Source organism: Thalia democratica, chromosome 5 (assembly GCF_965202585.1).
Source record: "Thalia democratica chromosome 5, ktThaDemo2.hap1.1, whole genome shotgun sequence".
In the NCBI taxonomy this organism is placed as follows: Eukaryota; Metazoa; Chordata; class Thaliacea; order Salpida; family Salpidae; genus Thalia; species Thalia democratica.
Genome location: NC_139169.1, coordinates 42,180,060 through 42,324,238, shown reverse-complemented (window position 1 = coordinate 42,324,238; position 144,179 = coordinate 42,180,060). Strand labels below are relative to the sequence as shown.

At 26.2% G+C, this 144,179-nt stretch overlaps 7 protein-coding genes across 8 annotated transcripts in view; 2 read left to right on the top strand and 5 right to left on the bottom strand.

Annotated features, from left to right (window-relative positions):
* The window catches only part of LOC145835806 (uncharacterized), a 3,405-nt gene extending 1,341 nt beyond the window's left edge, over positions 1-2,064 (bottom strand). The window contains exons 1-2 of the mRNA XM_082943525.1: positions 1,227-2,064; positions 1-828 (exon numbers count right to left, since the gene is read on the bottom strand). The exon at positions 1-828 is cut by the window's left edge and continues 1,341 nt beyond it. Coding sequence (XP_082799651.1) covers positions 1-828; positions 1,227-1,991 — 1,593 coding nt within the window. The 5' untranslated portion in view covers positions 1,992-2,064. The remainder of the gene's footprint in view (positions 829-1,226) is intronic.
* A 22,027-nt stretch (positions 2,065-24,091) lies between these two features.
* Positions 24,092-28,676, top strand: LOC145835870 (U3 small nucleolar RNA-interacting protein 2-like). Its single transcript, XM_082943613.1, has 5 exons — positions 24,092-24,204; positions 24,334-24,892; positions 25,104-25,293; positions 26,750-26,852; positions 27,965-28,676. The coding sequence occupies exons 1-5, from the start codon at positions 24,135-24,137 to the stop codon at positions 28,321-28,323; spliced, it is 1,281 nt and encodes a 426-aa protein (XP_082799739.1). The 5' UTR covers positions 24,092-24,134; the 3' UTR covers positions 28,324-28,676.
* An 11,528-nt stretch (positions 28,677-40,204) lies between these two features.
* Positions 40,205-73,555, bottom strand: LOC145837038 (poly [ADP-ribose] polymerase tankyrase-like). Of its 2 annotated transcripts, none has more exons than XM_082944805.1 (55): positions 73,257-73,555; positions 72,642-72,732; positions 72,424-72,486; positions 70,110-70,218; positions 69,496-69,632; positions 69,029-69,225; positions 68,353-68,455; positions 67,201-67,364; positions 64,166-64,267; positions 63,801-63,964; positions 63,108-63,210; positions 62,837-63,027; positions 62,476-62,557; positions 61,754-61,891; positions 61,428-61,524; positions 60,921-61,024; positions 60,415-60,620; positions 59,992-60,163; positions 59,361-59,492; positions 59,034-59,136; positions 58,621-58,751; positions 58,172-58,396; positions 57,721-57,876; positions 56,927-57,130; positions 56,506-56,595; positions 56,276-56,332; positions 55,857-56,021; positions 55,254-55,474; positions 54,869-54,996; positions 54,303-54,519; positions 53,829-53,962; positions 53,405-53,513; positions 52,731-52,881; positions 52,288-52,377; positions 51,386-51,544; positions 50,588-50,705; positions 50,222-50,342; positions 48,229-48,348; positions 47,961-48,053; positions 47,605-47,803; positions 47,247-47,389; positions 46,798-46,945; positions 46,336-46,511; positions 45,770-45,875; positions 45,317-45,510; positions 44,697-44,838; positions 44,325-44,449; positions 43,748-43,826; positions 43,271-43,448; positions 42,923-43,033; positions 42,497-42,681; positions 42,101-42,187; positions 41,520-41,658; positions 41,017-41,102; positions 40,205-40,352 (listed from the first exon to the last, which is right to left on the bottom strand). In XM_082944805.1, the coding sequence occupies exons 1-55, from the start codon at positions 73,515-73,517 to the stop codon at positions 40,317-40,319; spliced, it is 7,542 nt and encodes a 2,513-aa protein (XP_082800931.1). In that variant the 5' UTR covers positions 73,518-73,555; the 3' UTR covers positions 40,205-40,316. The 2 variants fall into 2 exon arrangements, with proteins under 2 accessions (XP_082800931.1, XP_082800932.1); XM_082944806.1 differs by having other exon boundaries at positions 67,201-67,334.
* A 17,183-nt stretch (positions 73,556-90,738) lies between these two features.
* LOC145836555 (gap junction delta-2 protein-like) lies at positions 90,739-97,336 on the bottom strand. The gene is made up of 10 exons (XM_082944349.1): positions 97,304-97,336; positions 97,079-97,169; positions 96,895-97,007; positions 96,444-96,584; positions 95,128-95,232; positions 94,563-94,670; positions 94,210-94,269; positions 93,112-93,300; positions 91,445-91,557; positions 90,739-90,742 (listed from the first exon to the last, which is right to left on the bottom strand). Exons 1-10 carry the CDS (start codon positions 97,334-97,336, stop codon positions 90,739-90,741), a joined length of 957 nt encoding a protein of 318 aa, XP_082800475.1.
* An 8,783-nt stretch (positions 97,337-106,119) lies between these two features.
* LOC145835470 (trafficking protein particle complex subunit 5-like) lies at positions 106,120-110,300 on the top strand. Its single transcript, XM_082943078.1, has 5 exons — positions 106,120-106,310; positions 107,985-108,101; positions 109,039-109,170; positions 109,545-109,619; positions 109,810-110,300. Exons 1-5 carry the CDS (start codon positions 106,146-106,148, stop codon positions 109,891-109,893), a joined length of 573 nt encoding a protein of 190 aa, XP_082799204.1. The 5' UTR covers positions 106,120-106,145; the 3' UTR covers positions 109,894-110,300.
* Positions 110,301-125,218: 14,918 nt separating this feature from the next.
* Positions 125,219-127,268, bottom strand: LOC145835878 (uncharacterized). Its single transcript, XM_082943627.1, has 3 exons — positions 126,943-127,268; positions 126,058-126,316; positions 125,219-125,657 (listed from the first exon to the last, which is right to left on the bottom strand). Exons 1-3 carry the CDS (start codon positions 127,241-127,243, stop codon positions 125,354-125,356), a joined length of 864 nt encoding a protein of 287 aa, XP_082799753.1. The 5' UTR covers positions 127,244-127,268; the 3' UTR covers positions 125,219-125,353.
* An 8,997-nt stretch (positions 127,269-136,265) lies between these two features.
* On the bottom strand, positions 136,266-137,627 carry LOC145837161 (C-type lectin domain family 4 member K-like). The gene is made up of 3 exons (XM_082944929.1): positions 137,559-137,627; positions 137,244-137,370; positions 136,266-136,596 (listed from the first exon to the last, which is right to left on the bottom strand). Exons 1-3 carry the CDS (start codon positions 137,602-137,604, stop codon positions 136,308-136,310), a joined length of 462 nt encoding a protein of 153 aa, XP_082801055.1. The 5' UTR covers positions 137,605-137,627; the 3' UTR covers positions 136,266-136,307.
* Between the last annotated feature and the right edge of the window lie 6,552 nt (positions 137,628-144,179).

Genomic DNA, 144,179 nt, shown 5'->3' with positions numbered 1-144,179 from the left:
CGAGTGAACTTTCAAGTTACTCAGCAAACTAACTCCCATGTAACCATTTTTCAAGTCAACTCCTTCTTGAATTTCGTAACTCGGTAGAATGCGCTTAATGGACTTCAAGTAGTCCTTGTTTCCGTTGTTCAAGTTTATAGGGTCAGATTCCTGAAAAGCTACTATGTTCGGTTTGTAGTGATCGAGGATTCGAGAGACACATCTGCTGTTTTCCTTGGCGGTCATGGTTTGCCCCATCAACACGTTGTAAGTCACCACACTAACAGAGGAATTTCCCTTGAGTGAAACTGGCTTCAGCTTACCATCGAGTTTTGAGCAGGGCAGTAATGTCGTTGTAGTCGTTCGCTCAAAAACTAAACAAATTAGAAAAGTTGATAACACAAAAACAAATCTCGTAACTGCTTCTGATTTGTACGTTTTCGGTTGGTCTTCAACGGTTTTTTCTAAGTTGGTTTTACTTTGGAGAACCTCTCCAAATATAAGAGATATGCACAAACAACCTATTTTTATACCCAAAATAATGTCCATACGTCCTAAAAATATGCTTGTAATGGATGGTTGTGTAAAAGAGACAACTGCAACAAACAAAAGTAATACAATAAAACTTCCAAAACTTATAGTAATACCGTTTTGGAACTTATGGCTTTTCATTTTATTTTGCAACACTACGAGGTACTTAAAAAGCTTTGTAAAAAGAAAAGGCAAAAAAATACAAAGAATGCAAGATCCAACTAAAGCAGGTAATCCGGTTGAAAATATTAGAAGAAGGTAAGAAACAAGTAAAATGCTGATGACGCTTCCAACTAAGAGCAGACTTCCAGTTATTTTCTGCAAAAGTTTTATGTTACCAAATTGAATTATTGTTTTTTTTTAAGCAACAGAAAAGATAGAAAACTAAACATTAGCTTAAACAAACATTTAAAAAAATAATTTTAAAGCTTTTGTATTTAATCTACAGAAAACTGTTTTTTATTAAAATTTTTAATTTGACTAATTTATCTTTAAGTTAAATATGTTTTCTTAAAGATATTGTAAATAAACAGTTCTTTTAATATATCTTTTATAATCTATCTACACGTTTTAAGTTTTAATTAAATATGTTTCAGTTAACTTACATTTTTATATTGTTTTAAACTTTTTTTATATTCATATTAAGCAACTGTACTTTTAATTAAACTTTATGTCTAAAAAATTGAATTAATTTGTAGTTTGAAAAACACAACAACCTTTTTAAGCGTAGAACTTTGCTCACAGCTGCACTGTGGCAAGTCGTATCCGAGCGAGCAAGCCAAAACTGCCACGAAAAACAAAACCCAGACGAGATACGACATTTGGGCGTCCGTAGTGAATCCTGACCACCTTACGAGGACACCTGGCGATGACAAAAACTGGAGCGCGACCATCAGGGCTGACGCCAACCCTAGGGCTAACACGAGTCCGCTTAGAAAATTCAGGCAGCCACTTTGGTGCTCTTCGCTTTCGTCATCGTCTTCAACCGTCTCTGTTTCGTTTTCTTCTGAAATTTTGTGAGCCACGCAAAGCATCACACAGGAAGTTGTGCTTGCTATCATAAGAAGTAGCGAGGCAACCCAGTTTTCGTAAAACAAATTTAACGAGTTCGAAGTCATGCGAACTGACATGGTGAAAAAAACGCAAATAACGAAATCACTAACAGAATCTACGCGCAGTGTCGGCCAGCAGAAATAAAAAACGAAGGGAACTAGAAATCCCCCGACGTAAGAAATGATCATCCTTGTATAGGGGACTTCGTCAAAACTTGGCATTGAAGTCATTAGAAGCAAAAAAGATGGTATTAAAGGAACTAAATATCTTATTAAGTAGTTTAATTCTATTTCTTTCGAAACTATGCACCTAATTATACTTATAATTATGCCAGGAACAACTAGTAAAATTGCGAACACAATGACTGGCCACATTTTAAAACCAGTAGACATCGGGTCTATGAATGGCCAATAGCTCAGTAGAAACATTGTTTGAAGCAAACTGTAAATACTAATTCCGACAAACAAAAAATATACAGTTTCCAGAATTTTTCGAAATTTATTTTTGTTCATATTTATAACTTATACCTTTTCTGAAAATAAATGTATAGTAAATATTATTGTATCTTAGTTTTAAAAAATAGGTGTAAGTAATTTAATTCTATTAAAAGAGTTTCTTAAACTATGATTTGTAGATTGATAAATATTTACCATTTTCATTTTAAAAAGGTATAGCATTTGTTGTTTTTTAACTAGTATACAAAAAATAACAGATGTTCATAACAAACAATACATTTTTACTATAATAAAAATGCAAATACAGTACTTGTTTCTTTTATAAAGCTAATCATCAGAAGACTACAATTAGCCAGGTTTTGAGTAAAATATTAATCTAGCACTACATGTGGCTAAATTAAAACATTAAGCTACTAAGTTTATACATTCTCACATTTTATTCAATATGCTGTTTTCTCTATAAAACTAAAATTACTTTTGCAACGACTTTTTGAAAAATATATTTATTTTTAAAATTATTTTAAATAAAATGAATTCAAAACGCAAAATAATAATCGTAATACATCGAAAATAAACTAAAACTACTACAAAAAACATTTTATTTTTCATAAAACGAATTTGAAATGTTTCCAAATAGTTATATTACTCATTATACGATTTAAAAGACTTTATTACTAAGATTTGAAAAATAAATTAGTGTTTTGTTTACGTTTTAAATTGAAGTTTTAAATAAATTATAAACCTTTAATGTTGAAATTCAGAGAGAAGAAGGTGTTTTTTGTCGAGCTAAAGTATTGAACTTTCGTTTGTTTATTTAAAATAAAATCTTAAAACTTGTTTTCTTGTTTTAAATTTCTTTATAAACTTATACTTTTAAACTTAAAGACTACTCTATTTAGTTTAGCAACTCTAAAATAACTTTTAAATATTATTACTTTTATTACACGTGGTCTACTAAAAAGGTTATTGATATCATATGAAAATTACATCTATAAAATCACTTTTTAAGTTTTGTCTCCTTTTTAAATACTTTAAAAGTGAATAAACTTAATAAAAGCAAAATTTTCTAAAAAACTATAATTTCTAGAAACAATAAAACTTTATTACCTAATTTTTTCTTTTACTTTAGATTTTTGTATAGAAAATAAAAGTTGTAATTATTATTATACAACCTTCTTTTTTTTGTAAACCGAAAGCTATTTAAGTCTACAAAATGTTTTACAATTAGTTATCACAATATTAGTTTTAGTTATTATAAAACAATTAAGCCTTACTAACACGAGTAAGTTTGTTTTTAACCAGGTCACGTATTTACGACTAAAAAGAGAATACACAACATCATTACTGAGAAAATAAAAAATATTGCATGACTACTAAAAATTTACAGTTGTAAATTTTTATAAATGTTATCTTTAGTTGTAAATTATAGATAATTATAGCCATAAACAGATTTCAAGTTTCTAAAAATTAATAAATGTAAAGTTTAAACAAAACAGAAAATAAAAAGTTTGATATTAGTGACCTAATTGTAAAAAAATGTTCAAAAAGTATTTGTTTCATAAGTTATCAAGTTAAAAAAAAAATAGAAATTGTTATTTAAATTAATTAAAAATAACTTTTTAATATTATTTATTTGATTTAAAGTTCTAAAGCATCGTAAAGTTACTGATTTTAATTGGTTTTAAAGCTTTATTATTTAAATAAAATTATTTTTGACCAAAAAATACTTTATTATATAAGTATTGCAACTATAAAACTTCAAATAATATGGCTGTAAATTAAAAGTTATTGTTAGAAGAATTATATTAAAACCGTATTACAACCGAGAAATTTATATAATTAACAAAGAAGTAAAAAAAAAATTTTTAACTCATTGTATTATTGAATTATTTTCCTTAGTTTTAAAATTATAACAAACTAAAACTTAAATCTTTCCGATCAAAATATTGATTTTAAACCTAAACAAAAAATTGAAAATTTATACAATTTTTTTAGACAAGAAATATATCTAAATTTTAATGAGAGCTTAATTAAGTTTTTTATTTATTGATATTTTTTTGTCCACAAATTTAATTATGCTTAAAAGTAAAGGTTGTTAGACTTTATTATAAATTTGGACTGACTGTCTGTATGGTTACATAACTATTCTAATAACGACAATTTAAATTCTTTAAATAAATTTACGGGCCACACCTAAAAAACAAAAAAAAATATAAAAAAAAACTTGTATACTTCTTATAAATAAACTTAATTATAAGAGGAAATTCATAATTACTAAAAAAGTTTATATCTTAATAAGTCTTAAAACTTGTGTTTACTGTATCTAAAAAAAATTTCTTTCAATAACTAAAAATAAAATTATAGTTTGAATAAAAAATTGACAAAAAATAAAATTTATAAGAGTCTGAATTGTCAAGAGTTTAATTGTCGGATATTGAATAATCGTGCACTTGTCTAGATGAATAAACTTAAAAAAATTTCTATGTAGTTGTAATCTCCTTTATATAAAAACTAAAACTGTAAAATATAAGCTCTCTTTTTGGTCAAGAAATTATTATTTGTAACAACTTGAACTTCATAAATATTACAATAAATAACTCAATATTTAAAAATAGCTTAAAAGTAGAACTGGTAAAAGTTTTATCTTTGCTATCTGAGATATAGAATAAGGTATGAAAATTAAAAAACGGTAAATATTTAGTTTTTTTTTTCGCTATAATTCAAATTTACTTATACCTTCGGGGCATTAAGCAAAAATACTTATGTTTCTAAAAGTAATAATATTTTTTTTAATAGTTGCTCGTGAACTAACATATATTTTGTACTTATAAACATAAGTTAACATATGAACATCTAATAATAGATAAAATTGTGATTATATAAACTAAATAATTTTTCACAGAGCCCACTTAAAGGCTTTTAAATAATTTATTGCGAACGTTCGAATTTAAAAAGATCAGAACATGTGCTGTTTAAAAACAATAAAATTTATTTCGAACAAAAACTATTTTTGTTTCGAACGTACATACAGCTGATGATTAAAAACAGTTTACTGTTTTTATGAATTATATGTTCTGTTCTTTTTAAATTCGAATTTTGAAATAAATTATATCTAATAATATATACTTTTTATTCATATTAACAAATAACAACTATATCAAAGATGAATTTCTTTTTGTTTTCTAAAAACAAGTCATTCAACGTTCATAACATTGATATGAAATAATCAACATACAAATAAAGTTTTATGTAAGTTACAAACTAAATATCTAAGGTTAATCTTTTAAGGTTAAACTTAAAGCTTCGTAAGTAATTAAAGATTTACCTAATAAGTTTCTTAAAAAATTAAAAGATTAAACTTTCTTCTACAGACTGAAGAGTTTTAAAACTGAATCAAAGGTTTTTTATACAGATAAATTTAATGTTTTCAAAAAGTTTTAGTATGATTAAAATAGTTACTAAAAACTTCGTTCATCATTTTAAAAATCCTTAACATCAGCAATAAATATAAAAAATTATATCTGGATATACAATTTTGAATTGACTTTAGAATGTTTACAAACTTATTTCTATGTATATTTATTTATCTAGTATGCCTATAAAAAATGTATTTACAGATGTACTTTTTAACAGAGAGTTAAGTTTATAAATAAACGGTAAGCTGAGAAGACTTTCTTAAGTTAACTAATAATAAATTAGTCTAATTTTATGAGGAAACCTAAGCGTATATTTTTTTATTTCTGTTTGCAAAGACTATTCGCTTCTTTATAGTTACATTTTTGGACTAAGAAAAGTATTCAAAACAGAAAATGGTAGAATAATCTTTTGTTGATATTATTATTCATTGTTTTTTTTTTATTTTATTAGTTGCAGAAGGTGTAAATATTACAGTACTTATTTTTATATTAATATTGTCTAAAGTTAAGTTGAGTTAAGTTGAGTTCGCTTCTTTAAAAAGTTATAAAAGTTATATAATATTTGTATTTATGTTTTCAAATATAAACTTAACTTGTTTTAAGTGTTTCAATCAATTATAAAAAAAAGTTAAACTTTTTGCATAAAATACTATAACATTCAACGTAAAAGTATTTCAGCTTATTACAATTTTACCTTCTTTAAAAAAGTTCTAACCTTTATTTGAAGTATTTTCATGTCTGCTAATAGTATTTTTTATCTCGTTTTATAACTAAATTAAACTAAATTTTTTAAGTGTAAAAAATTTCGCTACTTCTGTTTTTATTCTTTCAAGTTATAGGCTTAGACTATTTTTTCATTTTTATTTCATTAGACAAGTTTTTGAGTACATTATGAATAAAACTTTTTAAGTAAGACATAATTTAGTTAAATTTCGTTCAGTTTTCCTTTCCATTCTTTCATTTTATTGGTTATTTTTTTCTTATGTTAAAAAATTCATATTAAATAATCTATTTTTTTATCTCGTAGGAAACTTTATAAGCATGTGGTGTACGACTCGATAACCGAAGGTTTTTTCGTACAACAAGTTCTTAGACAAAACTAGCGCCTTTTTTTAATCGTTCAATCGACAATATATATAACTTCAAATAAATAGCTTTTTTCAAAAAAAAAACCAAAAGAAAACTTTCAGTTTATAATATTAGTCAGGCAAATTTCGTAAAAATTTACTTAAGTATAGAACAAATAACATTTCGACACTTAGTATTATCTTGTTCTTTAAATTCAATGACATTTTGCAACAATAGCTTTTATCTTAACTCTATATTCTTCTAAGATAAGTTAAAATATAAATTTCAATTAGAAGTTATGCATTTAAAAAAAATATTTGAACAACTTTAAGTTTTTCCATCGAAATATTTCAATATCGATTTTAAAATTAAAAGCCTTTTACGGTTATCTATTAAACATAACAAACTTTAAAAGTTTATCCTAATAACGAAAAATCTAGCTTAAATCAAAACAATATTACAAACTACAAGTATAAATTTTTTCATAAGTATGACAACTAAATCATACCACTGTAGTAAAAGTTACATACTTTAACTACGTGATAAAGATTTAACAAAAACGTGCGTTTGTGTAGTATTATTAATCACTGTATGAACAATCTTACCAAAAAAGTTGTAATATATAATAACTGTTTAACTTGAAATTTATTTAAAGTTATATTTAAAAATGTTTGAATAAAAACTAACTTCTCAAATATTTATTCACTAGATTAGTTCAAAAAACGTGCAGAGTTTTTTTTAGTTCAGAAGTTACCAAAGTTTACAATATACATTTTTTTTCCACTCTAATTATATTTTTTTTATTCTTAATAATTATAACATCGATAAGATAGCTTCATTTTATTAATTATTAACAGTAAACTTTTTTTAGATATATAGATATATATACCACAGATGTTATTTTGTTAAAACTTTATTCCGACTAACGGCGTTTCACTGCTCTCAAATAAATTTAAGAACAGATCTACGGAGTCTATAAAATATTAACACACATTAGAAAAAAAGCAGAAAAAGCATGTATAATTATGTATAGTGTTTATATCGTCGGTTGTGGGGACAAATATTCGATAAATCTTGCCGCTTATTCAGAAGTAGGTCTTTATCTTCTGCTGCAATTACTGCTCTTTCTGTATTGCAAGTTGGGCAAATTCTACTTACTCCGTTGGATCTAGAAGATAAAGACCTACTTCTGAATAAGCTGCAAGATTTATCAAATATTTGTCCCCACAACCGACGATTCTACTTTGAATAACTCTGTCTACTTATGTACTAATTTATTTCACAACACTCACATTCACAATCACAAACTTTTGCAAATTTAATACTTCATGTTTTTAAGCTGCATAAATCACTCAACAATTTGTTAAATTTATTATAACGTAACATTTCTGAACAACTTAATTTAATTTTAATTTTAAAAACTTGCCTATTCTTAGACCTTTTTGAGGTTAGTGCTTACTTTTATTAAATTTGTATTTTTTGTAGACAGTTTTATAATTTTATGTTTTTATCCCCAACTTTGTTTTTAAACCATAAAGTTCGTTTATAGTTACTACCTACATAAAAACTATACATAATTATACATGCTTTTTCTGCTTTTTTTCTAATGTGTGTTAATATTTTATAGACTCCGTAGATCTGTTCTTAAATTTATGTGAGAGCAGTGAAACGCCGTTAGTCGGAATAAAGTTTTAAAACAATAACATCTGTCGTATACATTCCGATAAGCTTAGCTTATCAGGATCTCCAGGATTTAACGCCTTTTAACGTTACATCTTATATATGTATATATATATATATATATATATATATGTTATGAAAATTAATTTTGCACTTACATGAAGTTTAATCAAACATACATTAAAAACTTATTACTTCATAATGTTTATAAATATTGTATTACAGTAATTTCAAAAATTGCCTTCAAATAAGTATATACTCTATAGTTTTTGTAACTATATTTGCTTTACTCACTTAAACGATTATTAGAACTAATACAGATACCATAAAAAATCAGTATTAAAAAAGGGCTATAACTTTAAAAACAATTTTAAATTGTAAAAACTGTTTTCAAAATAGTTTAAACACATGTTTAGTTTATATTATTATGTATGTAACTATAATATAGTCTAAGTAACTTTAGTTCACTTACGAACAAAAATAAACTTTTTTAAATGAAAAAAGAACATAGCTTGTTTAAATAAATTGATTTTAACCTTATACCAACTTTATCATGGGCCATGTACAACATTGTAAAATATTGATTTGCACAGTTTCTTACTTTTTTCCATTTTACTTTTTATACTTTTATCAAAAGTAAGGGTCAGCAAACTGCGGCCCGCGGGCTACAAGAGGTCAATGAATACAGTACACGAGAATGTTTTTAATAAAAATGGGATGCGGCCTATGAAAGGTACAACCTGTGGCCCGCGAGCATACAGATGTTACCCGCAAAAGAAAAAGGTTCACTAGATATTCTAAGGTTTGAAGTGACGACCAAAAAAAAAGGGTTAAATTTCTCAGAAATTTGAAAGTTACATTAGACTCTTTTTGTATGCTTCGAAAAGTAAAAACTAAAGCTATGACTGTGGCATGCAAGTATCTTAAATTTTGACATTTAGTCCATGACCACCAAAGGCCAGCCAGTCCCTGATCTTAAACTTTTTTATTTAGTTATATTTTTAAGAAGCCTTCTATAAAAAATTCTGAGGATGTAAAATTGTTTTTTGGCTCTGTTCGTTAAAAAACAATTTTATATACTACTCGACCTCTGATTTGAATTTACAAAGATGTTTCTCCCAACCAATAAAAAAGTAACAGTATCTACAAATTTAGTTGTCACTGTGGTAATGCCTACGTGGGAATAATATCACAAATGTTTAACGTCTAAATTTATTAGTATATTTAAAAATTTTTGAAAAGCTTGTTTGATGGAGATTCCGAGTGTGCTAGTAATTATAAGAAAGGGATTTGTTAGTTTTTATGAAAGCAGAAGACTCTTTTCTGCTACATATGTTAAAGACTTATGCATCTAATCATTAAGTCCCAGTTTATGTACGAATAAAAAGTTTTTATATCAGACTAGACTTTTTAATTCTTTACATTAAATTGATTTATAGTAATTTTTACTTTAACTTTTTTTAAAATTTAGCTTTATCATTTTAAGTTTTTATCGTTTGTTTATTTTAGATTGATTTAAATCGTTTTTAAAAGTAAACAGTAATTTGCTTCTTAACTGCGACATTTAGTTAATTTTTTTATTTAATCTACACTCGATTATTAGGTCATTTTAAATTTCATAATTTTTTACGTTCTGACTACAATATAATTTAATTTCAGTTTAATTCACTAAAATACATATTTCAAAAAGTCTTGGTCGAAAGTACTTAAAAATAATAAAAGTTGGCTTTTGTAGTTGTTTTTTTAATAAGTTATGCACCGTTAAAAAGTTCTTCAAAATTCTTTACATTCTAAAATCTATTCCATATTCAAAAAAAAATTATATCTAACTTTCAATTTTTTATCAAAGGGTTTTAAACTAACTTTAAGAAACATGTGTTAAAATATCTTACTTTCTTGTAAAACTATATTAGTTTGCCAAAGTTTTTACTAAACTTATTTGTCGTAACTAAAACTATTTGACTTTTATGTACAGCTTATTATTTAAGCACTTTATGTCCGGGTTGCCAGAAATCCAAAAAAAAAGTGTTCTAACGACAAAATATACGTTTGCTTGTTTTAACTTTAAATTTAATTCTTGAATAGTTGTACTGCGGTTTGCTCATACAAATCTGGAATATATGCTTTACGTATATTTTAGTAAAAGCATGATCCGACAACTAATATATTGATTCAAAATTATCAAATAGCGTAGTTTTCAAAACGATATTATAATGACAATCAATCTAAAATAAGCAGCGAAAATTTACTTAATTTAACGATTTCAACACATAACAATTTCTTTATGATTTAAAATGTATTTTATACAAAATTTAATAGCTTTGTATTATATTTGAAATAAATTGTGTATTTTTTTGAGTTAGGGTTTGTTGGGTCAGTGCTAAAGCTCATAGAAACTTGAGGTGTTTTGGCTTTTTTGTTTTTAGTCACATATCTTAAAAAGTACAAATAAATGTTACTATTTTTTTTTAATGTTCTTAATTTAATAAGCTTAAACGGTTATATTATTTTTAATTATATTATAATTTTTTGGATAAATGCTATTTTTAGTTTTAATCTTTATATAGGGTGTTTATTGGGCACAAAATATCTAGAACAATAAATACTTTAAAACAATTTTTGGTTTCTCAGTTTTAGTAGAATACTTTTTTCAAAAAATTAATAATGGAAATTTTCAATTTCAAAATGTTTAACTAAAAAATCCTAGTATTAGTAAATCTAGAATTCCAAAGACTTTTTTTTTACCAAACGAAATGAAAAAAAAAAAAAATTTTAAGAACTGAAAAAGTTATTAAAAGGGCCAAAAACCAGGGTTGCCAAAAAAACCTGGAATGCTAGAAAAACTTGGAGTTTGAGAAATTTTGAAAAAATAAACTTTGAATTACGAACAAAAACCACTAAAAAACCTCGAAAATATTTAATTTTAAACTATTTTTAGATGTAAAGTAACAAAATTTATACTAAGTAAAATAAATCTTTCTTAAAATTAAATATTCTTCTGTATCATTTAATATTTTCTTATTAAGAAACACATCCAAAGTAGCTTTACAGTATCTTTTCAATGTTGTTATACTATTTAGAACATTTTTTAACGTAAAACTAATTTTATATTAGATCAGGAGTCGGCAGGCAGTTGGTGTTCGCGGGCTAAATTTCAAGTTTTCAAAATCTTGGCGGGCCACAGTTTTAGTTTTAGTGACATTTGAATAATTTTTTGGTTTTAGCTTTGGTCACAACAAAGATAGTTTTACTTTTATTCACTTTAAATGACTTTTATAAATGAATTTTAGCTACACATAGAATTCCTATTTAATGCATATATAAATATCTATTAGAATAGAATTTACCTTGTTTAATATACTTAAGTCTTAATAAAATATGTACTTTCTTGAAACTTAATGAGTTAATTATAATAATTTGTTTTTATTATTTTACTTACAACCTAACTCTCTATAAAAACCGAGCTTGACAAACATTTATGGGTCACTTTTATACATTTTAAGTATTATGAACTACCTTTTCATATTTAAAAAATGTAAACCTTTGAAAATAGTTTTTGCCTCTTAAATAGTTTGCACTCTTTTGAAATTTCAATAAATAAAATTAATACTTATTTATACTGTAGATAAGCTAAATCAAACTTTTTAGCATAATTAATACTCGAGTACTGTAATAAATTACTTTATTAGTAATTTATTAGTCTTTTACACGGTTGCCACTTTAAAAGGAAAAATGTCTGAATTATATTAAAAGTTTTTAAAAGTTAAAATAGCTAAAAACTTTCTGTTAATCAAGCTTAAATACATAACTAAAACATCATTATTGTAAAAAAGCACAATATGTAAATAGACAAAAAAAATTACAATTAGTAAACTACACTACAGTCATAAAACCTATACTGATAATTCGAAGATTTATTCAAAGTGTTTAAATTAAAGGTTTCAGATACACCAGAATTTTGTAAAAATTTCTTAAACAGCTTTAACCAAGTCTGAGTTTTTAAAATTTTCAAACTAGTCTGTTTGCTTGACAACCCTGTTTAAAATAAAGTTCACAAAATAAAGAAATATCGAAGTCATAACAGTGAATTTATTATATAACTAAAGAAATTATTATAATTCAGCTTGAATGGACAATTAAGTTTTTAAACATTTTTAACCAGTGTTTAAGAATTTATCAAGCTATAAATCAATTAGAAAAACCTATTTTTTATTGAGCATTATAGCAATTCTTTATCTGCAATAAAAATATTGCATTTAAAAAGAGCAAATGTGAATTATAAGACAAGCTATAAGAACTATAATACGTTAGTTGGAAGTTATTGCGAAAAACAAAAAAAAAAAAACTAATCGCTTAAGTCAGTTTCAACAACGCATATGATTATTTTCAGTAACTACAGACTGATCAGAAAAAAACTGTTAAGGCAAGTTATAAAGTAGCAAAAGTAATTACTTAAAAAAAAAAACGTTTAGAATTGAAAACTTTTGTTTTTGTGTTGGCGTTAATAAAATATTTCTGTTTGTTTCCTGAGTATGAACAAGAATTCGTGTTAGGAAATGTCTGAAGATTATCAAGCCGTATAAACCACATTAGTACTTAAATCAAAATATTAAGATGAGAAAACTGATACAACAAACATTGCTCATTTGATTTTTTACTAGAGGTGGTTTTACTAATTTTGACATTTTAGAAGAATTTCTAGGTTTAGTTCCAATACAAAGCACAACAATAGGTAAAGACATTTGAAAAGCAAAGGTACAATGCACCAAAATAAAGTTTTTAAAAGTACATCTTTTTGCTTCTATATTGAGTATGAAATTAAGTTAAAGGTAAAAAAAGCTGTCTTAAATAATATAAAAAAATTAAAAAGATTTTTTAAAGCTACTTTAAATGTATTTTTTTAATAAAAAATATTTATACAGTAGATTATTTGTGTCTAATCGAAATTTAATTACTTTACATGTAAAAATTGTTTAAAATTCCAGGTTTTTTTTGATAATTCTCAAATTCAAGGCTTTTTCAGATTTTCTAGTATAAATTGTCAAATTCCAAGCTATTCTGGATTTAACTGGATTCTACTAGTTGTTCACTCTTATATGTAAACAATTAATGTAATTAATAATTCAAATTATATTAGCTGCAATACTTAAAATTCAAAATATATTTTAATTTAAACCAACACTGTGCATTGAACAAAACATACATCATAAATTTTGTTTACCACTCTTTAAGCAAAAAAGTTAGTCCGAGTGACTAAAACTAGCCTTTTATTTTAGCATACAAAAAGCAATTCAAGCCAAAAACTGAAAACAGAATAAATTGGCCTGAGATTTGAAATATTCAAATAGTCGTAGTATGAGTGTGTGGCAATTTTCATTTGTTTATTTGATTGAATTTGAACTATTATGATTTAAAATGTACAACCTTAATAAAATACCATTTCTCAATCTAGTTTGTATTAAATAGGTAGTTCCAAAAAACAGCAACCTTTTATATTAGTATGAAACGCATAAAAATTAACTTATTTTGTCAAAAAACATTGTCTTAAAAATCAAGAAGTATACCTAACAAAAACTTTTTCAATCAATGTCAAATATTTGGTTTTAAACGTGTCTGTACACACTTAGATATTACATGTAGAAACAATGTTAGTAAATTATGCATAAACTAATTTTTATCTCGTTAACTATTAAACAAAAAGTGGTTTAAAATATGAGCATTTTTGTTCATTGGTGTACTAAGGAATTAAATTAAAATGCAAAGAAAACTTATAAAAAAATCAAAGGTGTCAAAACCAAAATAAAATTAACTTTATTTTTTATTATTATGTTATTTTTAATGTTTTTGTGTACATAAAATATAACATTTAGTAATAAAACATCTGTAATAGAAACTTAGGCATAAAAAACGCGTAAAAAATCAAAACTGTAAAGAAATGACAGTTTAGTTAATTACTGTGCATTACTTTTGTACAAAACGAAAAACATTTGCATTTAGTTTATTGACTAAATAGGTATTATATAACAATCTTACAAATTCAAAGCACTTTTTAGACTCTTTTTTGACTAAATAATTTTCTATTGTAAGAATAAAGTTATTATGAAATTGAGATAAAAAAAACTTAATGGAATGCTAACCTGTCTTTTTCACATTTTTAAGCTAAATCAGCAAAATCTTCTAATTCTTTTAAAATATTATACTGGGACTTAAAACTAAATTAAGCATACAAATTTAACTTAAAATATATTTTTGCTCAGCGGGCAAATTTACATGCTCGCGGGCCGCATTTGGCCCGCGGGCAGCAGTTTACCGATCCCTGTATTAGATATACCAAAAAAACTTGCTTTTTAAAAAACTCAGAAAACCTAGATGAAATTTACAAAAACATTTGGCAACCCTAAATAACACAAAAAACTGTTAAATACAATATCACTGACTGGTCAAGTGTTCATAAAAAGTTGTAAACCTAAATTGACCTTCAGAAAACGTTTATCGTTGCAGAGGGGAGAGTGAGTATTTCTGATGTTTTTCAACCTTCAAGAAAAAAAAATCTTGTATTTTTCGAGATATTTTACTAAAAAAAAAAGGCCAAAGTGTCCTATTTTTTTGGGAGTAATGTTGAATCGTCGAGGTGTTTCCCCTAATATTTGATGATTCGGCAAAATAAAAAATCTTTTGTTGATGATTTTTTTAATTTAAGTAAAAAAAATTGAGTAAAATTCAATATGTTTGGGTCAGGTGGGTTAGAGATAAGGGTATAAATAAAAATAATAAAACAAAAGCTTTTAAATAATTTGCTAACCCAGCAAGTATAAGGGGAAGCTCATTAACGTTTCAATCGTTGTAATACAGAAGTGAATACTTTATTATAGTTAGTAAATTTAAACTATCATATCAGGAACAAAAATTGAAATGTACATAACTAATAAATTAAACCATATTTTCCGGTAAAAAAACTTGAATTGTAGACGTTATAAAAATATGATATAGATAATACCAAAGCTTAAAATATTTTACGTATTTTATCAAATTTGCCATATACTCTATTTTTTTTTTTTTTACTACAACTGCAATATATTTACTATAACTGCCATGTTTTTTAATATTTAGTAAAATATTTTGGCAAAATTTTATCATACTTGCCATAACTTAGCAAAATGTCACCATATTTAATATATTTATTATGATTTTACCATTTTTTACTGCTATTGCAACATATTTGCCATTTTTGCAATATTTTTTCAATTTTACCATGTTTTGCTATGTTTTCAATATTTGCTAAATTCTCCTTTTTCTACGATCTTGTACTAGTTAGCCTAAAGATACCTAACTAATACAAAATATTATACATTTTGACTCGGTTGTTTAGCTAATAAAACCTTTATAAAATATACTTTAAGGACAGATGTAAAGAAATTAATATTTGTTGAAATCGTTAAGTTAATAAAAATTTCGAATGTTACACGTTATTTTAGAATGATTGTCGTATTATTACACTCAAAGCTTACAATATTGTAGTATTACATTGTTAAAGATACAATTTTGATTTTTAGTTAAAAAGTAGTAAAAATTTGTGCAAAGCAGAAAGCTAAAAGTAGATCTTGAATGTTGAATTTTAGAATCTTAAAAAACTTGAACTTAAAATAAAGAAATGAATGAGTACAAAAAAGTAATAATCAAATGTAGAAAAGAATTATTGTTTGTTCAGTTTATGTTTTATGTCATAATTTACATAAGTTCTAATTTCAAAAACCTGGTTGCCAAAAAACCTTGATTTTGACAGTTTAGTATAAAAAACCTGGAATTTAAAAATTTTTGAAAAAAAAACAGGAATTTTGAACAATGAGAATCTGTAATTTTAAACAACAACTACATGTTAAGTAGTAAAATTTTTTTTGACAAAAAAAATTATTGTATAATTTTTTTTTTCTTAAAAAATAATTTTAATTAAGAATCATATTCAAAGTAGCTTTAAAGTATCTTTTCAATGTTTTTATACTATTTAAAACAGTTTTTACCTTAGTTTAATTTTAAACTAAAAGTTAATGTAAAAGTAAAATGTGTACTTTTAAAAACCTGGAAGAAATTTTGTAAACCTGGAGGAAATTGGCCTAAAACATTTGCAGCCCTGTAACTGTAGACTACAAGTAGTAAAATGACTGGCTATTTGAAAACATGTTCTAAGATGTTTAAAAGTTTCATTTTTTAACTTATATAACCATTTTTATACTTTTTGTTTATTTTTTTTTTTTAAAGATTAAAACTTGAACGGTAGATTGGAGTTTTATATCTAAGATCTTAAATGTTCAAATTACTAGAGTGATATTTTAATTAATGATGTTAAAAAGTTAATTATTTTATTTGTAATTTAACAATAAAATTAACATTATTGTATTATTAAGATGTTTTCTATCACTACCAAGATGAAGATATTTATTTGACATAATATACAATATTTATAATATATAAAATTTATTATAAAGTGTTAAATATAAGTTTATTTTCTTTTTCTCTTTTTGTGTGTCCTTTTTAAGTGGCTCAGGTTTTGATGCCTGAGTCCAACATTGCACAATAAACAATATAATAATAATAATAATAATAATAAAAGTCAATTAGAAATAAGTTTTTCTCTAGTCACTATAATAAAAAAAATTCATTGTTATTTCTTAAAAGTTCTATAATATTGCCTATTGAACAACAAAGAAAGTGCTTGAAATATTTAGCCCTAGGACCTGGTGCACAAAAAAACCTTTCAGTTATCAAGTTGTACATCATGGATACCTTTTAAAATCTTGTCAAGGACAGAAAACCAAAAACTTGTTTCCAACTTTCTTAAATAGTTATAATTTTACAAAGAATCATTGGAGTTCTTTTATAAAATTGAAAAAAATATTTTGCTTACTTTTTTATAACATGTACAATTTGCTGCTGTCTTTTTATATACAATATTTTTGAGTGTCCAGAATTAAAGTTCAGCCTTTTTTGTTTATGCAGGATTGGAATCTGGAAAAACCTAGAGTTTGACAATTTAGGTTATAAAAACCTGAAAAAACATAGAATTTAAGAAATTTTGAAACAAAAACTTTTTATTTTGAACTCCAATAGCTAAAAAACATTGAATTATAAACAATGTTTACATTTTAAGTAAGAACATTGTGATTAGATGAAAAAAAATCTTTCATAAAAGTAAAAAAAAAATGTATCATTCAACTTATTTTAAAACACAGTTAAAGTAGCTTTACAGTGTCTTCTAAATGTTATTATACTATTTAAGAAAGTTTCTTGTAACTTAAGTTTAATTTAAACTAAAATGGACCAAACAAATGTGTTGACAACTGGCTTTTGATCTTACAAAGTTAACTCAGAGATTTTTCAAATCCTTTATTTATTAGAACCCCTACACAACCAGGTTCTGTTTTAACAATACTGTCCTCTGAAAAAGCGTATTTTATTACTCCAAGACCATTTTAGTAAAAAATACACTTTATAGTAACTTATAAACTTTTTATTTGATTTTAAGCAAAATATGGTTATGTTATTTAAGGTTTTTATTAACATTTTTATTTTATAATAGCTGTACATCTATTTCATTCTTTCAATGGACCACACTTTTGAAATATATATTAATAATTTTTTTTCTATTTTTTTGATCTATGTTATGCTCCTCCTGCATTTCCTTAAAAGTGTTGAAAGCAATTGCTTTTCATTTTGTTATCATAGATAATGAATAAAATGACAAAAACTTTTGCTTAAAAGTTGAACTTATAATTTAAGATGACAAAAGTACAATGATATCACTAAAAAATTACTATTAAAAGTAAGTGAAAGATGTATATGACCAGTAGATCAATTCAGGAGTTCTCTAGCTCTTAAAAATCTGTAATTAAAAGAAAATATGTGTGTGCACACCAGATTATTAAGTAAAAATATCTCTTTAAAAAAATATTATTTCAAATGGTAACTTTAGTGAGTTAAATGATAATACATAATCTATCAACAAAAATGAGTTATAAAAAATATTTTCTTAAAAACTCAGGTCCTTGGAGATAAAATTTTATAATTAATTTTAAAAGTTGACCAAGTATATTTGCTATGTAAATATCACTATTGTAATACTGTTGTAAATATAATTAAAGTTAATATTAAAAATGTCATGATCAGTTTTTATTAGACAGTTAGAGTTGTTATGTTTATAAAATTCATTCTTTTGGTTTAAAGTTTAACAATAAGAGTTCATAACTTAGGTTAAGGGCATAGGGGGGGGTAAACACCTTTTTTTGGTTTTTAATCTTATTTTATATAGTTTTTACTAAGCTACAAGATGCTTTTTACAGATTTTAAAAATTCAAAATAATTTTTGAGATATAGCCAGTCAAAGTGGGAGCCAACAATAGGTTCTTTATGGGAGGCGCAAACTAAAACGGCAAAAATAGACTATTTTACTAAAAATCTATCTTCTCCTACGTTTTTTGAGATAACTACCTCAAACTTTCAGGAAATGTTCCTTGATATATTTAGAAGATTCTGTCGGAAGGAATTTTGATTAAAAAAAAAAAAAAATTTTATATAAAAAAAAAACAAAAAAAAAAACAGTTTTTTTTTTGTTTTTTTGTTATGAAATTTTTATTTTTTTATTTTTCAAAATTCTGTTCCGACAGAATTTTCTAAATATATCAAGGAACATTTCCTGAAAGTTTGAGGTAGTTATCTCAAAAAACGTAGGAGGAGATAGATTTTTAGTGATTTCTAGTTATTTGCCGTTTTAGTTTGCGCCTCCCATAAGGATCCTATTGTTGCCTCTGACTTTGACCGGCTATATCTCAAAAAATATTTTGAATTTTTTAAATCTGTAAAAAGCATCTTGTAGCTTAGTAAAAACTATATAAAATAAGATCAAAAACCAAAAAAGGGTGTTTATCCCCCCCCCCCCCTATGCCCTTAAAGGAGATAAGTACAAATATTTTACTATATAGAGTCTGTCATAAAACTATTCCCTTATACTACTTGGTTAAAATTTAGTTGTAATTGAAGATATCTAACACAGTATAACATTGTTTTACAACGGAATTTTTTTTAAATAAATGTATGTTAAGATTATTAAAAGTTTAATATATTAACATTGTTGCCACTTACTCACTCTACTCAGGATAGCTCAGGCTAGTTAAAAATTTTTGAAAAACTTCAGCTAATTTTAAAACTTCTTGTAAATATCAGGCTTGTTTTTTTGAAAACAGTTTTCAATCAATCTTTGTGGTTATTAGTTTAGTGTTCTATGAAAGCTTTTATTTTCAAAAGCCTAAAATCATCAAAAAACCTTCAGAAAGTTAAAAAAAAAAAACAACCTGTTTAAACAAAAACTACAAGACAAAACTAAATATCATCTTTAAACAAAAATTTTTATCTATTTGAATATATTTGTTTTCCCTCTACTAAGTATAGATCATATTGTTTTCTAACAAGCAAAACTGTTGTATACTTTGAATATAATGATTTCTGAGATGTTTTTTTTGACAATTAACTTGGTTTCCAGACACTTAGAATGACTCAAGATGATACCTTGAGTTTTATTCTTAAACTCAGGCTGGCTCATGATAGTTTTACTTTTCAAAAAAACTCAGGATAGTTTCATGTTTTTTAATAATCTCATCACAAGTTTTTTCTAGATTTTGAATGAGATTAAGTTGTTTTAGAATCAATATTTTCTAATTTTAAAACCAATTTTTTGAATAGCTAATTTTCTATTAACTTTGAAAAGTTAAATTTTTTTGAAAGATTTGAAAAAGCTCAGGACAGTTTAAGGTCACTTGACAGTTTTTTTGACTAAATAGTTGCAACCCTGAAATAATTTTTAATCATTAAAAGGGGGGTTATAAGGCATGATATAAAATTTTTTAACATCACATAACTTTTTTAAGCGGAGGAGTAAGTACTGGTGTTTTAGACTAAAAAATATTTATTTGAAATTGACTTTGTTTGCAATACTTAAAATTAGAGGTTTACTCTAAAATTGACCAAACAAGATTGCTTAAAATAACTTGTTATAGCTTTTTTTTTAGATTTTTTTTGTAGGAGTTACTAAATAAAAAATACTAAAAAAAAGTATATATCATATGTGGAGTTGTAATGAGTTTATTGAAACAAAGTTTTAGTGTTGCCTGCAATTTACCAATTTCTTTAACTTAAGTTTTGATATATTTAAAATATGTGTTATATTTCTTACAATAACTTTAAGCTTGATTTATATCTCAGACTATATCAAAAGCCTTTAAAAATTGATAGAATTAAATTAAGAAAAATCATTTACACATCAGATTACTGATATAGTTTAGATTTTTTAAATTTTGTGATTAGCACTACAAGGGATTGAAACTGCTTAATAAAATAAAACTTTGAATTTTTTTAATAATCTGATGTCTCAAGCTTATTTAATAAAAAAGTATATATTAGTGTGTTTTAATGTTTGACAGCAATAAAAGTCCATAAATTTGTATCAGAAACTTTTTACAAAAAATGACTATAACTCAAAAGTTATTTGAAATTTCACTATTCTATAAAAACTGACTTAAGCTCAAACAAAAGTTTATTTAATAGCTTATGTTAATTTTCCCAAAAAAAGTGAAATTTCTTTGTGCCTTTAATATTATTTTTTTATTGATTTTGTTATAAACTTGGACTAATTTAATGTAACTCAGGCTGTCTTTTTCAAACAATTGCAATCTTGATATGTGTTGACCAGGGAGTTTAGTTTGCTATAACATTATTTTACTTCCTGTTTTGATATACTATAATATTAAATAAAACTTAACTATCATCAATATATATAATACTTATGCTCTATTTATGCCTATTTTAAATTTTTGTACTTAAGTTTTGTGGTTTATATATTTTAAATTTAGCTAGACCCACCAATATTTTAAGTTATACTTTTTTATGATTTTTGAATTAAATGATTTTGGTTTAGGAGTAGCATAGTAGATATAGTGGTGAAATAAATAAATAAACTTTAGTAACACTTTACTAAAAAAGTAGTGAATCATTATATTTGTATTACCACTTATATTGCTTACTTTTTAAATGAGTACATAAATAAAAACACAAATTGACAGATGCATAATAAACAAAAAATATTTTGAGTAAGTTAAATTTATTTAAACCCTTCTTTACTGGTTTGTTATTAAGTGTATAGGGGGGGGGGGGCTTTTTTTTTTACTAAAAGTAACATTTGATCTTAAATAAAAGCTTTAAGTACAAACTACAAGCCAGTTTTTATAAAATTAAAAAATCTTATTTAACTTTTGAGATATTGTAACTTCTGTAAAAAAATTCCGATACAAACGTATTGAATGCAAATTTATGGGGGTCAATTTTCTCGGAAATTTAAAAAATCACTAAAAATTTATCTTCTCCTTCATTTTTTGAGCTAGAGACCTCAAACTTTCAGAAAATGTTCCTTTTATAATTTAAAAGACTTTGAATGTTGGAATTTTGAAAACATTAAAAAATAAAAATTTTAGATAAAAAAACAAAAAAAAAACAAGTGGTTTTTTTTAATAAAAATTTTATTTTTTTAAAATTAAAAAAATTCCTGCATTCAATCTTTTTGAAATTTAATGATACACTTTCTGTGAAAATTTGAAGAAGACTGCTTAACATTGAAGGAGGAGATAGATTTTTAGTAAAATGGTCTTTATTTGCGTTTTTAGTTTGCAAACCTATTAAGGTCACCGACTTTGATCGCTCATATCTTAAAAAATACTTTGAATTTTTTTAAGCGGATAAAAATGTCTGATAGCTCAGTAAAACTCTATAAAATAAAATCAACTTGTAAAAATTAAGGTGGACCCCCCTATGCCCTTAAGTATGCACAAGGTAATATCAGCAAAGTTTTTATAAATTAATGTTTAATGAATTATAATAATAACTCCTGTTATTCTCCTAGGTCACCCAAACTTTTTGTAGAAACTGTACAAACTTAAACACTAAAATAACATTAAAACTAAAATAACGTTAAAACTAAATCATATTTTCTTTTAGTTTATATATTATTTATAATTGTTTTATTATAGTATATTCATCTTTTCTTTAATGTTTTTCAACCTGCTGTGTTCAAAAAATTATCATACATTTGAATTCTTAAACCTGTGAATTGTAAACATGAATTAAGGTGGGTAAACCACCTTTTTCACAATTTGATCTTATTTTAAAGATTTTTAACTAAGCTACCAGATGCTTTTTACAGATTTTAAAATTTCAAAATAATTTTCTTAGATATAGCCGGTCGAAGTCGGAGCCAACAATAGGATGTTTATGGGATGCACAAACTAAAACAGCAATTAACTAGAAATCACTAAAAATCTATCTTCTCCTACGTTTTTTGAGATAAATATCTCAAACTTTAAGGGAATGTTCCTTGGAATATTTAGAAGTTTCTTTCGGAACAAAATTAAAAAAATTTAAAATATAAAGTTTAAAACCAAAAAACTTAAAAAAAACTGTTGACAGAATTGTTTAAATATTGCAAGAAACATTTCCTGAAAGTTTGAGATATTTATTTCAAAAAAAGTAGAAGATAGAATTTTAGTGAAATAGTTTTTTTTTTACGGTTTTAATTTTTGTTTCCCATAAGGAACCTATTGTTGCCTCCAACTTTGAACTGCTTTATCTAAAAAATATTTTGAATTTTCAAAATCTGTAAAAAGTATCTCGTAGCTTAGTTAAAACTCTATAAAATAAAACTAAACTGTTAAAAAGTGATTAACCGCCCTATGCCCTTATGTTCTTTAATTTGTATATTTTACTAAGCATGTAAATAAACTTAAAGTGAACAAATGTTATATGTAAGTATTATAAACGCAGTGCTTTTACTAAGTTGAAGTTAACTTAAATTAATTATTCATTATTTGTTATAACTTGTAGTAAAATATCTTACTAAGATGAGTCAATCACCAAATGAACAACTTGCTAGAATCATGGAAGCATTATCCATTGCATATAAAAATATATTGGAAGTCAGTCAACTTCATGAGCAAGGCTTAGTAGATGAGAAGTCCACCCATGTGGTCAGGCAATCTTTAACCAAGTTCAGTAGTGATATTTATGGTTTGACAAAGAAGGTTACCCAGAGGTCGTATGCTGTGAAAAAAGCTGAAATTAAAAGACAGCTGTATAAGATGAATGGAGTTCAATTAGAAAGTGAAGCAGTAAATACTAAGAAAAGGCGCGCAAGAAAACGAAAAGCTGCATAATTTTTAGACATTAATTAATTCAATGGAGGAGTTGTTGTTTGTAGGATTTGATAAAAAAATAATATTTAAGTTCGTCAGTTAGTGCTGATTGTTATTTGAAGTATTTTTTTCTATAAACAAACAGACATTCTACTAAAATGTTGTTAGCCTTTTTGATTCATTTTTAATAGCATAGTTTTTATATATAACTTAAATGCTTAATATTTAGTTATAAAGTTGTGTTTAGTTATTATTAAGTTACTTGAAAATAAAAAGCTATATAAGGTTCAAGTTTTTTTTTTCATAAGTTTAATTTTTTTTCATGTACATGAATGTTTAATTAATTGAAAATACTGTTCTATATTTACTGAATAATATTAATAATATTTTTTTAACCGAAGCGAAGTAAATTAAAATACCTACATTTTCGTTAAATTTTAGTTGTTATAATACTTATTGAATTCATTAAGCATATTGAATAAATTGTTGTATAATTTTAAACAATTATGAAAAAAGTTTTATTAATAACTTCATTATAAAACATAGGTTTTTTTTTAATTTATCTGACTTGATATTTTACCAAACCTTTTTAGAAGTTATGTGTGTTTTTTAATTACTTGGTGTAGTTGTTAGTAGTTTAAACATAAAATGGTGGTTATGGTTTTTTAAATGTTTTTCCAGCTCATATTTTTGTAAATTTTAAAAGTTTTATATTTTTATCACTTAATATGCCAACTAAAAGGAAAATTGAGAGTGACGAAGAAATATCATCAAGTGATGACGACATGAGCATTGCAGGTAATTTTAAAAGATTTTGCACTTGTATATCTAGACTAAAAGTTTAACTTTTTCTTACAATAACTAGATTTACTTCAAAAACTAATATTTGTATCTAGTAGCACCAACTTATGTTATATCTAATTGCAGGATCTGTAGATGACAATGCTCGTCCTGATCTTGACGGCTTTGTTTCGAGTGATGAAGATGAAACGCCCCAAGAGAAGAGGCGCAGGCTGACAAAAGCTTATTTGGACACGTTGACCAATGCACATGATGTGGAAGATGTCACCCAGAAATTGAACGAAGATTTGATGGAGGAAAACGGCAAGCTTCAGAAGCAGTTTGCTGACAAGTGCTCTAAACCTGAAGAAGTCAAGTTTTTCAGAGGTCATAACAACTGCGTCACTGCCGTTGAAATGTCATCCGATGGAAGTTTTGTTTATTCAGCTTCTAAAGACTGTTCAATTATAAAATGGCGGGTGTCAGACAAAAAGAAAATATTTGTTAAAAAAATGGGACCAAGCTGTTCAATTATAACCAATCATACAAAAGAAATTTTAGCTCTTGCACTTTCTTATGATGACAAATTCTTAGCTACTGGAGGTTTAGATAATGTTGTGCATATTTGGGATGCTACAACTGACAAGTTGAAGCACTTGAAAATGTTCAAGGGTCACAAGGACAGAATTTCCGGCTTGGCTTTCAGGTTGGGCTTTTTATTTTATTAATTTGAATCCAGTTGTAGTTTAAAACTATTAGATAAAAAAAGCAGTCAAAAATATAAACCTTGTTAGGATTTTTTTAAAGTGCCCGTGAAAATAATTTTTCAGATTTAAAAGTATAAGTGAATAGATTTTAAAACTAGCAGTTAAATTTTTCAAAATGTTTATTTGCGGTCAATTTTAATCATTTTTCAGGTCGAAAACTCACCAGCTCTTTTCAACATCATATGATGGCTCGCTGAAAATTTGGGACGTGGAAAATTTCAATTACATTGACACTATGTTCAGTGACAGTTCAAAGATACTGACGTGCGACAGTTATGTAAGAGACAGGTGTGTCACTGCTTGTGGCAATGAGAGAAGAGCGAACAAAATCACTGCTACTGTTAGTCTGTAGTCTGTCATTTATGATGCAATTAGTAATATTCATTAAGATTTTTTTTAACATATTGAAATGGTTGTTTGTTTTGTATGTTGTAGAATTCTTATATAAAAAGTTACATAGGTACACTTTTTATAAATCATTAAGTTTGTTTAATGGTTTTAAAATAATTATAATAAATTTCTTGGGTGAGAATACGATTTTAGTTGTTTATACTGCTTATAAATTCTTAACAACAACAATTAAAATAGGTTATTTATTTTCGGTAGAATTAAAAACGTCATATTTATCTTTAGTACAAATTTTAAGTTTAGCTGAAAAAAGATTTAAGTTTAAACTTAAATGGTGTTAGAAATAATCATGTCTTCATATGTAATACACTTACAGATGCATATTTTTATAGAAGTCAAATTTTTGAGTTTATCAAGATTGTTGATTTTTGAAAACTTAAGTTTTATACTTGTTATACTAATGTAGTCTTAGTTTTGCTAGTTTTGCGGTTAGTAATTGTACAATGTTAATTTAATTAAGGGCATAGGGGGTGTCTAAGTTTTTTTTTTTACATAAATTAAGATTGACTTTTATTTCAAAGCTTAGAATATACACTATAAGAAACTTTATACAGAACATAAAATTTCAATTAATTTTCGAGATTTTAAATAAAGTTTTAAATAAAAATTTAAATTTAAAAAATTTTCATAAATTTTTAAAGAGAAATTTTGATACCACTGTACAGAATCAAAAATTTTCAAGGCCAATCTTGGAATTCTGAAAAGTTTAATAAAAATCTATCTCCTCCTTCATTTAAAAAATAATTTAATTCAAATTTTCAGGAAATGTACTTTTTAATATTACAAACAATTTGTATAATCTTAACTTTAAAAAAAAAAACAAAAAAAAAATTATGGCCATAATTAAAATATTTTTTTTTTTAGATTATTTTTTATAAAATTTTTTGTTTTACAAATTAAAAAATCAGTTTTTTACAAGTTTTTTAAAATTTGTCAAAGATTACTCTGAAAAAGTATTAAAACAATTGCTCAAAAACTGAAAAAGGAGATATATTTTTATCGAAATAGTCTGTTTTTGCCCTTTTAGTTTGCGCCTCCCATAAATAACCTATTGATAGCCTTAACTTTGATCGCTTATATCTCAAAAGTTATTTGTAATTACAAGCAGTAAAATGTAGCAATTTGTTTTTCTAATTATGTAAAAAATAGACTAAATTTGAAAAAAATTTTTTTTATCTCCCCTATGCCCTTAAAGTTAAGCTAGTTGAGATGAAAGCAAACACTTATATTAACTAACTCATAAAATCAGATTAGTTTTTAATGAATCAGGTTAGTTTTTTTTTCTGATATTGCTAGTATTAACTTCTGTTAAGTTTCTCTTTAGTATAAAAATATATGAAATTGAAAAGAATGAATTAAGCAGTTTCATAAATTTTCTACAAATACAGTTCAGATTATGGAAGGTGCAAGAGGAGAGCCACATGAGATATGCGGGAGGGGAAAGGTCTATTGAATGTGTCAAGTACATGAATGAAGAGTATTTTGTTTCAGGTACCATTTGTTTGACATAATAGTTACGTGTGTAGTTTATTTTTTCACAAGTTTTCTGTAAATGTTTGTTTGCCTCGGACTGTTTTCTTAATATAATTTCTTATATTAATAAGTTATTTCTTACCTACACCAAAATCTGCAAAAATATATTGTAGTTCTTTAACTAAAATGTTTTTTTTAGTTAATTTTTTATATACTTTTGTCGCCTATTTAAAGTAGCATGGACACAATAATTTACACTTTTAACTGTAATCTACTATTGTGCTGTGTGGAATCTTTAATAATTTTATATTTAAAAAGATTTTTAATGATATGAGTTGTACTATTGTTAGTTCGTGAATTTAGGTTATAGCAATTTATTATTAGAATTTATTATAGAAATTTAATAACTGAGTTAATGATATTTGCTCAACTTCATTTAATTGTTTTTTTTTTTACTTTTGTCTAATGTAGTGTTATAACTGATATATCAAGTATTACAAGAAAAACAAATAATCAATTATCAAAAGTAAACTTTTCTGAATATTATAAAGAGTTTTATAGTAAAAAGAATTGTAGCTAAAATGTTTTTAAAGTTGATACTGTTTAATATTTGTTGTCATAAATAATAAAAACTGTAATATATAAAACAGTGTTTAGTTATTTTTTTAGAAAACAGTTTTAATATTATTTTCTTTTTGTATTTTTAATTGGTTGCCTTGTTTATTAAAAATACTGCTAATAAAACTATTATGTAAATATATTTTTTCAATTAAAATTTAAAGATTAGTATCTATAATTAGGTATGTTTTAAAACTGATAAGAATTTTAATCCTGTTTATTTTAAATATCACACTTTTAAAAGTAATTTTGTGATTTTTTTTACAAACATATCAAGTATGTTGCACAACTATTTTCAAATAAATGTAACTACCAAATAAGTTTGAGATAAATGAATATCAAGAGTAAACTGTTATCAAATTGTTTCATTATCTCGTTATTTATATTGAGCGGATGGTTATTCAAGTTTAATCTTGATAATCTTATACCCTTAATTTGTCAGTGGTTAAAATTTTCCCTTATAACCTTTATAAATTGACAACTTAAATCAAATTTCGAATATTCTTACAAAGGTGATGACCAGGCAACGCTGAATGTGTGGACCATCAGCAAGAAGAACCCAGTTGTGACGGTGAAGGACGCCCACGAAGACCGAAACAACCAGAAAGCGTGGATCAGCGCTGTTGGAACGCTGAAGAACACCGACCTCTTCGCTTCCGGCTCCTCCGATGGCAAGATCAGGGTCTGGAAGATCGCCCAGAAGTTCCAAGGGGTCGAACCCCTATTTGAGATCGATGCGCCCGGCGTCGTCAACGACATTCGCATCCACAGCAACGGTTACCTGGTGGCAGCGATTGGCAGGGAGCACCGAATGGGCCGGTGGTTCACAGTGAAGGGCCGCGACCGGGTCTTGGTTGCCAAGTTGTTCTAATCTTAGTGAAAATTTTTAGGTGAAATTTTTAAACATAGTAAATTTATAAAGGTTTTTAAAAATGCACTTGTTTAATTCGTGAAATATTTATATTTTTTATAGCTTTTAGCTTAAATAAAATCCTGATGTTTAATGTATGATTCACTGAAGTTTTACTTGTAGATGCACTACTTTTTTTACTTTTAAAACCCTAAGGTAGCGCAGTTTTTCTTTTAATTGAACGGAGTGAAAACAGTAATTGTTTAAAATTTAAACGTCAAAGATTATTTGTAGTTGTTAGTAAATTGTTTGATATTTTTAGATTTAAAATGAATTTTATATAAGCTTGTTGTTTATTAAAGTTTGTTTAATTGACTATCACCAATTATTTTTTGAGTATTAAATAAATTATTTTTTTACACATGTTATTTTGAAAAAAATTGTGTGTATCTATTTATCTTAAACCTTGAGAACCATATGTTATTTAATATAATTTAAGACTTGTTTTTTATATAACATTTACTTGTTTTTAAATTTCAAAATTGCTTTTTTTTTTTGTATCGTAACTTAACATTATATAAGCTTATGTTTTAGGCAATTTGACAAACTTTCTGGGTTTTTTTTGTAAGCTCTATAGTTTTTGCACGAGTCATAACTCGCACTTTATCTAAGCAGTTTGAGATATACATAAAATTACACGGTAAGAAACTATAGACTATGGATATTTGGATTGTAAATATTAAAATTTGCAGAATTAAAACAAGCGGTATCGAGTTATATATATGAGATGTAAGGTAAAAAGGCGTTAAATCCTGGAGATCCTGATAAGCTAAGCTTATCGAAATATATACCGCAAATGTTTTTGTGTCAAAACTTTATTCCGACTAACGGCGTTTCACATTAATAATCATATTAATTAATAATCACAATAATTAATCACATTAATAACATAGTCGGCCTATTCTTAGAGCTTTTTTGAGACTCAGTAGATGTGTTCTTAAATTTATTTGAAAGCAGTGAAACGCCGTTAGTCGGAAAAAGTTTTGAAACAAAAACATCTTAGGTGTAACTATATAAGATGTAACGTTATAAGGCGTTAAATCCTGGAGATCCTGATAAGCTAAGCTTATCGGAATGTATATCACAGATGTTCTTGAGCTAAAACTTTATTTCAACTAACGGCGTTTCACTGTTCTCAAATAAATTTAAGAACAGATCTACGGAGTCTATAAAATGTTAACACACATTAGAAAAAAAGCAGAAAAAAGCATGTATAATTATGTATAGTGTTTATCTAGGTAGTTACTATAAATGGACTTTATGGTTTAAAAACAAAGTTTGGGATAAAAGCATAAAATTATAAAATTATCTACAAAAAAAACAAATTTAATAAAAGTAGGCACTAACCTCAAAAAGCTCTAAGAATAGGCAGGTTTTAAAAATGAAAATTAAATTGAGTTGTGCAGAAATGTTACGTCATAATAATTTTAACAAATTGTTCAATAATTTATACAGCTTGAAAACATGAAGTATTAAACTTGCAAGTATATGTAAGTTTTGTGAAATAAATTAGTACATAAGTAGACAGAGTTATTTAAAGTAGAATCGTCGGTTATGGGGACAGATATTCGATAAATCTTGCCGCTTATTCAGAAGTAGGTCTTTATCTTCTGCTGCAATTACTGCTCTTTCTGTATTGCAAGTTGGGCAAATTCTACTTACTCCGTTGGATGCATGTTTTATCTTTGAAACAATACTCCACTCCATGTTTGGCCTTTTACCGTACCTGTGAAAAAAACTCCAGACATAGTCCGATAAACGCGTGCTTTGTTTTTTATTTATATTTTTAAAAGTATGTTTATGATTAGCATATCTATCCTTGAAACTACCTGCTGTACTTCCGATATACATTTTATCTGGGCCCTTACTTTCAACTTTATAAATCACATTTTTAATTAAACAATTACCTTTTAATGGGCAGTTATCTTTGTTTAATTTACGGCAATTACATGTTTTAGGCATATTACTTAACTTATTACTATTAGGGTTAGTTGGTTTTGAATATTTATTTATAGTTTTATTGTTATGCATTTTGCTTATACTTTGTTTTTAAACCATAAAGTCCATTTATAGTAACTACCTAGATAAACACTATACATAATTATACATGCTTTTTTCTGCTTTTTTTCTAATGTGTGTTAACATTTTATAGAATTAAAAAAATTGGCTGTGCTAGTTAGTTTGTGCATTTTAGAAAGTTTAGATAAGGTTGGGTAGATGTCAGAAAAGCACAGCATTACTTTAGCACGGAATGACGTTTTTGCACGTAATAATTTTAGATCTTTAAAAATATTCACTTAAGTTATGTTTAATAATCTAAAATAATTAACAAACAAACAATTGTGAAAATTAGTTCTAAAGTTTTTAAAAATATTGTCTTAAAAAAAAATATAAATAAAGTTTTTACTATGGGCATAAAGTGAAGTACAAAAGTTTTTAATCTTTATATATCTCACTTTTTATTTAAAACTTATGCTTAAGTTTAGCCTTATCAAAATTAATTAAAGCATATAAAAAAGTTTTAATAATCCAGAAGATGTTATCTGGGTTCTGTAAAATGTATTAAAAATAATTGTGTTTTAAAAAAGACCCTATCTTAATACGTGATTATATTTATCAATATAGAATGTATCATAATTATAATAATGCAAGATCTAATTTTTTCAAAATTTAAATCAAAAAAGTACAAAGTATTTCAAGAGAATAAGAGGAATACTGATTTATTGCCTTATAAATTTTAATTTTTTGTTTTATAACAAAAAGTAATCATGTATAATGTTTTACTGATAATTTACCTTTTAAAAAATTATAAAAAGTTTGAAAAACTTTTTTAAATAAATATTTTTAGTAATAAAGATATTCTATAAAGTCACATGTAATTAATTATTTTGTTTAATTTTAAGCCTTATTATGTTAGTATTTCTCTTTCGCAGCTAATAAGATATTTTCAAAACTATTAAGATGACAAAGGATATTAATATATCGTAATTTATTATGTTAAATTTAGAAGAGTTGAATTTAAATATATTTATAACTCATCATCAGGTAAGCAGCTATTAAAAAATATTTATTTTTCCTAACGTTTACAAGAACATTTTCAAGTATCTAAATTTTTTTTGTATTAGTATTAAAATTAATTTTTTATACAAAATTAAAATAGTAAAACTGTATATACTTAAAAAAACTAGGTACTACACCTAGTATACAAAGCCATCTTACAAAAAAAGTGTTGGCAACTAACAAGCTAAATATATTTTCTAAGTTTATTTTTTTTCAATGTTTTTTTTGTTTGTTGCTTATTTGTCGCTTTTTGATTTAAATTTTTTCAAGTAATTTTCAGATTTCATGTGTTTGGCTTACAAAAACTAGCATTTAAATCCAACAGTTACTAAAAACATCTTTAAGCTCATAAAAGTAAATTGTAGAAGCCAGGTGGACAAACTACATATTCATTACACAATGGCTTTGTTTTTTGGATAAAAAGTTAAAAAACTGTCTGTACGGTTTAAATTACATTTTTAATCCAGAAAATATGTATTAAATTTCCGCTCAAAAACTTTGTTTTACTGCCCATGTTGTAGGAATAGCTCTAAGTGATAGACAAACGTATTTGAATTGTTTATAGATTTCGGAAGGTTTAATGACAGTTGAAATTCTTATGACATTAAGGGACAACATCTCAAAGATTTAATTGGTATAAAAAAAAATAATGATCGTGTAGGTCTAACTAATGAAATTAAAGCCGTAGAAGGGTTAACGCTGATTTTTACACGTTGATTTTATTTAGTAGTTTTATTTGAGTTTTTAATCAAGTTTTTAATCTTAAGAAAATAATGTTGTTTATTGAACGAAAAAAAAAGCGCTCAAATATTTGGTCAAAGGACCTAGTGTACGAAAAAACCTTTCGGTTATCGATAATAACTTAAGAGATATAAGCGATCGAAAATTGTGAGCTCACTTAGTTTCTTAAAAAAAGAAGCTAACCAAAAACATGAAAAAAAGACTGTTTTAATAAAAATATGTTCTCTACAAAATTTTTTAGATTTAAAAAGTACTTCTACTATTGATATATAAATCTTTTCAATGCAGAAATTTTTTTAATTAAAAAAAAAAGCACCTGTTTTTTAAAACTTCCAGCATTCAAAGTCTTTCAAGCTATAAAAGAATATCACCTGAAAACTTGAGGTCTCTATTTCAAAAAGTTAAGCAGAATATAGGTTTTCAGTAAATTCTAAGTTAAAAATTTGAAGTCCAAATGTAAATGATAATTTTTATAAAAAATACATTATCTCAAAAGTTAAATAAAATTCTTAAATACTATAAAAACTGGTAAGTAGTTTGTACTTAAAGTTTTTATATAAAAATCAATGTTAAATTTTAGAAAAAAATATGTTGGCCTCCCTATTGCCCTAAGATATTAACCTTTTTTTTATCTATTGCTTATTAGTTGAAAGTTCTAGGTTACTATATTTTTACATCAATAAGTTATTATAAAAACATTATTTTTGTTTCAGTATAGTTAATTGAACTACAAAAAAGAACGCTCAATATGTTTGGTTCCAGGTCCTGGTACACGAAGAACCTTTCGGTTATCGAGTCGCACCTCACAGATGCCTTTTAACGTCTAATCGTTTAATCCTACCTTCTAAAGTTAAAAATTAAAGTAGAAAAGTTGTTTTTCAACTTTAATATATTAAATTGTATTAAACAACGTAAGGTTAATTTATATGATAGTCGGTGGAGGAGTTGATTTCTCTGCATGAATTTTATCTCTGGGAATGAGCACATTTACCCAGGCAGCAGTACTGGCTGCGGACTCTTGAATCCCTAACGACGTAAATGCTCCCACCGTCATCCGTCCACCATTTCAAGCTAAATTAAATTTATCAGTTTCATCTGCTTGGAAAAATCGTTTTTTTATCATCAAACTAGCTTTTTATAATATTTTCATTAGTTTGAGCTGTAAGGTCAGTCATTACCTCAATAGTACTAACATTTAAAAATATACAACAAAATACAAACGTTATATTTTTCTTGTAAATATAAAACTTTTAGATGTAATATAAGTAACTGAAAAGTTTTAAAGAAGACGTTATCTTTATAGTAGGTAACGAAATAGCAGCACTTCCAAGTTATAAGTTTTTTTTTTAACTAACTTTAAGCTGAATTTTTTTCCTAGTTAAATTAATAATTAAAACCCTTTAAAATAATTAACATTAAGATAATGTACCGACTACATAATAAATAAGAACTGAAAATATAATTTTACAAAACTAAATGATAACATAAATGTTTCAGTTATCTTACAATCGCAAAAACTCAGCATCTTTAATATTCAATAACTATTAGCATTAGTAAAAATTTTGTTCAATGCTGTATATTTTTGAAAGCTTTGGAAGTATATTGAATTTATTTTGTTACTTACTATCTACAGACTTTTACAACCTTTAGCTTTATTCAAACAACTTATTTTTTTCGATAAAATCTCAAGAGTAAACAGAAAAAATAGTAAGATCCTTAAAAATCTATACTTAATAGTTTATTAGTTTCAATTAAGTTCATGCTATTAACTTCAACCGGTTTACCTGTTTTTTTTTTACTTTTTTAATTCTAATTTAATTATTACACGTATTTCAAATTTCACTGGTTTGAGAATATTATAAAAAACTGTTAAAAACTTGATAACGAAATAAAAATAATTTAAAAAAACTTAATTATAACGTAAGTTGTTTCCATTTTCTTTCAATAGCAACATTTAATATCTTTAATAATAATTACTTATTAGTATTGGTAAAGCTTTTACTTTGGTTTATTTAAAGTAGAATACTTTTTAAGCTTTGTAAGCATACTAAATATATTCTGTTAATTTTTATCAACAAACTTTCAATATCTTAAGCTTTATTTAAACAGTTCTTTTATTGGACAAATTTTAAGAATATATAAAAACACTAATAAAACCCTTTTAAATCTTTACCTAAAAAATTTATGCGTTTTATTTGAGTTAAAAATAAATTGAATGGACTGTGACCGGTCTAACGGTTTTTTTTTATGTAATTTCACATTTATTGTTAAACGATTTTAAGAACGCATTGCTTTTAAAAATATTATGTGAAAACTTTTTTAATAAATAGACCACTTTTGATTGTTAGATTTACACTTTTTTTCCTAATAATTTTCGAAAACACTTTACTGTTGTTTGTTAAATGAGTTCGTTATTAAAGTCAAATAAAACCATTTAAACTGACTTTGATTCAAAAAACAAATTCAAGCAAATACATAAACCAGATTGAATTTAGAAACAAATTTCTGAATTTTCAACAAAAGTATATTTCAATTCAGAAAACAATTATTTTATTAAATGTTCTTTATCTATATACACTTTTAAACTATAAAATGTTTAAAAGTACATTTCTAACCTATTTAAAACAAAAACTCGTTTACTTCCACATAAGTTTTCTTTTTAATTTTATCAAAATTGAGTTTTTATCATAAAGTGTGTACTTTTATTTGTATTTTTTCTGAAAACAAAGTTTTAATTTTATTTTAATAAAATAATTTATGCAATAACAAACAACATATCATTTGTAACAATATAATTAAATTATTTTAACTAGTAAAACCAACCGGAAAAATAATTAAAATTCATATACAGTTACCAACTAAAACAACTTGTTAATTAAAAAAAATCAGAAATACTTTTTAATCTTTTTAAAGCACTAACATTCTGAAAAATTTAAAGATTAAAAAAAAATTTTATATTTTTGATTTTAAAGCATGTTTTAAACAGAATATATGGCCAAGCAACTAAGATGTTAGATTAATTTGATTTCGCACGTAGAAATAGAAAAAAAGTTTCTACTTAATAAACAAAAAAAGAGCTTCTATAAGTTTGACGTGTGAGTAAAAAATACATAAATGACCAGATTCGACAATTACAAATATTCACAAATAAAATAATGTGGAGTATCTTGAAAGTTAACAATCTTGTTATTAGACGCACTGTTGACTTTGTAGAAACACAACAAATAATTGTTCAAAACATCAGATTATCCTGAGTTTTGGAACCAGTTTTTTAAGTGCAAATTCTACTTGTTGATCATCAGCTGATCTCCGCCAAATTGAAATGTCTTATCGATCACAGATTATACCAGTGTGGTAAAACTGGTTATCTATCAAGTTTAGACTACCTGCTAATCTCTGTGAATTAGTTTACAATAGAATAAACAGTGTTTTATAAAAAGTACGTACGAATAAAAGTTAAAATGAGGATTTTTGTTATTTTTAGTTTAAAAATAGTACATGACTCATAATTTTTACTCAGAAGACTTGTTTTTAGGAATAATCTCTAGGTTTTAAGAGATAAAAGCTTTAAATCAAAAATTACTAAACACAGATAAAAAAATAAAAACAGCAAGTCTAACTATGTAAATTTTTAGAAAACATTTTTAAAATAAAAATTATCGTTCTAAAGTAACAAACCTTCTTCCGTAAACAGTCAAATCTCTTGTGTCGTATTAAACCAAATCGCCCTTGAAATTATTCTTGCAATAAAGCTGAGCAGCAAATTAAGTTAAACTTTGTGGCACGAATTCGTGCTTGTACTCAAATAAATAATAATAACTTTTGATAAATCGCTTTCATACGTGGTTTATAATGTCTTTGAAAAAAAGTGCTTAAATGTTGTTACAAAAATTTAGTCATTTTGTTCCATTTAATTAAAAGTAAATGAGCAACATTTGATTTTTATGTTAACGAACAGTTTTAAATAAGTTTTACAAAATCTCGCGTAAAGTAATTAAGCAGAATTCGCCAGGAAAAAACTTTGTAACTAAAATATCATTTGAGTTGTTTTTAAATTGAATATTACTATAAAGTATAAGTTTAAAAAGTAAATTTTGTTTAATATTAGAACTAATAACATCAATAAAAACAGATCAATTTGACTTGAAAGTTAATTTAAATACTTTAAGCTCAACAAAGTTTTCATTGTTGATAAAATTAAGAAATTTGCAACATTTTTATTTATAAAATTAACAAAAATTCTAAACGTAAGGTTTCTATGCTATGGACTTTATTGAGGTTTTTATAAATATTTTTCATAAATTTAAGATTTACGGTCCATACCTTTGTAAATTGCATTATTTATTTAAAAACCCTACTTAAATAAAATTTATAGTATAACTTTAGTATAAGTAGTTTACAGTTTTGTTTGAAATTAAAAATTAAGATAAAATGTACTTGCGTATAAGGGCTGACTTTATTTTAATTTAGAATACTAACAAAAAAATTTTTATACTACACTTTTATATATACCCACAAAGTTTTAAACAAGTTAAGAAAAGTTAAAGTATAAAGTTGTTTTACTGCTAATTAAAGACACTTATGTTGATGAAAAAATATTGTATACCTAACAAAATTAAACTAAATAATAAAGATAAAGTCGTCAGAATTTTGGTAGAAGTAAAAAATCTAAAAACTTAAAACTGTTGTTAAGTTTTTGCTACAGTTATATTTTTATCATACATAGATACTATTTTTTTTTACTAATAACAGTTTACATTATAAATGTAAAATTTTAAAAGAAAAAAAACAGTTAGACCGGTCACAGTTCATACAAATTTTTATTAACTAAATTGAAACGCGTAAATTTTTTAAGTAAAGATTTAAAAAGATCTTATTTGTGTTTTTATCTATTCTTAAGACTTTGTCCAATAAAAGAGTTGTTTAAATAAAGCATAAGATATTCGTACACCAAGTCCAACGACCAAAAATTTTGAGCGCTCTTTTTATACATACCTAACTTATAACACCTTAAACTATTGCAAGGTCAATACTTACTAAAATATATCTTATATCTAAAGTAGACTTTAATTAATTTTTTGCTGTTTTAATCAACTATGCCTAAACATTTAATAACTATTTTTCGTATGGCCTTTTCTATATGTTTAAACAACTTTTGATAAAAATACCGACAGTAAAAAACTGTTTCCTGAAAAAGAAGTAATTTTAAGTAAACTTAGTAGATTATTTTGACAAAAATTTTTTTATGTATAGATAAGTTGAACTTTTTTTGTGAACTTAGTGATTAAACAAACTAGATGTGTATATGTAAATATGTTCTTTACCTTTTATTATTATTTTTTAACAGATTTATGCCATAGATAAAAATTTATAACTTAAACTGAAACTAGAAGACCAAATAACTATTATTTTAAATAAGTTCTGCCTATTATGAATTCTAATTCCAAAAAACAATATTCAATTGAGTTTCCACCATTTTTAAATGATTAAATATTCACGATCCATTTAAAAATATCAAACAACTGATGTAAACTAAAACTCAAAAATAGAAAGCATTTAAGAAAACTAACTTGTTTGGTATTAACCTTACCATATTACTCAGCTTGATAACATTAGTTCTTCATATAGATACAAACGAGACCATACTTGAAATCACTTTTCGTGTCCTTTCCACATTTAAACTAATGACGTTTTAGGTCAAAATGGTGAAATTTGTGCAAGTGCTTATAGTGATTTTTTATGTTTTAATGAATAATATTTAACGAAGAATATTAAAGTTTTTTTAGGATTGAAAAGTTTTTACAATTACAATATGGAATGCCAGACTTGAACTTTTTTTAGGTTTCTAGTAATATTAAATAAACTTTTAATTGTAAAAACGATTTGCAGGCAAAAACTAATTCTTTAAGCAGTTGTCACTAAAAAATTAGGATAGGTGTCAAAAAAGCACAGCGTCACTTTAGCACGGAGTGACATTTTAGAACAAAAAAAAATTCTGCATGTAGCTTCACTTAAGAACGGTTGATACTTTTTATTAATATATAAAACTACAGTTAAGATTACAATTTTTTTTTTAATTTAGTTTTACAGTAGGCATCCTGTTGAGTACGAATTTTAGACTTTTCAAATTTTGAACTCAAGGGAAAGAATGCTTACCAAAGTTGCTTTCACTTAATATTGTAATTAGGTAATGAGGAAACTAAGACAAAGCTCGGCAGTCTATTTAACTGAATTACAACTTGTATTAAAATAAATCACTCGCAGGTAGCAATAAATAACCTTCTTTTGTAGGTTCAACTTTTAAAGAAGAAATATACTTATATAATTGAAATAAGTACTATATAGTGAGAAGTTGGTTAACTAAACTATTAAAAACTTAGCAAAATACTGTCTAAAAAATCTTTATTAAACAAAAAATTTATCATCATTACATAAAGCCTAAAATTCTAATTTAACAATTTCAAGTGATTTTTTACAAATTAGTGTATGTTAAAAGATTTAAAGCACAACATGTTTCAAACTTAAAAAGTTGAAAACCAGAAGACTTACCAAAATAAGTGACACAAACATTAAGTTTCTGTTTACATCAATTCTAAGTTTGATAAAGTATTTATAAAACTTTATTTCAGTAATTCTGGCATATTACGGTCAGAAAAACTAATATGACCTGAGGAGTAATTTCAGCTTGAAAACAATTTGTAGAAAAAAAAGATGCTTACAAAAAAATTTAAATGATTTTTGTTTTCAATTTACAGTTTGATATTTTTAAGTTTCCTTATTCTAGCATTGTCTTAAGATATTTTTTAATTTGTAAAAAGTATAATGTTTTATAAACAATGATTTTATTATTAGGACTATAAATTAAGCTGTTTCTAAAAGTTCAGAATAATAAAAATATTAAAACGGTTCAACAGATATAAATATTGTTGAATTTAGTTTATTTACTATAAGTAGTTGCGTAAATATTAATCTTGTAACCCATAGATAAATATTAGAATAAAGTTAGACGGGTGATTGTAGAAATGAACTTAACATTTTTTTGAATTACAATATTAAAGCTGTATGTATAAAGTATTTTTTTTACATTTTTTTATAAAACAAATATAAACTATTTATCAATATTTATTGTTTTTTGGATTACACTATTTTTTCAATTTCACCTTATTAAAAAAGTTTTAAGAAACCCAGAACTAGTATATATTGCTAGATTTGTAAAAACTTTGATGTTGAAAACAAAAAAGTGTCTTCAAAATTTAGTAATAAAATAGATTAATAGAGCTTTTAAATTTAATTATAACTTATCAGTTCAAATATAAGGTTTGTTTTGAAATGATTAGATAGATGTACAATTCAAATACAAGTTTTAGTTGAAGCTTTAACTTGTAAACCATATACAGCTTGTGAACTTTTAGTTTACATGTTCCGTAGTTCCTTTTTAGATTACTAAACATAATGGTACATATTTTTTAAAAGCATTTAAAAAAAACGTGCAAAAATTTTTTTAAGCATTTTTAAAAAATCGTGTAAAACAATTTTCGTGCTAAAGTCTTGGTGCTTAAGTGTCACTGCGTGCTAAATTGTCACTTCGTGCTAAAGTGTCACTCTGTGCTAAACTGACGCCTTGCTTTTCTAACCCGTTCCCAAAAAATTTTTGTTCTCTACGTTAAGAATATTAATAACAGAATATTGTTATGACATTCGTAGAAAAATAAAAAATGGATTTTAACCAGTTTAATAAATACAGTTAACTTTAATTTTTTATTAACTATGTCTTAGTATGTTACAAAGGTTTGAAAAACTCTATCACGAATTTTTTTAAGAATTTTCTAATTTAAAACATCATTTATAATGGAAACAATTGTGGACAAGTTTAATTTACAATGAATGATAAAAAACACATAAAAACCAATGCGTAGTACTTTTGTTTGATATTTCCTAATTTACATAGATTTAAAAAAAATAAAATCGAAAAAACAAAACTTAAACATTTAGACAAAAATAAAAATAATTATTTTTATAAAATTCTGATTCAAGTACTGCATACTTTTAAAACAGAGGATTAAAGAAGTCAAAACAAATATTCAAAATCAGACATTAATTTAATAAAATCATAATTAAAAGACAAGCAAGCATTAAAAAAAATCTTTGTTGAATTAAGGTTCCAGCTGCACAAGATATCTCAGACAAACCTATAAAAAAGTTAGTTTCAATACTAATTTAACATTGAAAACACATATAACAAAAGCGGTTTTTGCTGTATGTTTTTTTGATTCTGATTTACTTTTATATTTGATTTATAGTGCTCTATAGGCAAAGTAGAATAAAATAAATATCATATATAGTAGTGATCTACCGAGTCCACAAAATTTAAATCCGGCTGAATCCGATTTTTTTCAATTTGAGATCCGGCCAGTTTCAGACCGATTAGTTATAAATTAAGGACATCTAGTGTGAATTTCAAATTTTGTTTTTTAATATACCAGATACCTTTTTTGCCTTTAATTTAAAACCCCAAAATCTAGTTTAAGTTTTACAGTGTATTTCTCGCACCCAAAAAATAACTTCGTGCATACTATGGAGACCACTGCCTTCAGTAAAGGCTATTTAAAAAAAAGACTATTGCTTATTTTCTTTAATTGGATTCAGATCTATTTTTGGATAACATATAATAAAATAAGAGATTTAACGGATCCTCAAAATTAGTATCCGGCCAGAACCGGATCCTGTAGATTACTTATTATAATGAAGTGTTAATGTTACATATAATTAAAGTTTTTTTTAATATACTCTTTTTATATAACTAACAGATAAAACTGAAATTTAAGTTGCGTTAAATAAAGAAATTCAACAAACTTGTTCAGTAGCTGTAACAATATAATCATTATATTTAGAAGCTCTGTCGTTTTCAACTACTTTTTCTCCTAACGACAACTCTCCACCTACAATCAGTAATTATGTCACTAAAACTTGAACTACATGGTTTTTTTGTAAACATAAAATTTATTTATTTTGATAAATAAAACAACTTTTGATATTGTAATAAACTTTTAAGCTGGTTGGCAAAATTTCTACTTTTAAGTTAATTGATTTTCAACCATAAGTTTCGTTAAAATATAAACCAATAGCTTAGAATCATTTTTTTAATATTATAGATATAATAATACTTTTCATATACTATCAATTAAAAGAAAAGGTAGTAATTAAACATATTTTTTAAGTATCCATAGAACTAATTTACAACACTAAAAAATAAATTAGTTTGAGATAATTTTGAGCTTTAAAGAAAACATTAAAGAGACTTTGGAAATTTTTAGTTAAAATAAAACACCAATTTTACAAGAATCAAACAAAAATACCTTCAGGAAGTATAAGACCACTGTTAGGTTTTGGATGAATATTTCCCTTGACAAAGAAAGATTGGAATTCTTGAATATCATGACTTTCTAGCTGCATTTCTTCGTAACTAGAAACTTCTTTGCATTTACCAAGTGCTACCTGCATATATAATCATCACAATGTTTAAAAAGAAATAATAATGACTACGTAAATCCTTGAGTTAGAGTAGTTATAGTAAATTTTTAGTAAACTTACTATTTTTTTTCACAAAATGAATCTTACAAAAATTTCCTTTTTTTTTAAGTCAGATGTTTATAAGATTATAAAAAATTTCAATAACAACTAACTTTTTAAAAAGCAACTCATTTGAATTGAATGACTATAAATACAAGTTGAAAATATATTGAACATAATATAAAACTTTGAATTTATTGTATCATTCTAAAGTTTGTTTTGCTAGTTACTAGATTAAAAACACTCTATTATCATTTCAAATTGATAGTTGAGTTACTTAATAAGTTAAGTAGAGATAAAGCTTTAAATTTTTTATTTTTTTATTTTTGAAGTATCAATCTATTTCACAACAGTTTAGAATACGGACCTGACAAAGTAAGACATATTTCTTTTCATTTCCCCAAACATTGCATTTACTCAGAGCGTCTTCTATCATATCACAAAAGTGGATTTTCTGTTTTTATTTGTAATAATAAAATGTTCAGTTCAGATCTTTAACTAAATATAATGTTCTAAAGTATCATAGTACAATTTATACATAGATTTAAATTTAGGAGAATAAATTTTTACGATATTGTAGAATCACTAAAAAACAGACTTACAATTAGTTATATAAGGCATACACAAAAAATATGAATTTGAAAATTTATATATATTAAGGTCACTTAAAAAACTCTGTATAAACAAAACTAGCCATATTTTGACAAATGTAACTACAACTGACCGTAGATGACAATAACAACAAAATCAACTACTAGCAAACCTTGACGAGTTTCGGGTTGTTGACGAAATCTTCACCTTCCATGGGCTGCACGCCGACGTGGAGTATTTTCAGCAGTTCGACGATGTCGGTGGGGTACCACAGCATCTTGTAGCTTCCCACCTGGATCACGTTCTCCTCTGCGCGCTTCAACTTGTACATGCAGTTGACGCGAGCCTTCATCGTTCCTGCGTGGTTCACGCATAAAGCATGTTTTACTTGTACGCACATTTTTATTTGAAAGGGTTTTTAGTAAATAAGTGGCTTAATTGCAAAATAATGACGGAGATAAGAAATAAAAATATGACAGTATACCATAATATGAAATGGTACACTTAAAGTTTAGTTGCATTGAAACTTTTAACTACAAATATTTTTTCACTTTAAAGACAAAATAAATATAAAAAACTACACAAAATAACAAAGTACCAGCAGTGTTGTTGATAGCTTGCAAGATGTACTGAGACTCAACATCGGTCGGGTACATTGGTGTTACATTGCAGTCTATCGATCTGTACACGTAATCCAACGCATTCATGTCTGTATACCGGAGGCATTTTTTACTTTATAATAAAGGAATACTTTTTTAAATATAGAACTATATTTGATTCCTTTTTATTCATACCGCAGACAAATGAAAACATTGTTAAAAGAAATTTTTTGTATGTAACTTTAATTAACACAGTTGTTGTCACATTTATAATGATTTTGTTTGTTATTAAGCAATACAAAAAACAAAAACTTTGATTACACATCATTTTAGTAGCTTTAAACAACCATTAATTCTGTACTGTGCGCCCAACAGAACTTGATTCGCAAGTTCCAACTCAATAAGCCGATGCGTCTGTTTCAGCAGCTTGCACAGAGTTTGCATGTCTTTGATTGGCTGAATTCTGTCAAACAGGCTTCCCACTGGTGGAATTACTCGGTAGTACTCCACGCTTTGAACGCTTATCTGAGATAAGATATTTACTAACTTTTTTGTTAATATCTGTTTTTAGTAAGTTTATAAAAAATTTAATGAATTAATGTTATAATATACTATTTAAACTATTTATAATATAATTAAGAAAGAAAAACTTCATACGTTATAAAATAGTAACTATATACAAGCCATTAAAAAAAAACCAAAATATTAAGCCCTATCTTTTGATGTTAGATAAAAGAGAATTTGTTTATTGTCTTTTATAAAACTAATATTTTGAAAAACAGACAAAACAAAATTGCAATACATAAACGTTAATTAATACAAACCTTCTCAAGAACTTTCTGCAGTCTGATTAAATCAGGTTTATTTGAACTTTGAATTTCAACTGCTTCCAAAAGTAAAGTTCTGTTGAAATTTAAATGCTTAATGAACACTTGTCATAAGTCAAAATCAAAACAGTTTACATAAGAAGTAATAAAAATCTTTAAAAAAAGTACATACAGATAAAAACTTAAATAGTTTTTCATGTCAAAATTGCTTAAAAACTTACAATAAATGAAACTGTTAGTACAAAGCAGTAGTTTGTTCCATATAATATCGAACTATCATTGTTTTAATTTTTATATAGTATTTGTTAACTTATCAATGCTGTAAATGGTTTACTTTAAATTATAATATGTTTTTAATAAAAATAAGTTTAATTTTACAAAAATGTTTTTGGAAAAAAAAACTAGTTTTGAGTAAACTTCAAGCTTATTAAAAACCTATTTTTTTTAATAAACTTACAACGTTTAAAATACACTAGTTTAGTTTAATATCAACAAATAAACTTTGAACTTAGGCACGTTTAAGAAATCGGTAATTAAAATTAACACGAAAAATTGTTTATAAAGTGAAACCAACTTGATTTGTTCTAGCGAGCTGACAGCATTGGTAAGACTTTCTCTTTCTAATCTTCCGAATGGAACTACCTCTGTATCCACAAATGTTGTTGATTTCATACATTTCTTTATACTATTGATGTTTATCTGAAATTAAAGTATCTATAACAACAAATTGAAAAAAGCTAATAACTTATTTTTTGGGTTTAGTTAGTTGTTGGAAACTAAACTTTAACTGTTTTATATGCATTTATACAAGTCTTAACAAGTTATTAAGTTTTTATTAACATAAATATTATAAAAATTCCAACATTTAAAAAAATGCTTAACTAAATATACCAAGCATTATTATTACAGATAAAGAAACAAGGACTGCAGCGTTCAACAGACAAACCATGTCAGAATACAGAAGTTGAACTTGTGGTAGTAGAAGCGAACTCATTTCAGCTTCCAGATCGAAATCAAGTTCGGATACTTGTTCATGATAAAGAGCGTATATCGGGATCATGTGGAACTTCCTTGTCTGCGCTTTGTAACTGAAATATTTGATAAACAAATTAATGATGAACCAATCAAACGTTTACACAAAACGATTATTAATTGAAACCATTGATACTTTAATAAATGGACACAAGAGTTACTAAGAGAGTTAAATTTGAATCCACTTGTGGTACATCTGCTATTTAAACCTAAATCATTTAATGGCTGATGATTAAACTTTTATTTCAAAAACTAAAAGTATTATAAACAGAATAAAAAAATTTAGGTCAGTGATTTAAAAAGTGAATCTTCTACATTTAGAAGTTTAATTTTTTTATTACAAAAACTAAAAAACGTGTATCGTTTGATGAAAAATGGTCAAATAAGTTATTAAAACAAAAACTTGTTTTTAGCAAAGTAACTGTACTAGGAACTATATTCTTATTTTAGTATGCTTATAACCTGAAAAGGCAAAAAGTTTCAAAAGTAACAAATTGTATCAAAAATACTAATTACAATACAAAATTTACAAACTTCGCAACGCTTCTCCACTCATTGGCAGTCTTCAACTTGAAATATTTGGAGAATTCCCTGACGGCGCCTTGCGCGCTGTCGAAAGGTGAAGTTTGATACTGCCCCCTGCCGGTCGTACCCGCACTTTCTCCTAACACCCCGTACCTCGTGAAAAACATGTACATGTCCCTACCCCTCATTCGTTGTCGGATTATCTGGATTAACATTAAGAAATTTAGTTTAATACATAGTATTTATAAAAATACTTGTGAATACTCCTATTAATATACTAGCCTCTTATTATAAAGTTCACTTGATAATAAAAAGTAACTAGTGCGCATTCTAATTATTTTCAAAGGTAGTTTTTCTTAAACTTTGCAACAGTAGGTGTACTATAAATGCTAACATTTACTTGTTTAGATTTTGAATACATACAAGGTGTTTAAAAAGTTATCAATTTATCAAAATGCAAACCTGCATTCTGAAGAAAGTGTAGACGACTTTCTTAACATTCTGCGTGTCGACGTTCACAAGAAGCACGTCACATGGTGTCTGCGTGAACGGATCCAATACAATGTCTCTGCGACGTGATTAAATTTTTACGTCAACTAAAACCTTATATGGTATGCATAAAATATTTTGAAAACTAGCCTCAACATTAATTGCAGTTATTGAGTAAACTAAGAAGAATTTGGAGGGGAGAGACTTTTTTTTAGATATAAGTAGGTTACATCAAAACAGAAAAGTCAAATATTTAATACAATATAGGGTAGGCTTAAACCAAAAAAAAATATAAAAATTGAAAACATTCTAGTTCAAAAAGCTTCACTTAATGAAATATGAAATAAAACATACCAAAAAAGCTCACATTTTATAACTTTTACTGTAGTACGTAATAGAGTACTTATGGCAACAACAACGTTTGTCTCATATTTCAAGTTTGAATAAAGAAGCTGAATTACATTAATAAACTTAATAAATAAGTATCTAAACTTGTTTTCAATAACTTAAACAACTGGTGCGTTGTCGTAGCAACTAACCCGCTTTCCTTCAACCCGCTGTATTCATCGGGTTGGTGGGTGGGAAACTTCTTCTTCGACGTGATCTCATCTTCCTTGATCTTCTTCAGGATCTGTTCTGCGTCTTCCTTGCATCTCGGTTGCTCCGTCGGCCACACAATATCCAATGACTCGCCCCGAATCACCGATGGACGTTGCTAATTGGTTGATATGTTTTGTTTTAATGCAAGTTTAAAGAAAAATAACTGAAAAATATAGATATTCTATGATTGCATGAAAAAGTAGAAATGTCTAAAAAAATTTACTTTTCAAATTTTTTTCCGACCTTTTACTAACTGATATAAAAATATACAATGCTTATGCCATTTAACTTTTTTTTAAACATTAAAATTTAAGAGATCAATTTTCTTATAAATATTTAAATTAAAGCAGGCAATATGACATTGCTTTTGAAACTGGATGGCTACAAGATGTCAAACTAACCCATTCATCTTGGGGTATCTGGAGAGCTTGTTGAAGTGTCTCGGCCATCCGACCACATCCTCCTTCTAGCGAATAATCGAGTGCAGATTTGTTGTGGTTGTCCACTGCCCCCAGTGATATTCCGCTACCTCCTTTCCATAACAACTCCCTGCGTTTGTAGATATTTAAAAAATTAGTCTTAAACTGTTGTGATATCTTTGTAATTGAGAACAAACTTTATTTTTAAATATTTCGTTAAACCAAAAACAATTAATATACTTTACTAGTAACAATAACGTGATAATAATTTCTAAATATTAGTTGATATTTCTTATGTCTGTTTATGATAACTAGACATTACTTTACAAACTAAAATTTCAGCCCACGAATCGACTTATAATGCGAAATTAACTTGTTACAATTTAAAAAGTAATGTACTTCATTAACAGCTCAAAAAACAACCAACAAACCTGATAATTTCAGTGTTTTCCCAGTACCCGTAACTCAGTGGTTTAGCAGCATGATGAAGTACAGTTCTCTTGTCATCGTCCAACGAAGACAAGAGTGCTGGTATTTTGTGTGACAACAACCTCTTCACCATGTACTCGTCATTCTATTACATATCAAATTTAAACATTGCTGATAACAACTAAGCATTTTATCAACAAACTTATATGTAAACTAAAACTCTTAAACACAAAGAATTCTACACAGTTTTTTTCAATAAGATACTATCAAAAAAAATTATCACAGCAATTTAATAATAAACATACAAACACAATTATGCTTTTTAAAAGTTGAAAAATTAAAAACAAAACTTGAACAAACTAGTTGAACAGCAATCATGAGCGGGGTTTTATTCCTGATTCCTTCAACTTGCATGTTAATATCAGCGTCGTTGTCAAGCAACAGGTCAACCACCTGGTAACTACGCACCTGCATGGCTCTCACCAACGCGGTTACCTTGCCAACCGTCATGGTGGCGGCTTCCTGCTGGCTGTGGTAGTAATCTCTCACTATCACCCACCTGCGGATTTTTATATTTATAAATTAAATCTCCAAAAAAAAATTGAATTAAAAAAGTCTATAAACTGGTTGTTTCATATTTAAACAAGTTCTTAGTAAAATAATAGTTAATAAAAACAGTAAAACTTTTTTTAAATTATATTATTATAAAAAATAACCATTCAGAATCGCTGTCATAGAAGTAAGAAGGCGAAGTTATTGCGTTGCTAGTAACAACTGAGTTGCAATCTACTAAGGGGAATGACATGCTCCTGTATTAATTAATTATAAATTACATTATTATGTTTTTGATGCTTTTTAATTGTTCTTCATTTTTTCAAGTCCAACTGAATAAAACATATGCTTCCAGATAAATGATACCACATTACATTCTCTAAACTTTTTAGTTTTATCGATTTGTAACATAACAAATTATTTGAAACAAACCTGTTCATTGGTGAGTTGCCTTTCTCATTAGCAGAATAATTCGTTGTTACATCACCATTCTCCGAGACATCATCGTTATTCTTCTCGAAATTAACATTTTCACCATATTTCAAAAACAACCTGTTAATTAAACAAGTTCATAAAAGTCTGTTTGCAATTTCAATTTATTATTATTATCAAAGTTTATTGTCAAACGAAGGACCTAGGCATTAAAACCTAAGCCACTTAAACTGAAAGACACTAACATAAAAAGAAAAAAATAACAAATTACAGTGATTAAATAAACATAAACATAAAACTTATACAAGGCACAAACTGAATAAATTAAAACTTTCACAACCAAAATATTCAACAATTCCAAAGTCACCAATCTCCAATTATACATTCCAGAGCAACAAATCCCTCTAACAAGCATCTCCAACTTTAGACAGAATTCTTCATCTTGCAGAACATTGATCTTAGCAACTATTATCCATTCGTCATGTTTTCAAAGTTTCACCACGGCAAATTCAGTCAAAAATCACTTCAAAAATGTGGCAGCAATAATTCACAAATCTAGCTTAGTTATCAACTGAGTATCCAATAATTTCAAAATCTAAAGCCCAAATAGACCGTCCAAAAAATAAAAATTGAAAAGTAACTAAAATCTATAAGAGGGAGGTGTAGCTTACAGACTAAACTACCAATAATCTACATACCACACACCAAATCAATGGCTAAAGAGATGAACAAAACTAATTACTTATAAATTTTACTGGTATATATTTTATTTAAATCAAATCTTTTTAAGTTTAATCGAAAATGTTTAAGAATTTTGCACGATACTAATTCATTTGGAAGTTTGTTTTTTACCGAACGATAGAAAAAAGATTTGTGCCAACCAATATAGTTGAAATGATATTTGCATGTATATTTTTTATGATTACCTCTGAGTGAGTAACTATTTTTATAAGGTTTAAAGAAAGTTTGAGAATCAATAGTAGTTTCATTGTTAATCAGTTTAAAAAAAGTAATAAGATCAAATTCAAGTCTTCTGTACTTTTATTTAAGTTTTTTTTTTTGTTAGTCTGTCTATGTAAGACGTATATGAAATGTTGCACCAATTAAAGATTAATCTCGTAAATTTTCTTTGAATAGATTCTAGTTGGTTGATGTCTTTTATAGAATATGGAGACCATAAAGGTGTGTTGTATTCCATCTTAGGACGGATGTAAACTAAGTACGGTTTTTAAGAATTACCAAATCCGTAGATATAAAGCTTTTTAGAATTTGAAAAGATAAAATTGATGCAGTACGGTAAATATAGTTAATGTGATGGTTCCATTTTAAATTATCTGAAATAAAAATTCCAAGGTCTTTAAATACCTCAGTTTTAGGTAAGATTGCATTGTTTATTTTAAAATCAAACGTTGGAATAGGTGTACTTTTGTGAATATTCAAAACATGACATTTGCTGGGATTTAGGTTTAATCTCCTTTCTTTTAACCAATGGTAGATTTTATCTAAAGATTTTTGTAAAACTAAGTTAGATTGGCTAAATATTTTTGTGTCGTCTGCAAAAAGCTAAATGTTGCTATTAGAATCAACTTCTAAGGCTATATCATTTATATAAATTATAAATAACAGTGGGCCTATAACCCCTCCTTGCGGAACTCCACTAAAAATTGGTAAGGATTCTGAGAGCGTGTTACCGATAACTACTCTTTGTGTTCTTTCCTGAAAAAACTCTTAAAACCATTCAACTAGATTTCTATTAAATTTGTATTGAGATAAAGTTTTAATTTACTTAAAATGAGAGACAGAGTCAAACGCTTTCTGAATGTCTGGATTATTTTTGTTTCCTTTTTTGAATATTGGTATAATATAAGATATTTTCCATTGCCTTGGTATGAAAGATATAGCTAAAGAGCAATGAAAAATTAACGAGATTAAAAAAATTAAAATTGAAAGTTATTTTTTTGGTTATACTTTAATATTTGAATTAAATATTTACTTGAGAATTTTAACGGTTTCGTCATCATGAATGTTTTTGTTCCAAAGTAATGAAGCAATCGCGTTTCTTCCCATCCAATCAAGATCACGTATCATTCTGCTGAATTCCATCTCGTTGCAGTCTGTTACAACAATTTGATTAAACTATAAACGAAATTGATAATTAAGTTTTAAATAAACATTGTAGTAAACTCTATATTCCTTACTATTTCTTTAAATTATGTATCTAGAAAATTTATTGACAAATTTACTTTTTTAGGCGTAATAGTAAGCAAAGCAAATTTTTTCTAATACCTTTAAATATAGAAACAACTTGCTTTTTTATTTAAGATTATAACCAGTCAAAAAGTAAAAATATTCAAAAAACCTCTGAAAAATGTGATAAGTGGATAGTTTTTAGTGAAGGCAGCGTAATGAAGTGGTGTGCAGTTGAACTCATCTGTGGTGATTATTGAAACTCCTGCGTTCACTAGCATCTTCGCTACCTTTGGTAATTACATGCATAACAACTATCGTTTATAACCGTTTTTTTTTACACCATTGGAATTGGTTTCAGAATAATTACATTTAGTTATAATTCTTTTTAAATTTAGTGCAGTTACCAAAAAAACAGCAAATAATATAAAGTTAAAATCTTATTAAAAAACTTTTAATAATCTAACATTTTAACTTCACAGATGATTTTTAATATTATTTTCACAAAACTAGTTACTTTAATGTATATAATCAGTTTTGTTTTGATTAAACATACACGACATTAAGAATAACTAGTCATACTAAACTAAAGTAATACTGATCATTACTGTTACATCACTAATAAAACAATTATATTATAGTTATATATTTCTATATTTAATAATAAAAAGTTTTCAACTTATAAAAGTAAAAGGACACAAATTATCAAGATTTTATTTAACAGACTATCAAAATAAAACAACTTTTTACTCTAGGTTGGCTAAGAATCGTAAGTTGTTAATTGAACATAAAAAATTTTTTTTTCACTCTTTTTAGCTTTAGTTAAATTTGACTATCTTTAGAGAAACTAGAGTCAAACATTGTTTTGATATTGTGTTAAATATAATCTTAATAAAATGATTATGTACAATGTTTTTAACTATCATAGATCAACTTAAGAAAAATCAACAACATCAATTTTTAAACACACTTTTATTTGCACATCAATTTCCTTGTTTTTGGGCTTGTTGATGCTGAGAACATGCAGCATGTTTTGTTTGTTCGAATTGAGTTCCTGCAACTTGTCTTTGTTCTCCTGTTTCCTTAGCAACGCCAACACTTGCTGGTATTTACCTGCTCTCATGGCCGCCTAGTTGTATAAAATATTTTGTTTAGAAAACGTACAATAAAACTATTTAAAATGACTATAATCTTATAACGTATTCTTGTCGAAAAGATAACTTATTTACGCAATTAAAGTTCCTTTGATGTTTGTCTGTGATGTATTTTAATTATTTTAAAGGTTTCGGTTATAAACACAACAACTATGGTCAACTTTGACAGATGAATGCTAATTGATTTTTTTTAAGTTAGCTTTAAAAATTTTTTATTGATTTATGCAGGTTTGTTTTTTGGGTCTATTTTTAGTTTAAAACTAAGTTGAAGGTAAAAAACTTAGTTAAATAGCATAACAACACTGTAAATTTTCATTAATTTTCGTTCAAAATTACAGATTTTTCCAAATTTTATTTCAAAATTTCTCAAGTTCCAGGTTTTTTTAGCCTAAATTATCAAAATCCAGATTTTTCCAGGATTCCAGGATTTTTCTAAAATTTATATCAGCAGTCATAAAGAAGATAAATTTTAAACATATATTTTAAATTTTTCATAGTTTAAGTTTGTAGCTTAAAATTAAGAGTATACAATTAGGATAACAATTGAATACTGACTAAAAAACAAAATAACTGATTGATTCGTTAACACACAGAAACATATGTTGGTACAATAAAGGAAGATTACTGTATAATTTGTTTTTATTTAAATAACAAAACATATTTTTTAAGTTTTGACAAATCCATAAATTACAGAATATGGCGGATACAAACTAATAACCTCGACAGCTTCCACGTATTTCACATTAAATTTTTCAAGTTTGTCCATCATTACATAGGTAACACCATTCCAACCGTTTTGCACGACAACCTGAAAAAAATGCAAACAGTTTTAATAACATATTTTTTATTTTATTTTATTTCACAAACTAATAGTGAAATCATCTTATTTGCTCAACTTTATATGCAAATATTTAATTTGAAATAAATTTACTATTTGTTACAAAAATACTTACCTAATAATAAAAATAGTATTCATATTAGTTTATTTTAAAGTAATATTTTGATAGTTTACAAAGTACTGCTTTAAAATATTTTTCAAACTTGAGTATAAAACAAAAAACAGTACTTGTATTCAAATTGAAGTATATTTTAAAACAAAAAAATTTAAAGATACAACTGTGAAATAAACAAAAAAGCAAAAAAAAATCAATCTCCACCAACTTTAAACACTGGATTGACAGTGGTGCAGGGTTTCACAGAAACTTCAGATTTCAATACCCACTGATTTTCTTCGTTCTCACTGGTTGAACTAATAGCATTTATGACGTCACACTTGACATTGGCTCCTTGCTGCATCAACATGATTGCACAACTGTTTATAAATGACTATGCATAACTAAAAATTAAAAAGCTTGAACTTTAGGCAAATAGTTTAGTAAATATTTATCTAGAGGCGAACAAGATCTATAAAGCATTGTTCTGGCTATTTTTAAACATCTTTACGTCAAAAAATACTCTTTCTTCATCTTTTGTGCTTAAAAACTTTAAAGTTTAAGATACTTAAGCCAAGTAGGCATAAATAAACCAGTAAAAATACATATGGAGTTCAATTATAAAAGTAGTGTAGCGTGAGTTTGATAAATAGACATTACTAAAATCATATTAATCAGTAATGCTTTGTAAAAACAATGAAATGAAGACTTATTTATACTAAACTAAATTATTTATTTCAATAAAAACAGATGCAAAAAATTCTACTATGTTACTTTCAAACTGTTGCATGTTTTAAATTACGTTTTAACTTATAAGAAGTTTTTTGTTAGTATATACCTGTGTAGGTGTTAACCAACATAGTGTTAAAAACATGAGATAAAAGCTAATACTACAAACAAAACCTGTCGTGGCCACTTTTTACGGCAAGACTGAGTGGAGTGTTTCCGTCGAAATCAGTGCTGTCGATATTTGCACCTCTTTTCACCATATCGAGTGCTGATATCATACTACCTAGAAAAATTCAATTTTAAATAGATTATTTATTCAGATTGTGTACTACATTATTTATATATTATCATTCATACTTTGAAATAAATAATTTAATTTTGATGGCTGTAAAGTTTAAGAAATATTTTCAATGCAGTACCTACAAATGTTTTAAATTTCAAAGGTATTGTAAATAAATTCACGTACTATTTAAAATACTAGAGTGGTAGCAATTTTAACACAAAAATGATTTACTAAAATACAATCATTAGTGATAAAACTCACGTTTTTTACACTGTTAGCTAAAATACTATCATGTTATATTGAACAACCAAATACCTGTGATACTGGCGTAATGAAGCGGCGTTCTACCTCTTTCGTCAGCGGTATCAAATTTATCAGATCTGCTTGTGAGCAGAGTAGTTAGTTCTATCGGGTCGTATCTCTCATCTGAATCCATTTCCTTATTATCACTGTTAATCAAGTTTACAAAAACTATTTAATTATTCTGCCAAGTAAACGTTTTCTCTGAATTTTCTATATGGTTTTAATAGTAATGGTATTCAACTAAGCATACTTTTTCTTCTTACAATGGTTACAGAGTATACAAACTATAAAAAAAAGTTTTTTTTAAGTATTTAAAAAACTTAACAAATTTAAAGATAAGTCATACATTTTGATAGTGTCTGGTATTTATGATTAGTGTTTGCTTGCATTATCCTTTATTTCAATAGATGCAAAAATATGTTTAAAAACTTGAGAAAATTGAGCTATTCTAAAAACAAAGTACTCAATTGAAGTTCTAACACAAACCTGTCAACTTTAAGGAATGCATAATGTAAAGGAATCCTGCCGTATTTATCAACAGCGCTGAGGTCGGCCTTGTTTTCAATCAAATAATGTGGAATGTCGAACAATATCGAGTCGGGTTGACTTGCGTTCACTGCTAAATGCAACGGTGTTCTTCCGTGAACGTCAACGCATGTGAGTGATGCATTGGCGCTCAGCAACAGCTGCACAAGCTCCAATTCTGTTGAAAATTGCATTTTAATAACTATTTACTTAATCAAATTTTAAAACATACAATTAGATAGATTTTTAAAGCCAACTTAATTACTAACAATTTTACTTATCAAGGTAGTGATAATTTAAACTTTTTTTCAAATCGTTTAAAATCATTTAAAACGAAATAAACTTTTTACAAATGCTTAAACACAAAAAAACAAAACAGTAAAACTATTCAAAAAGCCAAAACAATAAATAAAATTCAACTTATAACCTACCTAACGAATACATTTAAAATCGTCAAAAACTAAAATGTAGTATCATGTATAAAAACTACAACATCATATACACACTGATTTCATAAAAATTTTTACCTTCTTCTTTTTCAACGGCATACATCATCGGTGTTCTTCCATTTGTTGGATCAACAGGAACCTGATTTATATCAGGAATTTTCTGCAACAAGCTCCTGATACCATTCATCATGCTCTCTTCGCGTGAACTGAATAGTATGAAGTTAGTTCAAATGCATATACATTGATTTAATTTTTCTATGAAGAAATGATAAATATTTACCTTGCATAAGGGTCTAACAATTATGTTATCATAAGAATTCAAAATTAACCTTTGTATATAGCTAATAAGATAGATCAATAATTAAATAACTGTATTTACAATTTAAGCAAATGGATAGTTTTCATTATTATAACACAAAAATAAATCATTCATTTTCATTAGCAGAATAGTTTAAAATTTTACCCGTGCAGTTGAACAGCGAGTGTGAGCGGCGGGCAGTGAAATTGCTGGTTAACATTCATTGAGCTCAAATTAGCCTGAATATCATCGCTGCCTTCCAGCAAAACTTTCACCGCTTGCTGGTTTCTGGAGTAAACTGCTCTCACGAGCGGGGAAGCACCCGAAGCGTCCAAATCGTTCAAATTTGGTTTAAATGAGAGAAGAAGTTTGAGCAGGATGCAGTCCTGTGACATATTGTTGCATTCAAATAATAGTACTTGTTTTTGATTCAAGTGTTCGTTTTCAAATCAAAAAAACAATTTTGAAATAAAAAAATTTAGAAATTTGGTAAAAAAGCTTAAACTCACTGAAAATAAAGACTAACTGTCAATTTGATAGAAAATAAAATAAAGTTTATTGACTACAAAGTTGTTAGTTATAACTCTTATAATAATTTTATTTTTGATCGAAAACTTAACAAAACCCTAGTAAACAGAACAAATTATATCAAATTAAATTCAAACTATCAATCTTTAAAAAAAATATATAATATATATAGAATAAATATGATTACTTTTAAATCTCTAAACTAGTTTCGATAAAAAGTTAAAGATATATGAAATTAACCTTATCGAAAGTGACCATAGATAGGAAATGAGCGCAAGTTTTTCCTTCTGCCTCTGAATCTTTGTGATTTCTCTTTGATTTACCAACAGAAATACTCACATCACATTTGCAATTATTCACCAGAGATTCCAACAAAGGCTTGCCAAATTCTACTATCAACTTTACCTGGAGAAATTAGGTTTAATTTTAAAGAAATAACAGTACGTTTTGTTATACTTTATCTACAGGATATTTTGAAAAAGTATGGTTTTAAACAAGTTTTCATTAAAAATAAACTTCAGCTACTATTTATTCTTATTAAAAACAGTTAAAATTTTATATATCTGCAATGTAGTCAAACAAATCAATCAATAAATTCGATACCAATTAGTTACTGTTTTTATTTTATTTTTACTTTAAACTGAGGAAACAAAACTCACAAAATTGTTAACTGCAGTTTCGTCCAATTCTTTTTTGTTTTCCATCAGTTTTTGTTGCTGTTAGAATTAATAATATAACTATTCATAGTAATTTTTTAAATTCAGTTAAAAAGATTGAGATTAAGAGATTACTATAAACTATAATATATACCATTAATAGTTAAAGAATTTTTTTAAATAATATCAACTACTTTTATATGAGTAAAAAACATAAATAATGATGAGCTTACATGATCATATATACATCTGCAGAGTAGTAACAAAGGAGTATATCCAGCTTTATTTCTTCTGCTACTCAGTTTATCCATCACTAATTTGCACTGTTTAAACATGTAAATTTGACTATTTTGTTTTTGTCAATTAGTAATACAACTGAACCTTACATAAAACAAATCTTGCTTATGTAAAATACTTGTAGCTGATGCTTATGTACTATACTTTAAGTATAAAAAATTTGTTATAAAATTGTAATATGAAATAGTATTTTAACATTTTAAATTATGTTTAATTATTAAAAAACATTTAGATTTCAACTGTTAACTAATTAGGTAAAAACACTATGTAATGCAACAATATATATATATATATATATATAGATTAAGGAGATTTTAAAATACTCTAAGTATATAAATTAAGCACTGATCGGCTCACGTTAGTCGCCAGTTTTTCCACGATGGGGCTCATGTCGCACAGGTGCCAATTTCTCACCACTAGATGGAGAAACGTGTCGGCCACGTTCGAAGTGAGCGAGCGCGGGCACAAGCTCGACGCTGATTGGTCCGTTGACGAGTTGGAAGCTTCTGATTGGTCGGGTTGAGGCGGGAAAACGAGCAAGTTCATCAGTTTTGTGTTACCCTGAATAATAACATTGTAACGTATCAAAATATTTTTTACTCTAATTTCCCAAACTATATTATTAGTACCAAACTCTAATGTGTTTTGCAAAAACATTTAATTCTTTAAGTTACTAAATCAATAGCTAATTAATTTATAAAAAACAAATTATACAGCAATCTTCCTTTATTGTACCAACATATGTTTCTGTTTGTTAACGAATCAACACACTTCAACTGTGTTCTGTAAAAAAAATAATTACTGTAATGTAAGAATATAAGCATAAAATAAAGTGGGTGTATACATGTTTTCATTAAATTATTATTTTACAGAACCCAGTTGAAGTGTGTTGATTCGTTAACACACAGAAACATGTGTTGGTACAATAAAGGAAGATAGCTATATAATTTGTTTTTATTTATATTCCAGTGAACTTGTTTCACTAGGATCTTTTGTAAGCAAACGATTGAATCTATATTTTGAACAGCTAATTAATTTATGTTTTTTAGTTTTTTTATGTTTAGTTATCATATAAACTAAAACGAAGACACCTACGTTGCATTGTACAATTTTTTTTCATACTGGTTACATTTATATAATAGTATACTCACATCCAATGCTGCGAGGAAAAGGGGAATTCTGTTTCGATGATCGATCAAATTGACGTCGCATCCCAGTTTGACCAGCATTTCTCCTATCACCCTGCTTGTCACGTGATCATCTTCTTCGTCCACTCTTGATACTTTGTTGAGTGCTAACAAGTGCATCTGTATTTGATATAAAATAATAACTTGTTTTAATTCTCTTGTTTTTACGTTCCAAGTACCATCTTATTAATATTTTTATTAAAGCTAGTGAATTGACGCACAATGGCATAAAGTAACAACTTTAAAAGCAATAAAAAAAATTTGGTGTCTACGGATTTAAAAAACATCTTGTAGTTAAATGTATTGTAATCTAGCTTAAATACAAAAAAACTGACATTTTTCAAAAGCAGCTATTAAACTCTAATTCAGATTTTAATTTTCTAGATACGAAACTTATCAAAATCTATAAACATACAGCAGTGCTATTGTTAATATCCTGCACATTCGGATCAGGAATGTGATTGACGATGAGATATTGAACTGCGTTTGTTAAATGCTCGTTCAGTTTTTCCTCAGCCAGAAGTTGCATCAGCAGAGTACGACCTCTGTCGCACTTAAAATCAAAATTTCCGCTGTTGACGCTCAAGAGTTGTACCAGTTTTAAATTGTCTTTGAGAAAGGCAACTGCTATGGCTGGAAGCTGTTTTTATTTTGTTTATTTCAAATAACTAATAATATAAAAAGCTTTTTTGATTCTTAAAGCAAATTATCGATGTACTTTATAGTTTCACTACAGTTTAGCTTTTTTGATAGAGAAAAAATTTGATCACAAAGCAGCCATATGGAAAAACTATAAATAAATACCAGAAAAGCTCTAAATAATGTCTTTATTTAAACTTATACTTAAAATTTAACTAGTACAACCTTCTTTTCGTTGCAGTTGTGTAAGTTAGCTTTTGCTTGTAACAGCAAATAAACGCAATGATACCATCCATAAGCAGATGCATAATGGAGTGGAGTGTTCATTGAAGAGTCGGAATTATTAGGATTGGCACCTGATAAGATACAAAATTTAATAATTAGGTAAAGAGTTTACAAAATTAATTAATTAATTATATATATTAATTTTCTATAATGTTTTATCTAAATTTTAATCATAACGGTCAAGTTTTAAAATATAAGGCTTATTACAATTAAAGTTATGCGGAAATGTTTTACAACATAATTGTTACTGGAAATATTTTATTGAACGCAAAGTTAATTTTGTTTTACACGACAAATTAAGTAGCTGTACCAAAACATTTGAAAAACATTACATCATCAAAATTGACACTCACCTTTATTAAGCAGGAAAGCAACAATGGGATAATGACCATTCATAGCAGCGTGAATCAGTGCAGTTCTTCCTAATTTATCACGCATCTCAACCACACCACCTAGCTGTTATATTTGTTTCGTCGTTATTAAACGTTGTAAAACAATAAAAACAGTTGCAACTTCTAAAAAAAATTAACCGATAGTTTCTTGCACAGCCTTTTTAAAATTTAAGTAACTTATTAGTTTATTGATAAAAAACGCTCAAGACAATACTATTTTATTTTAATTATAAAACTTCATTGTTTTTATTTCAAATAAAATTTATTTACACAAAATAATGCATAAACCTCAACAATTTTCATGCAGCATTCGAGGTATCCTTGTGATGCAGCTAACATGAGTGGAGTCACTCTTGCCTTGCTAACTGAAAGTGCCTTGTTTATATCGGCACCCGCCATTACAAGCGCTTCTATTGACCTCTGAAGTATTTGTTGCAGTTGACGTCTTTTATTCAAAAATACTGAATACTACTTTAATATAGGTATTACTTCATATTAGTGAATTAATACCAGTAGATTACAAACTAGGGGGTGATGTTGGTAGCGATATCATACGTTTATGAAAAACGTATAAAAAATAAAAAGATTAAACATCGTTAATCTTACTCACGTATGGACATTACATTACTCACGTATGGATGATATTGCTTCTTCTGGAAAACTCTGGTTTAAACTGGTAGTTTACAAGGTAAAACAAAGTTGAGAGATAATTTTAGAATCAACAAAAAGTGACATGTTACATCAAATACGCATAAAAACAAATTAAATCCTTGCTTATTTTATTATATGCGTTTTAATATTAAGGTAAATAAAAAATAATCCCTTTTAGACAAATATAAGTAAAAATATCGTTATTACAAATGTTAAAAATACAACTTCTACTAAGATAGTTTACTATAAATTACAAATTAAAACTAACAGTGTGCCCCCTCTTAGCAGCCAGATGAATGCCGCAGTAGTTGCTTCTGTCGGGTCTTTCAATGATGACTTCCTTCATGTGCACTAGTATCTGCACTTGCTCGTGTCTACCCGCCTCACACGCCACCATCAACGGTGTTCTTCCGATTGTATCTTGCTCTTCGACGTTCACTCTACGCAAAAAAAAAATCAATTTTTTTCATGGTTGGAGAAGTGCTACTAATTTCTTTGTTAAATTCACAGACCATTCTATACTTATCATTACAAAACTATTGCTGTTTAGTTAGTATAATCATTGTGAAATGTTTGTTGGGTGTAAAACAAAAGATATTCAAAATTTATCACAACTTTCTAGAATGTATAACATTCATGTTGAAACCTCGTAGTTTCAACTCATAAAATCTATTTTAAACAAAAATCTTACACGTTTTTGAGGAATGCGAGCGAGTGGGACGTTTTGCAGGCAGCGGCGTAGTGCACCGGCCTTCTGCTCCTCCCGTCCAGCGTGACGGCGCACTCTTTCGCCTGCCTGATCATGAACTCCATGCAAGCGCGCGACGGGTTGCACGCAGCGAAGTGGACCGGCTGGAACTTGTGGCCCCCCAACGTCTTGCGCTTCAATTCTTTCACCTGCGGTTCAGCAAAATATTTTGTATGGGAGATCGTGTTGCATTACTTACTAAACCTGATACAAACACAAGAGTTTTGATAATTCTTAAAAGTGAAAATTTTCGAAAAAAATCGGGTGCGTTGAAAGAAAGTACAATTTTTTGGTAAAAGAAAAAAATTGAGTTCTGCAAAACTAAGTTTGGGAAGGCCCCAAAAATTATTTTAAATTTTTCTAGACCAGATGCTCTATGTACATTGTTTGAGTTTTGCATATAAGTTTATATAGTAATTGAGTACTATTTTAATAACATTAAAACTAACATTGTAGCTGAGAAGTCGACTAGCATCTTTGTCCGAAATTACCACTAAGTGATTATCAGTTAATGAAGTAACTGCTAGCACGTTATTCTTGCTTATCGATTTACCTGAAATACGATTTTTTTGGTTTAAAACATAATAACAAAAAACAACTATAGATAATAGTATAGTTTTTGTACTTTTAGTTGGATAAAGTAGTTTACATACTTATCACCTACAAAAACCTAAAATTTTACAACTATTTATTGACAACTATTGCTGTTTAAAAATTAAGGGACATGTTCAACAAATGCTGTTAATTTTAGAAAGTAGAGTATAGTATGTTTGTTTTCATGTTTTGTAGTTTAAACATAATCAATATCAATATTAAAGTTATTTTTAAACACTCAAGCCAGAGACTTATCTTTAATAAATCACAACATATAGTTTAATAAAATTTAACTTTAATTTAAGTTAAAGTTTTAGTTTAGTTAAAGTTTAACTTTTATTTTAAATAAACAACTACTAAACCATTGTTGTACTCATTTTTGGCAAATTTCAGTAAATATTGAAGAGTTTCACAGTGACCCATATCAAGTGCTAGGTGGTAGTTTTCAAACAACAAGTCCTACAACATTAAAAATTTTATTTAAAAAATCTAATTTTACAAATCTGTATACTGTGGTATCGAAATATATTTAACTTACTTTAATCTAAAAATGTAAAACTCTAAGCTGATATTTTTTTCCAACTAATTAAATAACAACAAGAAAATAAAATGATTATATTTTACAAGCTAGACGCTAAATATTTTAATGTACATACTTTGAACATTTTCTCAAACTTAAACAGAATACCTTCATATTGTAGTCGTTTGTGGAAGGATAATATTGAACTAGAAGGTTTAAATTATCAGGTGATACTCCTTCTTTGCAACAAAATCTGGCAATTTCTTGAGCAAACTCTCGATCATTTGACCATCTCGATGTTACGTCCTGTATGTTATCCAGTTATAATTATCATTGTACTATATAAAGAAGCTAAAAATTTAATTAAAATATTATTTCACTTTGTACACTTATAAAAAATTACAAACCCTCTAATTTTTATTTTAATAAAAACTGACATTTGCGAATAATAATAAAAGGTTTGATCAATTAAACTATGATTTAAGCTCGACTTTTATTAAATTAAAATTTTCTAAAATACGTTATTGTTTTACTTAAATATTTATTTAATAAACAGAGTAAACAAAAATATATATTTTAAAGAGTATATAAGCCGAATAGCATAAATTAAGATCACATTTGAAAAAAGGGTAAATTTTTAGTGTTAAATAAGCTGAAAAACTTAACTTTATTAATTAAACAACGTTTTTAGAAATTTTTAATATAAAATTACTACTTATTTCTTTTTTCTCACTTCAAAGAAAAAACAAAGAGTTGTCTGATTTAAAACATAACTGATCCTGTATAACTATAATCTTATTCTTTGTACATATCAATTTGTTTATTTTAACCAGCTTTAGTTTATTGAGGATTGAAAACAACAGTAAGCTTTTTTTTCAATGTTAACAAACTTTTATAAAAGCGTGGTTGCCCTCTTTCGATCCCTTGCTGATTTCCACTGATGACAACCAACCGGTTACTTTGTTCCCATCACTGTAAAAACTGTATATAGAACAAAAACAAAAAGTTTACACAAAAAATTTATCTAAAATTTCAAAGTTAATAAAAACTGGTTTTTTAGACAACGTTACAGTTATTTACAATTTCCGCAAAGTTTAAGTTACAGTTTTGCACCAATTCGGAAAAAAAAAATACATTACTTAATTAAGCATTAAGAAATAAATTTGTGTTAAAAAAGTTCAGCTCGAATTTTTAATATGTGTGAAAATATAGACGCAAATGAAAAACCTTATCTTATTACAACAAACTAACGTTTGATTATCAGGATTTACGAGGATGTTGGAAAGATGAAGGAGATTTTCTTCGCATTTGAAAGGAACAACTTCAGATAACTTCTGCAGCAGGAACATCAGGACATCCCCACTGCTCAACTCATCCTTGTCCATCAAAGCGTAGTGAAGGCAGGTTAGATGAACATCGACTGACCTCGTTGTATTTAAAACCTGTTTTTGATATAGCATGAGTTGTTAACACGTAGTAGCGAAATTTTGAATATCAAACTTCACCATGTTATCGAACCAACCTTAACGGGATCACAGTTTTCAAAGGCTTGAGCGAGACTGGAAAAGTCTTTATTTATAACAGCATGAATGGCACTTAACTGCTTCGGTAAGTATTCCAAGTTACTGTGAAAATTATTTACCTGGTTGTATTGTTGTGTTTTTTTTTAATTTTTTTTTTGAGATTTTATGATTTTTTAAATTTTTATTTTAATAAATAAAGATAGTACTTAATGTTATGAAAAAACCAAAAACAATAAAACATCAATCTAAAATAGTTCAAGTCTAAAACTCTTTAATATGTAATAATTTTAAATTTTTTACATAGAACGCTTTGAATAAATACTACAAAAATATGTTTATATTAATTTTCTTAAAAAAAAACATTAAATATCATTACTTTATTTCTATTAATAATATCTACAAGTATAAAAGTTGGGAATAATAAGTAAAGATTTACAATATTTTTTACAGATAAACAAACAATCTCTATTTTGATTCTAAAGTTAGACACCACTGGTTTAAGTAACTTGAAAATAAAATGGCATTTTATATTATTTTACTTTTAATTTCTCTTTAAGTCTAAAACTCAATGAAAACTTCATTTGACATCAATAAGAGTTATGATGTCTTAATTTAGAAGAAAGTATTTAATTAAACCACTTTTAAACAACTGACCAAAAAATAATATCAAATAAATATTTGTTACTACAAACCTTGGTTCGAAAGCAGGATCTACCTGAACAACTTCGATGTCGTTGTTAGGGACGAGTTTGTCGTTGCTACGGGTGTTGGCCCCGCTGAAAATTTCAGGGTTAATCAGGTAGTTGACGTTTCCTGTTTTAGCATTTGCACTGCTCTGAATGTGATCCCCTTCGTTCTATTTGTTAAATTACTCATGTAGCCCAAATTGTCATAAGTAGTTTATAATAATTTGCCTACAAATTATAAGTTACATAGAAATTAATTTCAATTTTATATTGAAGTGTACAACTTAATCTAAAGTTTAAACCTTTCTAAGACTTGGAATAAATAAATACTATTTTAGAATATGTTGAATGAAGAACAGTTTAAAACATACGAGAGTATGCTGGTTCCTTGGTGGTCTTCCCCTGTGAGATGGTCTCCTGTAAGGATCAGGTCCCGGAAGATGAGTCACTGTAGGTTGTCTCGGTTGCTGGATCTAATATATTTAAGATTTGAAATTAAGTTAAGAAATCAGTAAGATCTTTCATGATACTGCCTTAAAAAAACTTTTACTTTCAAAAGTACTATAGGTTTGACTGTTGAAAATTATATTTGGATTAAAAAAGTTTAATTACTGATGAGCTCTTTGAGCGAACCTCAGTTTGCCAAATAAACTTTTGAAAAAAAAATTGCAATGGCTAAAAATAAGTTCATCTTTCAAAAGTATATAAAATATATATTGAAAATAACACAGAAAGAGTTTAATTTTTTGAAATTAAGTATTTAATTAAGCCTTTTTAAATAATTTATTAAATTTTACAACTACTTGACCCTTTAATAAAAATCTTACTTTAAAATATAATTTTAAACAATTAAATTCCAATTAGTAGAAAATTTAAAGCTGATTTCGTGACAAAAGCTGACAAATCAATTTTCTAATTTTATTTAAAGTTTAGTGATATTAGTAAGTTAGTTAAATTTAATTGCAATCATAAAACTGAATACTTTAATATAATTGCTCAATTAGACTTTTTGTAAATGTTATATATAGCAATTATTCGGCAGAAGTTTACAATTAAGAAAGTTCTATAACAAGTGTAAACTATTTTTATTTAGAAATGAATATAAATGAAAGTAGTTTATCAACTAGTCCGTATACATATATTATACCAAATGGTCAAAACAAAGATATTGTAGAAAAGCTGTTGCAAAACCTCGACAGTTTAAAAAAATTCAACAACACAACCCATAGTTCTGACAAAAAAGGCTTATCGGACCTGAAATATGCTGAGAAGCAGTTAAATAAAAAAGATTTGGACTCGATGTATACCAAAAATCAGTATTTAAACTGCTTAAAAAACGTCAAGGAGCAGTGGGTAAGAGATAGAATAAATAAAAACGAAGAAAATATCTCAGTTGAAAGTTACAAAAGTGATAGAGACGGAAGTGTGCACAGAACTGATATAACTGTCAAAGTAGGCTCAGTTGAAAAAGAACTAAAGAAGCACTTTAATCTCAAATCAGATAAGAGAAAGGCAAGTACCAATGCTTTACTGAGAGATGTTCTTGAGAAGCCTGATAAACACAATTTGAAGAAAATAGAAATGAACGTCAACCTTGAATCAGTTCCACTAAAGGCTAGAATTATATTTACAGATGGTGATAATCGTTTAAAAAATTTTAAACGTCTGGATAAAATAGTGAATTCTGAAGAAAACAGAAAAATATGTTACGCTCTTACTAACCAAGAAGAATTGGGTTATTTAATTGATAATAATTTAACAGAAGAACATAGAAACAAAATGAAAGAATCTAAAGAAGACACATACAAATCATATCCCAAAGAAGTTATCAGAAAATATTTAGATACCTTAGTTGAACACCAAGTAGAACTCTTACAAACATTCAATGTTGAAAGTTGATTACAATTTAATCTAGTTTTCGTATTCTGTACAGTTTTCTTAAAAGTAACTCATAAATTTTATATTCTACTTACCATCTAAATGGTTCCAAATCAACTTGTTTAGACTTTTTTTATTTTAACATATTTGAAAATAAACAAACATAAATGAATGCAGAAAAACAAAAGATGTTTAATGTAGAGTTACTGTTATATTTACACTTAAGATTATTTAGCTTATAAATACAAAACTTAATATACTATAAGTTTTAAAAAGTATTAAAATTATTACCTTACGTTAAAGTATATATGAACCTTAAATTATTATGACTTGATATTGCTTATAAGATTAAAATATCTTTAAAATACTACATTGGTACTTCTTTTTTTACAAACTGTAATTAGCATTATCAGTTTTAGCAATGCTCTTAAAATATAAACATTTTGAAAAGAACAAAATTTTTGATGAATGTATTTACTTTTTATGAAGCTTAAAAAAAATATGTATGTGCCAATAGATTAAGAAATGCAATATCAAAACCTTAAAGAGAGTTTTGAAGGTAAATATATATTTTTTTCTATTGTTTATTACAGTCGGTCACCCATTGCTAGACAAAAATATAAGCCATAACTTTAATTTATAATCTTAATTAGCTAAAAATATGCGTTGAAAAATTTCAGAGAATGATTTGCCATATATGGTTTATTTTAATAGAAATTGTTTTAAGGCTATACAAAATAGCTTAAATAATTTATAAAAGTTAATTTAACAATGGTAGCACTCTTTTTAGTCATTTTAAAATATCAAAGATTAAAATTTGTACATAAAAATATACATAATGTTTTAAAATGCGTGTTAAATTTTCTAGTTTTGATAAACATGTACTTAATTTAAGTTGAAGTAGTTTAGCAAAAGATTTACAACTCGAAAATATACATATTTAGTTTGAGTACGTTAAACATTGAAAATTTACATCATTTCAATTATATTTTTTAGTTTTTTTTTACACGGTTTTAATCAAAATAAAAATTAGTATAGTAAATACTTGAGTATTTAACTACATTTTTTTTAATTTTAAGAAGTTAATAGCTAAATAAAACTAAATAATCAAAAACTAAACCTCAACCAACAAAAATTAGCCTAAAATGTCCGTTAGTTCTGATAATGTTATTTTTTATATCTTTAACTTTAGTTTACTTTGCTTAATTACTAAAAAGATTAGGCACTATTTGCTAGCTAAGCTTGCTATTAAACAAAGTATATATATATAGACACACAAAATAGTTTTCTTCAACTATCAATTTTATTTACATTACTTAAAAAGTTTATTTTTGTTAAAATGCTATACTTTGTAGGCCGTCTATTTATGTATTGAAACTACTTTGTTACGTGGTTCTCAAAAATTGCTGGAAAAAATTGCACATGGTCAAAATTAAGACTTTTAAGAATGACATAGACCTAAATATAAATTGACTATTATACCATTAAATAGTTTATTTAAAAACCTTAAGTTTTGAAAATATCAAACCTGCTCTAAATTAGCCTTCTTTTGCGACTTTATAAGGTTCATTTCATTAGCGTTGATCGTTTTGTTGTATTTAGGCTGCCTGCCTGGCTTTCTGGGTGGCGGCTTGTTCGTTTGTATTTCAACGGTGGTCTGCTCTGTTGTGTTGAGTAAATGGCGGTGAAGTCCTGAATGTCAAGTGAATACAAAACATGCATGTTAGTTTGTGCGGCAAAAATCGTGCTCTATGAACAATTTACACTACCATTGCAATATGTTTAAACGATGGTTACACCAAACTATGGAGTTAGTACACAACTAATCTACTTTTTAGTAGTTTTGTTGTATTTTTCAATTAAAAGTTAACAAAACGTATTTGTTCTTTATTTATTATCGTTATTCAAAATTGTTTTTATCTTTTAACCATGCTAGCTTAACCAATTTTCAAAACTGATTATGATGAATAGGTATAACAAAGAATGAAAATACAAAATGTAATACTATAAAAACAAAGTTTTAAATAAATTGTTCTACATCCATGAAGCGCACTATCTTGAAAATAATCATACTAAAATGTAAAATATAAATGCTATTTTGTGCAAGAATGGTCAAAAAAAATACAGCTTTTGGTGAAAACAAAGAGTAGACTTATCAAAATTTTGATTTTTAGGAAACACGATTATAAAAAAACTTTTAGTTATATCGAAGTTCAACTTCTTATACGATCAGAGATATTCTCGTTTAAGTAAAGATGTTACATCCCATTACAAATTACTACAACTCTTTTTTGATTTTTAGTTTATTTTATTTTTGTTTACGACGTTTTTAAAATGAATACTTTCTCAACATATTTTCTACAAAGCTTTATTAAAACAAGTTTTTTAAAAAATAACAAAATAATCAAAACTGTATATATATTTTTTTAATTTGCTTATCACAAAAACATGCTAGACAACTGAAAAAACATAAGACTTATTAGAAAAACCAGTAAAACTAAAAAAAAATTTAATATTTAAATTCTATTTTCAAACAAGTTTAAGAAAAAATAAAAACTGGATTTTTTTAACTAAATTTTTAATTATCAAACCAAAAACTTCTTTTAAATATTTCTATCTACGTTACAACTAAAAGTCATACTTATAAAGAACATTAGGTAAAAATGATCAAACAACCAACGTTGAGATGTTATAGTTGCTTTTAATGGAAGGTCGTCTTCTGAGGAGAAATGATCTTCCTCATTTGAATCTCTTAAACGCTTCAAAATTCTCTCTTTTTGTTGCTATAATTTATAAAGTTGATTTAATTTTTTTTTTTTTACAAAAACTACTCCAAGTTTTGAAAACAAACTATAAGAATTACGTTGTTAAAAGTAGCTTTATAATATTTTAAAAAGTCTAGAGTAATTTTTGATTACCTAATAATAATCATTATATAACTTGGTAACAAAACATATTACAATATATACTTCAATATAAACTATACATTAGGTTTATAAGTTCTTACTTAATAAAAACATTATATGAAAAGTATTATTTTTATTGGAAATAATAAGTTATTGTAGTAACTAAAGACAGCTTAAAATTTTATACTTGACATCAACATTAAAATATAATAATACTTTTATTATATTTCAAAATGCATGTCTAGTTTAAACACAAACTTTAAAATGTTATCAAAATACAGAACGTTTTAACTCAAAGACCTTATCTACATCGATCATATCATGTTTTCTGTATTATTTGTATTACTTTATTCCTTAATAATTAACCTAACGAATGCTTATCAGATATACAACTTTTATAAAACTGAGTTGTAAATACATGTGTTGTACTATAAAAACCACAGAACCAACTTGGGGCAGCTTGAAAGTTTTGGGTCCTTGCTTGACGAGGGTCACCTTGTCGCAAAGTACCGACCAAGACCTGATCTTGTTGGAGTATGATTTCGTGTAGAGATCGGGCGAGGAGGGTTTGTTGTCGAACCAGATGATGGTGAAATCGATGTCGGATGTCAGAACGTCGTTTTTCACCGCTCCCAAGTAGAAAGAACCTGCATGATCATACGCTATAAAACAAGAAAAACACGAAACTTTAAGTTTAAAACATTTCAATATAAATATGTTTATACAGTTTAAATTATAAATTCTTAAATCAGATACAAATCTATTTAGTTCTTATTCATTTCAGTCTTGTTGAGAGAAAGCATTTTTAAAAGTTGTTACGTACAAAAATATTAACTTTAAAAACTATAATACCTAGGTAGACTTGTATTTCAAGTTTTAAAAGGTTTTTACTTAAACTACTTATATAATATACAAACCGCTTTCGTTTTTGACTGCAACAACAGATCCTTTCTCATACAAAACATTCGATGGGTTTGTTGATTTCTTTCCTGAAGGCCCTGGTGCTCGTTTTATCTTGATCATTGGCGTCAACTCTCCTTCATATTTGTCATACCTGAGGTAAAGTTGGATTATTAAAAAGTAAAAATGTAAAATTGCACTTATTATTGGTTTCAGTCAAAACAAATAGTGACTTTCAAGCTTTCTACTTGCAGATTTTAAATTGTGGTAAAAATAACTCCTAAGTTTATTTAAACTGTAATTATTAAGCAGTTGACATAACTACAAGCATGAAAACAACATACTTTTAAAAATAAAACACTTAACAAAAGTTCATAAAGTATGGGTAAATTTATAAGAAAATACAGTGTTAAAAAATTTAAAAAATAAGTACTTAACTTAATTTTTTTTAATATTATTTCAAACAGGATTTTTGAATGATTTCTTATTTTGTTGTATCCAGCAATTATTTATAATCAAAATAATCAATAAGAAACAATAAAACTTAAAACTGGTTAAAAATTTATAAAGTTTGTTTAAATTTAAATTATACAGTATGTACCATAAAAATTATCAACACAAATCAACTAACGGGGAGGCAGCATTTCTTTTTGGTCGCTTTCTAACAGTACCAGCATTTGATGGCGATGTTTGGGGTCCCAGTTTGCTTGACGACGTGCTTCTCTTGCGTTTCCCAGCAACTGCAAATAATTTACAAGTTTGACCAAAAAAATTTAGTCAAATAGAACAAATAAGTTAGTATTAGGTGATTTACTTTTATTGACAATAATTGTTGAGTATTTGGATTACGTAAGTATTATTATTAAAACGTTTAAATATTGAAAATCATACATCAAAATCATATATCATCATCAATATAAATCATAAGTACAAGCTTATTTGTTCATTTTTAGTATAAAATTTAATTTAAGGTAAAAACTGGTTTAAATAATATAAAAACATTGAAAAGATACTGTAGTGCTACTTTATTACCTTTTACAATAGGTAAAATTAAATTTATGCGAACTTTTTTTTTTTATTTTAGATTTTTTGTACCTATGCTTAATTTGATCAATTTAAATGTAAAAAGTGTCTATAATTCAAGGTTTTACCAGATTTTTTAGTGATTTTTGTTTTAAGTTAAAGGTTTTTCCAGGTTTTTCTCTAAACTTCAAAAATTCCAGGTTTTACAGTTTTTTTCTTTGCCTTAATTGACAAGTTCCAGGTTTTTCCAGGATTACAGGATTTTTAGCAATCCTGTAGTAACTAATTCAAAAGGTATATAACATAGTAAACATACAGAACAGTTTTTAAAATACAAACATAGGATTATTGATTGACAGGTTTGCTACGGGTTTTTGAAAAAAATAATTCCAGGTTATTTTTAAATGCAAGTTTTTGGGTCTATTTTAGTTTAAAATTAAGTTTAATGAAAAAACTGTGTTAAATAGTATAAAAACATTCAAAAATACTGTGAAGCTGCAATAAATGTGTTTTTTATTATAAAAAATTTTTGATGATGACCAAAAAATTTATCTATATGATAGGTTGTTCGATTAAAATCAAAATTTTACTACTTAACATGTAAAAATTGGTAAAATTCCAGGTTTTTTAGTGATTTTTGTTCAAAAATCCAGGTTTTTTTTGAAAACTTCTCAAATTCCAGGTTTTTCCAGGATTTCAGGTTTTGTGGTAAGCCTAGATAGAGTAGTTTACAAGAATTTCTTGAAATAACATTGCATAATTTATTATTTGAAACTAATTTTTATACTTTAATTGAAATTGTACTTTTATCAAAAAATTTTAGATCAGAAAAAATCTAAATAGCTAAATTTTTTAAATCAAAAAAAATAAATCTTTAATATTTTTATTTTAAATTTTTATGTATTTTATTATAAAGTTCGAGAAGGCATTAATTAAAAAATATTTTTATTTATAAGTTTATTTATAGGTACAAAACACTTTTTCTAAATGTTAATGGTTAATATATATTAACTACACAAAACTACAACAAGTAAAAAAAAGAGAATATAAACATTAACTAAAAACTTTATAACTACTGAACATAAAATACATTTTTTAACTTTGGAAAACTTTACTTTATTTATTATAATTTAAAGATTATACATTGTTATTTCAATTAATTTTTTTTTTAACTTTTGAAAATAACGAAAAATAAAACTGTTCATTAATATTTTTAAATAATTCAAATAGTAACTACTACAAATTTATGACATACTAAGCAAAAGATAATTTAAGAGTCAAATGGTTAAGAACTTACATTCATAAGTAATCAATATCATAATTAATAACAAAATTATAAACAGTAAACTTTCATCTGTCAAAATTGAAAATAGTATATGCTAATTTTATTTTTCTCAAGGTTTTCTGAATTTCTTCCAGGTTTTACAAAAACAAGTTTTTAGTATATTTTTAGTTTAAAATTAAATTTAAAGTAAAAAAATATCTTAAATAGAATGACAAAATTAAAAATATACTGTAAAATAATTTTAAATGTTTGTATTTAAAAGAATTTTAATGGTATATAAACATTTTTTATATATGATAGATTTTTTATACTTGATCAAAATTCCATTACTTCACTCGTTAAAAATGTTCAAAATTCCAAGTTTTTTCAAGGTAATTAGAAATTATTTTATTCAAAAACCTTTTTTTTTTTGCCTAAAATGTCAAATTCCAGGTTTTTTCCAGGATTCCAGGTCTGTTTTCAACCCTGGTTTATTTAATATTTTTTAATCATTTAAAGTTAAAAATAGTCATATAAAGATCATTGTATACATTTTTATGAAATATTAAAAAAAATAAAAGTTTTAAGTATAGTGCTAGATAATGATTAAAAAACTAAGTAAAACAAAAATATCATCAAATATAAAATATCAATATACCAGCAGGTACAGAGGCAGAAGATGAAGAGATTAATACATTTGTTTCATCTGTTTCATTAATAGCTGTAAAAATTATATCAAAAAGTTTAGACTTTTAAATTAAACAGAAATTCCTGGTAAATAATTTTTTCTAAATATATAAACTAAAGTTTAAGAAAATAAAGTTAATCTAACAATAGCTTTATTAAAACAATTTAGTTACAAGTTTAAAGTTATACCTCCCTTAGCAGAGTTTTTCTCAGTCTTATCACTTTCTTCAACATCCATTGTTTCAACACTTTGCTCCATATTGTTGACATCTAAAACAATCTGTAAAAAGAAAACGTTATAAAATATTTACAAAACAAAATAACTTTTCTGGTGGTCAATGTTGCCACTCATTGCGTCAAAAAAATACACCAAGTGACTTTAAACTATCCTAAGTCATCCTGAGTTTTTTTAATCTTTTGAAAAAGTTCTCAAACAATTTTTTCATAATTTAGTCACCACTTTTCAAAATCATCAAAAATAAAATTTGAACAAAATTGGTTACAAAATATCAAAATGTTTAAACTGGAACAACTAAATCTCAATTAGAGCTACAAACATAACTTGCCTGAAATTGTCAAAAAAGTTTAAAACTATCCTGAGTTTTTTTTTATTTCAAACTAGCCTGAGTTATCCTCAGTGTACTGAGTGGGTGGCAACCTTAGGTGACACTCTTGAATGCATAAAGATTTGTACCATTTTTTAATTTTTCTTTTTTAAAAAACTTACATATAGGTATGCACACAATGAGCTTACATATAAATATACACATTGATACAAAACACTTTTATCAATAAAGCTTTTACCTCAACTTGTTTTGCTTCTGATGAAGAATCTGTTTTAGGGAGAATCTCTGTTTTATCAACTTCATCAGAAGTTTTGTTATGATTTTCAGTTTTTTCAGGATTTGATGTTTCTTCTATTTCTACTGACTTCGATTTTTCTTCAATTTCTTTAGAAATTAATGGTTCTTCACTTTTTAATGGCTTTGATTTATCTTCAACTTCTTTAGAATTCGATGTTTTTTCAGTTTCTGCAGGCTTTAAAGAGTCTACATTTTGATCCATTTTAATAAATTTATTCTAGTTAAGCAGGAAAGTTTTAATGTTCTGCAGTTTGAAGTTTCTAATTTATTTTGAACTATATATTTGATTTAATTTTATTGAAATTAAATGTAATTGCTAAATTGTAAGGTACAGTTTTTTATAAAGTATTAAATTAAGAGTATATTATTGTAATTTTTTTTTTAATATTAATATACAGTAGGGACATCGAGGAGGACACACTTGAAGAGGTATGCACTAAATCTCAAACATTAGTGAGATCAAAAAAAATTGGAAAACAAAACTTTAACAAACGGAGTTAAATAGAAAAAACATGATTTTAATATTTTATTTAATATAATTCTACTTCAATTACTTAAACTTGAAAAAAGATTAAGCTTTGTCTAAAAATTGGTTATGTACTAATTTCTTATAAGATTGTTTTTCCCCAGTTCAAAAGCATATCTTATTGATTTCCCTACTGTATCATCAGTTTTAGTGATTTTGTTTTTATTGTCTATTTTGCTGTTGTTGTATTTTAAGGTTTGATGTACAGTCGTAATAATTTGATAGTTAATGGAAAAAAAGTAACTATTTTAACTATAAAAGCACATAGTGTTAAGTTTCTAGAAGTGTTTCTTTTGAAAATTAAAAAATATATAATGCATGATTTTTTATTTTTAGACTAATCACAAACTCTTTTTTCCTGTAAACTATTGTTGGTTTTAGCTAAGTAATTTTTCTAATAATCTAACATTTTTGTGGTATTATAATATATATACATAATTTATTAGAAAAACACTATTTAAAAAATTCCAAAACATATGTTTCATAAAGACAACAAAAAAACAAATTCAATTTAAAATATGGCTGCACTCTTTGCAATATGGAAAAAAAAAACAAGATCTCAAAATTAAACTAAAATCTAGCTTTAAATTTAGGGCATAAGGGGGAGTCTAACTTTTTTTACTAAAAATAACACTGGTTCTTATACGAAAGCTTGAAGTATAAACTACAAGCCAGTTTTTATAGAATAAAAAAAAAATATTCTTTTTGTGATATTGTAATTTTTATGAAAAGTTTTTGATACAAAAATGTTGACACAAATTTTTTGAGTTCAATTTTTGCGGAAATTTTAAAAATCAATTTCAATTAAATCAATCCAAAAAAGTTTCACTAAAAATCTATCTTATCCTTAATATTTTGAGCAAAAGACCTCAAACTTTCAGGAAACATTTGTTTTATAGTTTAAAAAACTTTAGATGTTTCAATTTTAAAAATATTAATAATAAAAATTTCAGATCAAAAAACATAAAAAATAGGTGGTTTTTTTTTAATAAAAATCTTAATTCTTTAAATTGAAAAAACTCTTGCATTCAAACTTTTTAAAATTTTATAATAGACTTTCTAGGAAAATTTGAAGAAGATTGCTTAAAATATGAAGGAGGAAATAGATTTTTAGTGAAATGGCCTTTTTTCACGTTTTTAGTTGCATCTTCCATTAAGAACCTGTTGAGGTCACCAACATTGATTGATCATATCTCAAAAATTACTTTTAATTTTTTCAAGCGGTTAAAAACGTCTGATAGCTTAGATAAAACTCTATTAAATAAGATCAACTTGTAAAAATCAAGGTGGACCCCCTATGCTCTTAACAAATGAACTTTTTAGTAACTGTAAAAACTTTTCAAGCTTTTATTTTAACTAATTTTTAACTGTTATGCAAACTGTTGTGTGTCTTATACTTTTTAATGATTTATTTAGTGACGTAATAATCTCTAATGTTTTTTGCTTTACTTTGTGTACATTTTGATTTATGTTTTATGATATCATTATAATAAACAAATGAAGAGCTGTTCTGTCTAACAGAACTGTGAAACAATTTTATTTCTAAAATGTGGTGTTTTATTAATATATACATATATAAATAAATCTAGGAGTAATGTTTAGCTCAATGACTGAAAAGTCTTTTGCCATTACTATGCTTTTACTAAGAAAGATTACTATTTTTAATCTTAATATTATTTTTTAATTAATTACTATTTGAAAGTAATTGAACTTAAGTGTTAAATATTTTCCAAATTTTTGACCAGTTAAGACAATTATTAATCATTAGCAGCTTTTGATGTGGAGATATATTATCTCAAATGTAGTTTTCTCTTATACTGAAATTTAGAGTTGAAAAAACTAAAAAATAAAGATTTTGAAGTACAGTAAAAATTGTTGTTTGCTTTACTTTAAATGTCTTGCTTAAGTAGTTGTGTGAAAACTTGCTTATATAATTTAGAAACTATTCTTACATGTTACTTTTTTAACTGCTTTTGTAATTTCAGTTGGAAATGCATTGATAAATATAAAAAATGTTGCACTTAAGTTAGTTTTAGTTTCTGTGCACATCCTTTTGAAAACAATTTTATCCGATTTTTCTACCCTAACACATTTAATTGTTCTGTTTTATAATAACATTCAAAGTTTAAGGATAAAATTAAAAATACACCTTATACAGTAGGGTTTCCAAAGTATACAGTAGGGTTTCCAAGGTATACAATATTATCCTCTTCTGGCTTTTCTTAGTTAGTGGGAAGTTGTGTTTATTTTTCTAAAATTTTGTTTATGAAATGCTATCTTCACTATAAGATACTTGTCTCCTTTTGAGTACATATTTACTTGAGTTAAAAATTGAACACATTTTTATTGATTTCAAGTATATTTGAGAAGTTTATGCAAATTCTTAACCTATTTTTTGCTTAAAAGTTAAAAGTGAAAGTAGTAAGTTTGTTTTATATTTTTGTTATTGCATGGTATAATCAAATCAAAGTAAATCATTTATTTATATGAATATATGTAGCACATTAAATTTTTAAATTTATAGAAGTCGTTTATACAAGTTTTTTAAAATAATTATATTAATTATATTCTATTAAATTAGTTGATTTTTTTTAATTTTTTATAATCAGTTGCAGCATTAACTAATGAATTGCAGCAAGTATAACAATTAAGCAATTAATATACTACTTTTAATTCGGATAACTGACTAATCAGACAGAATAAATAGACTAAATCCTTTTTATAAAAAAAAATATTAGCTCTTATCTTTTCATTCATAAATTAGCTATTTCGAAAAATTAAATAACGTATATTATTATATTAGAAATTTTAAACGCTTATAGGCCTTCCAAGGCGGGAGATCAAGCTAAACAAGTCACTTCCTAGCGGATAAACTGTGAACTTTAGTTACGCGTCAATAGTTTTTGTTCTAGAAATCGAAAAGAAAATTATACCGCTTGGGGTAAAAATGTAGTAGTCAGGGAAAAGTTAAATAATTTTTCAGTACTCACTAAATTTATTAAAGGATTGCTGCTGTTAACTTATTTAGAAATAAACAACAAATAAAGTAGCTAAAAAAGAAAGTTCTAAATAATGTTTTTCTTTCTATTATTTAAAAGATATAAAGTTATACTAAAAATAAAAGTAAAATGTGTTTTACTGAATTTATTTATCTTCTACTCAATTAAAAAAATGGTTGACTGATAACAAAAATATAACTCGACATACTTTAGAAAACTTTATAAGAAAAAATAATATGCAACAAAAATCAATTAAGATTAAATTGAGTCGTAAGGTACATTTCTTTTGTCCTACAAAAAATTTTTCTTGTTAGACTGTTAAAAAACAGTTTACGAAAAATTTATTGTTTTTTAAACCATTTTGTTGAACCCCCATTAAGGGGTCCGATTGAAACGTTAAGGTGTTTCCCCTAACATTTGCCGAGACAACAATATTTTCAAAAGCTTTTTTAATTTCTATTTATTTATATCCTTATCCCTAACTAACCTTACCCAAACACATTAAACATTATTAAAAAATAAAATAATATACAAAGTTTAAAATAACATGAAAAAAAGCTTTTTTCTACAGACTCAGCAAATGTTTGGGAAAACACCGAAGTTCTTCAATAAGACCCCCTTAATAGTTATTAATAAGTTTTTTTTTTACTGTACTTTTTTACATGGCCTTTATAGGCTTTTTTTAATGGGGTAGCTCTTTTTTGGCAAGAGAATAGATTATTTTAATAACACCTATTAGTATTTTTTAAATAATGTAAGTATCTACTAAACAATTAAAACATTTTTTATATTAATGTAAGTTAGTATTCATAAAAGTAATTTTGAGCTGTTTATAACTCTTTTAAATCAACTATTTATAACTACGTTTTTTAATCTGTTTTATATACAGTGTCTTACTTTTTAGCTTATTTGTATAAATAAGTTTGAAGAAACCTTCAACTTATTTAGATTTTAAAATATTGTGAGTATTCATAAACATTACTCATTGTCTAAACTTAATAAACTCAAGTTCATATTAACAAATGAATAATATTGTTTATTGAACAATAAAAAAAGCGCTCAAAAAGTTTGTTCTAAGGATCTGGTGTACGAAAAAACATTTCGGTTATCGAGTCGTGGGAGCCGATCATTTTTAACCCGCTATCATTTCCAACCCGATCACTTCTAACCCGTCACTTCTAACCCGATCGTTTCTAACCCGATCACTTCTAACCCGATCATTTCTAACCCGACCATTTCTAACCCGGTCATTTCTAAACCGATCACTTCTAACCCGATCACTTCTAACCCGAACACTTCTAACCTGATCATTTCTAACCCATTTTAATAGTTTAAATTATTTTTTTTTATCTGGCTTTCTTGCAAAAACAAACTAATCTACATAAAGTTAGTAAATAATTAAACAATGTTTTATTTTTAGTTACTATAAAACATAGAAATTTTAATGTGTTACGTAAAAAATACTTTTAGTACAAATTTTGATTTTACTGTTAATGTAACATAATTTTAATTTATTTATTTTACATCATTTTATGATTTTTTATCCTACACATAATTTCAAGATGTTTTCATTATTTATATTTTTTTTAGTTTTTTTAGACTACATTAACATACGTTTTTCGTTAATCATATACAATTTAAAAAACCATCTACTATACAATATTTGGACTCTTTATTGTAGGATTTTAAGGTAAGCAGTTTTAACTATATAAAAGATAGATCTTAATGTAATTCACGTAATTATAATAATTTTAACATAATCAAATTTTCAAAAACAAACCTTTACAACTATAATATTCAGATACAATTTTTTTTTATTACGGTCTAAAAATTACATTGTAAGTCTGACGTAAATGTTGTATCATTTCTGACTAATGTATTAATGTCTTATAGAAGGTTAGATTTAAGTTTCATCGCAATAACTTATACAAATTGTTCTACAACCTGTATAGGTCTATCAAGATAATAAAATTCAAGCAAACATTAATAGATATTAAATACAGTAACCTCTCGCTTATTTACGCACATTGTGTCCACAGAAAAAGTGCGTAAAGATATGAGAGATCGTAAAGAAACGAGAGGTACCAAATATACTCACTATAAGGTTTTTTTAATATTGCTTCTAGTTAAAAGCAGACTGGGCACTTTCCCACTTTAAACTATTTGTTTACTTCATTTATAAACATGAAAACAACAGATAAAACTATACATATATTGAAAAAAAAGGATTTGAATGTTTATAAAATAATAATAATACGAGTAGAAATAATTTTACTATTTTAATATTAAGTAGAAATTATTTTTATCTATATTTATAAGTGTCATTTATATTCTATTCTACTTAGCAAATTCAATTTATAATTAAGCATTTCTTTACAATTATAAAATGGTGTTTATTAATATATATGGCAAGACTGCTATATTATTTCTTTGTGTTTTAAACTCTCATTATTTCATTATACTTTCATTATTAAACACAGTCATGTTTATTTCAGAATTTTGATTTAATCTCTTATTGTTAACAAAATTTCTGATATACTGAGGTATAACTAAATGTTTATTAATTTGTCAAGGTACATAAATTTACAACGTCTAAAAATAAAGAGAAGTGTGTTAGCATTCAAAAACATATTTTAATTTAGAAATATACATTAAACCTAATTTGTGCAATATAAAAAAAAATAAAATTTTTATTTTCTGAATTTTATAGAATTCTGAAATGCGTAACTAAACGAGAGTGCGTAACGTCACGAGTGCGTAAAGATCCGAGAGGTTACTGTACTTTAGTTTTATTAAGTGGAAAAATATGATTTTTAGATATAACCTAGGTATTAAAACAGTCATATCGTATAACAAACTGCAAAAGTATGTTACGTCGATTGACCGTCTTTGTTTCACATTGTTAATAAGTTCCTATTTAGTCCTAGAGCAAAAAAAAATCACTAATAATTAAACAGACATGTTTGTTTTTATAACAAGTCGGAGGGTAATTAAATCTCGCCTAGGTAATCTTCTACAAAACTTTCACTTTAACTTATATATTATACGAAATTCTTCAATTACGACTTAAATTAGTACTTAAGTTGACAAATATTTCTTTAAAATTTACTTTATTTAGAACAGTTGAAATAACGTAAGTAAAAACTAAATAAGAACTAAAAAAACATTTTGAAACAGAATAACTAATTAAATATAGTTAAATTAAGTATACATAGGAGCAAAGCTTATAAGTTAAGTTCTCCTTTTCGTTTTCCTTCAAATTTACTGTTTACTTTAATAAACTATTTATTTAGACGACTATTACACGCAACATGTTTACTTTTTCTTCATTACAGTAAAGCCAGCTTGAACTTGACTTTATTCTCGGTGTTTTTTTTCACCTCTAAATTTCTATAAATGTCTTGAGTTTTATAATGATATTTATAATTTAGATAAAGAAGCATAAAAGTTAGTTTTGTATACTGTAGAGTAGGGTTTCCAAAAAATAAAATTTTGTCCTCTTATGGCTTCACTTTGTCAGTGGGTAACTCTGTATTTTTCTAAGAATTTGTTTATAAAATGCTAGGCTTACTATACTACTAAACACATATTCCCTTAGAAATACGTACTTAAATTTACTAAAATTTACTAAAACATTTTAGTAACCAAAAAAGCAACTGCAATTAACGGGCATACTAATATTAAGCTGTTTCAGTATTAAAATCTGCATTATAGATGGACAATGTAAATTTAGTAAGCTTTACGGGAACGGGTCTAAATTGCACGAAGACAAAATTTCACTAGGTTACCAAATTGCACGAGGGGACAAAATTGCACGAAAAAACAAAAATTCACGAGTGCACAATATTGCACGAAGTCAAACTTACACAAAGCCAAATGTGCACGAGGGCACAAAATTGTAGGAGGGAACAAAATTGCAAGAAGACGATTTTGCACGAAGACAATCTTGCACGAGTTATATTTTTGCACGAGAGTAAAAAAATACAAAAAAAAAGTTCCTGACCGAGGATAAGGGTTAGGGGTAACAGTGATAACAAAAAAAAATTACAAATAAACAAATTTAAAAGAGATATACAAAAAATATATAAAAACAACTAAAAAAAAACAATTTACCGACCGACGGTAAGAGTTAAGGGTAACAGTGATAGAAAAAAAAATAATCAAAAACTTAAAAAAAAAAAAATTCAATCCGTGCAAAAAAGTCTCCGTGCAAAATTGTCTGCTCATGCAAAAGTATCTTTCTGCAATTGTATGCACTCGTACAATTTTGTCCCCTCGTGCTCAGAAAACTTTTACAGCTACCCATTTTTTACATTACAAAAATATTTTCTAGTCGTCATATGTCATTTCATGTTATAACATTCTAACGTTACAAAATTGTTTAATGTATGTTTCATTGTTGCATATACTTTTGAAATTAGTAAAAAGTTTTGTTATTGCATATACTTTTAATATTAGTAAAAAGCGGTTTAACCTTTTTTTTTGCTACACAATAACAAGAACCTTTTTTAACCTATCATACCTAATAAGCTGCATAAAAATAAATTTTATCAAAATTTACCTTTTTTGTGCTTAACTTCAGCTTCATTTAACTTTAAATTTGAAAATACTTAAATTATTTAATTGACATGCTGATATCGAAAAGGTATCACCAAAATAGTTTTTTTTCTAATTGTTGTTAATATGTTTCGTAAATTTTACTTAAGTTTCTGGTATAATATATAAAATACTAAACATTTCAAAGACAGAAAACTAGGGAAAAATTGCTCCATTAGGTTTTAATGAGAGTTTATTAAACGGTATTTGTCTTTTAATGTTTTAACTTGTATCTAACTAATAAATGGAGAAAGTTTGGGTGTTGTAACATAACTGACCATTATTTATTTATACAGCAAGATATAGAAAACACTTACTTACAGTATAATCAACGTAAAGTAAAACCATACTTAAATATAATGACAATAACACGCCTTATAAAGTCAAACGAAAATAAAGAAATAGTACAATCAAAATCGTTTTGCTTACACAAAACAGGTTTTCATATTAAAATACAAATAGCTTCTAATTTAGTAAATCGAAAACATAATACACACTCTAATTAATTTTTTAACTTTTAGATTATAACTTTTTGCTTACGTTGAGTTATTTACCAAATGTTCTGCAATAACCAAATGTTTTGAAGCATTTAGAACTTTAAGTAGTATATCACCCTTCATTTCTGAAAAGCAAAAGTTCTCTACACCTTTTGGGACATGCTCTTTTCTCCTTTTTCTTATTTGTCTTGTTGTCAATCCGATATAGCTTGCTTTACTACAGCAGCTGATTTGGTACTTTTTTTTAGTTGGATATTTAATCTTTACCACCTGGTGTTTTTAGTCAATCAATCCTTGGCTTTGCTGCATAATAAGTATTTCTTTAGAATTGTTTAATTTACTTTTCTAACACTTCTGAACTTTTATTAATAAATAGGAATTTTAATTTATTTACACAATTTTTCAGGTCCTTACGTTTTTCTTTTATCAAATTTTTTGAAGTGTATATTAGTTGTTATGAAAAATAACTTCTATAGGTACCCATTTTTGTCTAATAGTAACTTAAACTGTTTAATTTTACTAAGTAGCAACTCTGGGTAATAAATTTTCGATTCGCTGTTCTCTTTAATTTAAACTACACTTGGATTGAAAATTCAAATAACAACCTGTAAAAGTATTCTTTCTATACACCGATATTAAAAATCTATTATCTTCTCGTTTAAATTGTACTTATAAAAAAGCAAGTTCATTATAATTTTCTTTCTCCATTGTGAAACTAATAGAGTTATGAGCATTATTAACAATATTGAAAAATTCATCCATAATTTTCTCACTTCTGACCAACACAAAACAATCTTCTTCATACCTGAGGTACAATAACTTATTTTTGCAAGCAGGAATATTTTTTAACTCTACATAATCCTTAAATATGTTAGCCAATGTTGGTCCCAAGGGTAACCCCATGGCTATCCCGTCTTTTTAGGAACAAATTAAAGAATTAAAACTCAACTTAACGCCAGAAGTTGGAAATTTCAATAATTCTTAAAATTAATTTTGTTTATTGTAGATTTACATATCTTATATAATGTATCTATAAAACTTTTAATGACTTCTTCCAGAGGTATATAAGTAAAAGTTAATGTTTAGGTATTTTGTATAATAAAATAAAAAAGCAAGAGCATTGCAATGTAATCAGTTATAACAACTAATAACAAATTAAATACAACAAGATTTTTATAAATAAGTTGATATGTTGCTAGAATTATTAGTTTTTCCTACTTTAAAAAAGTATTTTATAAAATTAAGGTATACTATTGCTTTATCTTGAAAAATGTTTGACAAATGACAAAAATAAAAGTAAGTTTAACTAAATACATATCTTCATATATAAAATCAAATAAAATGAGTATTAATATTCCTCAATAAAAACAATTAAAATTTGTTTATAGTTTATAATATCTAGACCTCTTTTTGATACTATGAAATATTTAAAGTAATTTTAATATTTTTAAACGTACATAAATAAAATAGATAAGAGTTTAGAAAATAATCAAGCAATTGTCATTAATAGTTTGTTTAGGATTATTGAAACTTTAATATTTAGAAATAGTTATGACGAAAAACCACAAACTATATATATAAACTTTATTTTCGTGTTATGTAGTACTAAGTTAAATTTTTATTTTCCCAAATTTTTATCAGCAGACTTAATTTTCGATCGAGGAGGTTATAAAGGCATTAGATAAATAATTCTGAAAAAGCGTAAAAGCCATGGAAACTTTTTAAACATGTTGTACTTTTATATTTTATTTTTTTGAAAACTTATTTGTTATTTGTCTTATAAATTACTATTACAGTATTAACTTTTTTCCACTTTAAAATTCGTTAATAAACTTAATAGTCTACTAATTGCTACAACTAATTTCAACAGTTTTAATTTGTTTTATTTCTTTTTAAATATTTTTTTTTGTTTAAGTTTACTATTTTTATCAGTTGATATCTGTGGTTTTTGGTTTTATAGCAACTTTTTACACATTAAAAGGCAGGTAGGACCAAAACTTATTTGTGTATAAATTTTAACAAACCTTGTTTAAAAAAAGATTTTATTGATACAACTTGTTTATACGTATTATTCTACACAGTATAAACAATATTTTTATTATATCAAAGAAAATGATGAGAGTTTTGGCACAAATACCTATATCCAGTTTCTTGGGACTTGGATAACTGAATTTTTGTTTCTATACGCGCTAGGTTTAGATTTAATGAATTATATACAAAGAATAAGTTCTAAAAAATAAAAAATAACTAGAAGAAACAAAATAAATGTGAAAAACTGTTGTTGATAAAAACATAGTAAAAATTTGGTCTTTAAATTTCAGTAATAATATTTTAAGCTATTTCCAGTTAAATTTCATATTCTGTTTTGTATCCATTAATGTATAACTTTTTTTTTACCTTAACTTCATTATTTTAAAAGAAAAATTTCTTAAAATAAAAAAAAAAAATTTTAAATTCAACGCAAAAAAAAGAAAACAAAAATCCTATGTAGCCCGATGACTGAAAGGTTTTTCTATACCTCAGGTGTTTTGATCAAACTTTTGTACTTAATTATCTTTATCTTGTTTAATAAACTATAATATTTTAAAAACATTGCTTTAGGAGAACTTAAGTAAGGAGAGTTTAGAAATACATATTTGTTATATAAATATAGTATTAACGGTAGCAACTTACGAAATTAAAAAAGTGTATATATAAATTTAATCAGTCAACTTTTATTGGCCATATTGAGAGACCGAACATTTAAACTCTCTAAACTAAAGACTAAAAAATATAACCTTAACTTAGGCTAAGAGTAAGGAATTACTGAAAAATTTTGTGTGAAGTGTCCGACTTAATAGAAAATGATAAAAGATTACACTTGTACACAGTGGGCTGAAAACGGGGATCAAGCGGCCATTGACATAAAGCTGTCATAAAAAGCACTATAAAACAATTTAAAGTTACACTTAGTGTTACAATTAAAAATAATGTTTGTTTTATTTAAAAAATAATTAAAATTTTAATTTCTAATGAAACTTTAAAGAAAGAAACTTAAAAAAAATAAAATAATAATTGGCTACCTCAAGAGAGTCACATTTACTTCCATTTTAGTTTAAATATGAATGAATTTTCAATATCAAGCCGGGTGAAGCTATACACTAAATACAGTTTATTTTAAACTTAAGGCTGATCTTTGTATACCAAAGTTTGTATTATTAATAACGTTACATTTGTACAAGTTTATCAAAAGAAAAAAAACCGTAAATATTTTGAACAATAAAAACATTTATTCGTTGCAAAACAGTGCAAAAAACAAAATAATTTAGCTTGTGATTAAAAAAAAGTACTTTAAATTTACTAGAAAATATAAGTCAAACAGTAAGTTCTTGGAACTTCTTTGAAATTAAGTTTCTAAAATAAATAAAACACTCTATTCAGTAGCACAAAGCATATGTAACAACGTTTCCTATTCTGAACTACATGATGAAATTTTTCATTTAGCTCCAAACAACTTCGCGCAGTATGTTCAACTTCTTTACAATAAGTGCAATTCAGTCTGTCTAAAGTGTTGTTAACATCGTAGTCACTCTTGTCCCATAATCGATTTAAACAGTCTGTTAAATTTTCATACTGAGAAGTTTTCCTTGAAAAGTTCATTCTGTTCTGTCTTAGAAACTTGTTATTAGCTTCCATTCCACTTTCGGTGTAATTTAGCAAACCTCTACCGTTGTTTTGCTCAATTAGTTCAGCACTATGTGCAAGAACAGTATGCGCAGTTGGTGTAAAGCGAATCCATTTAACCGGCATGACCAGCATCATTGTTTTTTGATATAAAACTGAGTGTTTCTCTACATTAAACTTTCTCTTAGAATTTATGAGGTATAAAATAATGGAAACATACAAAATAATTTTGTCAATGTTTTCTTTTAAACTAACATCAGAAATATGCTTCGTCAGCAGAGTCCTATTATTGGTGTTTAACAAAGTTTAGACTACGTTACCTGTTGTAGAAGTTCCACCATGTCCTGTGGGATACGGTTTTTCACGAGCAACACTAATTTCTTCTTCTACACATTTCTGAATTTTTCTTTTTGACTCAATTTATCTGTGCTATATAATTTTTTATTGTTTTTGGATAGTTTTGTATTCTTTAAATAGCTTATCAAGATCTTCTTTAACTTTAGATTTGCTAGATTTTGAAAGTTCAAGCTTGTCTATCACTTCACCAGCAACAACGTCAAAGTTAGGCTTAGTTTGAAATGGTGGTTTGTGGTTTTAGAACAGTTCGTATATTTCGAAGTTAGTTAAACTATCCATATTACTGCTAGGTTTAAATAAGTTATGGTGTGAATCTACAAAAAATATATAAGTTTTAATGAGATGCAATACTCTGGCTATCTTGTATCAAAAATAAAAACACTACTTTTACAAAAAATACTATAATAACTTCAATAAAAGTATTACAAAACCTTAATTTTGCTAAAATAGTAAAAAAAAAACTATTTCAATAACTAAAACATATGCTAAGCTACCATGTTTTGACCAATACTAACTGTTCTCATCATTCTTGGAGCTTAAATGATCAGTAAACAAAAGTAAGTGAATCTATACACATTAAGAACCTTCTAGAACATACACAATAGTCTTCTTTGTCATAGTGAAAAACTAGGGATAGGATATTATATTAATTTTTTTAACAGAAATATCGCTTGTAAAAACCTAAAAAAATAGTTATATATCACATGATAGATTTGTCTGTAAATTTGTATATAGATTCCTTGTCATTTTCACTAAATTACTTAAAAAATAATTATGTTGGTTCTAAGGTGGTAAATTGAAAAAACTAACACTGAAGAATACCCTAAATTGCCAGAAAATCATCAATGAATTTTCGGCGAGAATAGAAGATTTTTTAAATGAGAAATAATATACTTTTACATTTAAATATTCAAAGAATTTTGACTTTTTTCAATTAACACTAAACCAAAGAAATGAAAAAACTTTAAAAAAAGTATTTGTATAAAAGCTTTTAAGGTGGTTTTTAATAGTAGATGTAGACCTTAATTTTGACAAAAATTTAAGCATTTTTCGAGGCTTTTTTAAACTTTAAAAAGCAAACTTTGGCTACATTTAAGCTTACGTAACTTTTAGTATACTTTAAGCAGAACAGAAAAAAACCCAGTTTTTAAAAGACGAAACCCCGCTCTAAACAATTAAATAACAATCTTGCTTTAACTGTTTAGTCGCGAAAACAGTCAATGGCCATTTGCCAGCCCTCTGTGTTGTACCAATCAAAACTTGATATTAGATAACGCAATAAAAAGGTGAAATATAAGGTTAAATTAAAAATTGGACTTTGTAAACAAAACTTTTAAACATCTTTAAATACATTTAAAAAATATATATAGTGTAAGAATAATTTTAGATTGTTCAATTTTTTAAGCTGGTTTACTATTTTTAATATAATTTAAGTTCATTTGATATGGTATTTTTAATATGACCTCAAGTTAAATAGTATAATTTTAATACCTATTGAACTAAGTTTTTATTTTAGTATAAAATTTTAAGCTCCTAAGATCCAAGACTTTCTTTGAAATTTCATTTTTAAACGTGATGTCTAAAAAAAGTTAAACTTTTGAATTATGGACTAAAAGCTAGCGTGTAAAATATATTAGTAACCCCTAAAAAGCAGTTTTGTTTAAAAATTGAACATGTACAGAAAAACTTTAATTATTAGTTACATTTAAACGAAACAATCTTTTTTAGTTAACCAAAAATAAATTAGGTTCTAAATAGTGATGTACCGGACCCACAATTTCGGGTCCGGCCGGAACCGGATCCGGACTTTTTTTTCATATTAGAATCCGGCCGGATCCGGATATCGGACAAAAATGGCAATATCCGGCCGGACCCGGATAGTGAGTCCGGTACATCACTAGTATAAACTAGCCTGAGTCAGAATGAGGTTTTTAAATACTGAAAAAAAAGAACTTTAATCTAATAATAAGTAGAACAGCTAGCCACAAGGTTTACAAATTTAAGTGTTATTTACAATTAAAAATCTGAAATCAAGTTCTTGAACAAAATACACTAGAAAATTACAAAATATTGAAAACTGGATCAGCTCAAACTCATTCAAAATCTAAAAGAAAACTAGCCTGAGTTTTTATAAAAAATAAACTAGCCTGAGGCACTCCAAGATTTTCTAAAATTCCCAAAAATTTTCAAACTAGCAGGATTGCCACTGTTTAAGTCAATAAAACTAGCTAGAGTGAGTATAAACAAGCCTGAGTCAGAACGAGGTTTTTAAAAAAAGTTACTTTAATCAAATAATCAGTAGAACAACTAGCAAAGGTTGACATTTTGGTAGTAAAGTTGTGGACTGATTGTGGTACACTTAACTTATCAGTACTACCCATCATAATTAAATCCTACGCTATTTAATTAATATCTAACAAATACTAAATTCTAACTGAGACTACTTTCTATAATCAGACACGACAGTTTTGAGTGATAAATCTTTTATATAAAACACAACAAGAAGTACTAGCATTTACAAAATTATTAATTATTTTGGTAACACTTTAAAAACTGGAAGCTATTTAAATCTATATAAAAAGACTTAAAACAATAAACTAAAAATTAAATAAAACTTTTAGTAAACAAGAAACTGTAAATTTTTTAATAAACTATTAAACTATAAACCTGGCAAAAATAGTTAATTAATTAAACACCAGTTGAAATATTCACTTTTAAAACAAAACACTACTTACAATAAGCATTCACAAAAAAGTTCAAGATATTTTGTTGCTTCAAGCTGCACACCAAACTAACTAACTGCTTACATATAAACTGCCTGTCATGTTCTGATGTTTTGTTGCATCAGTATTTAGTTTGAAACATTTCGTCATATGATTCTCATTGGCTCGTACATTCAAGCGCATTAACTCTAAATATTCTCTGTGCTTAACTTTAAACAATAAATAATGCAAGTATTCATTACAAAGTTTTCAATTTTACAACATATGTAAAGAGTTGCATTTCTGAAATGTTTGTTTCAGAGTTTAAATGTAAACAAATGTAAATTAGTCACGTATACAAAATGAGCCAATCACGGTAGGTGTTTAATTTTAACTAACGAAAATGACTCTTAGTAATTTACACAGGGTTTGTTTATGAAAAAATACTTTTCAGTATGCTCTTTTTTACTAACTAGATCCGGGTCCGGCCGGATCTCTGTTAGGATCCGGCCGGACCCGGACTTTTTTTTCATATTAGAATCCGGCCGGAACCGGACTTTTTTCTCAAATTAGAATCCGGCCGGATCCGGATATCAGACAAAAATGGCAATATCCGGCCGGACCCGGACAGTGAGTCCGGTACATCACTAGTTCTAAACAACTTATTTTATATTAAAGAAAAAAAGACTAATATTAGTGGTACTTATGAAAAAGTGCTTTTACTATTCTACCTTGTGTGTACAAGTTATCTAACTGACATAATGTTCACAGCGTTGTTTTTTTTATAATTGATCACAGCATCATCAAAAACTATTGTATACAATTAGTTTATTGCTTTATCAAGTTTATGTAAACTAAATATTAAATCAAATTAAAATTGTAGCAAATGCGAGTATATTTCTTATTAGTTTTTAAACTAATTCGATAAACTATTTAAAAATTTTTACTATAAAGCGCCTTGATTGTAAAATTTGCCACTTTATAATACACCTAAAAAAGAAATTGTATATACGCAGCCTCTTTATATAAAAATGGACCTCTAATAATTAAATAATTAAAAAATTTAGTATTTAAAAACTAGTAGTTTTTTATACCATTTTTAGATTTAATATTATTTAAAGAAACTTGAAACTTTTTCAGAATTTAAAGATGTAGCTTATGTATTAATTATAAACTTTAAAAAGACTTCAAAACTAAATAAAAATAGTAGCACTGTATAAATCTTGGTAAAACTTGTGTGAACGTTACCACAAACAGGACTTTTAAGAAAGTAAAGAATTTAAAAAAAGTTTAATATCGTAGCTGTTCTTATTTTCTTAATATTATCATTATTTTTAACCTAAAAAAGTCATTAAAACAGTTTTGTGTTTAATTATTAATAAAAACCATTTGACGACAACTACCAGCTAACTAAATCTATTTATTACTTAGAGCAACTCACAGAAAATTATTTCCTAAATGCTATATATACACAAATAAAGCTTACACTTTTTTGTACGTTAAGTTTATTGATTAAAAAAAAGAACAATTATAAACAAAAAGAGTTATAATTTTAATTTTTTACAAATACTTACCGCTACAGATACATTTAAACGCTTAAATAATCTATAACTAATCATAACAATTTCAGTTTGATTATAGAAAAATAAAACTTAATAATACACTTTTTTGTACGTTAAGTTTATTGATTAAAAAAAAGAACAATTATAAACAAAAAGAGTTATAATTTCAATTTTTTTACAAATATTTACCGCTACAGATACATTTAAACGCTTAAATAATCTATAACTAATCATAACAGTTTCAGTTTGATTATAGAAAAATAAAACTTAATAATACTGAGAGGAAACGATGAAATAACTTATAAACTTAACTTTAAATTTAAAGTACAGCTCAAGTCATGAACACTTACAAGTATGAATCTACACCAATGCCTCGTATTATACAAAAAGTGTTCTGCCACTTAAACGCGCAATTAATTTAGCCGTTAGCACCTTAGATGTAAGTTTTTTGACGAGAAGGAACGCTACTTCTCTTCGTCAGATTACTTCTTGACGCAAAGTTTTCATCACGGTCTAGGAGCCTATCTGCGAGACAAATTTCTATTTTATTAACAAAATTGGAAACATAGACTACCAAATTTAATTGTGTTTTAATTTTTTTACAATCTTAAAACAAATTAGGTATAACGATGTTACTAAATAGTAAGCATAAACAAAAGCTTTATTTTTAGTTACTAAAACAAAGTAGAAAAAGCTAACTACCCAAAGAAATAGTTTTAAACGGCAAAGGTACATATTCATTCTCCATCCGTGGCAATACTTTGTTAACTCTACATGACCTTAAATAATAGTATTAAAATTATATAAAATAAATCAATACTTTATTTTAAAATTATCTTACAAAGCTTACAAATATATTGATAATATTACTTTTAGTTCATAAGCTAGTAATTAGAAAACTTGTTTTCATAGATTAATGCAAAATTATATGTCTATAGCGTTTATTAAAAAAACGACTGAACAAAAACTTATATGATATTAATAAATAAATTGGTCAGTTAGTAAAAATTATAAAAACTGAAAATTATTGAGCTTTATAAACAACTTTTTAATTTTTTTGATGAATTTTATTTATTTTTTTGTTAGAAGTTAATAAGTACAATAATTAAATAAAAATGAAGTACTTGATGTTCTTATCAACAAACAGTACAATAGTCTTTAAGGCACACTAATTAAAAAAAAAATGTTTAAAGAGAATGAAAGAAATAAATGCAATTAAAAACTAACTTCTTAAGTTTGTTGGTATACTGTCTCCAAGTAAAACTGAATATTTCCACTAAAGTAAGCAACATGCAAACGAAGCTTAAAATGTTCATGTAGCGAAGAAATACAGTTTTCTCCTATTAATAAATTTAAGTTATTGGAAAACTTTCAAAATATTTTTTTTACCGACTTAGGAGAGCTTAAATTTAGCATTAGAGATTCTTACTTTTAGATATGTTTTTCTGTGTGACAGACTTGAATATTATTGTGTTTTATAAGCATATTTAGTGTTAAAGAATAAAAAAATAAACTAAATAAACTAAGTCTGACAATTTTATTTTCAAATCAGATCCTTCAAAAAGCTTATAAGTTTATTTGCAAGTAACCAGTGAAAAATCTTTAGAAAGTTTGTAAACAGATTGGTATAAAAATTTACACTTTAATTAAACACTACTTGTTGAAAACTCAATTTGTAATTAGTTAAAAAATAGAATATTAGCCTTTAAATTTTATTATATAAAACAATAAGAAACAACTAGAATTTACTTTTAAACGCTAGAAAATAATGTTTTAGGTGAACCATTATAATAAGAAAAATGTTTAATAAATTTGACATAAATGATAAAAATTAAGCTTTTAGTATTTTTAGTTGATAAGGTTTAAACGCGACAATAGGTATAAGTTGAATTCAATTATTTTGTTAATTTTAATCAAAATAGTTTCCACGAATTTCGTTATGTATTAAACTAATAATCTAATGCTATTGGAAAGAACATTAACATAAAACTAGGTAAAAATGTGTTACTAATTGAATGCAGAAAAAAGTCAGTGGTTAAGTATATTTTAGTATATAAATTATTTTTCATTTAATAATATATTTATAAAATTTAAATTTTTAGCCGACTTATATATTTATTTTCTTTGTGCAGTTTGTTATAAATTCTTAAAGCCTAAAAAAGTTAGTCAAAAAGTAATCGAAAAATTTAATATTTTAAGTAACATATTTAAACTTAATTGGATAATTTCTGTCAAAAGTTAAATATTTTATAACATTTTACAATTTATTTGAAGAATGTTAAAATGTTTTAACTTATTTGCTGTTAAAAACTTCAAGTTAATCAAAATCACAGCTTCATTTTTGATAAAACTTGTTTGATTTAAGGATAAAATGGTTTTAAAAAAACTAAGTTTGGAATGTTAAGTCTTTTCCTTTTTTAGGAACATACATAAGTTTTTTTTGTAAACTCATGAAAATTAAATAAAACTAACTTATCGTAAATTTATAATGATTTTGGAAATTTTAGTTGAGTTATTTGATCAAAAAATATTAAGATATAGGTATTAAGAAATAAATGGCACCGCTCTAATTGTTTTTTTAAACCATGAAACTTTATTTCTTACTTTTTTTTTCGAATGCCTTATAATAAAGAAAAAACGAATAATTTTATATTATATTACTATAAATGATTATTTCTACAAAATTGTATCATATTTAAAACAATGAAAATTTGTGAAAATGCATATTATTATTGTACTGCTTGTAACACATACAATATTTAAAAAAGGTATCACTTTTCTTAAAAACTTAAAATTGGTTATTTCAGATGTTTAAAAAATAGATATGTTCTGTTATAATACTTCTATTTTAAAACTTCAATAAAATATGCCAAACATATCTTTTGAAAACTAACATAAGGTCTAGATACCCAGCACGGCACGTTTCCTTTTGAATGCAGTTGCTGATAACAAGCTTTTGTCAGGGCAGTTTTAAAACCTGGCACATCTTCCTTGCACTTGTACTCCCCTGGCACTTCCATCCAAAGGTACAAAAACATGCTGCTGTTTTTACTTGTCTTGCCATCAGCGTTAGACATTGCCATCTGAAGTTCAAAGAAAATGTAAAAAATACCGGAAAGAAAATACAAGACGTGTACTTATTATAAAACAAGTTTTTTTCGTGGTAGAAAATATAATTACACATTAAACTACTTTTTTGTACTAAAATGTACACTTTAGTAGATTTACCACTCTAAAAACTGATAATACTACATTATCTGCTGAATAAACAAATATTAAGCAAATAAATGTAAAATAAGTCTTAAAGAAATTATATAAATATTAATACTTTTTGCACTTTTGTTCAGTCAACTGCGGTACGTTTGTATAAAAAATTTCAACAAAAATGTAACAAACTAAGCATAAAATTAGCACCAATGGCAATTGTAAATTACTTTATAAGTGTTCTTGTAAGATTTGATTTAAGAAATTAAAATTTTACCTTGTTATGAACACCCTTTTTAAATAAAAGATATCTAGCTCGAGTTCTACTGGCCACATTCGGATCGCGAGCACAATAATTTACTAAACGGCAACTTAAAATTTAGATTGTCAACACATTATTTGTTTTTATTTATGCTTGCTAAAGTTCCTAAGACATTTATTTCTTTACCAATACAAACTTATCAAGTAGTTAATCGATCATTTGTTTACAAATTATAAACTAGTAAATTTTTTATAAAGCTAGTATAAATTTACAGAAATAATGATTATATGTTTTACGTTTTTTGTATCCCGAAAAGTATTTTAGCTTTAAGCGACACTCTTGCATGTATTTTTTATTTAAATAACTAATATTTATATACAATTCAAATTATTAAATTTGATTGTTCTTAAACTTTTAAATTAAAAACACGTAATGAAATTCCTCCGGTTGCTGGTTTAAATCTATATGAACTTCTTATGCAACTGTGCTTTTGTGTGATATAGTTTCCATAGAACCATGTTTTTACGCAAACTCCCACTAATTGCGCTTTACGCATCATCGCACAATCACCTCCCAAAATTCTCACCTGCGCGAGGTGATGCGAAGCTTGAAACAATAGAATTCATCAGTTATCGCAGCAGTTATAAAAGAGTAAAGTGAAAAAATCACATACATTAAGAGTAAGGTTTTGTTGTACAAAAAGCATTTGGCTGCATTAAAAGTACTTTTTCTTACAAAATTTTTTCAACAAAGTAATAACGTATTTTCACAGCAAATAAAAAATAAACACCAAGTAAAGTTTGATCACACTTTCAAAGCTCATGAGCTACTGTTTTGGACCAGGTTAGTGTTATACACTTAAATGTATCAAAACTCAACCTGAATGTTGAAAAGAGTATATCCATAATAAGTGAACAAAATTTCAACGGCCAATCGTACGATAAGGCTTAGGAGAAAGGCAAATTTGATTTTTCTAGTTTCAACAATCTGTAATAGTGTATTTGATTTAATTTACGTAGAAAACAGTTTATAAGTGTTTTAATAGTAATTAGAAAAAAAAAACAATGATTAAGTAACAAGAGTAAAACTAAAATAAATTTAACGATAAATAATTAAAATAAATTGACTAAAATCAAACAAAAAAAATCGTTGAAAAATATTTGCTTTAAATTTCAAATAACGTCATTAAGTTATACTTTTTTTTAAGTTGTTTTACTTTATTGATATAAATTTCAAAAAACATAGAAAAAAATTATTATATTGTTATAATAATAAATAACTATATTGTTCGAACACAATACTTTCTAATTTACTTAAAGATTTTAAACTAATACAAATTACGAAGAAAAGTTAAATTACTGACTTTAAAATGTCGTATAAACAAAAACGTTTGCTTAAATATAATTTTAAATAAGAATTTTGCATTTATTAAAAACAGACAAACTTCTTTCTTTTGACCTTCCCTGTAAACTTGTTTCACTTTATACCTTCCGAGTGCACTTTTGCGTGGGTGCAATTTTTTAATGTCTTTTTCCATGTTGTAGTCACCCTAGTAAATAATAAATAATATTACAAGCCATAAAAGTGTAATTTCATAGCTTTCATTTACAAATATTTTGACTACTATTAAAAAAATAGTTATTGTATGGCGATATAAATTATATGAAAAAAAAAACTTTTTTAGAAGTTATGACCATATATTTTTCAACGCTGTATAATTATTAGCTTTGAATACGTAGTATGTTTTAAACTATCGATCTGCAATATATATTTAAATTTAAAAAACTAAAATTGGATCAAACCTCAGAATTAGGATCTTAGTTAAACATATACCAGTCACTAGTGATTTATTAGAATTGTTAATCACTTTTTTATTTATAGTTATTTTATATATTTGCGCCCTGCGGAATAATCTTTTTTATACAGTGCAACCTAAGAAGAAATAACTCAAAAAATTGTCCCGCCGACCCCTTGTGTAACTAATTATGAAAATTAATAACACCTATAACTTTTTTAAATTTTCAAGCTCAACTTAATGAAATCAACAATAAGTAAAATTATATTAAACAATAAGTTTGAAGTGTGTTTTTTTATTAAACAGCAAATACGATAAACGACATGAGTGTTTATTTTAACTTTTATAAACAATCTTATTATATATTTTTTGTTGCAATTATTTTTTTTCAACTTTCTTTAACAGACAACAGTTTATTCAAATAGTTTGAATGGAATCTGTTTCAAAAATATGCTTCCTAAAAAAGTATATTCAGTTATTAAGCTTGACCTTAATTAACATTCTACTGAGAGAAACGTACCGTGATTTTTTAAACTTCTTTAGACAAGATTTATATCTCTCTATGCGAAGGTATTTCAAATACTTATGTTTAAGTATGTTTTTGTTCAAAGTACGTTAACTTAACAATCAATAGGTGTATTTCAATGATGCTAAAAATAGTAATAAAATTTAATTATGGCCTCAGGTTATATTTTATGACTTTACAATATTATACATAGGTATGTTCGATTCAAACTTAAGCAGTACCGCTTGTTGGTAAATATTTTACTCTTTTTCATGCATTTACTCGTATAAAAACTAATCAAAATTAATTTTTAACCAAAAAATTCTATATCAACTAAATAAACATTTCAATTGATCTTTTTTTAAACTTTTTTTTTTTGAATTTGTTCTTTATAAAATAATAAAACTAAAGTACTAAATATGAAGCTCGATTTTTAAAATAAAATAAACTTTAAACTGACAGATTGAATGTTGTTGTTTGAATTCCCGACACCGTCCAAAGTATTCATCGCTTCTTCAGTTCTTTTGATTTTTTCAACCTGGGATTTTACGTGCATAGTGTAAAAATGAAACATCAGTGTTGGTGTAATAATTGCCATGAGCTGTTTTTAAATAAAATATATGATTTTTATTCCTAAAACCGTTCGAATTTCATCGCATGGAAAAACATTCATTTGTAAGTCATTTTTAGTTTAGCCATTAAAATAAAACAAAAACTTTGTTTCTATGAAGATTGCGCTTTGTTAGTTTAAATTAAGTTTACGACAAACTTATTTTTTACAATTATTGGTTGTTTTAAAGTTGTCGAATACCTTTTTAACTAAAATAATAAAACTTAGCCTACTTAAAATTATTTCTTTTTAGTTTTAGTCCTATATAAACAATTAAGTTAAAACAGTAGAAATTTGACACCTGAAACGCCCAAAATCTCAAATGAGATATTTTAGCAAAATTGTTGTAACACATTTTTGTACAACCAGATTCCTTAACACTGCATTCAAACGACCTTTGTTCATCGTCATATACTGCAAACAGTAAAATTTATAGAATTAAAAAACATAAGTTTTATTATATAATTTTTTAACTAGTAAAATACCTGATTTTCCTAGTGTAGTGATAACAACAAGTCTGTAGCCAAAAACGAGGATGTACCAAACCTTACCTAAAAGGCTGGAGTAGTCAGTGACCTGTTTGTACAAGTGTTTTTAGAACAAACTATGTTTTAAGCTATAGTTTATAGAAAATAGTTAAATAAAATAACTAAACAATATTATATATGTACATAAAATTCGAAAAGAGGTAAAAATTAAGTATATATCACCTGAGTAACAATTTTATCCCATACAGCCCACATATTGATAGATATGCTTCACAATTACTAAGTAGTTTAGTTGATATTTAACTACTACACTAATCAGTTTTACTTTTTAATACTCTGTGAAAAGTTTTTTCAAGCTTTAAATATATTTTAAAACACAATGACTAAACAGTTATAAAAAGTAAACTTAAACTTTAGTTTAAACAAATTCAATAGATATACTATAAAATATTACATATTTTGTAATATTATTTAACAAGTTAAAAATAAAAACTAATAAACAAAACTAGTTTATTGTATACATCACTATTTAAATTTAGTTAAAACAACTTGTACAAGTACATGTATAAGTTTAAAAGAGTTCTTTTAAATTATTCCAAGTAAAAATTTTGTCAGGTCATATTTTTAGCAATTGTAAAAAAATAAATCATTTAAATAAATTTTTAAATAAAAAACTATTAAGCTTTACCAACAGCTGTTTAAATTAAAATTTAAAAAGTATGAACTAAGTACTAATAAGCAATATATTGACATGAGCATTACACCAATAGCATTTTGGAACTTGAAATTTTATATAAAAATTGAAACTTTTTTGTCTTTTTACAATCACGAAACATAACTTGACTGTATTGCAAAGCTAGGTTGTATTTTCACCACAGCAGGTAATATGTGATACAAAGTTGAAAGTAAATTATTCAAATATTTACAAAATTTCAATTCTTTTGTTTTATAACCATCAAAAAAACCATTACAACAAAAAATATTTAAATAAGTCGAAAGAAGAGTAAAAAGAACAAAAATAATTATTTTTAAACAATGTAACCTATTCTTAAATTTATTGACTTATCCTATGTTGATTTTGACTTTAGTAGTCTAATTGTAGAATCGATGAATATCATAATACACATACTAGCTTTTAACTCGTATTTAGTTTGATTATTGTGAATTACATTCTCTAGTTAATAAATTTGGTATAAGTTGTTTGCATTCATGTTCGGTTTAGTTAGAGTATGCAAATTTCCATACAATTTTATAATACTTGCAAAATAAATAATTAAGTGAAAAATATAAAAATAAGTAAACTCTATCAAATTAAGCTGTTTCCGAACACCAGCATATAAAAGTTTTTATGATTTAAAAGCAATTACAACATCATATTTTGCTTTTATCTATATTTCTGAAGCAGGTTTATTGATAAAATTTCAGTTATTGTTAATTTTTCTTTAATTATTTTTATACAGTTTACTCGTCTGTTTTGGAAGTAGTTGTAATTTAGTTTTTAATTTCTTTTTGGTATACTATAAAATCAGTACCTTTTTGTTATTGTAAAGTTGATTTAAAAATATTAGAGATTATTTCTTGCATTGCGAGCCTTATAAAATATGTTCATATACGAAGATAGTAGCACTACCACTGAAAGGGGTTATTTTTAGTCTTTTTAAGCCTTTTTTTTAATAAAAGCGACCTTGATTCTATGTAACTTTTTTCAAAAACAAAACTTTGGAAAATTGCTATTGAATATCTTTAACTTATATTTTAATAAGCACTCTAATACGAATTTTATTTTTACCGGTGAAAAAGACAAATTAAACAAGATTTGAAATCGACTAAAACTAAAACCAGGCTGCAACCTGCTTATAGGAATCAATTGAGTTGAAAAACTTTTGTACTAGGGGACTTTATATTTAGTTTTTAATAAAATTAACTAAATTTTAAGTTTAATTTAAAATAAAAAGAACCTCATGATGGTTAGTAACAGTATTGAAACAACCTAGAACCTGTTTCGTCCAATGTTTATGATGGCGAAATTAAAGACTGGTTCAGACTAGTTTATTTTATACATTTGTGTTGAAGAAATTTTTTGGGCTTAACTTTTACAATTTTACAGTTTTTTACATCATTAATACCCATACTACAGATATGCTTTAAAAAAATATAGAGATCAACTTGGTAGTTTTTTAGAATTATAATTCGCTGTAATTTGCTAATACCAAGTGTTTGAATTTGTTCAATATGAATTTCTATGAAACTTCAGCTTTGTCTAAAAATCAATGTTTTAAACCTCATATGTTTAATCTCAAAAGATAATTTGTTGCAAACAAGCTATATAAATACATAGTAAGATTAAGTTAAGTTATTAGAAACTAAAATATTTAATCAATTTTATTTTACATTATTGTAATCAATATGAATTATATTTATGATATAATTACATTATATTGTTAAATAAAAGCAATTAAATCTTTAATATTTTTTTTTAAATTATGATAAATAAATATAATTTTTTTTATGTGTATATAAATTATAAATATCTAGCCTAAAATTATGGTTAAAAAAGACATCATCCTAGGTAATTACCTAATTTATGTATGTACATAAGAATTTAGTTCTATATATTTGCAGTATCTTATAGGTATTGTACTAAAATTTTTTTTAGTTTTTTAGTACTAAAATATGTTTCTTATTAGACACTCAATTAAACATGTATAAGAATTGTTATGATTTTATTATAAATAAAATTTAGAATAGAGAAAATACCAATCTGTATTAAGGTACTCATTTGTCTGGATTTTTCCTTACAACTTTTTTTTTTTAATTGTGTTGACCATGGGTTTTGATATTGCATGATTCAACTCAGAGAGTTGTCAAAACCGTTATTAAGACCCCTATGCCATTAGGCCTCATTTAATAGATTAAAAAGATGTTATATACAGGGTTGCCACTTTACCTGGAAACCTGGAAAAACCTTGAAAAACCTGGAATTCGACAATTTGGGCAAAAATAACTTGGAAAAACCTGGAATTTGAGAAATTTTGAAAAAAACCTGGGAAAACCTGGAATTTTTAATAGTTTTAACATTTTAGTTCTAAAATTTCAGTTTGACACAAAAAATCTATCGTATAAGTAAGATTTTTTTGTCATCATCAAAAAAATTTTTATTAAAAAACACATTTAAAGTAACTTTATAGCATCTTTTAAATGTTTTTGTACTATTTAACACATTTTCTTTTATAGAAATTAACTTAAAACAAAAAATATACCCAAAAATGTTTACTTTTAAAAACCTGGAAGAATTTTGGAAAATCTGGAAAAAGTTTGGAAAAAACAAGTGGCAACCCAGTATATATACTTGTTCTTCTTTAGTTGAAATAATTTAAACTATTTATCATTACAAAGGGTAGAGTTAAACTGTTTATTTTTTACAATGAAAAAAGTCTAGTTCAAGTAAACAGCTAAGTATTTTTATATAGTCTTTTGTACTGTTTTTTACTAACTGTATTATTTTAAGCAACTCTCAATTTTAATTCAAAAAAGCTTTATATTGCTTTAGTACTGCTGAAAGATTGTTGAAGCTGTTTTGTATAAGTCTAGTTAAGGTGAAGCTGTTTGAGCTGTAGGGTATTTAAAAAAAATCAGTCTTTGAGTTTTCTGCTCATGTCACAAAAACATCCTGTGTAAAGTTTTAGATGACTGAAAGCAGGATTTCCCAACATTTTTTCAAAAGGTTCATTTTAAGGAAATTAAAAAAGCTATGACCCCTCCAACAAGATTTCTTAAAAAACTACCATTAAAAAGAATTAAGACCTTTTTTTATGCTCTTCATAATCATTTTAAGAATATCTAGTGTAAGTTTTAAATTATGACCTCATGCCCCCCCCCCCCCTTTAGTCCCCTAAATTTTTGTAATGGCCCCCAAGGGACTTCAACATGATTTAAAGGAACTTTCATCCTGGCAAATTTTGATTTTCTGAAAACAACCCTAATGCAAACTGATTGGAACAAAAACAAATTGCTAGCATTAAAGTTTCTTTAAATCATCAAAAGTTTTACACAGGGTGTTTTTGTGATACTTACTTATTGTAAGACTTTTTTGAGCTGAATACTCAAAGGTTGCGTTTTATATAAGTACCCCAGATCAGGGATCAGCAGGATTTAAGGGGTCATGGGACACATTTCAAAACATTTTTTAATGCAAATCACAGTCTTGGTTTTTAGTTTTCTCAACAATCACTGAGATTTGTAAATAAACTTAAAATTCACTATAAATTGTTATTAAAACCTTTTTTTTTTAATTTTAAATTTCAACTCCAAAAAATCTGCCATAAGTTTTAACATTTTAATAAGCTGCATTGACTGAGTGATCTTCTGGAAAAGTTAGGATAAATAATATAAAGCTGGAAGAAAAATGATTGTGAATCTTCAAAGATTTAAAAATGTAAAATTTAAAAATGTCTGCTTAAGGATCTAAATACAGGGTCATACAAATACAAAGTACAATTTAGGATCCAAAATTTGTATTGTCACAATTTGAGTTTATATCAGACAAAAACAGTTTAAGAGATATAAAAGTTTAACTATGCATTAACAAGTTTTAATATACTTTAAAAAGTTAGTTACTTATACAGTTGAGTAAAATTATATTGTTTTATCCGTCCTTAATTCATACATAAAGTTGTTTGTTATAACTTTAGATACTTATTTTTAGTAAAAAAGAAGTATGAATAAAGACTAAAGTATAATCTTTGAAAACAATATTTCTGATAAGTTGAGTGAATAACTAATGCAGAAGCATACACGTACAAACTTACTTTCAATTATTAAGAAGAAAAAGGAATATGAGGTATAAGTAATTTGCTCCAGAGGCAAATATTGTTTTTTATGGATTAGAAAAAAACTCAGGGTGACTCATGGCAGTTTTTTCACTCAAAGAGTGGGAACCCTGTGATTATGACTCAATAATTGTTTGTTTGATTAGAAACTATGTAACCATGTTGAGACACATATTGAAATTGAAATTTAAAGTATTAAAACAATATAACATTAACTAAAGGTTTTGCGCATAAAATAAAACAATATGACTTTAAGAATGCATATTCAGCTAACTATAAAAAATTTGGTCTTTGGACTATAACTATTTTACTAATATACATAACGAGCATACAAGAGTCTACCTTTTTTACAAGTTTATCTTATCTTCTAGCTAGAGTTTTATTTTAGCTGATAGATACTTTTCACTGATTTACAAAATTCAAAGTAACTTTTATAACTTTGTTTTTAGTCTTTTCTTTTGTTCTTTTCAAGTTCTGAGTAAGTTTTTAAAGTTAGGTAATTTTTTTTAAATGAAACTATCATGTTTAAAAACTAATAATTTTTTTTGTGTAATCTTTATTATATTATATTTATATTATATCACTTTCACTCCATTTTTTAAGGTTAAAAAGTCATTAGAGTATATCTAATCTTTATAATCATAGACCTCTTCATCTAAGTTACTGAAGCACCTATGAGTATAAGTAAGGGAAGGTAGTTTTTAGAGATAAAAACAAAAATAAGTAAAAACAAAATTCAGAAAATGTTTTAGTAATTTTTCATTTTGCAAAGACTCACAAGGCCCAAAATCTAAAAATATACAGTACACTACTCAACTTATAATTTATAACTCTTTTCTTGTGTATATGCTTGTTTAAATAGTTATAGGTTTTGTGACCATATGTTTTTCCAAAAACTATTTAAAAAAATACTCTATAGCTCCTTTTTTATGGTATTTACTTTAGTCAGTTTCCATAAAAATCTTTCTTATTATTAAGTATTGGAGTTTTACTTTAGCTAAATATAAGTTCTATAATTAAGGGTGCATTGTTTCTTATAACTAGCAGGGTTGCCACACATTCAAAACACTTGAAATAACTCTGGCTAGTTTGTATTAAAAAAAACCAGGCTACTTTAAACTAAAAAGCTCAGGCTTGTTTGAAGTAAAAAAAAAACTTTGGCTTGATTGAAGTTTTGTTTGTTAAATACATTTGTCATTTAAAGTTCAGTATAAATAAAGTAAAATTATATATATATATATTTAAATATGTATATAAAATAAGGTTATTATTCAAACTTGAACACCTTCTACTGAGCCCACTGGAAGGGCTTTTAAATAATTTATTGAAATGTACGATTTTGAAAATACTGGAACATATGTTTCATAAAGACAAAAAAGATTGTCTTTAATCTTCAGTCAGTTCAAATTTAAAATAAAAAGCACTTTGGTAAACAAAGATGCAAAAGTTTACAAAAAAACAAAAACAATATGACGTAAGAATTGAACATTGTGCATTACAAAAATTCAGTTCAAAAATCAATCTACCATCTAACTTTCAAACAACTAAAATTAACAAAAACAACAGTTAAGTGACTATAAAATACTTCAAAATTTATTGTATTAAAGAGGAGCTTTTTCATATGTCGACAAGATGATATCAATTCACTCCTCTTATTTAAACAACCTTCGTTTTTTAACGCATACATAATGGCTGTTGATTCTTTTAAGCACATCCTACAAACAGGGTTATTACCATCTGCTATTGGCTGCACTCTTTTTATCACCTCCCAAGTTAATTTAAAATCAATGTTATTGCGCTACATATATATAATTAAGTTATTTAACTTGATAAATCAAATCTTTCACACTTAGCCCACCTTAAGGGCTTAAATTGAGTTATTTAAGGTGTCTAGTCTTATGAAACATATGTATCAGTGTTTTTTAACATTTTAGTTTACAATAAATTATTTAAAAGCCCTTCAAGTGGGCTCAATAGACGGTGTTTAAGTTTAAATAATGACCTTATTTTGTATATATGTATTGAGTGCATAGGCACGAAACTTGAGTCCTTTGAGTTTTACATCTTTAAATAAACCTTTTTATTTATATATATATATATATATATATGTATATACATATGAAATTAAAATAAACAAAATAAACTATTGCTTGGGACAGATGTTTCTGCGTTAATAGGCGTCTTCAGCCAAGTGTTTTATTCAATGAAAAGCAAACTTGTAAATATAGCAATGAAATTATACAAAATTAGGTGTTATGTAGTAATAGAATAATTAGTTGACTTTAGACAAAATTATTAACATAATTTTAAATAAATTGTTTTCTGTAATGTATACTGCCAGTTTGTAATTCATAAAACCAATATATATATATTTAATTTTTTGATTATATAAAAAACAATAGTTTATAAAACTGTTTTAGATAGATATATAACCTCATATACTCATCATCAGTAAGCTAAAGTTTATTTACAATGTTAAACAGAAATGTAGAATTTGAAAATTTTATAATTTTTATGACTTAGCAATAATGGAGTTTATTGTAAAGTAAGCTGAGTTTGAAAAAATGCACTGATCTTGTTAATTTAGAATTTGTGCATTATGAAAAGTTTGGAAAATGTTGTATTAGAAAAACGTTTCAAACCGTATTAGAAAAATGTTTTAAACTTTATCAGAAAATGTTTTAAACAGTTCGTGTTTGTGGCTTAATTTTACTTTGTTTTAATATTTAGTTAATTTTAATTTTGCTAAAAATGTATTTTTGGTAATGAATACATATATCTCTTCTTTGCTTTTCTTGTTTAGTGTTATGTTCCTGTCTGGTTTATCAATTTATATTTTTTCCAAATTACAAAGTTTGCAGCAGAATTTATTATTGAATTTTGATTTTGTCCAGTTTAATATTTCTTATTTAATTATGTAGTCTGTATTCTTATCTTTCAAATTCTAAATGTAGTTTGCCAGTTCTGTTGTATGTCTTTTGTTAATATTGTTGAATGATGATTTTTGATTTCTATATCTTTGTTTCAAAGTATTTCCTGTTGATCCTAAGTTCTGTTTTGTTGTTTTATTTGATGTTATAGTTGCTCTTTATATTATGTTTGAGACTAGACATTGATTGTTTAAAGAGCAAGGTTCTTTGTGGTAATTGCAAAACAATCAATGTCTATATAGAGCAACAATAACATCAAATAAAACAACAAAACAGTACTTAGGATATATGTATATATATATATATATATATATATATATATTATAGATACTTGTATTTAACAACTCTTTAGTTGCCTGCTTAAGGTTAAATGTTGTGTTTAGTTACTATTTTTTAGCTACGTGTTTTCTATGAAAAATTTGTCTTTATTGTTTATCTTTGAACTTAAGATTCCTCTGCGTTTAAACAACAATCCCCAATACTTAAAAAAGTTATTGAAAAATAGAAATAGTTGTATTCTTCCTAGAAAAAATATCTAAAAGTAAGTAACATACTTGAGTTTTAAAACAGCAAAAAGTAGAAAAAAACAGCTTTTATATAAAAAGGTATTTTAGTGAGCAAAAAAATATTTTCAACAGAATTTAAAAAAGACAAATATGGTGTCCACAACAATCAACCGTCCCAAGCAAAAGGTGCACAAGAACCACCAGAGGTTGGCGAGACTAAAGAAGCAAAGGTCCAAGGCCAACAAGGCACCAAAGGAGTACATCATACCAGATGCTGACATCATGCCCAGGTCTCACATCAGAAAGCACCTGAAAAACCCGCAGAACAATGCTGAGTTGTCAGGAAAAAAGAAGAGGAAGGTTCTGAAGAAGCTGAGAAGACATCAGGCAAGTTCGAGCAAAATGGAAACTGAGGCAGAAGAAAAATCAGTGAGTAAGATAAAGGTTGAAGAAAAATCTGGGGATGTTGAAATGGCAGAAACAGAGTAGAACAAAAAGATTTATAAAAATCTAGGACAATTATTTAATTATTAAATTGTAAGATAATTTTCAATATTAAAAAAAGTAAACAATTTATTTAATGTAAAATTTTAGTAAATAATGTTTATATCTGTGCTTGTAAAAGTGTAAAAATTAGCTTTAAAAAAAATCTTAAAAGATAATTGTAAACAGCATTTACATGATTTGAAACTTTACATATTGTTGTCTATGAATTAAAAAAGTTCTAATTAAAAGTTAGATTGATTTTTGAATTTACTTTTTATAAAAGGATAAGTTAGTAATAAAATATACTTAAAAAATGGATTTAAACAACAGCAACAATTCTAAGAGGCCTAAAACATCCATACTGGATTGTCCTCTTTCAAAAGGAAAGCAAGAAATTTCATTAAATGCATTTTCACTTCTGTTTAGTGAAATTATTCAGTACTCTCAAAACAAGGTGGCAAACGTCAATGAATTACAGGTAATAATACAAAGTTCTATTTGAAAAATAAGTAAATTCTATGTTTAATTAATTTGTTAAAACTTCTTTTAGTTTATTTAGTTTAGTATTTTTCTAGTCTATGTCATGAGTACTAACGTAAAAGAATAGCCTCAACATGGTATATTAAAGTAACAATGATGTTTATTTTATTTTAACATTTATTTTTCATATTAAAAAAATAATTGATGACAACAAAAAGAGAATGAACTGTCTGTTATATATTTATCATGAAATTCTAAACACAATAAATGTACATTTTTAGTCTCTTTAGCTTAATTGAATCAGTACACTTTTAAACTTTTTAAAACTTGTTACTCATGATAAAGTACTTCAATGTACGCTTAAGTACATGCAAGTTATAGTTTATCAGGGTTGCCACTCGGTCAGGAAAAGTCAGGAAATCAGGAAAAGTCAAGAAAAACTTGAAAAAATGACAAAAGTCAGGAAAAGTCAGGAAAAAATGGGGGGTTTTGAAAAAAAAGTCAAAGAAGTCAGGAAATTTGATAAAATTAAAAAAAAGTCAGATTTTGTCAGTTTAAATTTACAAAATTCCTTTTTTTCCAAAGCCTTTAAATTGTTAAAATTAATTAAAAGTCCTTTAAAGTCAGAAAAGTTTTCTAAAATTTTCCTAGAAGTTTACAAATATATTTAATTTTATTTCCAATGTCTTCATCTGGTATAAATTAGTAAAATATCCTTTATAAAACTGCAAAAATTTTCTATTAATATATTGAACAAGTACCCTACTTGAACAAGCAGATTTTGTAAGCTTTTTAGTATTGATGATCTGTAGCAAGGACACTTCCATAGTGAAACTGTGATATTTACACAAAAGTTTATCTAGCATAATTTTAGAATCAAAGTGTTTTTTGTTTAAGTAAACATATGAGTTCTTTATAACTAAGCTGTTAGTTTAGTATTTTATGTAACAAGTTAATGTGTATACTTAACCTCTTTATAATTTTTTCAAGTAATTATAAGGTAATAATACAAGTATTTTGCTGATATAGCTGTTTATTACAAACATCAATCATACTCAGATGGTTTAAGTGATGTACTGGAAGTTTGATGATATAATTCAGCAAAAAACTGTTGTTTTTAACCTGTATTAAAATTAGATTGAAAGCTTTATATAGTTTTTTCAGGAAATTTTTCTCAGCTTGATCAGTGGTAACCATGAGTTTATAATTACATTATTAAACAAAACAAATACATTAATTTTAACTCATAGTTTTAATGTGTCTAGGATTTATTAAAGTCTATGTGAAATGTTAAAAACAACTATTTCAAAAGACTAAGGTTATAGGAGGGCCAACCTTAGTTTCTATAAGTTAATTATATTTTGTAAAGGTTAATGTCATCACTCAAAAACTTTTACTGCTGAAAAAAAAAGAACCTTTTAGATATTAGGGATCAAAATGATTAGTTCAATAAGTTCATCATGGAAGGGACAAGCAGGAAAGACAAAAAAAGAATCACCTGTTTTATCTATGTATATTTTTTAGCATATTTTGTTTGCTTTTTGTTTTGTAAGCATAAATGTACAAGTTAGAATAGTAGTTAGTTTTAAAATTTTTGTACACAAGTTACTTAGTTATTTATTTCAATAGATCTAAGTTTTGTATGACTAAATCCTTACTATTTGTTTTTCAGAACAAACTATCAAATCTAGGTTACTCTGTTGGTTCAAGACTTGTCGATGTACTGGTGTTGAGAGAGAAGGGGTTTAAAAGAGAAACTAAAGTTTTGCATATACTCATGTTTGTAAAAGTAAGTTAAAGTTTCTAAAGTTTAATATTATTCAAAACTGGTTTTACAACATTATTTATAATGATTTTTTATTGTAAAACTTAACTAGTTATTTAGAATATTAAATCTTATCAGGCTTTTGTTCCTTAGGTTCGTTATTTTTTTTAGAAACTTTAGGCCGGCACAAGACTAGAATGTTTTAACTCTATTTATGTTCAGTAACCCAATTTTAAATTATTTTTTTATTTTTAATTTTTTAGATAAATTGTATTCTTTAAGTTATATCGCTTTGTTTTCAAATAATAAATTCAAACTTATAGTACGTTTATATTTTAGACATATTAAATTATGTATTAAGACTGAATTTTATGTAATCTTTTTATACACTTTTAAAACATAGTTATTTTTGCTGTAAAAGGTTGTTGTTATTGGAACATTTTACTGTTTGTCTTTTAATAGTATAAAAGTATTTCTTGATTTTGACTTTTTGAATAGCATAAAAAACGTCTATTTATATACTAATTAACTAATTAAATAATCTTAATTTTAAGAGTTTAGTTGTTTTATTAGATAAAAATAGAGAAAACATGAAATTAAATCATGAAAAAATTAATTTTCCTTGAAAATTATTTCAAAGTAAACTTATCAATATAGTTTATAATATTTTAAATACTTTTATATAAAGACAGGTGAAATAAAGTTTTGCTACTAAAGATCTTTTACGCTTTAACTTTTTAGAAATTTTATAACTATATAATAATATAAAACAATTAAAAATTCAAAATTAAAGTTTAGTGCATACATATCACACAGGAAACCCAAAGTGCTGATCAAAGTTGATTTACAAAAACTAATGTAGTGATTCTTTTAAAAACTGCTCTAAAGTGTATAAGTACATGTTATAAGTATATATTCGTTTCTATTGCTTGTTTATCACTAAAATTAATTCAAATCAAAGGTGAATCTTTGGAAGGCGTTGTTTGGAAAAGAAGCAGACAAATTAGAACAGGCAAATGATGATGATGGAACATACTACATTATTGAAAAAGATCCCATAATAACTTCATTTATCAGCATTCCCAAAGATAAGGTCAGCTTACTAGTATAATGCCTTTTATGAACATTATCAAAATACTTAAGAATAAGCAGAATCTTAATTTTATAAAGCACCAATAGTTAAATCTCTGGCTTTGTAAAACTTGATGTTTATAAACCAATTAATTTAAAGCTGATTATATTTTAATTGAAGTCACTAAGTTTTCTTTTCCCGAAGTTCCTTAAAAGCGTTGTTTCAGCTTTCTTAGATTGTACACATATATATAGCTATGTTTTAAACTTAAACGAGCCAGGTTTAGTTTTTAATAATATCTTTAAATATTAGTTTATTTATTCTTTTAGTTAATAAATTTAACAATAAAGGAGGTTGTAAAATATTTATTTAGTTTTTAAATGTACTATTCACAGGGATCACTAAATTTGATGTCATTTGCCGGAGGGATAGTTGAAGCTTTTCTCAACATGTCAAATTTTCCTGCAAAGGTCGGTTTAACATGTGTTACACAGTGAATTTATAAAAAATATTGTTGTGTTAGTTACAGTTTATGCAAGCTTGATACTAAAAGCAGCTACGTTTTTATTATTTACGTATGTACCAATTTTGTATTAGACTACTAGTTTTTTTTTTTTAATTAATAATAATTTATCGTTGATTATTGTATACAAACAACAGTGCACAGTAGCTTGGTACAAGGGAACAACATTGATAATCAAATTTGACGAGTCTGTTATTAAAAGGGACAAAGCTGTTCGTTGATTTTTTTATTTTTATTTCCATCTGCAATATGTTTAAACTTTATTTGATTGCTTTAAACTATTTTAGCAACAAGCATTTTTATAGTATTATTTGTGCAAAATTTTCATAGAGTTCATATTTTATCTTAAAAAATATAAATTTAATGTTTTTCTTATATAATAAGAATAAAATTAAGATTATTTTTGTAGTTAAAAGTATAAACATTAAGCTATGAGCTATATTAAATTTATTCTTCTAATTGTGTCACTTAAACAGTGTTTGTATTATTTACTTGTGTATATCAAAACATACTCTTAAATTTTGTATAATCTTTTTATTTTATCTAAAAGTTTATATAAATAATAGTCTTAAAATTTTTAAATTGTTATAAAAAAAAGTTAAAATGTTATTTTTTGTAAATAAACTTACTTAATTTTCGTTTAAATTAGTATCTTAAGTAATTTATAAAAACACAAGTTTTGTTGAGTTATTTTGAGTTAGTTTAAAACATTTCAATAATTAACAAATTACTTCTTATTCCATGGAAGGGGTCGGCAGAATATTATAAGTCGCAGGCCAGTTTTTCTAGAAAAAATTACTCGTTGGCCACACTGTATAAAAATACTCTTCCGCTGGCCGCAGTTTAAAAAAAAATGTAGTAATCAGTGTAAAAATGGTATTTTAGACTTAAATTAGATAAAATAAGAAATAAAAAGTACTGATGAGAATTATTTATTAATTTAAGTGCCTTGTTGTAAGTTTTAAATAATGTTTTTTAAAGTATGTTAATACCTGAAAAGTAACTCGCGTGCCGCAGTTTACCGACCCCTATTCTATGGGGAGCGGGTCAGAATGACACAGCGACAAAATGACACGGTCGTCAAATAGACACGGTGCGTTACTTTGGCACAGCGACAAAATGACACGGTGCGTCACCTTGGCACAGTGCGTCAGTTTGGCACGGAGGGTCACTTTGGCACGGCGACAAAATGACACGGTGCGTCACTTTGGCCCAGAGGGTCACTTTGGCACAGCGACAAAATGACACGGTGCGTCACTTTGGCACAGCGACAAAATGACACGGTGCGTCACTTTGGCACAGAGGGTCACTTTGGCACAGCGACAAAACGACACGGTGCGTCACTTTGGCACGGAGGGTCACTTTGGCACAGCGACAAAATGACACGGTGCGTCACTTTGGCGCAGCGACAAAATGACACGGTGGTTAATAAGGGAGGGAACGATTTGTTGTGAAACTTCAATCTTTATTGGTATGGACAACGATCTTATTTTTCTAGGAAACTTTTCGGTTTCCTGTCTTCTAACCGGTTTTGTAGAATCAGCAACAATCACATTGATTAACTTTAAAAACAAAGACCGCAGGAATTTTTGATCGTGACTTCATAAAATAAAGTGAAACACGTAATGTTTATACCTTCTATTCTCATCGTCGTACTTATAAAAAACATGCTCGTTTTTAAGCAATAGCAAGGTGTTAGGTGTGCTTAAAAGCTGTGCTTAATAAACAACAACTAGTTGTTTATACCAAACAACGTTCACAAAGATACAAAAGCAGCAATTTTTTTAACAAAATACGACTGCCAAAATTAACGAAAATTTATTTTTGATTACTTTCGAATGGAAAATCTTAAACACAGTTTAGTACTAGAACTTGAAACGAGTATTAAAAATTAGAAAATGACTTGCCATTTTACGACTAAAAAGGTAAAAACTCATATAAACATATTTTTTAAACTTCAGCAACATTCTGATTTAAAAAATACAATCTTCATTTTAGATCAATCATTCAGTACATCAAAACAATAAACTAGTAGATGTAAATACAGAGGAAAATTTGTTTTATAAACTAAAACTCAGACGTTATCGAAAGCAACTTTTCTGCTGTTGTAATTCTAAATTCTAATGCGGTTCTTATTTTACGTTTTTATGCTTAAAAAAATTAATACTTGCGCTATTATGGCTACTTAATAGGTTGCAAGATTAAAAATAGAAAATTAAATATTATTTCCATAACAGAGTTAAGACAAAACCGAGTTTTTCAAAACTTTGTAATAAAACTCAAGAATATAAAGTAGAAGAAATGTTTTACACGCAAATTAAAATCTGCTTTTACTGTATCATTATGAAATTTATTTACTGATTTTGTATTAAATATAATTGCAATTAAATCCTTATATGCAATAAAATACTATAATATATGTCATACTCTAAGTTTAATTTTTTATATTTTAGACTAGAAAGTTTTGTAAAAATAAAAAAGACTTAAAGTATTAACTTTAATAGAATGGCTGCAGCTTTAATTAGAAGGCTGCAGCAGCAATGTTGTATGTATAACCTCTTCTAGTGATTTTTTTTTAAAGTGATAAATATATAAATGCGCATGAATGGTTGCATCAGACTCTTAATTTTCTCCCATCTTTTCATTATACTATTTTTAACTTTTTCTTAAATTTAGGCTCCAGGTCCGTTTATTTTAATTATTTGCTTTCAGACAAGTTTATTATATATTTTCAATACAGAGTTTTAAGTAAACAACCTAACTTAATAACTTTTGTTAAATATAAATATATATACATATTTAATATAAATGGCTAGTTACTACAAAAGCAGCTTAACTCTGTATTTTTAAAAACTACAGTTAAAACACGCATGACTTATTCTTACTACGAAATAACTCTGTATTAATTTAAATCTTAGTTATTTTTTTAAACAATTCCTGATAATAATTAATTAAACTTAACAACAAAAAATACTAAATTTTATTCGTTACATAAATATGAAAAGTCGTGAAACGTAAAAAACAAACTTAAGAAATTTATGTTTTTATACTATGACTTAAATTTTAAAGCAATGTAACATATATAGTTTCAAATGTATCAAGCTACTATAGTTTGGAAAAAGTATAATAAATCTTTTGTTTAACTAATTACTATCAAAATTTTACAAATAAAAGTTATATTACTGAAGAAGTTTAGTTTTGCATATAAGTTTGTTAATCCATGCTATCGTGACGCACCGTGTCATTTAGTCGCTGTGTCAAAGTGACGTATCGTGTCATTTTGACGCTGTGCCAAAGTGACGGACCGTGTCATTTTGTCGCTGAGCCAAAGTGACCCTCCGTGCCAAAGTGACGCACCGTGTCGTTTTGTCGCTGTGCCAAAGTGACGCACCGTGCCTAAGTGACGCACCGTGCCATTTTGTCGCTGTGCCAAAATGACGCACCGTGCCTAAGTGACGCACCATGTCATTTTGTCGCTGTGCCAAAGTGACCCTCCGTGCCAAAGTGACGCACCGTGTCGCTGTGCCAAAGTGACCCTCTGTGCCAAAGTGACGCACCGTGTCATTTTGTCGCTGTGCCAAAGTGACGCACCATGTCATTTAGTCACCGTGCCAAAGTGACACACCGTGCCAAGGTGACGCACCGTGTCATTTTGTCGCTGTGCCAAAGTGACGCACCGTGCCAGAGTGACGCACCGTGTCATTTTGTCGCTGTGCCAAAGTGACGCACCGTGTCATTTTGTCGCCGTGCCAAAGTGACCCTCCGTGTCGAAGTGACGCACCGTGCCAAAGTGACGCACCGTGTCATTTTGTCGCTGTGTCATTCTGACACCCACCCTATTCTATGGTGCAAACATAAAAAAAGAATTGTTAGCTTTATTTTAAATAAAATATTATATAAGTACAGTATTACAACTAATTATTTGGTATTATATTTTTGATTAAACTTAAATTTTAAACGAAGTGTTTTTCGTAAAAAACAATTTCAATTAAGTGTATAATGTGAAAAATGTATACCTTTAATTTATATTTGATGAAAAAAACAGTGGAGAAGACATTAAGTAAATACTAGTTTATGTTTTTAAAGGCTTCAAGTTGTTTTAAGTAAATAATTCTTAAAACTTATTGCGTTTTGATGTTTCGTGAATATCATATCATAGTATGAATATGTTTCAGTCACTTAAAATTTATTTTAGTTGCTAAAAGAATAAGCATAGGAAAAAGAAAATGAGTTTTTAATAACATAAACTTGAATAAAAAACCTTGTAAACTAAGACAAAAAGACAGTTATTGCTATACATGTAAACTACAAAGTTGTAGGCATATATTTGATAGATAAATACAAGATTTTTAACATTAATTAATTTCAGTATTCTACATAACTATTTGAAAAAAATTCAAAACTAAAAAAACAGCTTATTTTAAGAAAATTTTAATCACCAACTCCATTATTTAATTAGAAATTAGCACCAATCGCTAAAATATGTGACCAAAATAAAAGTTTATAAATTATTTGTTTAGATAACAAAAATCATTGTTTAAATCAAAGTCAGTTTAAAATATATAATTCTTAACTTTCCCCTTAAGAATAGTGCTCCAAAAAATAAAGACTTGTGATAAGTGAAGCTAAATGTACATACGTAAAAAATAAGTGTTATATAAAGACATTTTTACTTTAATCTCAAAACTTATTGTGTTTGAATTACAGCGAGTCCCAGTTTTTTAAAGAGTAAAATAAATCTGTTTGAAAACTATAATTTTTGAAGCACTTATAATAAAAAAAAAAAGTTTAACTATAACTGTTTTAATAAGAAGTAAAATGAATCAAGTAGAGTAGGTCAAGAATAGTTTTCTTTTTTAATTTTACTTATATTTTGAATGAAAAATAAGATAAATGAACTTATCAGCATTGATTAGCATGATAAAGACGAAAATAAACTAGGAGATAAATTATTTGAAATTTAACAAAATGTATTATGAACTTGAGCTAAAAGCTGCTTTGTTAATTAAAACAAAAAACAAGTTCGTTCTCTTTTAAATCAGACATTTTAAAATAACTATACTATAACAGTAGTCTAAATTTAGTTGTCAAGTTTAAGTAATTTAAATCGATAAAATAGATTTTAAAGTCTTACATAAGTTAACTAAAAACTAAAAAATAGAAAGAAAAATTGTGGTTAAATTCATCCTGATAAGTTTTATGTACAGGTTAGTTTGAATTATGAAGCTAAAAAGTATACGTGAAACTTATTTTTAGAATCCTGGAGAATATTTTTGTATGTTTAGATAAAAACAGTTAGCCATTTAATTACTTTACAGTTTAGTTTCATTAGTATTGTAAGAGAAATAACTGGACTCAGATTTGAAGCTAGCCTCCGGATCTAATCTTCTTCTTATATTTCTACACATTTCTTTTATTCCCCACGATGAATGATGTTTCTCCTTTTCACGTTTTTCATCACTTTTTGCCATTTCTTGCATAGCCGTCTGTTTCATAATTATAAAGAATATTTTTTGAAACAAAAGAAGATCTAGGTACTAAGCTAAATGTTTAACTAATTTTTGACTTACTTAAGTTCTTACTAATACTTGACTTGCTTATTTGTAGAAAATTCAAAAAACAGCTTTTGGATTGTTCAAAAAATTACCTTTACAAAGTTTTTAATGTTTATTGAACGATAAAAAAAGTGCTCAAAAAGTTTGGTTTAAGGACCTGGTTTACAAAGGAACCTTTTGGTTATCGAGTCATACATCACACACTTATAAAGTTTCTTACGAGCTATTAGATTAATTTTTTTATCATTTAAATAATTAAATCTTTAGTAATAAAACAATAATGAGGACTGTATAAGACAGTTTAATAAAGCTAAATGAAATATTTTGTTATAAAAGTTTAAATGTTATTTCTACACATAGAATACCTGCAATATTTTAGGAGATATATAAGGTAAGTCCCGACCATTATTTGTGTCCTTGTCCACACAATGACACATCATTAACGTATCCATGGTTACTGACTGGACACTGAGAACCGTTTTTGCTACGGACCACGTCACTATGGTCAAAATAACCAACGGAAGGGCTTGATGCTCGTTGTCGTACCAACGAGTGCCCCAGACCATCAGCAGAAGAACCAAGGTGGTCATGACAACGGAAACCCGCGCCAACGTGATGTAACAGTTCATGGCGCGGTTGGTTTTAGCGGCATGCGGTGCGTGAGTGATTGTCAAGTCGCTGGTTCTCTTGCACGCAGTGAAGTAGTCGTCGTCGAAAATAACAACCGAGATGTAAGCTTTCCGATTGTACATCTGGATCACCTGTTTCCACGACAGCGCCCTGTTGTTGTCACAACGGAGGCTCAACGATTCGCAGAGACGGAAGACCATGCGTAAGGGCATCGAAAGACGAACAAAACAGCTGCCGACGGCGATCTGTCCCAGGTTTTTGGCGATGATCTTGTAAAGTTGGTTTCTAACAGGCAAGTACGTCCACTTGAGACTGCTACGACGCTTGTGGAAAAACCAATTGCAAACGCAGCCAGCAATCATGTGAACTTCGACGGCGTGAAAAACTTCAGACAGCCATAAAATAGAAACGAAAAGCAACGCTCTGAAAAAGTAGATGTGCGCGGATTGCGAGTACTCTCTTGCGACCAGACCTTCGCTTGTGATTACCACTTGGTCGGGTAGAAAAAGGTGCCGAGCCATGGTGCGCCAGTACAAATAAACTACCAAGTTGGACCACACCGTGAAAAAGGGCACGAGAAATATTAGTGGAATGCGGGAGTGACACGAGTGGACGGCGTTGTACATCAGGTGCGCTGACTCGAATTTGGCCCTTTTTCGCAGTGAGTTCAAAGCGGGCAGGATGACGAACAAGCCGTTTAACACGCTGATGACCGTTCCTATCCAGTAAGAAATCAACACGTCGAAGGACTCCAAGTTGACTTCTCTCGCAACGTCTTTCACGAGGGCGATGTTCCAGTTCAGGGTTTCGTTGTTAGCCCACGATTCGTTACCTTCCAGGTAGCGGTTTGAAGCCATGGTGACCGACCTGTGGTAGTCCGGGTCCACCAAGTGAGCGATCGTTGTCATGCCGTCGGCGGCAGCAATCGAGCTCAGTGTCATGAGATTTCTGATTTTGTGCACCCTGATTGCGATTGAAATCAAGCACAGGTGAACAGAAAGTAATGAAAAGTACAAGGGGCTGAATTTGGTGAAGAAAAAAAGCACACTGGCGTAGAAGACAGATAGGGAGAAGGCAAAAACCATGAATAAAAGAATGAGCGACATGTGAGAGTCAATGAAGTCCAGAGAGTCTACTACTTTGAAATTCAACCATTCCAAAAAATCTTTCTTGTGAAGCAATCTCGACCAAAACTTGTAAATGATAGGCTTGTTAGTGCTCTGTTAAAAAAAAACACCTTTTGTACTAGAAAATTGTTATGAGAACTAATCTAAGTTGGTGTACTTTTCAGCTAAACTAATATTACAAAAAAAATGTTAAAATAAAATTTTTGGTTTTTATCATGAGCAATAGATAAAATTTTAACTAAACATTACTATAGTAGACAAAAAGTCCTGAAATTTAACAGTGGTATTGTCTTAGAATCTTATTTTTAGATAAATTTATTACTTTTAATAGATTTATTTATTTTTTTGCGTTTTACAAAGCAGCTTATTAATAAAGTAATTTTGTTTTAAAAGTTCAACTATATAAAATTTTAACTAAACTCAAGTATTGTTATTCGATTTATAAATATTTTCACAAAAATCTTCATAAAAATACGTTTGCAAAACTTTTTAATATAAACTACTAACCAGTGAAATAATCTTTGGTTTACACGTTTCTTTTATTTCGTACTGTGGCAAGATGAGTTGGTAAGGTTGAACGCAGGCTTTGTTTCTAACTAAGTTTTCTGTCAAATTAGAATAACCGTTTTCTAATAAAACTTGCCGACAAGTTCTTATCTTGCTTACACATTTTTTTACGCACAGCCTAACATGATTCTGAGGTTTAGCGTTGTTTTGGTCAACTACATCGTTCAGCTCGGTATTTTCGAACAGAAACAGAAATGGCTGTGACGTCATATTCTTTCCTGAAAACTGGATTTTTGGGTTTTTGTTTCTTTCATTGTCAAAGCCACAGATGTTACCCCAAGAGTCTGTCTCAGTTTCTCTTGGGTTCTGATTGTGATGCGCAAGTAGAGTTAAAGTGATCATGAAAAACAAAATAGTCCAAGCAAAAGTAATCAAGAAAAGATTGCAACTGATAGCGTCACAAAAGCGTGATATCTGTGTATTTTTTGAATTAAATTTTACAACTACGGACTAAAAAAGTCTACGTCCATGAAAACATTCGCTATACATTAAAAAAAATTCTTTAAGATAGAAGCTATATTATCAAGCAGTACTAAGATTATACAAAGATTTGTAAACTAAACACTTTCCACAACCTTAAATGATTGTTTACCGTTCTCTTTATCGCTTATTGTTCCAACACTAATTTCTGATTTTCTCCTTATTATTCGATCTTCTCTGTCTAACCTACCATTATGACGTAATATCCGAAAAACTTCCGCATCATGTTCCGATTCACTAATAATTTTCACGCGTTTAGTAGGGTTTTCTTGATGGCTTTTAAGATCTTTTTGTTGATTCTCCATTATTTTCTAAGTTTGTTTAAAGCTGTGATATAATTAACAAAAAATATTTTCTTGATAATTTTTAAGAAGCTGCTATAAATCATAATTAAGCAGTTATTATCTTTTAGAACACATGAGAAGAAAATTCGGGCTCATAAAAAGTTAACAATTGAAATACTTTAAATATTAATTTCATTTGAAAACTAAATCAAAAAGTGAAATCGAAATTAACTAATATTGGAGTTATTAGTTTTAACAAAAATAATTTTATTTAGCAGAATTACTGTTTGTTTATACAAATTATATACAGACAAGCTAAATTTAACCTTTTAAATTGCAAAAAAAGTATTTTTTCGTTTAGTTTGTGTAACGGCTTTAGATATTAAATTACTTTATAAGTAAAAAGTAAACAACTTTATTATATAATACAGCGTTCTTTTTTGCAATTTAATCATCACCTTTTAACCTTCTTAATCTTCTTCTTAGATTTGATAAATGCAAAAAGTTTAGTTTATATTTTAGTTAATATTCAATTTATAAAGTTTTACTATGTATTTCAAAACCAAACTTTAGTTCTAACCGTTGATACCACTTTAAAGTTACGTCACATTATATCTTGCAAATAAAATAACTTTCACCAGTTTGCAGAATATGCTGACTATTAAAGATCTATTAAGATAATTTAAGACATTAACAGTTTTTATGCTATTTTAGAAACTTTGACTATTTTCTATTCTGCCAAACTACTTTGCTTTTGTATCTTACTTGAACAATATAACAACAAAATAAAATTTATCACCTCAATAAAATGCATTTAAATAGTCAATTATTACATTACTAGATATAAAATTAAAATGATGAAATTAAAATAATCCGGGGAGTATGACTCGATAACCAAAAGGTTTTTTCTAGGTCCTTAGATCAAACTTTTAATTGTTTTTTTGTAGTTCAATAAAGTAAAAAAATTAATGCAATACCGAGTTTCATCCAAAGGGCTCATCAATTTGAACAATTTCATGTTTATTAGAAGACAAAATACCACAGTTAATCAAAAGTCGTTAACACGGAAAATTTCTGTAAATCTTGAATTAAAATAATGATCTAAAAATAAGTTTGAAAATAAACAAAACTCAGTCGTGCAGCTTCTAATAGAACAGTATTCGATTAATATATCAGAATGTTTCGAGAGTTATGACTTGAGTAAATTTTCAATACTTAGTAGTAAAGATTAATGATAAAGAAAATCGATTACACAACCATTTAGTTTTCAACCTTGATTATAGTTGATTGTTTTTACGCCTTTTTCGTTAATTTTTGTAATATATTTGTTTAAATTAACACCAATTTGTTTAAGTTACTAAATTACTTGGTTTAAGTTTAAATTGATTTAGTATTACTTATAGGATCGAGTATTTATTTTGATTGTTCACTACATTTTTGTACTATTTTAGTTATCAGTCATTTATTTCAACATATACAAAAATTTATCTTATGAGCTGCAGTGAAAATCGTTTCTGTTGTTTGTACTTTTTGCTTTAATGATAATTTTAATTGTAATATGTTAATTATGAGTAAAAATCAGCTTTAGTGTACAAAAATCATTAACAAAGTAAATCCTGAACGTTAGCTCGTTATATTTATCATTAAATTTATATGATTAAAGAAGACATCGGCAAAAGTCTACAGAGCCTAAGCCTGGACATTCGTATGCCGTGAGACAAGCTCAAGTTGACATAAAAGTTTGATTGACTGCAAGTTTTCGGTTGCGACTGACTGACGAGTTTCAATAAGAAGGAAACCCAGGTCTATCGAAAGCTTGTTGTCTGATGATCGAAGTGGTTTGATCAAACTTTTATGTTAACTTAAATTTATAAGCTGTAAATGTTTGCTTTTGAACTATTAGCTTGATTTAGTTTATAAGTAAAATCTAAAACTCTCTCTTAATAAACTTCTAAAATATTTAGTAGATCTATTTGTAAAACGCTAAAGACTTTTCTCCAATATACAAGTTATGAAACAAAAATAGCAAGCTATACTTTTAAAGGTATCGACTTTAACCCAGTTAGATAAAGTAAAAAAATATAATTTAGGTCGTTTTTACATTAGTTAACTACAAGGTTTATCAAAACACTATTTCCACAATACTGTAAAAATCTAAACAAATTCAGCTTTACGAAAAAACAATGAACTAAATTTATAAAATTTAAAAACACCTTGTTTTGTTTGTTTTTTGCTTAATGCTGTACCATGTAGGATTGCATTGTAAACTTTATAGAAAATTGTTTTTAATAAAATGTATATTCAGTTTGATAAAAATACCAATATCAAATTTATTTGTTTAAAATAAAAACAACTTTAGTTGTAAAACATAATTAGTTTTAGGATTTGTTAAACTAGGGTGGTATTAAAAAAATTAGTATATTTTAAGTTTATCTCATCAGTTATAAAAAATCATTAGCGGAAACAACTACAAAATTTTAACATAAACAAACAGTCGTTTCAAACTTTTTCTGTTTTTTTTTTGTAGGCTTTAGACTTCTTACTTGAGAAAAATAAAGTAATTTAGATGTTAAAATAAATAAAATTTTATTTTGTTAGCTTAGACTTAGAGTAAGACTTAAACATTGGTTTTTTAGATTTAAGCATGACCTAAGTAAGACTTTACTTAATTGCAGTTGTAGAAGTTTTAAAGAAGAAAATATTTACTACCAGCAAAAAAAGTGTCTGACTACTTCAGCAATTTAAGCAAATGCTCGGAAGTATTTGACGCCATTGTCATTTATAGGTAGACTTAATCTGCTGATAAGAGCATCTCCTTCGTATTAGAGACATTGAGAACACTGTTGAACAGAAAATACTTAATCGCCTGTTTAAAAATGCTATTATTCCTAAAACTCTGAAGTCATACAAAGCTTTAGAGTTTTAATACGATGAAAGAAGAGTAAAATTTACTGCCTTGAATAATAATCGAAGGACAAAAGCATAAGTTAAATGCCCAGATAACATCCAAATGGTAAAGCAACATTATTAAAAACTTAATTATGAGCACATTTTTATTTCACTTTGTTTCCTATCATCAAGTTAAAATTTTGCATTTGTTTACTTATTTGTATATGTAATCATACCTTTTTCCTCTTCTTCAAACTCTTTTTTCACTTAGTAATTCTAAATTAATCTGATTTATTGATAACGACATATGCTGAAAAAGTTTGTATCATAAATATCTAATGATAATAACAATTAAACTCATACATTTATGCAGCAAATGGTGTTTAATATATCAAACAGTTTTTTTTTAAAATCAGTGAAAACTTTGTTAAAAAGGCAGGTTACCTCACCGAAAGAGGTAGTTTAAAACAAAAAAATTGTTCTATACTTCGTTTGCATAATTTTATAACAAATTAAAATTAACTATGCATAAACCACATAAAAATATGAATTTGTAAGTTTATATTTGATAGTTTTATTTTTTGCTAAGAAGTTGTTAGCTAATCTTTAAAGTTACAACAAAATATATATTTTAAACAACTAATAAAATACTAGTTATAAAACTTATGTCGTGCAGAGTAAAACTCATATGCATAAGTTGTTTTTTAAGTTTTGGTTTACATATTCCATACGAAAGCATAATATGGGTAGATAAAATTTTGAATAACAAAAGTAAAGAAAAATACATATAGAACAATTTACTTTTCAGCAAGTAAATTATCAAAAACTTTAAAACATATCTTTACCGAGAGAACAATAATTTTTGAAAAAGAAAACAAACTACACAATATTTTTTATAAGAGTAACAGAAAACTTAGTAATATTTGTTATGTTAAAAATTGAGATGTTTACAAAAAGCAGTAAAAAAAAAACTGATGATGATAACCAACAACAGAAAAATATAAGAAGAAAAAAAAAGAAAGAAAATGATCTCTAAATTGAGGCAAATACAGAAAAGAAATTGTTTTATACAAAGTTTAGTTTAATAATTAAAACAAACCCAAGTCCACATAGGATTGAATGAAAAAAAGAGATTAAAATATTTAAAAGAATACACAAAAAAAAAATTAAGCCTGAAAAATTGAATTCTTTACTATACGTGCAAGCCACAAAATTATCTATGTTAACCCATAACCTTGTTATTAACATATTACAAATTAAGCCAATATTGGTAACCAAGATTAAAAAAGTCAAAAATAATTACACCTTACTTGATATAAAAGCACAAAAACTAAAATAAAAAAGTAATTACATTAAAGAATATTTTGAGGCATATGCAGGCACCAAACATCAGTAAACCAGTAGAGGTGGTAGACTATTAATGTTAATTACATTGTTCTTATGACCATCTTAACATTAATGTGTTTTACATTGAATAAAAAGTATCAAAAAAAAAGGTTCCTTTTATAAAAGATATAGTTGTGTTTTGTAAATTTTTAAAATAGATAAATATAGAAGGTTAATTTTCTTGACATTTAAGTGCTGTTGGATAAGCATAAGATTCAACGGAAAAATTAATATTTTTTCTTATAGTCTAGTTAAATTCATAAGTTATATTTATTATAAAGTTTTCATAAATTAACTAATGTGTGCAAGTTAAAAAGGTAAGCTTGCCTCACCGAATTTTATAATTTAAAAAGAACAAAATTTGCAATTTTTTCTATAACTCGACCGACTCTTTCTTAAAACTTAAGTCATTAAAAATAAATACTCTCTTTGTAAGTCAGTATAGCTTACATTTAAAAATAGTCGTGCAAATTAAAATAAAATTAGTGATCTACCCGATCAGGATCTTTTTTTTCAAATTGAGTTCCGGCTGGATCCAGACAGTTTACATTTTTAAAGACAAATTTTGGTGAATTTCAGTCAAAATGTAAAATTTTAGTAGTTTATTACCTTTAGTTATGTTATAGCTAATGAATTAAACCATACTTCTTATAATTAAGGTATGGTCCGCGACTATTTGTTTTATTACCTGTTAGAAAGTTGTTTTACTTAAACTTATGATATAAACTAAACTGAGAATGGTGGGGCCGAATTCATGTTTATATTATTATAATTTCATGCTAATTAAATCAAAAGATCTTTTTATTATAAATTTGCAAAAGTATAGCGGCCCGAAGAAGTCTATCTGGCCCAATACGTACAAAGTCTGTCACATCTACCCCGACGAGTAGACAAGATTTTTAACTTTTTTATATTACACAAAGCTTGATTGACTTAGAAAAAAGGTAGTTTAGTCAAGACTTAAAACCGTAAAATAAAGTGATTCTAAATTTTTCATGAAAAAATACTATGAATCATCAACATGGTTATTTTGATCCAATTAAAGAAAACATATGCCTATTAAATAAAAGTTAAATGTTTGTTTTTCGATTTGTTACTAACAATTTATGTAACTTAAATAGCTGCTAAAAATTTTACATAATTACTTAAAAACCTTTACAAAATACATTAACTACAATTTGTAAGAGTTTCTAACAAAGTGGATTTGTTTATGCTTGGTCTTTTAAAGGAACTTTATGTTATAAACTGTTTCGTAAATCTAGATTTACAAATTTTATAGTAGTTTATAATTTAATAGTAATTAATATTTAAATAATTATTTTGATAGTAATTTTTATATGTTAACAAAACTTCTAGAAGATTCTAGAAGTTTTGTTAACATATAAAAATTACTTTTAATCTCTTCAAATACTTGTATCTTAATCTTTTTTAAATATAAAATCCAGCCAGATCCCAAGAATATAAATAGTTTTACTATACAATGAACAATAAAGAGTTAATTTTTAGTCAGTTGTATGAAATGTTAAAATATATTTAAAAGCTTATAAAAGCTTCTAGATAGGTAATGCGTTTTTAAAGTTTAATTGATATATGGACTTAAACATTCAGGTAAAAAAACATCTAAGTATAAAAATATTTTTATTTGTTTGCTTTCAAATTTTCATGAAGAATTTAAGTACTTATGTTTCTACAAGTTCGTATTATCTAAATTAGTTTGATCGTTTCGGAGTGTTAAAAAATCATATCTATATCATAATTTTGACAGCTAAGTTTCATAAAAAATAACGTCCTAAAAGCTGAACTGGTTTACAAAAATTAATTAAACCAGTGAGTTAAATTTGAAACAGTACTTAATACATATATTTTTAAATGTTGGTAAGATTAGAACCGTAACCCAGTGAAATTTTATAAGTACTTAACGTTTTTAATGATAAAGGATTATAAGTTACGTTTTACAAGTAACTATAAGTTATATAGTAAGATGAAAGTAATAGAGTTATAAATTTTTCGGTTAAAATCTTTTTATAATAATTGATAGCACTTAAACAGTTTTACGCTTATAGTTAAAACGCTATTATATTTTAACATTTCAGTTTTAGTGCACAGAGCTTTTTACTTAGTACCATACAAGTCAAAATTAAATGAATGCTTAAATTTAACAAAAAGTTTAAATGAACTGGCAAGTTTACCGCTTTAAGCTTTTAAAAACATTTTTTTACGTAAAAAATACTTATTCCTCATTTAGTATAAAATTTTCGTTGAATTACTAAATAAAAACTAAAATAAAAATTTTTAAATGAATCAAAAAGTTGAAGATTTACTACCAAATCAAGTTAAAATAATTACTCATTCATACCTAAAACATTGAAATGCAGGTGTTAAGGACCTAAAAGTATTTAACTTTATACTTATTACTTAAATCTCCATTTGTAATTTAACTAAGTTTTGAGATTAAGTATTTAATAAAGCAAACTGCAAAAAAAGTTAAAAAATTTTGTTAACAAATATTTGTTTTTTGAAGTGTTTTTATTGGTTGAACGCTAAAAAAAACATAGAAATTTAAGATAAACATATGTTTTATTTATAATGTAATTTGTAATTTTTAATGTTTTTAAACAAGTATAGAAATGAGTAAAACTTTATTTTATTAGTTTCTTAAACATTTTTACACTTCTGCTACATGTTACGATTATAGCAACTAAAATCAAATGTGGATAACGAGTTAAGTACGTACTAAAAAAATTTATAGAACAAATTATTCGTCTAGTCCAGTTGCAATGCTTTTTCACACAACCCGTAATAATATGCTTTATATCTGCTATCATAATTCCAACTGATAAAAGTTTCGTAGCAACTGGCATCGTTCATCTGTGACGTAGTTGCTATGACGTGGGCGCAGTTCTCCCCGTTGTACATGGCATCGTTAGGCTCACCTGGGTGCCAACCCAGAACCCAGTCTTCACCTGGGGTACCGTCCAAAAGTTGCCACTGGTTTTGATAGTTGTTTTTGTTGACTCCGACCCAAAGATGCTTGTCATTGTTTGCTTTGATCGCCTCTAACACTTCACTGTGGTAGTAAAATGTAACAACACCACATTAACTATTGTCAAATATCTTAGTAATTAATAACACTAATAGAAAATAATCTACCTCAAGTTACAACAATACAGCTTTTATGTTCGTACCATAATGACTTTGAATGTGAATTAAGTTTACATTTAAGTTGGTTTTCAAAAAGTACAAAAATTAATTAAGTTCATTTTCAACATAGTGTAAAATTACGAAGTAAAAAAGTTTAAACTTTGTTTGAACAGCAAACTTAAAATGCATTTGGATATTTAGGGCTTAATAGTAAACTAAGTGAATTTTATTAACAAGTTTTAAAGTATTTAGAAAACTTTTTAACAGATATTTTGATAAATTTTGGTTTGAAAATTCTCAAGATGAAATTTTATTTAGACACAAACCTTTTTAATCCCCTTTCTGATTTCAGGCTATCAGAAATCAAGTTTCCTCCTTTTTCTTCGCACATTCTTTTAGAATCAAACCAGTTACCAGGTCGAGGTGTAATAAAGTAATTTAAATTTGAATGAGTTGTGTTTTCTTCTGGCTGTAAATCAGTAGCTGATTCTATTATTTTAGTCAGTATATCTTTATTTAATGCAGGATACGGAGTTTCTGGGCTAAGTTTTTGTGTTTCAGGTATTTCTTCTGGTTTTACTTGACCTTTTAATTTTGTATTAGGTAAGTTTCTTACTGTGCAAACTTATTTTTATTTATGAAATCAGAAAAAAAAAGTAAAATTAAAGTTAGTTATATTTTTTATAAAAAAGTCTTTCACAGCCCGCAGTTGTAATAAAAAAAGAATGTAGTAATAAGTACAAAATACTATTTTCAAACAAAAATAAAATAAAAAAAAGCAATAACAAAGCAGTACAAATTAGTATTAAGTAAAGATAGTGATAGTATGGTTAAAGCACACTTTTTTTACTAGTTTTAAAAAGTATGTCTGTAGCTGAAAACTACACCCCGGGCTGTATATTTTAGATTTTCGAACTGCAGCTTGCTTACTCCTTGTATATATGTTACTTTTTTTATAAATGAAGTCCTCTAATACAATTATTATACGGATAAGCAAAGTACGGCCCGACAGAGTTGCCATAATGGTCCAATCACAAAGTCAAGTAGTACTTGTTATCATTATCTTACCTCAAAGATAAACTTCTAGTTTTATCTAGAGTCCATCTAATTTTTATTGTGATCAACGCTTCTTGCATGAAACACAGTGTAAAGTAATGAACTCAAAGTATTAAATTGTCTTTTTACTGTTATATGTTTATAATAGTACTTACTTAAGGCTGCTGGATTTTCTTCATTAACTTGTTTATTCAAAAAGTATTGTAACTGCTCAATATATTCAATATCTTCTTTTATAGAAGAAACAATTCGTAAATCCTTGTAAACTTGATCGAATTTAGCTTGAACTGTGATCCACATAACGGTTACTGATACGGAAAGTAAAATGATCAACGATACAAGTGTCAATATTGTGTACTGGAATTTGACACGTTTACTTTTTTTCTTATTTGTAGATAGCTTAGCAGAGTTTTTTTCAGAAAACTGATGATACATTTCGACATCCTTTCGAAACATTTTCCTTTTTAACAAAACTGTTTTAAGAACTGAAAATGTTATATGTGCAAACTTTTGTATAAAAAATTTAATAATGTTTTGGTATAAAAGTTATAAAAAAAAACAAATTATAATAGGTATAGTCTAACTATAAAGTAACAACGCATTTTAAAGACATTAAAAACATGACTTTCTTAAATTCCTTGTACCTAAGGATCTGCACTTAAGCATTGAAACTTAGTTGTATTAGATTAATTTAACTTAACGAAAAATATAAAATGGATAAAACCATAAAAAAATCAGTTTTTAGTCTTATACTGAGAATCATCACTTAGAAGAGATCTTTCGTTTATTAAAAAACAAACATTTTCAATTCTGTAGAAAACAAAAAAAAATGTTAGCAACTAGAGAAACTTGTTACATTTATAAAAGATACATAGACGACATTATTTTTGTGCCTCGCAAATAAATTAAACTTTATTCAAGAAGAACTCAACAAAAAATTTCGAACTCATGATTTAAACCTACAATTTAAAAAAGCCTCAACTACATAAGAAGGAAAAGAACTGGAATTTTTGATATCTTACACAGAATAAATAGCTCTGAAATAAACGAGTTAAAACACTAAACCCACAGCAAAATCAGCAAAATTTGAATGAAAATTCTTACCATCCAACACATGTTTTTAGAGGGATAATTTTATCAGAAGCTAAAAGACTTAAAAAATTAAATGAAAAATCAAAAGATTATGAAAATGCATTAATTAACTTAAAAATAAAATGCAGTAGATCAAGTTTTCGTAAGAAATTAATTAATAATACCTTTAATGAATTAGATGACGTATGTAACAAAGATCTTAAAACAAATAACAAAAAACAATCAGAACAAAATGACTTGGGCAACCAGCTTTAAAAATATTATAAACTTTAACAAAAAAGAACAATGTAATAATATAAAACTATTAAGATTAACTTATAAGAGACCAAAAACACTGAGAAATATATTAATAAACAAAAACAATAAAAAAAAAAAAAAACAAAACAGCTGAATGTGGAAAGTGTGCCTTATGTGGAAATTTTGGAAATTATAATAAAAGTATGATATGTTATAATAAAACAATACAATATATGAAAATTAAACAACATTTAAATTTCAAAAATTATGGAATATATGCAGCTACATGTAAAAATTTATACATTGGACAAACTATGAACAGCTTTACTAAGAGGCGGAATGCCCACATAAATATATGACCCATAGAAGTTTTACCTTAATTCTTAGCACTTGAGCAAGAAATCCCTCAAATAGCGTTGCTAAGAATTTAGGTAAAACTTGTATGGGTCATATATTTTAAAAGCAATGAAAAACTGGGAAAAAAATATCACTACATCATAAAACATAACTATACAAGTCTGTTAAAAATAAAGATTACTAAAAAAATATTTTACTTTTGCATAAAAGGTTGTATATATGAAAAACGAAAATCGTGCAAAACTGGAATTTTTCTGAAAAGTTTATTCAGGCTTATGGTAAACAAAAAATTATTGAAAAAAAAATTGAAAAAAATAGTTTATAGCATCATTAAACTCATTTTAATAAGTATGGTTAAAAAAAAAAATATTTTCTAAGAAAAGGTTGTATAAATAAAAAACTTAAAAAAAAAACAAAAAAATTTTAAAGGGGCCCTATTCAAAAAGTCAAACCCCAATTCAATGTTTTTTTTTTAATTAAAGACAAAGGACCGTTTTTTAGAAAAAAAAAGAGTTTTTAATTATCTATTAAGATAAGGACATAATTGGGTCTTAAGTTTGGACATTTTTATAAAGTTCCTAAAAAACGCTCTCAAGCTAAGTTGACGCTCGTATAAAAATAGTTACAGTAAACAAAAATAATTTTATAAAGTTTTTTTTTTCAGCATCTCAAATTGAAAAAAATAAATAAAACTTTACTGACTAATCTCAAGTATAAGTGTTCTATTAATTTAGAAGTAAAAGTATAATATTCAGTATTTTAGTAAAACAGTATTTTTCTGTTTTAGTCTTATTTTAAATTTTCAACTAAAAATATCTAATTTTTGGTATTTAAATTTCTCTAGTTGCTAGTATATATATTTTTTTTCACAGAATCGAAAGTGTTTGTTTTTAATAAACAAAAAATCTCTTTTCAATGTGTGTATAAGACTGAGACTGATTTTTTGATGGTTCTAACCATTTTTTTATTTTTGTTAAATGAAAATGTTATGTTTGCAAACTTTAGTATAAAAGTCATTAAAAAAACAAACTATTTGAGGTATAGTCTAAATATGAAGTTACAACGCATTTAAAAAACATTAAAAAATCACTTTCTTAAATTCCTTCTACCTAAGGATCTGCACTTAAGCATTGAAACTTAGTTGTACTAGATTGATTTAACTAAACACCTGAGTTGTTATTGATAAACTAATATCTGAAGTTATAAGTTTATAAGTGTAATCGTTTGGTTTTAAACCTTAAGTATGAAGCAACACTAACTTAAAACAAAAACATCTGATTGATGATTTTTAAATTAGGCGTTTTTGATTAAAAATTTTTACTATCTGTTATTCTCTCGACATTTGATTAATCCTTTACGTTTCTCTCGTTTGAAAAACAAAAATGCAGAATAAAAAATTCACTAAGAAAGGAACTATATCTAACTTTTTCCAACTTATATGCTCTACCTTTTTATGATATATAAAAATAAGTCAACTTAGACAATTTAAAAAAAAGAAAAAAGAAAGCAGTACGTGGCATATTACAAACAGATAAAGTCTAGTCACGCCTTTTACCAATACAAACATAAGTTTATAATAATGTTTAAAACAGCCACAAAACCATATTTTTATAAAAAACAAAGAATTTTTAACAAGGTACTGGCTAAACTTAAACCATGTAAATTACGTATTTAAAAAAAATTGATAGTATACTAGCTTCTACGTAAATACAAGTTTTAACTATGTTTGCCTGTAGTATCACATTTTTTTATTTAATGAAAAAACACTACTTGTCAACTTGAGTTTTCATTTTTATAGTTTTAAAGTGGTGATCTCAAATTTTATTTATTTACTTTTTATAATAAAAAACAAAATAGTTTATAATGCTTTTAGTTGCATTCTCAATTAAGTATTTAAAGTTAAAAATCTTGCATTAAAATTTGTTCAAACATTCATAAAAGATAAAAAAAACAAAAAGATATAAACCCGAATTTAAAATCAGTTTTCTTTTTGACCTTATTTTTTTCAAGAACTTAATATTTCACGCTTTTAAGTATGTAACAACCGTAAAAGCACGGAATAAAATCAGTCTAAAACGTAGATATATTGTATTTATGTAGTAAGAAAAAAACTAAGCCATAGTTTTCTTAAAGTTAGATATCCTTAGATTTAAAGCACTTAAAAAATATTTTAATGAAACAAGTTATTATTCAATTTGTATATTAGTTTGCTGTCTATTTTTTTAAGTTTAGAGAACTTTAACTCATTGAGACAACTGTTATTTTAGTAATTGTTTGTTAAAATTAAAATTATCTGTTTTAATCGTTCAAACTAGGTGTTAGGTCAATAATTTTTTGATAATGTTATTTTATTGGTTAGATCAGTGGGTTTTTAAACCTTCAAATGCTTTACGTACACAATAAGTATATAAAAAAAACTTTTATTTAAATAAATATTTTTATTTTATTTGTTTATACTAAAAAATTAAAATTTTAACACTTTTTAAATTATCAAAAATAGTTTAAAAAATTGGATTTATACCAACTGTAATCGATAACCGAAAGGTATTTTCGTACACCAGGTCCTTTGACCAAACTTTGTGAGCGCTTTTTTTATCGTTCTATAAACAATCTTTAAGCATTATTTTTTATTCCATGTTTAGTTTTCTATGCACGGTAAAAGAACTTATTTAAACTTTGAGAAACAAAAGGCTAAAGTATTTAAAATTTATTTTTAATCAAGTAATTGAGTAGCAAGTTGCTTTTGCTTTAATTAGTCCACACCTTTCAAAAAATTCATCATTAACTCTCAAGTTAATTTCATTATCCAATCAGTTATGACTGACATTCTTTTTACGTCTTATAAAAATTGTTGTATTATAAAAGTAAACAAACCTTTTTAAATTCAAGTTTGAATAAAAAAAATATTTTGAAAACTTAAATAATTATTTAATTAACATTTTAATGCCAAATGCTGCTATTTTTCAAAATGTTTCACTTTATTATTTCAAACTTGTGTTTCATATTTTTCCTTAACGTACTTATTTCATAATTTAAATGTACGTGTTAGTAGTAATTGAACAAAGTTAAACACTAAATCTTCATTTAAATTTTAAAACAAATGTTAATGATCACTGCAATATCTTTATTACATTAAATAAGCTTTTTGGCATCTTCTATCATACTGGTTTGATTTATATTGACCTTTTTAGCAAAATTTATTTAAAGTTGTTTTTATAGATCTTTTTTGTAGCGCTCAAAGAACTATACTGGTGGTAGTTTTTATTTAGTCAGTTATTTATAAAATCTGAATAATTAAAAATTTAATATGTAAAGTTCTACTTTTTAAATTTTTTTGGTTATATTTTAGTTAAAAAAGCTATTTTGTAAATGTTAAAAACTCTGTATGTCTGTACTGTTGCTAATGAGTGTACTAAAGCTTTATTTTGAACAAAGTTTTCGCACTGTAACAAAAAAAAATTTTATCAAAAATTATTTGATATATAAAAGTACCCATACAGTCTTTTTTTTTGAGACTGTTCAATCGTACTTCAAACAAATCAATTGTAGTAAAATCAAAATAAGTTTAACAATTACAGACATAACTACTTTATTGTGCATAGATTAAAATAGGTTTAGGTCATCTGCTTTAAAAAGTTAATTTCTTTATTAATATTTTTAATTGCATACTAAAATTTTCCTTCAATAAATGTTAATTTTAAACATAAAGATTTTAAGTAAGTTATTTATATCTTTCTAGAAAAGTTGTTAAACATTCTTCGCCGTCAACAAAACACATGATAACGTTTAAGCTCCAGGCAGTTTAAACTTCTTACTTCTAACAACAATAACGAATTGTGATCTGCAAATGTTTGCGCTTTGCACTGCTTTTTTCAAACATAGAAACATTAGGAACAATGAGATCTTATATTCCGCACCTTGCTCATATTAGCATATAGTAGGTGTATTTAAATGTAAGAATATTTTGGCATACACTCTTCTTAAAGAATATTTTGAGGCAAATTTAAATTTCTTAATTGAGAGCGATGATTAAAAAAAATATATAGTAGCTATTAGTAGAAGAAGATCCTTATAAGCATAACAATTGACTCATAATCTTCTAATGCTGACAAATATTAGATAAAATGTTTTAAAGTTAAAGGTAGTGTTAAATCAAACTCGAAACAATTTTAAACTTGGTAGTTTTTTTTTTCATCGTTGTATTTTTCAGTTAAAACTATTTTATATTAAATTAAACTTTAACTATTTTGCTAGTGTCACTATACTTTTATAATATAGTTTAAATAATTAACCTACATAGATTTATTGTCTAGGAGCTAGTACATTATTTTTTGCTGGTTAAATTGTACTTTCCTGAAAAATTTTTTTATGAAATAACTTATGAGTTGTTTTGACTGGTATCAAATAAAAAAAAGATAACATATAACAAATGCAAAACTCAACACTTATAAAATAACACATTGTTGACATAACTAAATTTTATCTTATGGTTTAAAGTGTTCTTTTAATTTTTTTTCTGAGAAGCTAATTTTTCACAGAATAAAACTTTGAATTAGTGTTGTTTAACCTCCATATATATAGTATAAATTCATATACAAACTAAAAACTGTCTTTATTTTTATTTTTTCAAACAGCAATAAACTTTAAACTTCCTTTTACATAAAATAAAATAAGTAATAGACTTAAAAAAAAACATTGTTAAACTATTTTCAAAAATATATACATTTTTGTGATACTTTAAACATTAATTTAATTAAGTTCGTTAGTTTTAAAGAAGTTACTAAGTTAATTATTTGTGATAAACAATACTTGTAGCTTTTTAAGAAACAAATAGCTTTTAAAGTTTTAAAGAAGAAAACTTATGTTACGAAATTAATTAAAAACACAAATTTTTCGAAACATTTTTAGGCATCGTATAAAAACTTAATTAACATATAACATCAGTCGGGTTTTTTTTTCATATAGAATTTTGTGGTTGATGAGTTTTTAAAAGACGTAAAAAGTTATATTACAAAAAGCTGGAACTGTATTCACGACTTTTCTAAAATGGTGTCAATTCAAAAATAATAATTATCGCAAAGCTTATATTTATACGTAAGCATCATAATGCCCAAGTATCGTTTTAAACTGCTAATTTTTATTTAAATAATATAAATATAGAAATAAAAAATCAATGTAGTGCTTATTTTAGTAATAGTTTATTCTAAACGAAAACTTGTTGAAGTTCAAAGTGCAAGTGAATTAAATAACAAAAACTAACCTATTAAGTAATTGTGAGTAAAACAAAAACAGTTGTCAAATAAAAATAGACAATAAAATGACCTAAAACTTTTCTAAATAATTTATTGTTTTTATTTAACTTAACATATAGATAATATTAATTTTTACAAAAAAGTTTTTTTTTTAATGTTTAACTACGCGTAAGTATTAATTTATTTTTACGTTATGCAAAAGAAATCTATTAACATTAGTTGATTACTAACAAAAACAAAAAAGCTTAGCGTAAAACTTTGTATTCATCTAAGTAAATTTTGGGCCTCTAATGACGGTATAAAAACTATAGTAATTCAGAAGAATCAGTATTGTCCTGGACAAGAAGTTAAAAGGTGTTCAAGTGGTGTACGACTCGATAACCGAAAAGTTCTTTGTGCACCGTATTTTGTGCTTTTTTTTTCGTTCAATAAACAAAAATATCAAAAGCTGCAAGTCGAAACTTATAACAAAAAATATATCTATGGAATATAAAAGTGTTTACAACATCTAGGTTTCCTATTTAAAGATAAAAAGATAGTTTTTGAATGTGAAACATAAAAATAATTACAAAAATTCAACTACAAAAATATAATTTCTCTGATAAAACAGTTAACTCTTTGTATTGTAATGATTAAAAATTTTCTATTCTATTGTATTTTTTAAGATAGACTGAGCACAACTGAAATTAAAGTTTGTTTTATAATTGAGCGATGGCTTTTTTCAAAATTAATAACTACTTATTGTTTATTTTTTGTCTTATATAAATGTTTACTAAACAAATTTCTATCAAAAAGTACAGCACCAGAAATAATGCATGTCTTAAAACTGTTGTTAAATCACAAACCAGTCAGGTAACAAAAGACCAGGCAATCAATTTTGTCTTCGGCTTGTAAAATGCGTTCTAATTATTTAATAAATTTTTTTTAATCATAATATTATGAGTGATACTTAAAAATAGGCTAAATAAAAATAAAAGTTAGTACAAAAAACTCTTACCTTTAAAAAAGTTCTATGTTGAACTGCAGCATAGTTATAATTAACAAGAAGGAAAACACAAGAATTGTTAATTAAAAGTCAAGTATAAATTTTTTTTAATGATTATTTATAAACTTTTTGATAACAAATTTCATAACTTAAACTAACAACAATTTTTTTTATTTAAAAAAAGTTTAATTATGCTTACTTTTAAATATTTTTAAGAAATACTTTGTTAGGTTAAAAGTTGAATTTTATTTTTTAAATAAGAATATTTAGTTAATTATGTTTAACTAAATGTTTTATTCATTAAATACTTAAAATCTTTTAACTGCTGAGAACTACTAAATTTAATTAATAACGACAAATACTCGTTTAAAACCATAATCTTAAATTTTGTTATGGAAAAGTTATAAATGTCTAATAAGAGTGGTTAAAAATCTTTGTTTAAAATAATTTACCAACTTCAAATTTACATTGAAGTAGAAAAAATATTTCTAATTTTGAACTTAGACAAATATATTGTGTGATTTTATAAGAATTTACACAGATTTTTCGATTGAATTATCTACTATAAAAGCTTTTACAATTATTAAAGCTAAAAAGATTTTGTATCTTAAACTTGAAAAATTTTTTTTGCTTTAAAGCTTAAACTTTTAAAAGTAATTTCAATTTTTTTTCAAAACCTCATGAATAAAACATTGTTTAGTTCAATTGTCGTTTGAAAGTACTATCGAATTGCTGTTTGTTGTTATAGTAGATTCATATATTAATATAAAAAGTTCCATTTTATACATGTATATATTTCAAAGTTGAGATTAAAAAACCTAACACATTTATGTTACCAATAAAAAAGAAACTTTAAATGTAAGTCTTAGTTTATCCAGTATAAAGTTCTCTTATCTACGGTTCAAACTAAAACAACAGTAATAAAAATGTTGTATACAAAATATAAGATTAGTCTAACTATCATACATAAAATTTTTTAGCTTGTGAACAAAAAAAAAACTAAATGCTTAATGTATTACCACTAAATTATATTTTTACAATAAATTATCTTTTTCTTAAGCCGCTGTAAATGATATTAACTTTTCTACAACTAAGGTTTTTAAGAAAAACTAAAGTATTTTATAGGTTTTTAAAAAATATCTATAAAAAAGTTTAGTACAATGGAAGGTAAAACTGTTAACTCTAATTTCGAAACAAACCGGAAGTTATCTAAAAATATAGAACTTATCAAAATTAAGATAATCTAATAAGATCAAAAATAAAAACACTTCTATTTTCTTCAAAATTTTTTAACCAAGAAAAACTATGCTGTAAAAAAATTTCTGCAACTTAAAAAATTGAAAATGATCGCCAAAAAGATATTATGGTTTTAACTTTTATTACATATTTTGTATAGCTTTATTATTCGCAAAGTGAAAGAAAACTTGTTTTTTAGTGCAACTGTAAAGTTAAAAAGACAGAAAACTTTTTGATCTTGCAAAAGTAAAACAAAACTGATATAAAATAAAAAGTATGTTAAATAGAATTTTTCTTGACAAATCAGTAACGCGTAAGTTTTAAAAAATGACGTTTTATGAAGTATTGGTTGTAACAATGGTTAGAGAGCAACTTCGCATAACCCGTAATAGTGCGCCCAATAACGGTCTTTACCGGCGTAACTAGTGTAAGTTTCGCTGCAATCGACGTCGTTCATCTGTAACGTTGTTGCTATGACGTCAACACAATTTTCACCAGCGTTTTGGTCGTTGTTAGGCTCACCGGGCAACCAATCTAGAACCAAATCTTGGTCGAAAGAGCCATCTAAGAGTTGCCATTTGTGCTCTTTTTTCTTTATTCCCACCCAAAGGTGCTTGTCATTGTTTTCCTTAATGGCTTTTAACACTTCACTGCGTAAAATATAAAAGGTATTTTACAATTCATCATTACCTCGGTTTGACTGTTTATAAGTAAAAAGTTTGAGAAATGATGTTAACACTTTTTAGTGAGTAATTCTACTGTAGTCTATTTTTCAGTTATGTACTAAAAGGTTAAAAACATGGAGTTTCGATTTTTTTAACATTAAGTATTAAAAGTAATTCTTGTTCCTTATATGTTTTCAAAAAAAAAAGTTAGATTATAGTTCTATTTTAGAATTTTGGTAACCACACTATTTTTTATTGTAAAATATTTATATATATTTTGTAAAAATAACAAATTAAACAGTTTTCTTTCTTTATTACACTAACACATATTTTTATGTATTAACAGGTTAACACACTTCAACGGAGCTATGAAAAACAAAAACATCAAGAGTAATTTCTTGATTTTAATAGCTCTGTTGAAGGGTGTTAACCTGTTAACACACAGAAACATGTGTTAGTGTAACAAAAAAGAACACTGTTTAAGCTATTACTATTATATATTCCAGTGAACTTGTTTCGCTCGGATCTTTGCTAACAAACGCTTAAATTTATATTTTCGAATAGTTAGATATTTTGTACTAATTTGTTATAAAAGTTATAAAAAGAGGTTTATGGAAAAATTTAACAAAAACCTTTTTAATCCCATTTCTAATTTCAGACTATCAGAAATCAAATTTCCTCCGTTTTCTTCGCACATTCTTTGAGATTCAAACCAGTTACCAGGTTTAGGTGTTACAAAATATTTGATTTTAAATCTAGCTGTAAAATTTTTGGCTCTTTTATACTTTTTACTTGTCAAAATTTAAACTAAAGAATTTTTGTTTGGTAGGATTTTTTTATAACCTTAAAACTAGTTCTATAAAAAAAATTACTTTAAAATATATAAATCAGCTTAATTTCAAAAATAATCATACTTCCACATTTTATGTTATTTAAAACAAGCTAACTTTTATCATTAGTATGTGTTTTAGACTCCTTGGTGCTTTCTATCATGTATAAAACATCTTCCAGTTTTTCATTAAATTCGTCTAGTTGTGTTTCTATTCTGATCCAATACACAGAAACTAAACCAGAAAGTATTATCAATAATAAGAGGAAAAAATAAAGCAACATTAAATTTTTTCGTGATGTTTTATTCTGACTTTTGTCTAGATCTTCCTTTTTCACTAAATCTTTTCCAGATCTTTTTGAAGTGTTTTCTTTACTTTTTTTAATAAAATTAATAAGAAACTGCTAAAATTTAAAAACAATTACGTTTAAGCTTGTTTCAAAAGCTTTTTCACAAAAAGCAAGTAATACTTTTTAGTTCATACAACCTGTACTATCTTTTACAAGCTTCATATCTTATACCAAGTTATTACTAATAAGTTTAAACAAATATTATATGTTTTGATTTTTCGAAAACTAATAAAAATATCTCAACTTCTAGAGGAGAAATTATTTTTATTAAACTCTTTCAAGATATTTTAACGCAGACTCAGTTTCGGTCAAAGATTTTAATCTTATCTATTTTAATCGGTCTTTGACCGAAACTGAGTCTGCTTTAAAGTACCTTGAAAGAGTTTAATAAAATTAAGCTTAAAAAATTTTTAATAAGATTTATCGAAAAGTAAATATATTTCTAAGATATTTTCAAAAACCTTTTATTCTAAACAGCAATTTTGGTTTAGGTTTAGGTTTAAGTTTTGAATATAATGCAGGTAAAGGTTTTTTTATTAAATTCTTCTAGGATTCTTTAGATAAAAAAATCTCAATTTTTACATAAATAATGAAAATTAACCTTTTTCTTAAAATTCACGTTTTAACAAATAATTTAATTAAAACACCAAACCTTCTTTTTTATATTGTCTGTAATACGCTTCAAAACTAATATATTTGTTGTATACATAAATACTTTTATTTTTTGGAACAAAATAGATAACAAAAAAGAAACTTTTTTTTATACTTATATCTTTTGCACAAAAAGCTTTTAGAAGAAAAAAACGTGAATAACTTTCTCCTTAATATTTATTCAACAAAGATATATGCATATAATATATTAAACTTTATCTATTAGTACACCTTTATAAACTAATCTAAAATACAAAGTAAGCTTTTAAAGATACTTTATTGTTGTAAGTAGAAATTTTTGAAATCTATAAGTCAATGGCTAATACCAAAATATTTTGAAATTGTTTTAGTTTCAATAATAATTTGATTGTTACATTTTTCTTTTCAGTTTTTATTGATGCTTTAAAACTTTACCTTTTATATTTAACAAAGACTTGTTAATTTTATTGCTATTTAAAAACTTAAGAAATAAATCTATAAGGTAGATTTTACTGCTTTTATTTGCGTATGCAATTACATGTTTGAAAATGTTACTTTAAATTTAGAACTTAGTTTAACAGCTGTTAAAACATTAAACAGTTTTATCATATTCATTCAATGTTTAAAAAGTTACTTATACTTTTTTTTATAAATAATCTAATGAAATTTTTTTTTAATTATTTTGTTTGTAGAAATAAACGATTTTTATATAAAATATTAAACATGTCACTTTTCAAATTTATTATAGAGAATCTATGTTAAAAAGTTATATTCTCAAAAACCAAAAAAATAATTACCATTAATCTGGTTAGATAAATATAAATTGTTTAGGTTTAATTGAAAAAACATATACTTTTTTCAAATATCTTCATTTAATAAATTTCTAAATGACATTCTTTTAGAAATTTATAGCAAAGTTTTTGTTATGTGTACATATATATCTTTAGTATAATTAGACTAATAGTAATTTCAATAAGCAAAAAACTCTAAATATTTTTATTACTACTTTTTTAAATAAGGAATAGTTTAATCTGATACATGCTAAAACTTTCTCAATTTTGTTTCAGTAATTTTAACATTTATATATATATACTTCTCTATCAAATTTAAGATTTAAACAATTAATTTAGACTATTACAACACACTTGATACCTTAGAAACAATGCAAAATTATTAAATTTTGGACTTGACTAGTTGTTTATCAAAAAAAACATAGAAAAAGCTGTATATATTTGTTCTAAGAATTGAAAACACTTACAACAAAAGTACTATGAACTTAAACAGTTTATGATTAAAAAAGTTTTTTTTTAAATGAGCTATATTTATAATAAATTAAAAGCCTAAAACACATTGAGTAAGTATCTGAAAAACTTCATTATAACTTTTTCTTATTTTAAATCTAACACTCAATACAAAAGTTATTTCAAAAAAGGCAAATTTATTTTTTAACAAATTTTTAGTTATAATTTAATCAAGGTTTTCGTTTTTTTTTAGCAGAGTTTAGATTTGAATTTTCCGGGACATACTTTCAAAGAAAAACAATTTAAACTATATTTATTTAAAGTTGATATTCTTAATCATTGTCGGTTTTGGTTTAATTTTTAGGATCTATCAAAATTTTTGTTTAGGAAATTTGGACTAACAAGGTTTATAGCAAACAAAATCACCATATAAATAATTTGAATTACACTTTGAAGCTTATCTAAGCTAAAACGTTTTCAAGTTTAATAAATTATTTAGATAGTGTTCTGGAAAGTTACACTCTCTCACGTTGATTTTTTTCTGAGCTTAAGTTAGTAGGCAAAGCAAAAAAAAAAAAAACAATGAAACAAAAATACGCCATGTACGTAAGTTAATTTACTTTCAATCAAAAGCATCTCTGATAAATAAGTCGGTTTAAAATTGTCACAAATAATGCTAAGTTTTATACAACAGTCATCAAAAAAAAAAAAAAAAATACAAAACAAATCTACAAAACTTTCAAAGTATTGTTTAGTTTGGTTACGATGTTATATATGAAAATTGTTTCGATCATGAAATTAATTTTATTATACTCTATCAGAGATGACGTAGTAAGGTATTTATGAATAGCTAAAACAATTTTCTTCGTAGCAAATACTTTATTCGACTAACAGCGCTTCGCTGCCCATAAAATATCGACAGCTCTACAGATTACTTGTAGTTTGTGAACTATCCTCACTTACTTACTATGGTAATGTTTCATACATGAAGTAAGTTTCAACTTGAAAACTATGTTTCTGTTTCTAAACCTAATTCAAATTTAGCATTGTCTAAGTTTGCTTTTGCTTTAGATAACTTTTTATATATTTTATGTACTATAAATGAATGTAATTAACAAATAAACACATATTGTACCAAATTTTTTACATGCAATTTTAGGAAACCACTCAGTTACAATCTGCGAAGAATTCCCACCCGCTCACAGTTCCTACCCTATCAAATCCAAGAACCGCTTACCGACCAACGAAAATGTTAGGTATAATAGTTATGGTAAAAAAAAACTTAACTAAAAAAGAAGATTTTCTTTGGAAGAATTGTGCGCGGGTGGGAATTGGAAGTATACCGCAATTCTTAAAATACATCTTTACAGACTCCGTAGAGTTTTCAATATTTTATGGGTGGCGAAACACCGTTAGTCGAATGAAGTATTAGCGTACGAAAGCAGTTGCTTTTATTTATTAAACTATGAACTTGATACTTTTAGATATATGAATTTTACTTTACCCGAATAAAAATTTTTATTATAAAGCTTAAACACTTTTAAGTTAAAAACTTTAGTATTTAATTTTATAGTTTTTATCATCAATACAAACATGGTATCTAAAATGGGAACGGGTCTAAATCGAACGAAGACAAATTGAACGAGGTTACTAAATGCTCGAGAACAAAATTGCACGAATGCACAAAATTACACGAAGCCAAAATTGCACGAAGCCAAATTTTCACGAACTAAATTTTTGCACGAGAGTAAAAATATATAGAAAAATGAAAAAAATAAAGATATTGATAGTGAAAATAAAAATAAAAAAGCAACTAATAAAAATTATTATTAAAAAATATAATAATAATTAAAAAAAAACGTTACCGACCGAGGGTAAGGTTAGGGGTAACAGTAGTAGTAAAAAAAAATAAATAAACTAAAAATAAAAAAAAATTCAAAAAAAGCTACCGACCGAGGGTAAGGGATAGGGATAACAGTGATAGTAAAAATAAAATAAAATAAAAATAAACTCACGACCGAGGGTAAGGTTAGGGGTAACAGAAATAGTAAAAAAAAATATAAAAAAATAAACTAAAAGTTAAAAGAAAAATCTACTGACCGAGGGTAAGGGTTAGGGATTACAGTGATAGTAAAAAAAATAAAATAAGAATAAACTTACCGACCGAGGGTAAGGGTTATGGGTAACAGTGATAAAAAAAATAAAGAAATTAAAATCAACAAAAAAATAAATATAATAGCATAATACAATTTAACCCGTGCAAAAATTTCTCCGTGCAAAAGTATCTTCGTGCAATTTTATCTTCGTGCAATTTTTCCCCCCGTGAAATTTTGTACGCTCGTGCAAACCGACAGCTACCCATCTAAAATATAATAAATTGGAATTATCATAACGGTTTACTATCATTTCTAACTTGCTATCACTTCTAACCCGATCACTTCTAACCCGATCACTTCTGAGCCAATCACTTCTAACCCGATAACTTCTAACCCGATCACTTCTGACCCGATCAATTCTAACCCGATCAATTCTAACCCGATCACTTCTAACCCGATCGTTTCTAACCCGATCACTTCTAACCCGATCATTTCTAACAAAATCATTTCTAACCCGATCACTTCTAACCCGATCATTTCTAACCCGATCACTTCTAACCGATCACTTCTAACTCGATTTAACCCAATAATTTCTAACCCGATCATATCTAACCCGATCACTTCTAACAAGATCATGTCTAACCCGATCGCTTCTAACCCGAAAATTATTAACCCAATCTTTATTAATATGTTTTTTTTTTGTTGTTTTAAAATCAAAATTTTTTTAAGAACAAAATAATCTCAACAAAGTTGTTTTTTAATAAAATTTAATTTGTTTTGTTTAAAATAAAACTAAATATTCAGAAAGCTTTTGTTAAAGTTTAATTTTTGATACTCATTGCTATTGGACGTTTGTTATCCTACGCTAGACCCAGGCATCAGAATCGGGGCCACTTAAACTGAATGACACTTAACAAAGAGACGAAAGTGTATATATCTTAAAATCAAAAACTACAGTTTAGTCTAATATTTACAGATCAACAGCAAAAGAAATCAACAACTTAGTATAATACTAATTGGCTTATTTATGATTTAAAGGAGAAGGTTTATAACAAATTTGGTTTTAACTCCATAATAAGCAAGTTTAACATCAATTCTTTCATCGATCAGTGAGTTCTAATAAAACTAAACACAGCTGCACAATCTTTCAATTTAGAATTAACTTCCGATATCTTTTCAACAAAAAACCTTCTATTAAAAATTCAGCAACACATATTAAGACAATTTAGTAAATTATTTCAATGATTTTAGTGCAGCAATCAGCAAATAGTCTGAACCACGCACTTCTTCATTAAAAAAAGGTTCATGGTTACTTTTATAAAATTCATTTAGAACATACTAGAATGTCAGAATTCAAACAAACTACAAAAGTTGATGAAAAAAACTATTCTTGTTCAAACATCAACCGGATATACACATCCTGACTTTTAGAGTTAGGTTCTGTACATTTGTGCAACCGTTTGGTATTTCATTGTTTTTTTATCAACTACTTTTGTCGCTTTGCTAAAGCATAATCGATACAATTAAAATAAACATTATTGGAATCAAGGTACATACAATTGTAAAAACAAAATCAATTATTAAAGTGCATTGACTAATCACTAAATTTAAAATTTAAAGTCCAAAGCACATTAAGAATACAAGTCATGTAGAACAGTCTTCTACCTGTCATTTTTATAAAAGTATATTCTTAAAAATATTTACCGTCTTAAAAAAAAAAAGATAGTTTCTAACCTTTAAAAGTGTGTTTTATGTACCTAATTAAAGCATTTCCGCGCAAATGGAAAAACAATTTCTCTCGAAAATTAGCACAAAACGGCAAATTTAGCTGAATTGCCGCTTTAGTTTTTGCTACCTATAAGCTTTAAGCCACAGAGGCTTTTTATGTTTGAGTAGTCTAGGCGTTTTTTCGAATACGGAGCTTCAATTACGCCGACTTAGGTACGTCAAAAGTCACAAAAAAGTTCTAAAACTTCCATATTTAATATCGCCCTTCGGTATAACCAGTCGAGCAATTTGACGGTCATCTTAAATTCAGCACGTACTTCAGTATATTCTTTGGTCAATTGGACCGTGTATCAAGTATTCCCTATCGAGTCTAGCGTACTGAGTTAGTAAATTTTTTTTGTATTTTTTTATTTTTTTAACTGTTTAAAGATAGTTAGTATTATCTTTACGCTTTTAAGTGTGTTGTAAGTAGTTGTATCGTTTTCTAGTGTCTTGTTAGTGTTTCTTAGAATTTTACAATAATTTTGTTAGTGTGTGTTACTTGATTAAAATTTGGTATAACGTAGGTATATAATCTATACTAATATTTATAGTTATAAATATTAAGAACTATTTGTTGTTTGGAAGTTATTTAACATATATTTGTTTGAGTTAAAATTAGTTTTTAACTAGATCGAAAACTAAAGTTATTAGT

Bases quoted from the DNA above. Each gene is read 5' to 3' on its own strand.
- LOC145835870 (XM_082943613.1), top strand. From the start codon at position 24,135: ATGCCAACTAAAAGGAAAATTGAGAGTGACGAAGAAATATCATCAAGT. The intron at 24,205-24,333 runs GTAATTTTAAAA...ATCTAATTGCAG, and splicing joins TGACGACATGAGCATTGCAG to GATCTGTAGATGACAATGCT. The intron at 24,893-25,103 runs GTTGGGCTTTTT...ATCATTTTTCAG, and splicing joins ATTTCCGGCTTGGCTTTCAG to GTCGAAAACTCACCAGCTCT.
- LOC145836555 (XM_082944349.1), bottom strand. From the start codon at position 97,336: ATGTGGGCTGTATGGGATAAAATTGTTACTCAG. The intron at 97,170-97,303 runs GTGATATATACT...TTGTACAAACAG, and splicing joins GGGATAAAATTGTTACTCAG to GTCACTGACTACTCCAGCCT. The intron at 94,671-95,127 runs GTTTGTCTGTTT...ACACTATTACAG, and splicing joins GGGAAGGTCAAAAGAAAGAA to ATTGTTGAAACTAGAAAAAT.
- LOC145837038 (XM_082944805.1), bottom strand. From the start codon at position 73,517: ATGGATCAAAATGTAGACTCTTTAAAGCCTGCAGAAACTGAAAAAACA. The intron at 61,892-62,475 runs GTTTGTTAACAT...GATAACATACAG, and splicing joins GCAACCACGCTTTTATAAAA to GACGTAACATCGAGATGGTC. The intron at 58,752-59,033 runs GTGAGTGTCAAT...GTATCTTATCAG, and splicing joins TGCTTTCCTGCTTAATAAAG to GTGCCAATCCTAATAATTCC.
- LOC145835878 (XM_082943627.1), bottom strand. From the start codon at position 127,243: ATGTTTCGAAAGGATGTCGAAATGTATCATCAGTTTTCTGAAAAAAAC. The intron at 126,317-126,942 runs GTAAGTACTATT...CAAAATTAAAAG, and splicing joins AGAAAATCCAGCAGCCTTAA to GTCAAGTAAAACCAGAAGAA. The intron at 125,658-126,057 runs GTTTGTGTCTAA...TTACTACCACAG, and splicing joins TCAGAAAGGGGATTAAAAAG to TGAAGTGTTAGAGGCGATCA.
- LOC145835470 (XM_082943078.1), top strand. From the start codon at position 106,146: ATGGATTTAAACAACAGCAACAATTCTAAGAGGCCTAAAACATCCATA. The intron at 106,311-107,984 runs GTAATAATACAA...TTTGTTTTTCAG, and splicing joins CAAACGTCAATGAATTACAG to AACAAACTATCAAATCTAGG. The intron at 109,171-109,544 runs GTCAGCTTACTA...TACTATTCACAG, and splicing joins TCAGCATTCCCAAAGATAAG to GGATCACTAAATTTGATGTC.
- LOC145837161 (XM_082944929.1), bottom strand. From the start codon at position 137,604: ATGATAGAAAGCACCAAGGAGTCTAAAACACATACTAATGATAAAA. The intron at 137,371-137,558 runs GTTAGCTTGTTT...AAAATTTTACAG, and splicing joins AACACATACTAATGATAAAA to CTAGATTTAAAATCAAATAT. The intron at 136,597-137,243 runs GTTTTTGTTAAA...TATTTTACGCAG, and splicing joins TTAGAAATGGGATTAAAAAG to TGAAGTGTTAAAAGCCATTA.